Here is a 144179-nt window from a genome sequence, read left to right as displayed (position 1 = left end):
TCACAGCATAGCAAAGTCCCAGAGCAGAGCAGAACAGAACTCTGAAGAGTTTATGGTCTAAATAGCTGGTACTGGTACGAGGTGAGAGAAAAGCCTGAAGGAGCACAAAACCCAAGTGAATAGTGTGGAAACTTCAGCATAATTGAAAAGTATAAGCAACATTGAAGGCAGAACATGGCAGAATACGAGGAACTAAGCAGACAAGTGTAAATTGAATCTAGGTAAAGGTGAAAAGACAGCGTTAATAAAGGAGGATAGGCTTTTGTAATGAGCCAGTCCGTATGAGAAGAGGTAGAGAAGGTAGAGAGGTCAGAGGTAGAGAAGGTTCCCTAAATGCTCAGAAAGCTTTGGATTCTTGTTTCAGTTGCTCTCAGGTTGGCTTTTCCCTGCAGGCCTCTCAGTGAGATTGCATAGCAGGAGAGGAAAGGCATCTGCAATCACTGAGGAACAACAACAAGAAGGAAAAGTGAGAGGAGACTTCTGTTCCTTAGCTCCCGAGGATTTGCTGAACAAGAGAAGAGCTGTTAAACAAGTGTTTGCTGAGTTTAAATTGAAGTTTAAGTAAAAGAAATGCTACATCTGCACAGCTGTTTTTTTTTCAGGCTGAGTTTTGCCTCTGTGTATCTGTTAAAAACTATGATAAACTTTTGTCTTAAAGCAGAGCCCCCTCCCCACTACTGAGATATGTAACACCAATCATGTATCATAAAGAAACAGTGCCATATGGTGCCCAGCTTCAATCTCCAATATCTGCTTCCCAACATTAACCCAGTTCATCACGTATGAAGTGCAATTGGTGGGGTCAAGTCACTAACCCACTGCTACCAAAGTTACACCACAAAGAAAGTAGTAAGGGAGGGGGGGGTGGGAAAACTATCCAAAGGAAAACAAGGAGATTGCACCACTCGAATGAAATGCAGCAGAGGGCTTTGGGTGAAACAAATAAACCCTACCAGGCCAGCAGTGTCATGACCACCCTTAATCTGGCTGAATGGCCCCGGGGCCAGTGCCAATGTCTGAGATAAGAAGACTTCTCTCTGCAAACTGTGGGAAACCTTTCAGCATAAATTCAGAAGGCTCAGGAAATAGAACTGTAACCAATGAATCACCAGAAATTATTATTCCAGGAAAAGAATTTGCTTTATGTTTCTATGGAAATGGTTGTAGAAAAGCTGCTGTTGCATTGTAATGAAAACTTAAGCCTGAAAGGTGCTGTTGAAGGGCACAGAGCTGGTGCGATGGCTTTTTCTGAACCACACTGTTCCTGGGAGCATGACTGAATTCAGAGGGACAGTCAGCTGGGGATTTATATTGTAGTTTTAACAGTGAGATTTCTTTGAAAGGATGAAGAAAAGCCTTTCGTTTCCTTTCCTTCCTCCATCATTCAATAACGTTTTCTCAAAACCAAGTACTTGAACTAGTAATACTTGGTTGAACTAGTAGTTGAAGGAGTAGAAATGGTATAGATACAATACTGAAACTTTATGGATAAATCTCCAATCGGCATAAAATGGCAGAACTTGTTTCAACTTTTTAAGCTCCCAGAGAACACTTGTATCCTGATGTTTGAGAACGGACATGCAGACATGAAATCTGAATTAAATCCTGCAACAAAAACTGAGTTATCTCAACTTGTTCTACTCTATTTCAACTCTATTAAAACATTTTGGCTACAATAACTGGTTATTTTTAAAGGTATGCTCCTGGGCAAAGTCCCCGGTTGGTTCTTCTCTAAACAGATGTGAAGACCAAGAAAAAAAATCAGGCTACCAGCAATGGGCTGGTAGAAAGGTAGCAGTGAAAACTCAAATTGCTGGAGCTTAGAGGAAAGAGAAAGATCTCACTCCAGAGTATTCTCAGCTGTTCTACAGTTTGTAATCCTTTAACCTGGTCAGAAAGCTCCAGACCATGGCTGCACCGGGGAGTACAAAGGCTGATGGAAGAAGTGTGTGACCCAGTATATAGCAAAGGACTAGATCCTACCCATGAGGTCCTTTACAGAATCTAATATACACTGTTCTTTCAGGTTCTGTTTCTATCCGTTACACACACACGGATACATGTAAGCGTATACGTGTATGTATGCATGCATGTATGTATAGATACATGAGAATCGCTACAAAGGAAACACTGAAAGTATGTTCATCACGCACTCACTTGAGTGGGGCCCAGAAATCCCAGTCAAAGAGCTTGCAGCTTGGTAGCAGGGCTGCATGTGCTGGCATGTGGTTATGTGCTGCCTGCTGATGATCTTTGGGAGTTAGTCACTACACCCCAGGCAATATCACAGGGCTTCTCTCCCTCGTAATCCCCCTATGCTGAAGCTAAGAAGAGCTTGCGCAGCTGGTAGCAGAATCGACCCTCAGTGTCTGCCACAGGCAGGAACTCTAGGAACACAATATAGCTTCCCTGTCCCAATAGACCAGCCCTATTCAGATGTTAATTATTCAGGTTAACTGCAGAAGGAGTAGAAGTTTTGCCTATTCCTTTAGTCAAAGATAAAAACAGATGTCCCTGCATGAGGAACAGGTAAAAATTACTGGAGAACCTTAATATTTAGCTAGGCAAGCAAATAAAAAAATAAATCTGCAATTTGTTTGAAGTATTTTAATGAATAATCCACACTGTTTGCTTCAAGAAAAATGTTTGAAGTCTAGTAAGCACATGTAAAAATATTTCCTCATTTAATTTTTTTGAGGGGCATTAAATCAAAAATACCTCTTGGTCAGCCTTGTGTATGGAAACTTTTTGTTGATATAAGAAGAGCTATACTCCTGTTTAAATAAAAAGTACATCTTAAACTTTACAGCAAAAGCCGGTGTATTAGTTGAAGTTGGGTATAACATAGCCTGCCATTATTCTAGTTTCTCCACACATCCTCTGCCAGCGCACTTCCTACGCAACAGCTTTGCTATTCCAGGCTTGGCTTACCCTCAGTGATGACTGCCAATTGTGACAAACTATGCAGCTCACCTACAAGGCTTCAGCAAGAGGGATTTAACAGTATCCATCTCCTCTCCTGAGGCGAAGTGGGCACGACCTGGTTCCTTGGAGAAGGTGCACTTTACCGTCCATCATCCAGCAGCTTCTCCTTTTGCGATGGGACTGTTGTTTATCTGCCAGATTTAAAAGGGCAGTTGAGGTTTTATCTGGGGTTATTAATCATCTACAGTCTCTGCTAGAGTTTAATGAAATGCTCTTGTTGAATCACTGACATGTTGGAAAACTGATACCCTGAAGACGTGGCGTGCTGGAAAATCTGCACCAAGGAATCCCAAGTCAGATTTCTTCTGACAACGATAATGTAGGTTAAAATTTTCTGTAACAAGATACAGGGGATTATTTATTAAAAATAGAAAGGAACGCACAGTTATGGAAATTTAGAGGGAATTTTTCTCTTTTATGCCATTGTTGTTTTATTTACACAGAAAATATTTGACTTTAAAGGCTGCTGTCAGGTAGCTTAGGCCTTATATTTAATGACATCTTGTCACTGCTTCAGTAGGAAACTTTAATTTCCTATAATCATTATGAATCCAAGAAAAACAGTTTTTCTTTGAATCTGAGCGGTCCCTTTCAGCTTTTGCATTCCAAACATTTCAACTCAGGAATCAGTAAGTGAACTTTACTAGAAACGAAAGCTGAGATTGTTAAAACTGAGTGATTCACTGTAACTGGTAGAAGTTATGTGATCTGGCACCAACTGCCACTAAAAAGTCCCTGATTAGTCTATTGCCTAGTATTGAAATTGGGCAGAATGCAAAAGCAGGAAACAAAACCCGCAGATGTTGAAAAATTGGACTTTTTTCTTCCTATGGCAGTGATAGAAGGCCTGTATGATTTATTATTGCTAACAAAGCTAAAATATGCAGCAGCTTGCACAAATAGCAACTAAGTGGCTGCTGGAGAGGCCAGAACAGCTGCTTTATAGATAACTCTGAAAGATTAGACTGGCAGTTAGCATGTCAAAGGCAGGTGATACTGCAGGTATGTGTCTGCATTGACCCAAATTTAGTTGTTTCACCTCAGAGATCAGAGGGCTGTAGGATGTATATTGGCTAGTAGCTAGCAAGGTATCTTCATGTTTCATTTAATCAGTATTAGATGGGCCTTAGTTTAACTTCTGGGGACCACTGTGGTTCAACTCTGGGAAGGCAGAATAGTACTGAAAAAACTTTTGTGGGTTTTCTCTATAACCAGTCCCTGGTCATAAATTTTCAAATGAAAATGCTTGCAGACATTTATAAAGCACCACTAATTCTGCTGTCTTCATAGCTGGTTCCTGAGCTGAATGGCCAACAAATGGCTGACCTGTAAGGCTGCTCCCTTATGAGACTACAGTCCTTGAAATTGTATTTCAAAGGGACTTCAGCACAGATCACCCTGCAAACATGACATGAGTTTGTAAAGGGGACAGGAGAGTGGGGAAGAAAGAATTCATGACAAATGGGGACCAGGAGTATAAAGAAACCATATATTGAGACATGCTGAATGAGGACAGGGAGCCACATACTAAGCCATGTAAATTAAGGAGTGTGAAAGACAGCCACGTTTGCTAAGCGGCTAGAAGCAACTGGGGAAAGATGCGAGGCCAGGACTCACATTCTTATGTCTTTTGCTAGCTGCTTCCTTACCACTCCTTTCCAAAAATCAGACATCTATATCCAGTGTCAGCAAGAAGCCTTGAAACAGACAATCACTTCAACAGAGAGCACAGCAACTCAACGTATCTGAGCTACTCAAAGTAGCTGAGACATGCAGGGGTAGGGACTTCTGCTGCCCTTTTGCAACAGTGAGCCTGCCTGCATATCTCAAGCAGTGTGGTTGATGGCATCACCGCTTGTGCACCACACTCTGGAGTGTCCTAACCATCTATATGCTTGGTGTGATCCTGTGGAGAAGAGAAGGGAGGCAAAATAAACAGAATACTCTTCAACTCTTTCTTTGGAAGCTTTTCTGCTTTGCAAAAAATAAGGTGGCTTGGGTAAGTGAGGTGTCTGGTGATGGAAGAATCTACAGCTCTTTATGTACTTTAAATAAAACAGACATTGGATAAAATACTTAAGCAGTTCTTGGACCTGGGACTGCAATTTGAGATTCCCTCTTCCCAGGTGAGTACTGAAAACCACAAAACTGGGGTCTTCCCCACTCCAGACTGTGGATCCTGAGTTGTCTCTCCACCTCCGCCTTCAGTATTTCTTACTGGCTAGCAAGCAGTGGCTCAAAGTGCTGATTCCTCCTGGCAGGCTCCTAGTAATTTTTGGACCCCATTCTAAGCTGTCTAATTCAGCTGCTGCAGTATTGCAGACAGGCTTAAGGCAGGCTGCTGGGCTCCCAGTCAGGGGGCTCAGGTGCCTACCTCTAATCACTCGTCAAAATCCAGCCCTGTGACGGTAACTGGGCACTGCTGGAAACCCAGTGAACTGCCTGCACTTGGGAGCAGAACTTCCCCATGTTTTGCCCATACACTAAGGGAAATTCATATTCATTTGCTCATTAAACTCACAATTTGATGAATTCTCAAAACAAATATACGGTACATGGTGTCAGGCCAAAGGCCGTTCTGAACCCAAGGTATTATTAAAGTTTCAACATTTTGGCCCCTACTGATTTCTTTCATGTGATTCTTAGAACTATTACTCAGATGGTCCATGTTAACTGGCAGGTGCCCAATGGCAATATATAAAGTACATATTTTACCGCCGTTCCTTAACTGGATAATTGATGGATTAGAAAAGCTAGTATAAAATGAACACCAGCTGGTTCTTAACCCCTTCTTCTAGGCTTGAACCTCTAATATTGACGCAAAAGAACAACCCTATAGCCCTTTCAGCCTTCCTGATATCGCTGCTAAGTGTTGTCATTATTAATTTTTCTTTCTTTGGAAGTTGCTAAATCATAGGAAAATCATAAACATTTATGTAGTCTTAGTAAAGCTGGAGAGTGGATACTAGGGACCCAACTTCTGAACCAGTTGAATTCTGTGTGATCTTTCTATTGTGTAAAGAGGAAAACACCAACACCTGCGTTGTTCTGTCCAACTGCAACAAGGAAAGCTTTTCCAGTGGCATAAATGGAGAAATCACAGTGACCCTAAATTCTGCCTCTCCGAAAAACTGCAGATCTCTCACTTACTTCCCCTTATGTAGCATTTTTGATCAGGGCTTCTCTGAAAACTGCCTTCTGAAATATGTCTATGAAACACAGTTGTGCGTATTTTCAATTGCATTAAACATGGGAAGCTTTGACCATTCCTTTCCTTTGGAACATTTTCGTTAGGATATCACCTGCACAAGGTCCTATGCAAGTAATTCACAAGCCTTTTTGTTTGCCACCTGTACAGGGATGAATTTCAGTCCTGAGCTTTAAAAATCATTTTAATTCTTTCTTGAAGTGCAAACTAAGTCAAGTCTCAAAGGTGGGTTTCCAACTGAATGTCACTAGGGATGATAAAAAATGGGTAAAAGAGAAGAACAATGTCGTAAAACCTGTTTCCCCATTTTGGTGAAAGGGAAAGAAATAAAGCACAATTCTGTGATCCATAGTGGTGCTTTCCAGCAAAAAAGCAAAGGCTCTGAACTTTCCACCCTGTGCACTGTATTCGAATGTGTGTAATGCATTGTGTCAGAACAGGATGGTCAACTGTAAGGACTGAAAAATAGTGACTCAGCCTCTTTCCTCATAATCATGGGGTTTCAGTGAATAAAAAATGTTTGCCTTTCATTTGCCTTCTTTTTTTTTGTGTGTTGACCTTTTGAATGTCATTTTTTACTTAATGTCTTTAGCTGCAGGGAAAAGACGTATTTGTTTTTAAACAAAAGCTGACATTCTCACGTAATAGGATGAGTTCAAGCAATGAGGTGTAAGAAAAAACATGTATCACAAGAACTTTATCACAACAGCTGTCAGTGCTTCTAAACTGTCCACAGTTCTTGCTGACTTGATCCTCTTGAATACAGTCTCTTATATTATACATACAAAGAGCTGCTAATGATTTAGTTTTTCTAGCACAACCCAGTGTAAAGCTCCCAGTAAGCCTTATTTAATAAACCCTATCACTCCGTGTGTAAAGAAGTCCTGCAATCTGGCAGACAGAAAGCCAATATTCAGAGGTGTTCCTCCTTTTTGTCCCACAGAATGATGCCTGGATTTGGATGAGAGGTAAAAATACCCATTTTTCTTTGTAAAATCCTCACCTCCCTCTGAAAATCCCCATTTCCTTCCTGGTATTTGCATAATGAGCAAAAGTGTTGGTAGTTTGCCAAATGAACTACTGGCCACACAACAGTCGGGCTCAATGGGAACCCTTAGAGGAGGCTGTCTCCTCGTGGGGGTGGAAAAGCCTAAATTTCCCAACAACCTCTTCATTTAATGCAGTGTATAATCCAAATAATTACCCTTTTCTCTGGAAAAATCCCCCCGCCCCACCCTACTTCCTTCAAGCTGGAGAAGATCCAAGCAGACTCCATCCAACCCACTATGTGGCCCTGTGGGAAAAAAATAAAAGCCCCCTACTGCTAGATGATGTAGTTGGTTTGGTAATTTAAGCAGTTCTTCATGGCTGACTATTTAGGCTTCACTTCCTATTGCTGATAGGTAAATTCCCAGCCCTTGCCTGAAAACTTACTTGCAAAATTTAAAGCATTTGGATGCTGCAGGTGAACACGACAGGTTTTAGAAGCCAGGTTTACTTTACCTTACACCTCAATTCTACTTGAATTATGATACCCTCTTCAAATAAGCAAGGTTGTAAATTCTAACCAAAATGTCACGCAGCACTCAAATGGGAATGTGGGCTGGATTTTCTTTTTTAAAGCTGATAACTGAGAGCATGATGCTATGGTTGTTGCTACGTGCGTTAAATAAACCTTGATAATCTGTTAGGGATGTTCGTCCTATAGTATCCTGAACTTTGGTTTGCCAAGCAAGGCCTTGCAGGTGAGGGTAGGAATTTTAACATCCTTGTCTGTCTCTGAACCTCACCATCCAGTCGTTCCTAGAGGTATACACGACCTTCCTAATCTTCCATACAGCTGTCCCAGTACCTCAGAAACTATAGCATGTATCCATATTCAATCATCTCATATTCTTCCTCAGTAACTTCTTTAATATCCCAACAGCAAACGCATATAAATAAACTGTAAAAATAATGGAAGAGCTTTAGTAGCAGGGATATGGAGCTGTCAGGACACAGATATTCTCACGTACTATGAGTACATACTTCAATAAGATGTTTGCTACTTCCTCTTAAAATATTATACACAAGTCTTGGGAATGAGGATATTGTCACTGGTCAATGGGCACGGCAGAGAAAACAGGAAGGCTCTTGTGTTTGTACTATACTTAGAGCCAAGAGCTAGTTTCCGTACTAACAACAGGAAATGTTGAGCAATAAGAGTCTTGCTCCAAAAATGACACTGAAAATTAGATGTTGTAATGCTCCCTTTAAATTATAGGGTGAAGGATATCGACAAATAGCAAGTGAAATAGTGAATAGTGAGTTAGCCTTAACTAAGCAAATAATTTCATTTAGGAATATAGAAAATTAATTACATTTTTATGTTTCCAAGTGAGGCCCATCAAATATTCCTTCATTCTCTATTCCAAAGCAGTATTTCTTGCTGTTGATATCTGGTAAATCTCAGTAAATGATGGTGAGATTAAGCATGCTTATCTTTACCAAAGCACATTGATCATGATCCAATGCACTAGTTTTGGCCAACCAGTCAGCACAATTAAGTTTTTTATAAAGCTTAAATCACATTGGGTACATTGTACATAAAGTACTAGAGTAGGGATAAGGTAACATTTATGTCCCAACTATATTAGGGAATACTTCGTTATGAATTAAAGGCCATGCCCTGTTGTTTTCCCTTGGGAATGGAGGGAGGAAAAGACGCTACAGAATCGGAAGGGAAAGGATTCATGAAAATCTGTAAAGAAAGAAGGCCAATGAATTATATTTAACTATTTAAGCAGTTAAAGGTATAACAGATTTGACACTCTGAGTGAGTTTAGAAGGTGCTGCTATACTCCAGAAATGAAACTCAGTTTAGTATCTTTGAGGAGAATATTCTTTTGATTAAGAAAATGGATTGGCTCTAGACCACTACATACATCAATAGAAGGCAGAGAAAGGGGATTGAAAACAGTTGTAATTAGTGCTTAATAGCACTACAGTATTCTCTGATAACATCAAAAATGAGACAAAAAAAGAAGGAAAATAGAAAGGAAGGAAGGAAAAAGAAACAAAGTTCAGAACAACTAGGAACTTAAAAGGGAATTGCTTCTCTCAGTGACTGGGATTGTGACAGTAGATGGTATTCCTCTGGCCAAGTGTAGAAAGCTGCACTGGGTATGGTAAATTATGAATTAGTCCCTTCAGAGGCACTGGCAAGAAAGATGCACTTCCAGGAAGCAATATATGTCACCTAAAGCAGACAACTGAAATAGGTTCAATAACGCCTTTTCCAGAGTGTCTAACTTTGTATCTAACTTTTGGCAACTGAATTTACCATGCCCAGACATGTAAAACTATGTGAGAAGCCCACCCTTAAAGACCAAAGTAAACAGTAACATCTGATGGCTGCCTAAAGAAGGTTTTAGCTCTCTACTTTCATGCAAAATTCTCAGTAACAGTACTGGGGAAGGGCAGGGTGTGAAACTTCAAATTCATATTGAACCCTATAGACTATAAACACAAAATCTATCTTATTTTTAACTGTATCAGTTATCAGGGAGAAAACAAAGTATGGAAATTTACAGTTTAAAATAGTTTATTAAGATGATTATTCCTTGCTCTTGTATTATGCCCTGTCTTATTTTCATAAGAGAAGAAAAAAAAAGAGCCTAAGTGCATTACTTACAGCTCTCCAGTTCAGCTAAATCTGTCATTCCAAATACAATTCACTTACATTCACTTGAGCATGAGTAGTCAAGTCATCATCTTTTCTCTGCGTTCTTTTTGTTCTTCTATAAATAAAAGTTCCTCTCTTTAGGATAAAGTGAGCAACGCTGCACATGGTGTTTAATAAAGGGGTAGATCATTGTTGTTACACCAAGGTCTCTTTCCTGCATGGTAGTAAGCAATGTAGAGACCATTCTTGGGAATATATAATTAGGCTTATGATCCTATTTTACATTTATCACAATCAGGTTGTACCTGCCATTCCCTTGCCTGGCCATTCATTATTGTGAGATAGTCCTTGATCAGTTCATTTGGCAAGTTTGAATAATTTGCATGACTGGAAAACATTGTGACCTCACTATTTCAGATTTTGTATGTGTAATTCAAGTATCCAGGTCTCAGCAGTGATTCCTGGGGGATATCAGGGGTAACTTTTTCATTGTAAAACCAGACCCTTTTAAATATGCCCTTTATTTCCTATTTTCTGCTGTTGTTAATCCACAAGAAGATACCACCCTGTGCTGATTTGGTTCTTTTTAACTGCCTTGAGTGAAGGATCTTTTCAAAAGCTATTTGAGATCTAAATCCCCCAAACACACCTTTCCATATGCTGTTCACCCATTCTAAAATCTCTAGCAGAGTACTTGTGCTTGTTTGAAAATTACCTTGTGGAACTATGGGCCAGGCCCTTTTCTCATGACACAAAATTTAAAGGAAAGCTATTTTTATCCTGTTGTTTTGTGGAAACAAGTCATGTACAATCGCTTCGTCTGCCTTCCAGATAGAAAAAGGAATTTCCAACACGTTAGGCAGTTTTTGAACCAAATTAGAATGGTAACAGTGGAAACCCTGAAGAGAATGAAACTTGAAGTTACGGGTCCATAAATGAACTGGCAGGGAACAGCAAGACTGGTTATTCTGAACTGTGGGAAAAACTGCAATAAGGCACAAGGAGGGGAATCTCTTAACTACTGCAAACACAGGTCCATCCCCTTTACTATGCACTAGAGAATACACACTTGAGAGAAACCTTGAAATTGAGGGAAGCATTACTCAGGCTTTTGTTTAATAGGAAACCAAGTTTCCTTAGTGCTGTCTTCAAGGAACTACTTGTTCCTTAAGCCAGGAAATCTGTGTATTTTACAGACGATATATGGGTCTGCATGAGAGTTAAAAAAAAATCGCACCAGGAGCTCCTTTCTCCATTCTGAACGATCCAACTTCCTCTTGGGCAGATAGTTACAGGAGCTGATAACACTGTAGAATTCATTAGAAGGAAATAAACCAGTTCCCTGTAATGGGCACTACAGCCTTCATTTGGTCTTATTGCTGCAATAGATTGATTTATGGGATACCAAGTCTCGTACCAAAACCAGCTGGCTAGTGCTTGTTCAGGCATGATGGAAGCCATATTATCACTTTGGAGGCAGCAACAAGCAGGAATGTCTCAGATAAGCCACCTTATCTGGTAATATTTGCCTAACTACTTGTTACACAGATTTAGAAATCCTACAATCTTTCAAGATCCTCAGATTCTTCTGTAAAGCAAGATGTTTCTTGAGGTCTTTGTTTTGTTACCTCAGAATTTATACTTCTTCTATATGTTCTGCAGTTAACAATAAGATGGAATCATTTGGGTAGTTAAAACCCTGCAGCTGACTTTTAAGATAGAACTTTCAGATTTTTAACTCATAAAAGTCTAAGAAGTTTGTAACACAAGAAAATCTGACATTGCCTTTGCATTTAGGCAATACTGATATACCTGCGCCTGGCTGCCAATCCCCAGGTAAGAAGCCCGCAAACTGAGTGACAGAGGGCTAGTTGCAAAGATTGATCTTTGAAAGTCATCTTGATGTTAAAGATGTTGAAACTGGAGGCATGCAACAAGATTCCTCCCTTCCCAGCTGTTTGCTTAAGTGCATGACAGATTAAGAAATCCTATAGACAAATAAGACTGGTTTTCAGTTGGGGTGAGCTGCAATTGTGAGCCATCATTTTATGCTTAAAATATTGATAGCATTTTAAAGGTTTTAGATGCTGAGTATCAAGAGATGTAAAGAACTGCTGCTGTATCAAGTGAGACTAGATTGTCTGGGACTCCTGAGGCCTGACAAAGAAAGCTGTAACATAGATGGAGGAAGGGATTTAAGTGTCGAGTTTTCATAATTTCTCATAACACTTTCCCTTAGAAAAGTACCACTGAACTTATCACAGACAAGATTTAAAATAAAAAGGACCTTGTTCAGCCAGTCTAACTTTCATTCATTATTAAAGATTGGCTTGCTGCACAGGCATTTGAGGACATAGGGATATACTTTCTGACCAGATTCTTCACATTATTTACAGTGAGAAGAGTTTCTTCTCCCTGCCCAAACATGGTGGCAAGCACACAAAGGGGTCTCCATGGCTGTAATGAAATTAATGTAAATTTTTACTGTTGCGACCTTTAAGAGCTAGAAGTGGTTCCTAGAAGATGGTGGCTCTCTAAAAGCATACCCTTTTTACAAGTCAGTAAAACTACCAGAGATGGCCAAGGAAGTCAGCCACATGATGTTACGGTCCTGTCACTCCACCACAGCCCCTCAGCTGTAGCATCCTACTGCCATCACGTGTTCAGATCTCTCAGGATATACCAGGCACAATCATTTTGAAAACAGCTGGGGTGGTTTCAGGTGTTCCTGCTATTTCTTACTGCACTGTGGCTGGAGCTTTCAGTCTCTAACGTGAACTGCCAGAAGAGGAGAGACTGAACCTCTGACTGCAGCATAGTCTTGGTCACTTGAGTTCCTTAGAAAGCTCAGAGGATGTTATGCTGCTGTGTACTACAAGTGGTCTGTAATACAAGTGGTCTGACAAGTTATATCTTAAACAAGCAGAAGCTCCCTGGACACTTGGAAGTTGTGGGTATATGTGAAATAAACTCTAGCTTAGACAACAAGAAAAAAGTCCCATGTGGAACATGAGATTCCTACGTAGAACAGTTGACCATTCTTCCCTCTTTCTTCTAACACTCAGTACTTTACCTTCCTCTACCCTTTTCATAATATGCTGGCATCAGCTGCAGTTAAAGCAGCTCCTCAAAGCTACTACTGAAATGGGTGGCAGCTCCATGGATCCAAGGAGAGCTCTGGACACCATGTGGGGTATGTTCATGTGGAAAGACATGCACATTTCAAGCCTCACAAGACTGTGTCTTCCTGTTATCTCAGTATGCTGCAAGGTTTCAGCTTGACTTTGACAATACACTTTCTTCTGGAAACAACAAGCAAAGGTGTCCCCTCTTTTGCACCTTCAGCCCTTGCAATCAAAAAGCATCAATCATCCACCCTTGAGGCTGTCCAGATGAGATGCTTGGATAAAAGAGCGACTGCTAAGGCAAGGGCCAAACCACCCACCTAAGCCTACTGTAATTCACCTTTTTGATGCAAGACTGTCTCCATCTATCTCTCTCAGTGGACTAGAGAAAAATAAGTGCTTCCTCCTTTCAGACTAAAGCAGCTGCTATATTCTGGATTGTCACAGCTTTTCCCCAAGAGGGAGGATCCCCTCTGTTTCAGGAACATGCTGTTTCAAAATCATCTCCAGAGACCAAGTTCCACGTGTTATCCTTGCACTACAAGTTCTGCAGAAATGACAAAGACAAGATGAAGAGCAGTAAAATGACCAAAACAAATGTGATACAGTGCACAGTAGTGATATACCTTGACCACATCCCTGAAATGTCAGCAGGAATAGTATGGGAATCATAAATAACACACAAATAGTTAACAGAAGAGAGTTTCTTAATGTCTTCAGTCTTGGCCTAACTACAGTTAGTACACAGGTGAACTTGTATTCTAGCTGTTAAAAACAAGAGCATCTTTCCTTGAATTTATTTGTGTCTGACACAGAGCTTCAATCTTCTACATAGAGAAGAAGCAAATAAACATTTCAATAAACACGCAAAATCAAAGAAACATACAAATAATATTTTCTGAGGTTGTAAGCAATTAAGGAAAGCAAGCAGATGTCAACAGCATAACCTTTTCCTTAAACTTCTAAGTTTAGAAACATTTCTAATCTTTTCAGTTAAAAAAAAAAAAGGAAAAAAGAGAGAAAGCAAACAGAGATTTGGAGTGGAAATGCCATCCATGTGAAAGCGCCCACTAAGTACATTTTTTATTTTTCCTCTATTTCCTTTTGGACATAAAATACTTATGAAATAATTCTAATCCAAAGCCTGTACACTAGACATTTCACTTTTGTGTTCCTGCTGTCATTGCCAATAGTTTGTTCTTTGAAGGCCTAACCTCAGGTGCCAGTCATAGCCTGTTAAGGCTAGGCTACATCCTCTTGATCACCTTCCAACAATAAAATGCTGTAAAACAGTTTCTGTTTTTTAAGATTCAAGTTCCATTTGGAGCTTGGAGTGAAAAGAAATTTGGAAAGGATAAAATTCAAATATTTCTATGTTTATACACCTCAGGGACAATCCTTGCTATTTAGCAATTTACGGTTTAAAGCTTTGGATCCTGTTGATGGTATTTACAGAAATTAATTGCATTTGGTTTCATTTTAACCTTTCTATTTTTCAGAGATGAATGTTTATTCCTATAAAAAAAAAAGAAAAGTTAAACCAAAAAAGGCCTTTCCACATTTTCTACATGTTTGAATCGGTTACCCCAGATCAGGATTTAAATTCATTGCCCAACAATGAGTTTGACTCGCAGACAGTTTCATAATAAAGGTAGGGAAAGTTGTTTAAAAATACATAAGTTTAAAAATGTTGCACAAGTGTTACTCACTCTAAAGCATGCTTTTGATAAAGACCTAGACTTCTTTTGTACCCACACATGCAGAAATATGTATCCGAACAGGGATGGGCACACATACACAGTCACCCAAAGGATGGGCAAGTGGAACCAGGGAAAATACAGTTTTTCTTTTCTTTGCAATTGAGGTACTTCTCCTTCAAGTTTCCCTAACTTCCTAAGTTTTTCCTAAATTCCCTACAGCTACAGTTGGTTCGTACACTTGAAGGAGTTAAAATCGCAATAAATGAGAATTACCATCTTTTCAATGTCACGTCAAAGAGTTTTCTCCCTTGTTTTATATGTATTATCACCTGCAGGAACTGCCATTTCCAGAATTAAGTCTCCCTCAACTCAGATTATTAATGTGGGATGAACAATTTCCACAACTTGCAATAAAAAGAGGAGGGTGACAATAAGGGACAATGGAGATGGGAGAAGTGAGTATCTCCCCCCTTTGTTGAGAATTACCTCCTTTAACTCCCTCCGTACCTTGTGGAGTGCACTGAATGCTAAGCTGTATTAATCAGACAGTTCAATTTCTAATGTTCATGGGAGACAGTGTCTGAAAATGCATGGAGTGCACTGCATATCTGGATTATTTCCTACGAAATGTGCATGTTTGATAAAAATCCTCAGTACACAGTCGTGTGCAGAAAAGAATGAGATCTGAAGGTTCACCTCTTTCAGCTGTACTGAAGAATATGCTAAAGGAAGCTTTGAACAAAATAGTTTTCTAATTACAATACATTACAATACCAGTGGCCTTTAGCTACTTTACCAAGTGGCCTTTAGCCTTTAGCAAGAGCCATGCAGTTTAGCACAAAAATTCAACCTCATTCAACCATGCCCATGGCAGAGGGGTTGGAACTAGATGATCTTAAGGTTCTTTCCAACCTTAACTATTCTACGATTCTATGATTTCTTTGATTATGGTTGTAGGGGGAATCAATTTTAGCTCTTTCTCAGCATCGCTGAAAACAGGAAAAACTCTTGCTAATTTAGAAATCATGTTGCTCTTCTATTTAGCTTCCATAGCTGAGATATGGTTCAAAATAATGAGGGTGAATACATATTTAATGGCTTAAAGATAGACTAGTAAACTCAAGAAAAAAGACTGATGTCAAATATGATCTTTTATCTAACTGGCTATTTTACTGCATGTTAATGTTGTGCAGAAGAATATGACATTTAAATCTGTTTTCTTAAATCAAAAGAAGTAAAGAAAGAAAAAAACGGAATGGTGTACCTTATAATAAGGTATACTTCTAGTTTAAAGAAAAGTATTTTTAGCAAAAACAATAGTGGAAAGTTTCAGACAAGGTCTTTTGAATTTTCCAGCTCTTTGAACTATGGTTCACACTGGCATGAACATGTTTTTTCTGGCTCTCAATTGAACACATGTTGAGAGCTGATGCATCTTTTCTTACATTTGTACCAGTTAATTGTTTCAGGGAATGCTGCACATATATCTACAACTTAACAGGGAGTGTGATTCTCTGTATGAGTTGACTAAAATATTTCCATCTTCTGCATCAGCACACATTTTGTCAACAACACTCCATTACAGATTCTGGCCTCTACCTTGAAGAGCCAAAAAATGACTAAAAAAAAAGATAAATTGCCATATTTTTTTAATCATCAGTTTGTTCTGTTCTTGCAAAGAGCAACCATGAGCTCCAATTTCTTTCTTTTCAGTGTGATAATAGCTCACAGTATTTTCCCATATTACATTCTCTGCATTGCCTTCCAATGAAATTCTTTTAAATGCTCTGCCAGTCTGGTTACATATATCTTGGTGACCTATTGATTTCTTATGTGCTGGTCCTGGCCACGTGGTGCTCAGATTCAGATACACAGCAGCTGTTAGGAGCAGTTAGTTATAGGTACAATATGTTTCTAACAGCTCATTTCAGGAAAACAGTCATGGAGTATTTAGAGTGGAAAAAAGTCAGTTTTCAGATCAGGTCATAGGAAGAATACATGAAAGTTCCATAGGATTTTATAACTCCTCTGAACCTTCTGAAGTCAGTAATTCAGAAAGAAAGACGAGCAAGTATATAAGTAGGAATTATCACCTTCCTTTCCACTGCTATTGCACTGATTGATAGTGACATATTGTATCAGACATATTTGGTTCAGTATGCATATCCATGTTTTCTTGTTTCAATGGCATGTGAGTCCCTTTTTAAGAACTCCATCTAGCTGGGCTTCTACTGGGTTTTTACACAGTTCACACTGGTTACCTGAGTAGGTTTTACTGCTCCTTTGTCGCCCCAAATAAACTATTACAGGCAGCATATTCCCCAAAGAAAGAATAAGTTTTGGAATCTCAGTACAGTGTTACTGATGATTTGCACCCATCTTCCCAATGCTGCCATTGGTTTTAGAGTAGACAGGGATGTTTCTGAAATGGTATCAAGAGAGCCTCTTTACTCGGATTTCACCAGTTGGCCTTTGAATTCTAAGGAGCCTGGTTATACCATTATTACACAAAGAAGAAACAACAAACCAATAACTCACCAGAGAAACAAAACCAAAAACCCCTAGCAACAACGATGACTTCAGTGAGCAAAGCAGGACAATGCTATCTGGCTCCCCACCATTGGCAGATCTACGGTTTTTAAACATCACTTGAGGCATTCTCTTCAGGTTATTGATATATTAATTGCATTCACTTTGTGTTGGAATTTTGTTCCAGAAATAACAGTTCAGATCATATCCTTGTCTGCTCTATGTTCTGAAAGTTTATAACAGTTTTAGGGGCATTGTGTTAAAAACGAGCTTTGAGCATTTCTAATACAGAAAATCAAGGAGGGAAACATGCCTATTTGTGCATCAGCTGTCTATCATATGTATACTTTCTTCTCAGCTATTGTCCATAAATACCCATACATGATATTTATCACTTTAGCTCTTCAGGGCAGAATTCATTCTAAAACTGCATTTGCCTTGTAGTCATCATAGTAAGGCCCCAGTCTTGATCAGGCTACCTAAGCTTTCCTACAACATATCTTAAATGATAAGAACAATAAGCAAGCTGATAGATAAGGAAGAATTAATGCTAAACAAAGCAATACAAAGTGTGAATAACCTGAGTCATCCTTTCAAAGGTGTGTGTCATAAAACAAAGTAGATAAATCCTCTACTTGTAAGATACAGTGTTTACAGTACAACAGCACTTAGGAGATACTCATGCCCAATTAATTCCCTGGGACGCAAGGAACACTGATGCTGCCTCATATCCTACATAATTTCTGCAAAACCATAATGAGATGTTTCATTACTTAAACTGAAGAGCTGGGGGAAAGAGCTACGGATAGGCTGTATTGTACCAAACCCTCTAACATTCCTGCTTTGTAAAACTCGATGAACATCAGAACCCTTTTTTTTTTTTTCTGTGTTCCTCCTTATATCTTCTCATTTAGTATTCAAGAAGAAATTTTATGCAGTCTGAACAGTCCTGAAAAAACCCTAAGTATTTATAAATGTGCAGATAATGAAGTAAGGTCCAGATATTTTTGACTGGTTAAATGCTATTTCACTTTCTGAAAAATAACTTGTCCTTTCCCCAAACCTTAGCAGTCTGGAGAGGTTCATAATAAACAGAATAATGGTATTAAGAGAAAAAAAAATAACAACAAATCACAGCTTCCACATAACTGTCTGTACAGGCATCTCATGCACATTTATATTCCATCACTGTTCCTTACCTACAAGATAATTTGATATTTTTTCTTGCAGACAACTTGGAAAAAGCACAAAGCTAATTCCTCTTACCCACAGCAGCAGCTCCTTGTTTCATCAGTTCCATCGTCTGTTTTATAATGCTACAGCAGATCTTTTGCCCTAGAAACTAAGGAGAGATGTCCTTTTTTTTATCCACCCGTGTGTCTCCTGATGCTACCGCTGACTTCCCTAGGTTGGTACCTTGGGCAGACTACATCTAGGACTCCATCTTGTTATATAGTTTTAACCTACATCATAGCTTCTGAGCCATTCACTTTGCTTCACTGCCCCTTTCCTTTCTATTTCTACATTAAATTATTTTTGGTTAGGTGTTACTTGTTTAAATACAGCCAACATTTTCATTCTATTACAACAGCAAGTAAGAATAAAACTACCATGTTTCAAAATTTCACCATCCTTATTTCACCATTAGCTTTCCTTGCATGCCCATCCTTGTCTCTGTGTAGTATGGACAAGATTAAAAGGCCTGCTAGGCCTTTGCAACTAACTTACCCAATTTCCATCAGAACATGGGTGTTGAATGTATAAAAAACTTTCTTTTCAGTCTGAGAACTTAACACCAAATAGTTAGGCTGTGTTTCTAAAGAAAAAAAAATATGTGTGGGGTTTGTGCTTTTTTTCCCCCAATTTTATTTTAATTTTATTTTAATTTCATTTTATTTCTTCAGTTTAAAGGTTAAGCGTGGTTTGTTTAACATCTCCGCTTCAACAGATTGCAAGTAAATCACTTTATGCAGACACATTAATTGCTGACATTTAGTTGGAGTTCTGCCTTTTTGACTCAGGAATTTACTTGTTTTCGACCAGTTAAGGGTTTATTTTGAACATATCACTCCACTGTATGGATTCGCCCAAACACCTGATTCAAGTGAAAAGTGAGAATGTTGCTGCATTGTAAGAAGGCAAAAGCACCTCTTGGAGCAGGGATATACGGGACTTCCATTCATTACAGCACGAACAAAACCCCAACAAACACAATACAGGAATATAGCTGATCACTGAGCCTGTGAATATGGATGTCCACCTCCTTCGCCTCTTCAGTGAAGCAGAGAAAGGGCAACTGGAGTAGCTGCAATTTTGCATCACCAAAGGGTGTTGAAAGACTATACTGCCAGCTCCTGACCTGAGTGAAACTCTTTCCACAGACTGCCTGCTCTGGCTTTACTAGGCACTGGGCCATGGTCCATTGCCCATATTGATGTAATGGCTACATCAACAAGATGACACAAATCTCTCACAGAAGATGAGCTGCTTTGAATCATTTCACCAGTTTCTTAACTATGTATGTGATTTTCATCATCATTTATTCCCATCTTGTTCCTTTTTTTTTTTCTTAACATGAGCATGTTTAATTAAGACAGAATAAACTGAACTCCTGCTTTCAGGATGTAAGGGTCTGCACCATCACTAACGTGGCCAAAGTCCCCCCTTTTTGCTTGGGAAGCTGAAGCTGGGAAGGTGAGCATGGCTTACAAGGTCCACGTATCAGAAGCAGTGGGTTTAATGACAGCTTTCTAGTGACAGAGCTTTCAGATAGGTTTGTAACCAGGGCAAGGGAACTACCCCTTTCATCTGTTTCTTGGTGGATGGCTAGAGCAGAAAGTGTCAAGTCTGTCCTACAGTTTATGCCATTCCCTTACATGGTTAAAAATATCCCAGGCACCAGGCCACATTTGAAATCCATAGCCAAGTACAGTGTCAGTCAGAGCTTGACTAGATGCCAGTGAACAGCTGCATATTTTGGACTTTGGCGAAAGCTCTGAAGCCAATGCACCTATCCTGCCACACAAAAGCTCCAAAATGGGAAAAGATATATCCATATGTGAGCTAAAATATTGAAATGAAACATGTAATGAACCTGTGGAGGCCATTAAAACTGAGATTTCACCTGATTTGTTAGCCTGAGTCAATAATTTGCTCATTAACAAATGAATTCAGAATTTATAGTTTCAGTCCAGCCAGGCTGATGCAAAGGCTTCACAGCACTCAGCTTCAGTCAGACCTTAAGCAACAACTTAATCACTGGACATGGTTATCTACAATTGAACTAAGTGATAAGTCACTTTATTGTTTTCCTTGCTTTTTTTTTTCTTCTCATGTGCTTAACTACCTTAAAATGTACTTCCTGAAGTATATCTTATGGATATAAACGTTTAGTTGCTATTGTATATCATATGAAAGATTAAGCCATTTTTAAAAACACATTATTTTGTAAGGTTATAAGTTCTTAATGAGTCACTAGAATAAGTAACAGTTCTTTAATTTGGTTGATTTCAAACAGACAAAACTAATTCTATTCCTCAGCTCTATAAAAAGAATACTATAAACATGAAAACCATAGTGGAAGGTTAGATTCAGCTGGTCTGAGTTATCTTCTTACTTAAATATTAAGATTTAAGTGATGCCCATGTTTGATACCTAGGATAAGTTTAAATTCATCTCCACCTCTGTCTGCATGTGCTTAAGAAGAGCCTTGTGTGTTTCAGACTTAGATGTCTCAGCAACACCTTAAAAATGTCTGAAATTAGGAAAGAGTGTAGATAGTAGAAAAGCAAGCATTTACACTTGAATAATAGAATATTCCTGATAAAGGTATTTGATGGAGGAAAAGGTACAAAGAAATAATTCTTTATAGCTGATAGAATCCCTGTGAGAAACACTACATTTAAGAAATGAGGTATGTGATGAAGGGTAAATCTCTACATAAAGAGACCAGAATGGGCAGAGTGAAGGACATTCTAAGCCCATCCAAATAAACCTAGAAGACAACACAGGCAACAAAGAGGCTTTATGAAGATTTGAAAACAAAGATGAAAAAAGGGAGTGGGATGTCAGAAAAAAGTGAAACCTAGTAATGTTGTTTGAGTAGAAAACTGACCCACTCAGAAACAGTTTATATACAACTATTGCTTGTATACAATTTATATACAACTATATCCCTGCCCACGGCAAGGGGCTTGGAACTAGAGGATCTTAAGGTCCTTTCCAACCCTAACTATTCTAAGATTCTATGATTGCTGATTGAGTCTTTCCCAGGTTTCAGTCTTAAGAGTATCTTAAGACTAAAACCTTGTCTTAAGGTTTCAGTCTTAAGTCTTAATGTGACTACTATAGTCACATTTTCTTCAGTAACAAGTAATTCGACTGCTGATTTTGTCTTACTGAATCCAGAAAGGGGACACAAATGCATATCCTAAAACCAATGCAGTCTAAAGTCTTGAATTAACTCCTTGCAGCTTTCTGCCAACATAATCTGTGCCAGAACCATAAGTAAATGTATGAGAAAGGCTCACACCCTGGACTCTGAGGTCAACTGAACAGCATCACTATCTGGTGAGATGAAGTTCCTAGAAGGGCAAGTGGAGCGAGACAGCCATCATGTTTAGTGACTCTCCCCACACCATGGTGTTTTGGATATGGCACACAGGCTTGGAAAATCGCATTCTGCCGAGACCAAGACTCAATCTACTATGAACAAAAAGACCTCATGAATTGCTGTATTTTGGCCTTTTTGAGTAAGATCTTTTATGCAAGCTTAAGCCCTATTAAAATGCCTACAGAGAAATGGGAGATGTATCATATACATCGTAAGACTGAGGAAAATATGTTAAAAATGGTGGGGAGAACTTAGTGTTAAAAGCACACCAAATCGCTAAGGCATAAAAGACATTTAAATCCTTTTATGTGGAAATTCTAGTTTGATATAGAAGCCAAAATCAAGTCTAGTCAATCAGTCAGGCCCGTTTTACAGAGGTTTTCTTCATTTTCTTTAATCCACAAAGAATTTAAAGCTTCAAGTTTTACCAGAGTCCAAATGAGAGAGACAGATCTCGACAACGTGGACAAATATTAGAGATGGATGAAATAGTTAAGATAACATAGGGAGAAACCCAAACTTTCACTAAAAAAGGAGACGGAGATTTCATGATAATTGAATGCATACAGTTAATTTCAATCTTTTCTTCAGTTTCATGCATATCTCCACTAATTCCTCAGTCTGGGACCAGAAGACACAGTGCAAAAATACTGTGACTAAGACAACATTAATAATATTTCCAGTGGGAATGGAAGAAGACTGCATTAGTGTTTTTACAAGGAACGTTTTTCTCATGGGATTTCCAGTACAGATATTTTTAAGCAATGGGGAGTTTGGCTACCTTGGAAATAAAATCTGAACAAACATCCAGACTTTTGTAAGGCTGAATTTAACCTCCTCACCCTTCCTTTTTTTGCTTTTGATGTCTATCTAGCACACAAATAACCAACAGGGGAAAAAAAAAAGGGAGTGGGGAAGAAAGAAAGAAAGAAAGAATTTCACATTCCTATATTGTGGCCAGCACATTCCTTGGGAGCACAAGTGAGGTGGCTCAAAACTGAAAAAAAACCTTTGGAATTTATGTGATTTTGGCATGCGTAGCAATGTACTTTGGATGCATTAAAAAGAGCAGTTAAAGGGCGTGCACTTTGGGGGGGGGGGGGGTGTCAGTTTAATCTGTTTAACTCTTCAAACTCCAACATGTTTTTTCTTAGATCAATCTGAATTAAAAGGCACATAGAGGCATCTATAGACATTACATTGTGCTGCTGTTCATGCACCTGCCAGGGAGAAGCAGCAACGCGCATGATACAAGCCATATGATGCCTGGAAGAGAAAATGTTGTTGTGGCTGAGACAGGGTAAAGGGCCAGGAGCCTTGGGTACAGTTCCCAGCTCCGCCACAGACATCCCTGTGACCTTGACCATGACGCTTCACCTCTCTAAGCCTCATCTGTAAATAATGCTTTACTTTCTCACAGGGTTCTTGTGAGTTCAGATTAATTATTAGCTGTCGGGCATTTTGCCATCCCTGTACAGAAGACACTATAAAACACAGTTTATTCCATTTCTGCTGAGGTGAAAAGGGTGCAAAGAACGGGAAAATCTGTAAAAGGAATCAACACCACTGCCTACCACGGCCAGCAACAAAACCCAAACCAACCTATGGGCTAGTGACCCTCCTACTCCTCTTTTTCCCACTCTTCCTCCTGTTCCTACCTGTACAGATCACCGAATCATAGACTCATAGAATAGTTAGGGTTGGAAAGGACCTTAAGATCATCTAGTTCCAACCCCCCTACCCTGGGCAGGGACACCTCACGCTAAACCATATCACCCAAGGCCTCGTCCAACCTGGCCTTGAACACTGCCAGGGATGGAGCATTCACAACCTCCCTGGGCAACCCATTCCAGTGCCTCACCACCCAAACAGTAAAGAATTTCCTCCTTATATCCAATCTAAACTTCCCCTGTTTAAGTTTGAACCCGTTACCCCTTGTCCTGTCACTACAGTCCCTAATGAAGAGTCCCTTCCCAGCATCCCTATAGGCCTCCTTCAGATACTGGAAAGCTGCTATGAGGAGATGCTGAAGTTCCAAGTACCCCACATCTGTGATACTAAGTTAGTCCGGTTGTAGGTCTTTTATCTGGTCATGCTTTGATTCCAGTGAGATCTTTGGTAATGTTTGCACTTCAAAACACAAACTTGTGGCCAAATGATCTACGTTACTTCTCCTACTACCATGTATCAGCTCTTCTGGCCTTTATCTATCAGGATTGCCCAGCAAGTAGAAAACCCCTTCAATTTAGGGTTACTCATGATGTTTAAAACCGTATAAAATAACACAATCCTTATTGTAAGTCCACTTAGAGTACTTTGAAATATTTCACAATAGATCATATATTTTATTTTCTCTACACATGGCTGACTTTCCAGGTTAAAATTTAGCCAGATTAAGTTCTGTGTCTACTTCAACTTTGTGTGATGTTTTTGGCTGGTTACATACAATAAATTTAAAAAAGGAAGCATTGGGAGTCAGTCCCTGGCCTAAATTAATCGGATTTCTAATAATCTGCTTTTCCTTTTCCATTTCCTTTTCCTCTTTTTATTATTTTCTCTTTTTTTTTCTATTTATTTTCTCTCTTTTTTTTTTTAATATTCCTTTCTCATTCTCTTTTTTTACTTGTGTGTTTTGTTTTTTTTTTAAGAGAAGTATTATTTTCAGCATAGTTTCTCTTCACAGAAAGATAGCATTGAACACTTGCACTCTAGCCTGAATGTAAATCACTACACGTGCAGTCCAATCACACTGGGGAGGTTAGATTGCAGGGAAATGCTATGGATAGAGAATGGGAAGTCTGATCATTTTTTAGTCCAAAAGGCAATCAGAACTTCCTGTGTTGTGGTACACACAGATCAGTGTTTTCTTCATTGTTTCTTTGTTTGAATAGGAGGCAAGTAATATCTTTTCAGAAATGTATCAATTCTAGTAACGCTGGTCTCATAATTAAATGACACTATCTAAAATTGACACCTCATTTCTTGTCTGAATGCATCTCCAAACATTGGTCTTGTTATGTCTTTTTTATGGCAAAATAAAGTATTGTTTGCTATCAGAAATCCTTACACATGCAGACACTTCAAATTGGTAACAAAGAAACTTCTCTTTCTCAATTTCTCCTTGGCTAATTCAAGGAGACTGAGCTTTAGCTGATCACTACAAGGCATAATTTCCAGATTCCAGAGTCATTCTTCTTGTCTTTTCAGAAAGATCTCCAATCTGGTTTTACCTGTAAAGAAAGCTTTCCTTTCTGTGGTGTTGGGGCTGTACGCTGTTCCTTCAGCTATGAAGTGCAAAGCTCCTTTTCGAAGCACTTGCATTCCTGCAGGTGAGATCCTATAAAATGGTTACCTCAGAGTGTCATACATTACTTGTGTGCTGAATGGTAGCCTTTAGTCTCTCTAAATAACCATGGAGCACATTCACTGATCAAATTTTCATCAATGTGGGTTTATTACGCTGAAAATTACAGAGAATGTAATGATCAAAGTATAGCAATATACTACAGCAACATGCAGCACAACATACACGTCGTGTGGTAGCTGATTATAGCCAGTAAACTGATTCTCCCATTTATTTTAGCTTCTGAACTGGTTAACTGCATTCATTTTAGGTAGTTTATTTTGGCATCAAACTGATGCGAAGAGTCATTAATCATTTTCTCTAAAAGCAAGATGAGCGAGAAGTTGAGAGGGGAACAATTATCATTTTACTCTCATGGCCACCGATTCAAAAAGGCCATCTGCTAACGTTTTCCTTAATGTTATCAATGTGACATTTAGAGCTGGATTTTCTAAAGTTTGGCCTCCTGGTTATGGCCACAAAATTCACACACAAAAGCACTCCTGCATGCTAGAAGATAATTGTGCTCACAGCACACATACTTAGGCATGCAAAATGGCATAAAATAGAACTAATTCCAGTATAAAGAACTGAGCTAGAACTGAAAAAGAACTGAAAACTGAGAGGTTGGGTGGACAGTGTGTAATTCTTAATGACAATCTTAATTTAAGTAATAGTTTTCAGGCTATTGCCTTATTCTGAAAGGACTAACACTGATATTTTATATACATGCCATACATGCCTTGATTTTTATTTATTACTATTCTAAAGTCTATTTTCTTCTCCAGAATCCAAGAGGGACTTGACAGACTTCCGTATATTTCCTTTAAATCACTCTCTACCCAATAGGTCTCATAGAAGTAGCTTTACATTCCTGCATCTATCTAAACAGCATTATATTCAACACCTCAATGTAAGCTTTCTGTGGTAAGGAAGAGGCATTTCTTACCTACAGCTGCCTAGCACCAGCAGTTTGAGAGCTTTTCCTGACACAGAGCACATAACAGTGAAACCGATGAATTTTTTAAATGCATCGGAAAAGTGATGCAAGAAGAATGAGGAGTGTTCAAAGAAGGGAATTGAAATCAAAGAAGTCAATGTTTTTAACTAAGATTGATGCTGATACTGGCTTTTCACTCATTCAGTTACAGCTCAGGAAGGTAGAAGTGATTCTTCTTGAAAAACTTGTATGATATAAGAAGCCACTCAACCTGTGTGTAGCACTTCCAGCTCCAGGGTGCAAACCAACTGAACTACTGCTACCCTCATTTCTCTAGTACTGGATGACCAGAACATTCAGTGTCCAAGAAGGTGCCAAGAATTTTTTAAAGGCAGGCACTTGCAAAAGAGAAAAAAAAAAAAGCCAAACCAACCCAAACTTTTATACTCAGTGCTTCCTTTTGTTTATTTTTCAATTTTGCATGTGAAGATTTCGGAGAATCATAGAATGGTTTAAGTTGGAAGGAACCTTAAAGTTCATCCAGTTCCAACCCTCTGCCATGGGCAGGGACACCTTCCACTAGACCAGGCTGCTCAAAGCCCTGTCCAACCTGGCCCTGAACACTTCCATTTCTATCCTGCCTTTTGCTCTCTCATCCAATTTTTCCAAACAAGTGAGCTGTGACAGGCCCTGCTGAAAGATGCCTTTCAACACCATCTGAACACAGTGAAGATTATTTTTTACTGAAATATTCTTTGGTGAAACTGCTGCCTGCAGGGACCTTTCCAGAATACATACCTGCAGTATGTACTCTGCAATACATACTGGGAGTATGTATTAGAGGGAGACATTATCCATGTTGCCTTCACAGACAGGGAGAGAAAGCTGGCCTTCAGATTGTCCTCCCTTTGCATCCTTTCCATCCCACCCCCATACTCTTTTCAGAGCTTTCCCTAAGTGACAGGGCAAGATAACCCAGCAGTTGACCTACATTTTAGTGGTTCTTCCCTGGGTAACGTTCCTGTGCTTGGCAAAAATGGGAAGACACAGCTCATGGAACATATAAGCTCTGCCAGAAATGCACCGTCAGGAGAGTTTCGTCCAGCTAAAACATAAAAGAATTTAACATACAACAAACTGGACACATTCATTTTCAAATACTGTTTATCAGAGAGTTTAAAATCTACACCTAATCCGGTGCATGTCCTACATTGAACCATAGGTTAAGTCTACTAATCCCTTCACTCTGTATTTGTATGTCGAAGGCTCCAATCAGTCTTGCCTCTGTTTGTTAAAATAATAATGTGGGGATAGCTACATTTTACATAAGTAAGCATTTTTCCTTTTGTAATCCATTGAGTTCAGGGTGTCACCTAATCATATCGCAGGTCTCACATTGTTCATAGTCAGCATTTTTGGACTTGATGATCTTAAAGGTCTTTTTCAACCCAGTTGATTCTGTGATTCTATGACTGTATGATTCCATAATTTTCAAGCTTGCAACCTAGAAGTAGGTTCTTCAAATACAAGTTTAAGATTTCTAAACCTACTGTCTGCTTTTAGAGCCACTGAATTATTCAGTCCTAGTGCAATTTACAGGTCATAGGTAGCTTTGTTCAAAAATACACATCTGTGCACTTTGTTCAGTACATACTTAACAACTGACTATAGGCTGAAGGCTTAGAAGACTTCGTGGAGTGACTCCAGTCTCCATCAGATTCGTATCACAGAATCAATAGTATCCTTTCTGTATTTAACAGTAAACAATGAGAGCTTATTAGTATTCTATATACGATATAATGAAATGTACCAGATATTAATGGTGAGCCTGCTTTCAGATACCTACTTGTTCATATAAAAAGGGAATCATGCCAACTAGAATTTTTCCATCTAAGAGATTTCAATCCTGCCTTTCAATTTTTTCTGGTTTATTTTCTTCTGAAAACTTGTTAGAAAATCCTTGCTCTGAGGTTATTGAAAGAGCTGCTCTTTATGTGCTGGAGTTTTCATAGCAGTGATAAAAAGTTACATGTACACGCATAAAATAATTGAAGGAGAAAAGGAAGAGCTGCTTGAGGTTTCAAGCACAGCAACTTAATTTTTTTGTTTTAGTCTTATTCCATTCCTGGTCTTGTGTTCCCTATATAGTGTTAAAACACCAGAGCTAGAAGAAAACTTGCTACTCTTAAATGCAGGAAAAGAACATGTGTTTTACAGGTCCTTTATCTGAATTAAGTTCATATGTTTCTGTAAATGCTGAGGTAGTAATAACTTCAGCTTGGACTTGGCATGTCATCCATCTTTTTCCTCCTTGCTTTTTGGAACTTGACTTCACTAAGGATGACATTTCCATGCACTAATATATAACACAACATACAAAATCAGCAGGGTAGCTGAAAGGGAGAAAATAGAAGGAAATGCTGGTGTAAAACAGCCTTTTAAGCAAGTGTGCAAACTCAGACATTGGTAGGTTTTGGAGTGGGCTTAGCGTCCTCTGCACAACAAAGAGCTAGTTGCGAGTGGTAGAGAAAGGGAAGGGAAATGCTACCCTGCTTTAATCCTAGGAAAGAGAAAAATACAGAGTTTAAAAAAAAGCAGGAGAAAAAGTGAAAGGAAGAAAACCCCATAACTTCTTTATTTTACTTGAAAAACCAGAGGACGGTGACCTAGTCTGCAGTACTTTGTGAAAAAGGAAATCTACTGATGCTTTTCTTATCATAATCTTTTTTTATCAGGAGAGTTATAAAAGCAAGTTAGATAAGCAGATTCCAAAATGTCACTCTAAAACCAATGGAAGCCCTTCCAAAGAACACTACAGAATAGGCCTTTCTGTCAGCTGTAACCCACAAATGTCTGGCAGTTTGCTTAAGCTGACATTTGGGGAGTAAAAGCGGTAAATATATTAAATAATCATAACCAACAGCAAGGCAACTCCTATGTAATTAATAACCATTTTATCAAGCTCGGGAGAAAACCTAAAAGGAAAATAAGTAATAATGTGCTGAATAGCTAGAAATCTTATCTTGTTTACCCTGTGAGTTTTTCCAGGCAGCATGTGTCTTGTATGATGTCTCTTATACAGGGCCAAGCAAACTGTCCGCAATTTCACAAATAACAATAAGATTAAGCTGAACTGAAGATCTTCATAGATACGGTGTTTTGTTTATAGTAATGGCCTCTTTAGCAGACAAAGGCCAGGCTGGTAATCAGTAAGAACAGACGATTTCATCCTCACATACCCATTCAGTCTTCATTTATAAGCAGTTCGGCAGAAATAAGCAGAAATGGGGGGCAAATCAGTAGACTCAGTAGATCAGGATTAGCGGCTGTAATAGCACAATTTGCCTCAAGTTAGCAAGCAGAATAACTTTATTTTTTAGAAAAGGACAGTCCAGAGAAGAAATTTTTTTGTGCTTCATGGTTTCTTATGAGGGGGTCATGACGTTAATTTAACCACAAGCATCTCAGTTTAGGGTATTTCAATCAATAACTTTGGTAATTACTTTTTCTACCGTTAAATGCACAGTTACTGCATGGGAGACCTGCTTTTAAGATAATATTCTGCTCAGCAGCAGGGAATTTGAAGTGGCGTAGAACCCTCGTGGTACAAAGAGGATCAGTATGTGCATTTTCACTAGCAATGTGTGTTTCAACTTATCCGGATTGATTACTTGTGTATTTTCACAGGGAGGAAGGGGAAAAGTGCCATGAGATTATCTCAGATCCTATGGATCTACCTGTGGGCTACAATTCAAACTTTGATTTGTTGGTAAAAGACATTTGGGCAGGATTCTTTTGATTCATTGGGCTCTCTTCTAATGTTTTATCAATTATGTGACCCATGAAGCTTTGAGAAATATATATAAGGAGTGGCTCAATTGAAATGCAATAAATTTAAGGTTTGTTCAAACACTAATCTGCTACAGCAAGCATTTCAGTTGAAACTAGAAACATGACATATATGCTAAAGTTTAGATGATTACCATGGGTTTCAATACTGATATTAGTGGAATGTTTAAAGAGGGACAGGACTGATATATTGGAAAGGACATATTCATGCAATATATATATATATTCAAGAGCATGATCTTCAGATGTGTGTACTGCTACTCAAATGCTACCCTGCTCTGAATCTCAAAACTTAATTCCAATAGGTTTGTGTTCTGTCAGCTTCCTAATTTCTGCTATGAGGTGCACTAAAATCAAGAGTTAATTGCACCAACATATGGCTCTTCAGATGAACTATTCTCTCGTTCATCTCACCTCAGAACATATGTGCCTAGATCAGACTTCACAGAAGGGCAGCTAAAGAGTGGCTGATAGTTACTGCTTTACAAATACAAATTTACAGCCTTCACCCAGGATGCAGAAACTTCTTACCCTCTTCTACATCAGACAGAGCACTGCCCTCCAGTATCCTAGGAGAGGGGCTGTAGGCTCTTAGCTGACTCCAGAAGCTGTTCATGACTTGAGGACCCATAAGACAGTACTAGGTGCCTAACTATGTTTGCTGGATATAAATTGCCTGTCTGCTTTTTCTTCTCAGTCTCCACCTTTATGCCTCCTTTCTCAGTATGTTAGACTCTGCTACACCTATTTTTAGGCTACTTGATGTTCCTGGTGCAGCTGTGATATCTCATAACTGTCACATCCAGTATAGGAGAAATAATTCCCTTATGCTTCCTTGTACCTACATTGCCATTCAAGATTTAGCCCCAGATTGACAGAACTATTCAGAAACTGAATGTCAATAGCAATTCCACAATTGTTTAAAAAATAGGGAACATGGTGGCAAAACTATGTTCATACTGAATTTGAATGAATTTCGGTTTCACTGTTAATTGCAGGCTCGATCTATTACCAATGGGAGAATATATGAAAAAGTGCGTGTCGAAAGTGGCATTAGACTGTCTCTGAGATTGAATATAACTTTAATAACCTTAGCCTGCTTCTCTCTTCATAACTAATAAACTATCCTTTGATTTACACAGCTACTGATTAAAAGAGTACATTTGGAGCCGCTAGAATGTCACAGTCATGGTCCATAGAGAGTTAGATTGTCAAGCACAAATATGTGACTCACGAGCCATTGGTTGTATCCCTGATTCAATACTGGTTTACACTCTAAACCTGGTCAATTAACTTGTTCTGTTTTCTTTTGGAAAACCAAAGGAAACCTTTGAATGACTCATTCACCTTGTTTGAATGGAATGAAACACAAATAAGATATTACTTGTAAATACTACCTACTACAGAAATTTCCACTTCATTTCCTTGTTCTGTAATTTCTGACAATGGAAGAATGGAATGAAAGGCACTTCGAAGCTATTATGCATGCCATATCAAATAAGAAGGCAAATTTATCAAAGATGGTATTTTCCAATCAGTTTCAACAAACATCACGGCACAAGGACGCAAATATCCAAACCTTCCCTGTTGTATTTTCCAGAGAAAATTGCAGACAATTTTTAATGGGCACAAAAGGCTCAAGAGCCAAAGTTAACTGAAATATATATATAAAAAACTTTCTTTTCTCTTTTTCATTACATAATTTTCAACAGGATGGAGGTTACTTTAGATAGAGCAATGTCAGGAGCTGAATACCAGTAAGTATGTTCCAAACCAATAGAATACAGATTTACAGAGACAAACACGTGAAATCTGCATCATCCCTCATTTGTTTGGCACAGAAAATGGCTTCACTGATTTTGAAATCAGTGGTTTACTCGTGTAGCAATCTGTACAGAGCCAGAGAGCACTGAGACATCGTCTTACCCAATGCATTGACAAAGTTGTGCCTCAGGAACCGGCTCCACAGGACTGTTTCACTACCCAGAAGTCTTGTAATATACTGTTGAAGGGTATACTGTAAGCAGAAAATGCATGTCCTCATTCAAAATCATCCTAAGCAAGGTGTTTTAAAAGGAGTACTGGTATTTTAAAGTCAGTTAATCCTGTTGATGTAAATATTCAGAAAATCCAACTACTACACAAGGAACCTAAAATAATGCCTGAGGATTTTACATTTCATTTGTTTGAATAACAGAGATTTGGAAGAAAATGAGGTAGAATAATGACACCCTTGAGATTACAGATGGGGATTGTTCCCTTTCGAAAAATGCGTAACTGCATGCAAGTGGAATGAAAGGGTGTTAAATTGGAAAAGCCTCAAAGGGGTCTTGGTTTTAAGGAGCAAGATTATCTTTGCTGACAGATCAGGAGCACTGTTTTCCAGCAAGTAAGTGGCAGAGGCAGCCTGCATGAAGAAGTATGCACCTGGGCAAAATCAGTTAACCATCATTTTGAATTCAATGATATGCTGAGTTAACCCTTCCCCCCGCCCTGAATCCTCCAAAACCAAACCAGAAAGGTTTGGATTAAAGTAGGCAAGAATCGGATCTTTAACTGCTATAAATCTATGAATTCAGTGAAGATCTTCCAGCTTTCACCAACTAAGGATGTGACCCATAATGACCAGACTAGAACTGACGGGGCTTATGTACCAGTGATTGAAATTTCAGGTGGTAGAATGACAAGAGTGATAAAGTGATTAATTCTTTTTTCCCCTTTGTTTTTTCTTCACAGGAGGCTCTGACTGCCAAATGATTTGAAGTATTGTTAAAGATCTCTCATCACCTTGCATTTCTCTGCAAGAGAGATGAAAACAAAGGTGCGATATAAACCCTTCAGGTTCTGTGACATTGTGTATACAGTAAATTCACACTATGTGGTGGAATTCCCATACAGTAATTTTTGAAGTGACTACTCAGATTTTGGGGGTTTATAGCTCATGATACTGGTTGTTTTCCAATTTAATTGGGATTATACAGGAAAACAAGAATCTGGCCTAAAACAAAAGTCAATGACAACTTTCCATGGACTTAAAGAACAGGCAGATCAAACCTGAATCATGTTTCGCATGGAGCCAGATTAGATACTGTGAATAAGCACAGTTTTCACTGCTCAAAATATACACAGGACTGAACCAGTTTATCATGTTTGTACAGAACTTTTCAGCAAATCCCCTGTAAAAATATGAAGCTACCTACCCCATATTGTATTGAATTTTTCCCTCTCATCATGTTATATGTTGTGTGTGAGTTTGAAGTGCCTTTTATTTCTTCCCTATCTTCTATGCTTTGCTTCCTGCCTTTCCCTGCATTTCCAGAACTAGCTATTCTGGAGATCATGATCTGTGTTGGCATGACTGGAATTCAGTGACTTCTGTAAGCATAGAGTTAAATAAATATATTCCAGCTCCCTCTTTATTCTGTGGTCAGTGAAACATCACAGGGTATGTGATAAGTTATCCAGTTTATATGTGCGGAAAATACCCACCCACATACAGGAAGAAGAACAAGTGTTGGACTTAGAGACCTAAGCATTTCCATGAGGTATGCCCAGAGATGTTCTACCCCAAGGGGGATGAGACTCCAAAGGCCTTGGCAATGAGGCTGTCTTAGCCCATGAGACTCTGAGATATGCTTCAGCATGAACTGTGATAAACTTCGAAGCTGTTTCACATCTCTATGTACTTCTGCTGTTTTTCCTTGTCAAGGAAAAAAAGAAGATAAAAAAATAAAGCCTGCAGCTCAGCAGTCTTCAAAACCTTTTGCTCTCATTCTCATGACTGCTGCCCAGAAAAGCAGATTATGTGGAAATAAAGTCTATACAGCAGCAAAAGAGACAGAGGGACAGAGTACTTGCAGAAAGAATGCTGGTAATTTACCACTTTGCATGATGTTCTGGTTCTTAAATAACTGCTCTGCAGTTTCAGCTCCTGAGAGCTGAGGTGTTTGAACACCCTGCAAGGTTGCAACCCTAGGCCTTTATTTTAAGATTGCTTTTTCACCTACCGTGTTACCCCTGTCTATCTTACTGTCCTATTTATGGACTGAGGTAGAAACGTTGCCTCCATTGGTCAGGGGGTCTCTTAAGGAACTGTGCTTCTCTCCTGCTGCCATCGGTTTTGTCTAAACTAAAGCTGCAGTATCCTTTAACATATCCAGGCTACACTTTATGGAGGACTTTCACACAAAGAGGATACTTATTGGTGTACACTTTCTGCTTGCAAGTGATCCCCATTTACAGGGAATTTTGGGGAGCTGTTGTTACTACTGCATTAGAAGCCATCTAAATCTAAGACTTCAGAATGTAATTGAAGAAAGAAAAAAGGCTTTAAAAATACTTTTTCTCTCAGGAAATTTGTTCTACATGTTAAGCACTTCAGTTTATATCCTGAGCTTTTGACAAAAAATAGCTAATACTCCTGCTGTCACCAAGCACTGCAAATAAACTTGTGATAAGCTGTCTAAAGCTACATTGGTTCCTATTGTTTGTGTCCCATAATAGAAAGCTATAACCACTTCTCTCAGTTTTTGGCTTTCTGCATCATTTATAAACTTCAGTCTTAATCCTGATGCGACCATCAAAAGAGAATTTCATTCCTGAATGTTAAGTTTTCCTCGAAGAATGTGCTGAGAGTTAGAAAGCTGACAATATACAAGTACAAAGAACGTCTTCCTCCTCAACAATTCTTTTCCTGGTTACTTGAGGACAAATATGCATATTTTCTTTCCACAGATATGTTTATACATTTTAGAACAAAAAGTCAAGTGCTTAAATTCAGTGCTTTTTTATCCCTAATAAAAAAGAACGAAATCATTTGAAGGGCCAAATTCTGCCTTTACTTATGTTAGAAAACATTTTGCCAGTTGGCTGCTTCAGAGCAGAGGAATCTTTATTATAATAGCAATGATCTAACACTCAATAAAATACAGATATGTACCATAACTTCACAGTTTCCGGGATGGTGCCCACAGCTGAAAGGCGCTAGTAAAGGTCACTTCGAGTTGACGGAAGGATTTACCCCCGAGGTGAGTTGAAGTGGGGTGCTTTGAGCACGGTACAAATGTGCTGTGTTATTTCAGAGCCCCACAGGTTTGGGGAGGTATACAATCTTCTTTTCTTTTTGAACCAGTGTTTGAAAGTCTCAGCTGAGACATGGGTAAATAACCAAAGATGGAAAGAGATTTCATTTGAAACTGAAATGACACCACACACTTGGCTTTTGACATGGGTCATGGCTGTAAAAGGTTTTGTTAAACAAGTGCAAACATAACTTCACTGCCTCCCCTCCACAACAGGAGAAGGAGTTTTAGTAAGCTATTAAGTTACACTTGGAACTAACATGACCATTTTCAGTACTGGCTTTCTTGGAAGCCTGAAAAATACTTTATGTCAAGTTATGCTGTGGCAAATTGCCGCCCTTTTCAAGTGACAGGAGTACCTCCTATTCTGCTCTCAATCAGCTTTCCACATTGACAGCCTGCTGCTAAATTCCATATGGAATAGACATTGTACAGCTAAAATTATCTTGTGGGTTCTGGATTACAATAATGTGTTAGTGATTAAATACACTATTAGTGTGTTTAGCTGTGCAATTTTCTCTTAATTTAAGGAGCCCATAATTAATTTAAGACCCTAACATATGTGCAAGTCACTTAACCTCTTTGTGCCTTAGCTTTTGAGTTGTACCCTGGGGATTAAAGTGCTTTCCTACCAGCATACACATGGTAAATTGTCAGGTTCTCAAATACCAAAAGACTGGAAGTCGTATGAGTGCCTAAGAGACAGAGATCAAATTCTAATGCATGCAGAAATTGCTGAAGCTTTCAGCAATAAGCCCTACTCTTCCTTTTTCTAAGTACCATTCCATAGCACGTGTACCTGGGTACATATTCACAGGTCAAGTGACAGTTACAAATCAAAAGTTATTTTCTTAGAGATGAGGTGAAAAGAAATTTCAGGGGAATAGAAGATGGTGTTGGTACTTCTTTTAAATCCTGCAGAGTCCAAGACACACAGTCTGGAGTTGCCTGTATGCCAAGAAATGGAATCACAGAATCAGAATCATAGAATGGTTTGGCCCCAATACCAGCCCCTGAGGAACTCCACTTATCTTTGGTCTCCTCCTGGACATTGAGATATTGACCACAACTCTTTGAGCGTGACCATCCAGCCAGTTCCTTATCCACCAAGTGGTCCATCCATCAAGCCAATGCCTCTCCAGTTTAGAGACAAGGACGTCTTGTGGGACAGTGTCAAATGCTTTATAAACTCCAGGTAGATGGCATCAGTTGCTCTTCCCTTATCCACCGATGCTGCAGCCCCATCGTAGAAGGCCACCAGATTTGTCAGGCATGATTTTCCCTTAGTGAAACCACACTGGCTGGCACCAATCACCCCCTTATTGTACATGCTCCTTAGCAGAGTTTCCAGGAGGATCTGCTCCATGCTCTTGCTGGGCATTGAGGCGAGACTGACTGGCCTGTAGCTCCCTGGGTCTTTCTCTTTTTCCTTTTTAAAAATGGGAGCTGTATTTCCCCTTTTCCAGTCCCAGAATTCACCCAGAATCCCAGAGGAAATTCACCAGACTGACACTGGTGAAACTTCTCCAATATGATGGATAACGGCTAAGATATGATGGATAATGGATCAGCCATTTCACCTGCCAGTTCCTTCAGGATCCATGGATGCATCTTATCAGGTCCCACAGGCTTGTGCACCTTCAGGTTCCTTACATGATCTCAAATCTGACCTTCCCCTACAGCAGGTTCCTCATTCTCCCTCTTCCAAAGACAGTCCCTACCATTGCCTCCTGTGACTTGGGCAGCATGGCTGGAGCTCTTGCCTGTGAAGACCAAGGCAAAAAGTCATTGAGTGCCTTGGTCTTCTCCATGTCCTGGGTGACCAGGTCTAACATTCCCCTTTTTCTTCTGGCGAGGGTCCACATTTTCCTTTGTCTTCCTTTTATCCCCTATGCATCTATAGATGCTTTTCATGTTGCCCGTGACATCTCTGTCCAGATTTAATTTTGTCAGGACTTCTGCTTTTCTAACCTGATCCCTGGCATTAATTTGGGCCCCTGATGAAGCTGATTTACTGGCTGGAGTGGCTGGAATTCTTGTGCGCTGCTCTTTGGGTACTCCCTTGCTGGCCTGCAACTCATCTCCAGGCTCTGGGCACCTCCTGCTGGCACCACCAACAAACTGGTAGGAGTAGGATGGATTGAGGTTCTTCTTCCCCAGAAACTTTCATTTAAAGTCCTCTTCACCAGCTTGGCAAGCCTGTGCCTGAAGATGTTCTGCCCCTTCTCTGAGAGGTGGACCCCATCATACCCAGCGCAGACCAGGTTTCTCAGAGTGAGTCCCAGGGTCGAAGTAGGTGAACCCCTGGTGGTAGCACCTATCCTATCCATTGATTCACCAGATTTGATGGCCCTTTCCAACCCCTTTCCTTTGACTCAGAAGACTGATGAGAAAACTACCTGCACTCCAGAGTCCTTTACCGTTGCTCCCAGGGCTCTGTCAACCTTCTTCATACTTCTCAGACTGTTCCTGGCTGTATCTGTGGTGCCCACATGAAACAACAGCAGTGGATAAAAGTCTGTGGACTGTATGAGGCTTGGTGGTATCTCAGTGGCACCCCTGATACAAGCCCCTAGTAGGCAACACAGCTCTCTAGACAGAACATCGGGCCAGCAAATAAGTGCAATGGGTGAAGACATTCACTCTACTTTTCAAAACGTAGTGGTCCTAGTCTTTTTGGTAAAGAACATTGCGTTCTGAATAACAGTGAGCTATTCAAGTGCTTCAATAACAAAGCTGAAAAGCCTTTAGCTGTGAATGAAAAGAAATATCTGATCATGGTTTACTGCGGTTGCTAAAAATGCCTGTGAGACATCTAAATTGTTTGCATATTTATTTCAAGGTAAAGTTGGGACAGTACAATTTCTAAGAAATTGTGGTGACTGTGGACTTAAAATATGCCTTTTGTCATACAGCATTTAGTTAAAGTACAATCTGATTAGGGTGTAATCTGAGCCAGCAAAAATTTGCTTTGTTATTCCACAATGTAGAACGTTCAAAGGGTCATACTTTAGGTAGTCAGCAACTTGGATAAATTCAAGACGGATTTTACTTGTCTAGCTTTCCCCAGTGCTACTAAATTTATATTGCTAATGTATTTCTCTATTGTTAGCTGAAAATTGATGTAAACTGTATAAGTTATCTTCACCTCGTTCATAAAATTTGAGATAAGTGTATGTACAGGCTATTGGAATTGATTTTTGACAGTAGTGGTCACTGCTCTGAAGTCAGAGGAACAATGACTCAAAAATGTATTGTAATTTGGTGTAATATTGTAACACAGAACTGGGTAAACGGGATCAAATACATACATGAATCTAGGCCACGTTTAGCCATAGTTCAGTTGTGTACAGAAGGAAAGTATAGTATAGCACAGAACTTCAGAGAAGAAAGCACTGAATAAGTATTAAAATAAAGGAGTTTTCCAAAAGTGAAATGTTGACTGGCTTTTAATCCTACTTTTTGGAAACCAGAGTGAAAATGCAATCTAAATAAAATGTAAGAATTTTGTATTTTTCCATCTACCACAAGTCCTGGGAAAAAACCCCAAACTTTGGTTGAATGCCAGCTACCGGCCTTGCTCCTTTTCTGTTCCTTCCTTCATCCAACCTCCAGGTTGGCAATCCCACCGGATTTTCCTAATCTCTAATGGAGACCTTGAACAGTAAAGTACATGTGCCTTTCTCAGCAATTCTTTTGGGTTAGAATATTAATTTGGGGTACTTGTGTGTGCCAAATGAATACTGACAATCCTCAAGCATAGTGCAGCTAGGGTTGCAAACACTGAATAGGACTTACTCTATCTCTTCATGTGTCTCAACCTGATAAAAAGGAAGTGAAGGGAATGTTGCTGGGTTACCAGTGTTAGACCAATGGATTATTGTGAGCTTTGGCTCCTTTCCAGCTGCTCAGAACAGAGCATCTGGTGGAAGATAAATGTGTGTGAAGTACAACCTGGCTGATTTAACTTGTTTATTTACACTGCATTCAATAACCTTGAACAGAGCTGGTCACAAATTGCATAGACAAACCTTCTCCAGGAATCCCAGACCAAACAAACTCTTGCACCCCAGAGAGCAAATGAGTTATTGAGATGAAAGGAGAAAAAAATCTGCTGATGTTGGCTGTAACTGCCTATAACTATCCTATGTTGCATGCCCTGGAATGCTGCAGGACCATGTATGACAATACCCATCTGAGGGCTCCTTCCGTAATACCAACACGGCAGATGTTGAATCACTAAGCCAGTATATGAAAGAAAAAAGGAATCAGTAAGGTGTTTCCTTGAATTCTAATATATTATTTGTGGAAAATGGGAAGGAAGCTTGCAACAGCAAGAATTGTGAGAAGAGTGAAAATAGGAAGACTCTGTCTATAAGTATCTAAAAATAATGAATTGCTGTTAAAGTGTTGGCTATTTTGAGAGGGCTAGTTCTGTAAAAATAGCTTGGTGACCACAAAATTGATTTCCTCTCCTCAGTATGGATTTCCCTGACCTGAGATAGTGAATTATAAATGATTTTGTCTTAAATATAGCATTAGATATTGTGGAATGGAATTTGTCTCTCACCTGTTTCTGTAAGTCGAAAAAGTTGGTAGTAACATCCCTTGGTTATTGATTAACCCTTCAAAAACTTCTTTGTGATAAGGCTACTTGCTGTCTACAGATAAAAGATTTAAGGTACATGAAGAATAAAAAAGGAGTGCCATCAGTTCTGTTTAACCCAAGAAGGATCTTGGTGGTAAGTGTATCAGATTTTGCCTTTTTCTCTGAAGGTGTTTAGCATTCACCTAGACATCAGTTTCTAGTTTCATCATCACCCTCTCCGTAGCTAATACACAGGCATACTGCTTTCCCTCCAACTTTCCCTCGGTGCCCTGCAAACCTTCAAGGGTTCTTTGGGCTTTGCTAATTCTCTTGTATTTACAAGATCTAGATGGTTCCCTGAGCCTATCACCCTGTCTAAACCTCCGACTCTTCACTTATTTCCCTGATTCAGCCACATCTGCAAACTACCAATTTTGTAGCTGAAGTAGTCCTTTGCAAATAAAAGAAAACATGGAAGCAGAGAGTGGGGTGAATTTATTTCTTGGTTAGCCAGGCCACTGTGAGGGGTGTAAAACACTGACTCCCCCTGTCTTTTCTTTTTGTCCTGGCTTTTGGAGAGAGCTTCAACACCAGTATCACTGGTCAGTGTTGGGACTTGACATTAGAGACTGGGCAGCCTGTAAGAGATGATCATAGTATGGCCTCAGGATGTAAAAATTTGACCTCAGAGCAAGACAATCAACCTTTAAATGTCTTTTGGGCACCAACGGCTCCTTAAAACAAAGGACTGAAATCTGTAGTAATACTGAGCTGAATCCTTGAGAGAAGAATGTCATAAACCAATGAACGCAACCTTTTGGTTTGATTAATTTTCTTCCAAGTTTACTCATTTGGTCAGTGAATCAAAACAAACCAAAAAACCCAAACAAAACAAAAAAAAATCCTTATTCAATAGCAGCCTCTAATTCTCTTTTAGTTCAAATGGCAAAGGCCTTTCCCTTGGGAACTACTAGACCTGACTTCTATCCTCTGCAGTACATGAGTGGGTTGGCTGATGGCAGAGATGAGACACTCATGAGCCCAGCATGTTCTGTTCTGGAAGAGTGCAAGGCTCTTTCTGAATACACTCAGGCACTAACACTGCACACCTGCTATAGGGATAATGCCCCCATATGCACAGCTCTCAAACAAAAGCCTATAACGTTGTAAGCTCAGGCCCATGCTCAAATGTGAAAGCACATCTGACACCTGGATGCAGTAAAGGCCAGACACATTCCATGTTTAGGTGTCTGAAAGGAAATGAATTAATTCATCAAGGCTGAGATGCTGGGCTTTGTCTGGATACCCTAAAGCATGGGTGATTCCCAGAGGGCCAGGCCAGGCTGCTATCTGTCATTGTGGGGGCTCCTTCCTCCAACAAACACCACTTCCATGAGGCTACAGCTTTCTTAGTCCAATTTGCAAAATTCATGCCATGATCCACCAATCTATCATTCTCAGATGGAAACATTTCTAGGAACTTTCTGTGCCTGGGGTACTAGATATCTCGCTAGTGGCCTATCTGTATTTGCAGATGACAATAACTATTGTTTCCAAAGCAATTGCTACATTTTTCTTTACACAACATGCTTCCAGATGACTGGAAGCTAGTGTGAAGGCAAGGGAGTGTTATGCATTTTAAAAGCCTTTTGCATGTTTAAAAACAATGACAAAGGATTTCACAGTGTGACTCCACTGCCCAAATTGTACATGCTGAAAATGAAATGAATCTACTTTATATTGGCAGCACCCAAAGGAACCACCAAACGTCACTAACATGGAAAACATCCGAGTCATCGGAGATTAAACAAAAGAATGAAAAAAAGTTAAAACAACAACAACAACAAAATCACCACAGAATTTTGCAGATTGGAGAGATTTCTCCAGCAGATCTAGTGAAATTCCATTAATAATAGCAAGAGGCACAAACCTAATTGTTGTCTGGTGTCCAAAGACGTTTGGGTGTTTGCTTGAACACCTGGATGTGGTAAGAGAAAGGGATAGAGGTTGGGTCAGGAACTTGAGTTCCCCCACAAGCTTCTGCATTGCTGAAGTTGTACATTGTGGGCAATACACACAGCCTGTATGCTTGTACTATTCTGACTGTAATTTCCTTGCTCTGTCTAGCACAGTAATATTGAATTTCAGATCAGATTTCAACATATAAATAAATAATTCTGGACAGTGCATCTACCGGGTACGGACAACAGAGGTGGATCTGCTTATGTTTAGGTTGTCACAACATCCAACTCTTTGGTGAGAGCTACTAATCCCAGACAGATACATAAATCTCTCAAACTCTACCCAGGAACGGCTAATGAGTGCCAGTGTTGAGCAAAAACTGTAAGCTCCAATAGGTAAGTTAATTTAAAGCTTGTTGTCCAAGCAGATGGATGACTTTACGTTTTCTGAACTATATTTCAGTTAAAAATTGAGGTGGGAACCAAGTATGAAAAAAACCTTCAAATGTTCTTATTTTCACTGGTAGAATTTTGGTAGCAACATATCTTGATGTTGCAATGAGAGCTTGAGTTGTACCAACTGGTGATTAAACCAAGTGTCCTAACATGCACAATAGTACAACAGATTTGAAAGGTTTTGAAAGAATAAAATGATACATCCAGGCAAACTAAGAAGTTGGTAACAGAGTTTAAAATAGGATTGGGGTGGTGGATGCACCATCCCTGGACATATTAAAGGCCAAGGTGGATGTGGTTCTGGGCAACCTGATCTAGATGAAGATGTCCCTGCTCATTACAGGGGTGTTGGACTAGATGACCTTCGGGGGGTCCCTTCCAACCCAAACTATTCTATGATTCTGTAAACCTAATCCATACATATGTATTTCATTATTCTGTGCAACTATAGCAAGCATTGCTGCCTACCACCTTTATTTCCAGTATTTTCCAAACAATTTTTTGGAAGGTATCTGTGCCTTCCAAAACTGGAAACTGCAATTTGGCTATTCTGGGGAAAAAGACTGAATTTAGTTTTTCAAAACCCAAGAACTAGAAACTGAAAGTATTGACTGAATCAAGATTTTGTCAACAAATTATACCTGTACCCCCTGCTTCATTTTTCATTAAAATAAGGAGACTTATTATTATAAAGCTCTCATTTTCAGCCAGCTGAGTACTCTTATTTCACCAAATCCTCCATAGGGTACTTGAGGCTAGAGTGAAGTTTAGTTGTAGGTAAGTACAGATAGCTGGAGATCTGTGTTAGAAAATATCATTGACATGGAAGGGGCTGACTGGGGAAGCAGGATATGATGTACAAACTATCCCAGCCAGTGGACGGCATCAGATCTGGGCTTGATTTTCTATATTTGATAATAAGAGCATTATTGCGTAGGGCAACTTCCAGCCTCACAGGAGAGAGGAGTCTTGAATAAGATTCCCTGGCAGTCCTGCATCCTAATACCTTTCTATGAAACCTCTGCCAAGGCTGAGTTTGTTCTCATGCTGTTGTTTGTAGCTGTGTCTAAACCTACTCCAACATTATTTGTAGGGAATAACACCAAAGCAATCCTCTTTTATTCCACAGCAATTAGTGGTGTTTATGGGAATTCCCCAACAGCCATGGCCCAAAGGCTCTAGTGTACTGAGCATGCAGCCAGAAATTTTCACCAGAGATTTTCAGAGCTACACTTCTGTCATGCTGGAAATTCAAGTTTGCCCAGCAGAGGTACTTAAAAATTACATGCAATGAAGAATTTACTTTGCTGTTCCAAAGGAGCTTGTAACGTTTTGGATTTGATTTGTAAACCTGGCAATACAATTTCAGACTTTCATGATTTGTGGAAATAAAAGAAATGTATTGTCTGGAAAAAATCATGTTCATCAGATACACCTTAAAAGGTACATTTCGGTCACAGTGGAAAGACACTAGTACATTGTCTCCAGCTGGTTCACTCATGCAGTATACTGTCCAATATACAAAATATGGAAAAGTTTCAGTGGAAACAGATTTCTAGGAAGACTTCCCCCCCCCCCCCCCCAGTGGTAAATTGCTTTACCAGCTTTTGGTCAGAGCAAGTACAGGCAGGTGCACTTCTGCATAAAACCTTTCTTACTTAGTAGGTCTCTGACAGTTTTAGTCCTGAACAGTATTCACACTGCCTGGAGAGAGTAAGAAGCTGAGCAGCTGACCTCCTAATTAAAAGTTTCATGCCGCCATTTAAATGCACTGCTATAATCTGTAGCGAAGCAATTTTGTTCTAATACTCATGTGAAGCTAAATCATGGCCTGCATCATGCTGTTATACAGAAATGCTGACGGAGAAGAGAAATCTTTGTGAAACCTTCCTATTTCTCTGCAGAAACTATGAAGAACTAAGTAAGGTGATGCATTCAGACCGCTTCTTTCCTCACTGTTCCACAAGCATTAAGTGGGAGAGAGAAACAGGCAGTGACTAGACCCTCTGCTTCTCCACATACATTCTTCCCAATACTATGATCAGTTCCCATAATAATCAACAAGCACAACATGAGAGAAGCTCACAGTGCTATGCATAATATTCTGCAGCACAAGGATACGCCCAAACAATGTACCAGCATATGAGTTTACTGGTACTTGTCTGTAGTCCTAGTGTCCAGTCTCTCAGACACATTCCTTAGGGCACTACCTGTGTCACACAAAAGCTCCATCTTTCTCCAAACCTGACCAATGGGAGCCTGAAGTACAACCCTACATACAGAAATCAAGGGGACCATTTTGAGAAACAATTCCCACTCTGCTCTGTTAGCTAAAAAGAGAACTGTGAAGTGAGAAGCCTAGGAAACTTCCCTTGTCATATAAATCCTGTTGCCAGCAAGCCACCACCTTAAAGAAAAGATACAAGCAGAACACCGCAGTTCTGTCCTGTAAGTGATGTCCCTATAGTCCCTAATCTTCAATCAGTGGCAGGGACTGATGCACACTGAGCATCAGTTCAGTCAAGTATGCATATAATTTACTCCAAGGCAATAGAAAGTATGATTTAATACGTTGACTTTGTAAGTCAATTGACTGAAAACCAGAATTCTGCAGTGCATTTTAACTAACAGGCAAATAAAACCACAACACAGGATCTACATCTAGCATCAAAAAGGAGTTTCTAAAGATCTTTGGTGGTCTACTTGCACCTCTACTACTTTGTGGAATGATGGCAATCATCCTGTGGATCATCTGACTCCATTTAATACTGTTATATTCCTTACATGATTGCATCTCTGACCCCAGCTGTCATGACATCAGAGACCATCAGTCAGGCAGTCAGAAGACCCATATATTTGTCCATGAGGTAATTCAGCATAGATTTATGCTAGATATTAATGATTTTCAAAGAAAGAAAGATTTATTAGCATTTCACAATCCTCTTCAAAGGTTAGAAATTGTTGTGTAGAACACAGATTCTTTTAGTTCAGAATAATTATATGTGGCTTCTTATACTGTCGGTCAGCGTGAGGTTGTTATAAAAAGCAGCAGGAAGGCATATTTGAGCATAACATACAACGCATTGCACACACGCACGAAAAAAAGGTTGTTTAAGCGTGAAGAGCAAAGAAGGCTCAGACAATAGGAAATTCTGGAAATAAGATTATCTACATAACACTTGCATACAACTGGCAAGAAAAAATGCAAGACTAAAACACACATTTAAATTCTAAGTCAAACACAATCAATGTGTACCCAAGAGATCTAAAACTGTCTGTGAAGGCACATGTCTCCTTTATTCTCTTTCATTCGGAAAGAACATACTGCTCATCCCTCCAAATCATAAATAACCATTATTAGTATCCACAGATGAACTGTCTCTTTTGGAGCGCTTCATCTCACATGACAGAATTGTATTACACAAGATTGATTTGTACTGGAAATAGATGTCACTCACAGAAAACGCCACGTTGGTGACTTGGGAGTTAAAGCTGCATTGCAGAATTCTCTAAGATGGGACGTGGTTCTTTGGAAAGCATATTGGCACATTGCTGATGGCTAAAATGTGCTGTTTCAACCACTAGAAAACACAAAGTAAATTAAGTTGGGCATTAATTTGATCTTTCCATAGTCCATGCTCCAACCTTTGATACCTTGTACAATCCCATCTCACTACTTTCCAGAAAGAAATGACAACTGTGTTCAACCATGTTCACAAAGCATGACAGTAGCTACACAAAAAGTTTTCACCACTCTTGACTGTTAACTTCATTATTTGGTGATTAAGGAGCAGTCTGTAGCTACATTAGGCTGAATTTGATCCCCATCTGTCTGAAAACTGTGATGCAAAAGTAGTTGTTAGCATATGTCTCTGAGTGTTTTTATCCAGTAAGGAATGACCCTTGATTGTATAGTATTTAATCCAAACCCTACTATTTTAATGATTGAGAAACTGCCTAAATGCAGCACAGAATTTTTTCTGGCTTTCTTAAATAACAAGTAGTGGCCTGACTACAGAAAAAAACCAACTCTTCTTATCTACAACATCAAAACACTCATTTAGCTTTCCTGTTATCATTTCAGATATGGTGACAGCAAGTAATAGCAAATCGGGTGACTGCTCTGATGTTCTATCTATAGCACAGTTACAGCAGAGTTTAGATGGAGTATTTGATACTCAATATGATTTTTGTTTTCATTTTCAGAAGTGTTTGAATCTGCCCTTAAAGCTCTTTAATAGTGGTGGTTGGTGTCTAGAGATTTACCTCACGGTTCAAAGGAAGTGCTTTCTGTTTAGAGGACTGGCTTTAAAGAAAAAAGAAAATGGTTAAAAGTCACTTATTTGGGGGGGGATTTGTTGTAAAATTTTGGCATATATTATGAGTTTTTTAACTTCTGCAGTGACAGAGGTTTTAAGTAGCTAGTAACATGGTACATTATTAGATTATGCCAAATGATTTTGGGTAATATCAGACACTGTGTTTTCCAGACAATATCTTCACAATGCAATTGATTTTTCTGGGCAGTTTTAAGTAATTTTTAAGGTTGCATTTTTAAGGTGCAAATATCTTGGATCATTCCAATCCCACCAGATTTTGACTTGGCATGAGATGTTATAAGCACATGAATACTAGTAATAAAAAGTTCAAGTTGCGTTTGGTTGTTAAGCCGTGGTTACATCTTTGCATGCACCTTTACAGGCTGTTTTTAGACAGGTCTGTGAAGAATTTTCAATTTCATATCTCAGATAAAAATGATTTCACTTTTTTTTTTTCCAGCTAAATTTGTCTCAGTTGTTTGAAAGAGAAGAGACAAGAAAATGTTTGCTGGTAAACTCCCACAGAACACTTTCCTTTAAACACACAGCTCACTGGAATTGTCAGCATCCTGCAAGTATTTAAATATCTGCATCAAACTATTTAACATAAAAGATACAAACACTCAAGAGGAGCTATTCTACCCATGGACTAAACATGAAGTCAAAGGCTGCAAAGAAATTGAAAAGACAACCTGATAGTGTTGCAAACAGATCACCTGGAAAAATTATAAATCAGATCAACTATACCCTTCTCTTTAAGTTCCTTAAGCATAACTTAAAAGTTTGAGTGAAGAATGTGGTGTGGAATGTAAAGTGAAAACATTTCAAATAATCAAAACTAGTATTTTGCAATTTCTACTCTTTTGTTGTTGAGATGATCCTTCCCATGCAGGACTTTAACAAAGGGCTTATACCGACCAAATGTTCTGAGGAAAATGCCTGGATCATTTCTATCCAGCATACTCAAGAACTGTGGCTTGCTACCCAGTATTTAACAGTTGAAACTTAGAAGCTTCATTCTCAGAGATACAAATAGAATCATAGACTCATAAAATGCTTTGTGCTGGAAAGGACCTTAAGACCATGTAGTCCAAACCTCCCAAACTGAAGTTGTCCTCTCTTCCGTGGCATCTCAAAAAGGACTTAACAGTCTCTCCAACCACACCTTGGAGTGACCTAATGTGAATTTTAATCAAACAATCATTACAATTTGTAACACTTTCCCCTCCTGTGTTCCATGATACACTGTTCAGAAGGCACTGACTTGCCCTACGAGGTAGTCTTCTAGGAGTAAAGGTGAGAAAAGTTTGTGCGATACAGCACCCCTGAATTTTTAGCTATGGTATCTGCATACTATCATTTCTCAAATACACCAAGCCACGCCGTTTCAAAACTATGTATTAGAAATTAAAGCACATCAAAGAGTATTTGAAATTGGGTGAGTAAAAATGTTAATTCAATTACAACACATTTTGGCACTCTTCTTGCTACAGATGTCTGTTTTAAGTTACACATTGGGAATCTTCCAATACAAATTTGTAGCAGTTGCTTTGATGGAAAATTGAATGATGCAAGTGTTCCAATGATTACCAGATGTTTTATTGATAGCTAGGTAGGTAGGTACTGTAGGCAAATAGCAAAGAGACCACACAAATAAATAGAACAGAAAAAACCATACGAGGAAAGCTATTCCAGAAGTCCTTTGTTTGTAGCACGTTATCTGTAATGAATAAAATGCAAATAGATGGAAAAACAGTAATGGGCCTGAAATCACAGTATCTTTTGCCAGTTCTTATTCAAAGATGCATTAATAAAGCAGTTTTTCTAATTAAAAAATATCTTTATAATGTCAGTTAATCATTTACAGGGAGCTGTCAGAAGTGCCTTCCCCCTCCATACCAGCCTGCTCTGTTGATGGGTATGAAAACCACTAGCTTCAGCCCCCTCCCCAGCACATTTCCCTCTGTAGTTTGAAGGCTGTCTATCCACATGGATTATGTCCTGTGTCTGGGAAGGATCAGAAGATGAGGAGAAGCTCTTTTGCAGTTTCCTCCTCCCACACCAATGTAGTACCAACCTCAGTTTAACTTGTTAGTGTGGCAGATTCTCATGTCTACATGCTTCCATACCAACTTTTAAGTTTTGAAAAGTCTTGGAGTCTTCATCCAGCTAAATTCTGAAAGACCTCTTATGGATGACTATCATCTGTTTATGTCTTACAAATCCCCTTTTCTGTGCCTGTCCCAAGTTATTCATCTATTTCTTTTCCAATTTAAAATCTTTTCCCAAGGTCTCCGAATCCTTTCCTTCATTCTATGATCAATGTTAAGCCTTTATCTTAGATGCAGTAATCAGTACTGATTAGGACAAGAGCCTCTGCAAGCTAGGTAGCATATAAACATAGAATTTACTATTCTCCTACTCAAGTCATCTTTTATTGCATCTCTTTCTCCTGACTTTCTATCCCTGCAGGATGACAAAGTATCTAAAGGCAAAAGCGAAGTCTCATCATGGGTCAGCAGGGTTTAGATACTTTATCAATGCTGGAGATGATGAAGCGCATGGGAATATCACTCTTGTGATAGAGTACAGCTGCAAGTTCTGGCCTCCTTATCCCAGTAAATGGACATTAATATAACTGTTAACACTTAACTGTCTCATCTGTACTACTGAGCGCAAACACCAAGCAAGCTCCCAAGCCCAGATGTTTGTGTTGCAAAGAGTGCACACAGATATTTCCTTTTCTTATTTAATTATTTCAGGATAAGAAAGGCTGCTGAGTCTCTGTTGAGTCCTCATGGTGGGGTTGCAACAAGCAGTTAAAATCATTGCTTCCTAACAAATTTAAGGATTGATCGTTTGACCTCAGGTTTTCAGTGGATTCACAGCAACTCACAGCACCATGAAACACGCGTTGTACAATTTCTTATGGCATAACCTCTGTACTAGAACTGCCATGTACACATATTACAGAACAAAAGGGAAGTTTCGACTCTTAAACAAAATCAGAGTTTATGCTATCTTCTGCAGTAGCCTCTAGTGACTTATCAGAATGAATGGAAAAATCCTTCTTTCTCCAAAAGTAGGACACTTCTGGCCACTCCACTTTTACAAAAACCAAAATACAACAGGGAGGAGCATTTCTGTGGTATTTAAGTGGAAACATTGCCAGAGACTGCTTTATTGTGGTATTTTAGTTGAAGTCAAGTAGGTGGTTACTGTGGTATACGTGCATAGCATAACTCCGTTAGCCTTTTAAAAAAGAACTGCAAGATCTCGTTAGAAGTGTGTCAAATACAATTAACAAGGACAAAGCAGCCTCTTCACAGGACAGACATACATTTTCCACACGCACCCTTTTTAAAATACTTTTCTGATTCTCTGCTGTAACATTTTATCATTTCCAGTGGAAAAGCCAACTGGAAAACTCTATGAAGCAGACACTGTTTAGTCCCATTCTTTCAGAAGTTAATCCTTTAGAGAAGTTTATTTTTCTTGTGCATGTTATGGACATTCACCATTTTAACTTTTTTTTTCTTTTTTAAGGATTCCACCCATTTTCTTGATATTTTACAACAAAAATTTCCTATAATTTTCAGTAAGAGATGAATAAATGAAATTTTTATGTCAGCAACGCTCATAGCTCTCGTGACTACAGATGGGTAGTGACTCAGGTGCCCAAGGAGGCTTCCTTCTAGCATGTCAAATGCTATGTCTGTTCTTAATGTATCAATATCTCAATAACACTGAACTGCAGACAATACGTGGATGTTCACAATAAGCTTCCCTCCACCCTTCATTGATAACACTTTTAAAATTCTATCTATGGAGCTGTTACTTTTGCCTCTGAAATCTCTCTCCAGTCTGTTCTGAAGTCATTATACAACATGAGCGGAAGCTTTAGTTATCCAGATGGCCAAATTGTTATCTACAGAGGAACACATTGATCATCTTGAGCATTTAGAGGACAACCAGGTGATGAGGCCCAGTCACCATGGGTTTATGAAAGGCAGGTCCTGCTTGATTAACCTGATCTCCCTTTATGAGCAGATGACCTGCCTAGTGAACAAGGGAAAGGCTGTGGATGTTGTTTACCTGGACTTTAGTAAAGCCTTTGACACCATTTCCCACAGCATTCTTCTAGAGAGCTCAAAGGGCCTCACTTAGACTACTATTTATAAGGTCACAAGGTGATTGGCTTTAGTTATTAGTAAATTTCCATCCTGGATGCAACTGGAGTCAGTGATTACTGGAAATTATTCAGAACTCCAGTAACAAATGGTACCATTCCACTCAGGCTACGATCAAGGGAAGGAGTCTTCTGAGGCTGCCAGGGAATGACTGATTTTCCCTGCTCTCATTCCCACCATAGCTACGTCTCTGGTACAATCAGTGCTTCCCTACTTAGCCATGCAAGAGTTCCTGGTGCAGTCAAGGGATGCTTCACCACCCAACTCATTACACAAAGGCCCAGGCGTGATGGGAATTCCTGAGATTGTGGAGCAGCCCAGAGGATGGGAGGGGAGGATGCACCACCACATACGGTCACATCAGAAACTTTCCCATTTAAATTTCCTTAGCACTATCAGGATCTGCATTGTGTAATATTCTTTCTCCACACTGAACTTTTCACATTATTTTGTTTCCAAACCATAGCAGTTTAAGTCTTTAGAGTCAAAACTATGGTGAAAAAGTTACAAAAGAGGAAAAACATTGATCTAGGACAAAAAAATGCCATCAATAGCAAACTAACTTTTTAAGTATGGGGAAAATATTTAAGTATGAAACACTTAAGCATTTAAAAATCCTATTCCTGTAAATAGTTTCCACTCCCCTACGAGACAGCCATAACCAGTTCTAAGATGATATTTCATAAGGAAGGGCAGATTTCTGGTTAAGATATTGAAAAAGGACACAGACAATGTAGTCTTGTGGCTGAATTCAGCAAAGAATTTAGGTGCCTGTCTTCCAGAACAGTCAGAACTGCTCAGCTGCTACTCCATCCCAATGGTATGTACATTTCCTATGTACTACCTTGTTGGATTTAAAGTTTCTGAAGTTTTCTTCTTCTGGGCATATTAGGAACTGCTGCAGGCTGAGTAACTCAGCTTAAGTATCTCCTGTTTGCAACCAGCCCACTGAGGGACTTCTCTGTCCTGTTGGATCCTCCATGAGTGTAAGAACAGCTTTCTTTTAGAGGAATCCTCTTCTATTACAATAAAATATTCCTTGGAAGACTCATTCAGAAATAGTTAAGTTCCTTCCTCTGCTTGCAAAATGAACAAGAATATCAAAGCCATATCTCAAGTCAGCACTAGGGGAGAGATGACTCCTGCTGATGCTACACCATCATTTGGAAAAGAGGAACCTCTGATGCACAATGGCACTGGGACTGGCTTCCCACTTCCTGAGCATATTCTCTAATCAAGAGGTCTATAATGACAAGATGGGCAATCAATCCTGGATTAATCTGAAGATAAAACAGTCTGCTACTGAATCTGTTTAGTTCTGCATAGACAACTAAATACTGAATTTGACTGAAGTAACAGGGTGAGACAGATTGCAACTTGGTGGTAAGGAATTTAGTGATGAGTGATATATGAAATATATGGGGTCCAATAATGTACTGGCTCAGCGACTTGTCTGTAGATCTACCATATCATTTCACAGGGGCCTCTAGATTCTGTTGCAGTTCAGTTAAGCCTCCTGCTTACTTGCTCTATACTTTTTGCAGTACCGGAACTTTTTGCTACATTTTATTGGATCAGCTAGTTATTGGATCAGCTAGTGCTACTTTTTATTGGATCAGCTAGTTATTGGATCAGCTAGTGCAGTATGGCATATGACAGTCTGGGAGCAGCTGACAAATTGGTATGGCTCCTAAATAACTCTAGTTCTGTCCCTGGTGATAGCTGAGAAGGAATTAAGTTTGCACTTCACCATGTGAAAGAGAAAAGCTTCCAGCTACTTCTGCACTTCCGGAAGCAATAGAATTGCTAGTTTGCAGAATCTTGGATGGATCACCAAACCCAAAGAAGGGCCCATCTCAGCTCAGGCAACATAGAAACATTAGACTTCAAATCAGTCTTTCCTCTGTAGGTTGATAAAAGCTTGAAGCTCAAAGGAAGGGAATGTTGGTAGCAGGTAAGATCTTACTGTAACATTTGAACTTCATCAGAAACATGGGCTTCACAAGATTTTAAAACTCAGGTAGAAACTGTGAGGAATGGTCACACATGAATCAACACCAGAAAATAATATATATAAAATATGTATATTTCACATATATGTAATATATATATAAATATATGTGATATATATCAGAAAATAGCTATTGCAATTAAAAAAAAGAGAAAAAATGGAACCACTAAGTGTTTTAATCTGTTTGAGAAGATTTTGCAGAAATTGAGAAACACAGATATTGAGTTAATGACCAGCTTTTATAAGTTAATTAATACAGACGTTTTTAACAGTTTATCCTCTTTTTTCTCCTTTTTCTAAAGTAAAAATAAAGGTCCCCAGGCACACTCCTGAGAAAAAAAATACAAGGTCCTATCATGAATATTATGACATTACGTATTCAAGGATCTGGAAATTCTGAAGCAGTATGTCTCAGCCACTCATTGTCAGTACATGGTGTCAAAGAAGTAAGATAGATACGGGAAGTCACTGATCAATTTTTTCTTTATCAGGAAGAAGCAATTGCCAAGTGTGTAATAACTCTCTAAGTAAGGTCTAGGAATGCCTTCTGGAAAAAAAAATAGCGCCTTTAAAACTGAGCAACCCATTCTTCAGAGGATGTCTGAATCAGGAAGTTGTTTCTTTGTTTTGTATAGCAGGTTCACAGCCTATTCTTTTACCTTTCCATTTTGTTAAATATAAATTTTCACACATTGTTCCCCATAGAGAAGAACCAATATGTAAAATCACTGAGTCAGTACTAGTGAAGAATAATGATTTTTTAGAATTTACCTGTTTCTGGAGTGCTCAGTATCAGAAATTCACTACTGCAAAAATGCTATGTTTTATGTAGTTCTTCTAAATAACATGATGTATGTGACCTTATAAATAACATCATTCACAAACTGGACATGTATTGTCTACTACTCAATTTTCAGGATAAAATCTGAAGTTGCAGATAATTTAGGTAAGGCTGAGGGAAGCTACTCAGTCATGCGTATGTGATAACAGGTATTGTCAGAAGAAAGCACGCTACAACTAATCACAGTCCCCATTACAAGACCTAGTAAATTGTATCAAAATCAGAGGACTCCCTCAGCACTTTAAGTTTCTCAACCGGAACCTACTGCAAAAATAGCTAAACTAATTACATTAGGCAAAGGTTTGAGAAATTGTTTGGTTTTCTAACTATTCTAACCCTGGACAGTAGACATAAAATCACTGCAGTACTTAACTTCCTATTCTGCAGCATTCCGTATGTTAGCTTTGACAAGCATAATTACTGCATACATGATACTGCATTGAACTATTCTGGGTTTTTTCCCAAATCCCAACTTTTTCCTTTCTATTTTGCATGATTGTGCAAAATTAACCAGTAATAATGAATACAAAGTGAATCAAAACACAGAATTATTTTGCAGTGGAATACTTGTTCTGGAAGCCTATATTATGAAACCTTAGGGAAATTCAATAAAAGAAACAATGACCAATGTATTGAAAGATCCATTGGATCAAAAGGAAAAAAAAAAAAAAAAAGAATATTTTCCAGAATATTTCCATAGAGAAAAGAAAAACAAGAAATTTCGTAGAAAATTTAAATTTGGCAGCTGGATTTATTATGTGCACATGTTACACAGCAAGAGCACTTTTTCGAACTAAGTGTACTCGGAATGGGTATGCTGTAGAACAATTCATACTGTGAATAGTGTCAAGAAATACAGGGCAAGAAATAAATCTGGGTTATCAACAGAGGCTTGCACGTGTTGTTTTGGTACAGTTGCTTCATCTCTTAGCTCATCATGCATTTAAAACATAAGAGAGATTGCTATATGGGTCTCATTTTGTTCCCATTTAAATGAGAATAGGGAATACAGTCAGATACAAGTAGGAAAGAGGGCTCTGCTAAAAGACCTCTGTTCTTTTTTGTATGACAGGAAAACTGCTAGTTTACAAAACTAAACTTACAGCATGAAGTCCCTGCTGAAGGCTGCAGCAAAGTCTTACAGTTCTCTGCTTGCTCACAGTGGAGAAGAAACTCATATATTCTTGGTAAGGGAGAATGTGGTCAAGGAGGGATCTGACACCTATGTTCATGGTCTAGGACACGTGGAAGGCTTGGGACATGTGGAAGGCTTGGGACATGTGGAAGGCTTTTTCAAGCTAGGCAGGGTCCAGCTGAAGATAATTTTTCCAAGTGTTTTTTTTCCTTTTCTCCCCATTTATTTAGGTGCAGAAGTCCCCTTTGATTTTACTCCACAACATTTCCTGTGTTCTTAGCCCACACCATCATGATTCATGCAAACAGAGCCTATTTGTGAAGCAAAGAGAGCTTCAAACTCAAAGTAACTTTCTTTTTCATTTTCTAATAGAAGCCATACAAAATAAGATAAACACTGATAAGATAAAGCAGTGAGTTCACTGCTCTCTAGCTGGTTTAAGCAAAATTCTTTTTAGAGCAAGATTGTCTTACAGATAACCAAGATGCTTCTGAGCTATATTTGGGGGTTGATTACTGCCACATGTGAGAAGCCTAGAGAAACTAAAAGCCAATTCAGTATTAGTAAAACAGACCTTGAAAGAGCATTGTATTTCTTTGTTACCAGCCTATAAAACTCTTTCTCATCGTGGTCACTAGACACAAGCACAGAGACCCAAAGGGACATGTTATTCCATTGACAGAATAATGAAAATCCAATGCCCATTAATCATAACTACTTCACTGACTCTGTCAGCAAAATCATCCATTTTGGAGATGCCAGTGCTCATCTTTCAGGGCTTCCGAGTCCTCCATCATGCAGTGAACCCCCAGAAGTGGCAACTTCTAGGTTTTTACGACACAGCTATGTTCTGCTTTGCCAAAAGAAAGTGAATGAAAGGAATGACAGAATTAAAGGCAGAGGGTGGGTGGGAGGGGGAAGGGAAGAATCTCCTCTGGAAAATAATGAAAGTGGCCCCAGGGATAAAAAGGACGTCTTCAGGGCATAATTTCTGACAATTCTAGAAGAACACCTACCACATATCCACCAGTATCTATCCGGCTGTAGCTAACCTGTCAACTTCAGGTCTTTGCAACCATACTGAAGCACAGACTTTCTGCTTCCAGTTAAGGAGGTCCCCAACCAAAGGAGCTCTAAGATAGCTCTAAATGGCCAGTCAGTAATCTTTATAATGCTACACTCACTGCATGATCATTTTACTATTCTTTAATAGCTCTTTCTTGGAAGCCAGGTTACCTCTTACAGCTGAGAAAAAAAAAAATGATTGTTTCATGCTCAGGTATACAATTTTTATTTACTACTTATGCTGTGTTGAAAATAACCACTGTAAACTAGTCCATTTGTCAAAATCATGGACACAATACTCAGAAGTTCTGTCCTTGAAAGATACTTTGCCCAAGAGGTGGAGTTGCTTTGTGTATTTCTCAAAGCAGTGCGTTGCAATTCTTCAGTAACCAGAAGTTTCCAGCTTATGTATTTCTATCATGCAATACAGATAGATAGTTAGAAGTTGCAAAAGCAGACACGTTCCACTTTAGCAGTGTTACATTTATGACATTGGCTGGTCAGCACTGGGTATCCGTCCAGAAACTTATGATGAACAGCAAATCACGAACTTCTGGCACTGAACACTGGAATAGTCTCAATTGACTTTTTTCTTATCTTCAAGTTTCCTCAGTGAAAGGAAGGACAACAAGGTCACATAAAATAAGCAGCAGAACAATGCTTGATATACTGTTTAGCAGTTCTTATTGACCTAAGTTCACTAATACTTACTTTTTAAGCACTGAACAATTCCTAAATACATACTCTGCTGGGACTAAGAGCTACCAAATGTTATCCAAGTTCTCAGTACTTTACTGAATTACAGCTCCGTTTTCTTTCCAGGGGCTGATACAAACTGAAGATACTACTGTAGGGAGACATTCCTTTGTGAGGCTCAGCAGTGGTATCTCTGGTCAATATAAAGCAACAATTGCAACAAATTCTCATGTCAGTCTTCTCCTCTCAGATCAGGGAATGAAGCACAGAAGACACATCTTCTGGCTTCAGAAAGATGCATTTGAAATGGCTAGGAAGAAGATAACTTTGCTACAAACCCCAAAACTGAGTTAAAACATGTTTATCTCAAAATGTCACAAGCTGAATCGAAAACTTCAATTAAACAATTCTGTAATGTTCAAGTTTTCTGGTTAATAAAAAATGTTACTTCACTTTGAAGGTCATTTGCTAATCTACAGCTAAAAGCAACACAGATTTGTATTAACTTTACTGATCTTTATGAGGAATTTGATTAAATGGGGGGGTGGGGTGGGCTTGGATTTTGCATGTGTAAGTGTTCAAAATTGTGAAGGATAACATTGCTTACCAATCTGTGCATAAAACTGTTGTGCCTTGGTTGATAAAATGTATTGATCTCCCTTGAAGGGGTAGTTGTGCATGAGCAAGCATGGCATGAGAAGGCTAAAAACCTACTTTGAAACCTTATCCAGAGAAATCTGTTGTTTCCAGCTGGAAATTGAGAAGCTTCACTACCGCTCTTCAAGTAAAGATATGAAAAGGGAGGAGAAGGAACCACAACCCCAGCAGTGGCACTTGAGGCCAGCTGAGAAGGTGGCCCAAGACTTAGGAATTCCCCCATGCAGAGAGAGCATAAATTTTTAAAAAGCCAAAATTGAAAGCAAAACACTGAAAGCAAACCTAGGCAACAGTTAAATATATAGTGATAATCACACCAGTGTTTTGGACCTAATTCACATATTGTGGAATGTAGATAAAAGCCCTGAGTGCAACTAGATGAACTTGAGGAATTTCCTGCTCTGATGATGTCTCCTTTTTCTAGAACCTGTAAGACCTTGTTCAGCCTTTGAGATCTTTGGCTTATCATTGTGTGCAATAATTTCTTTGTGAATCACTTCATCTATCAAATCAAAACCATGTCCTCTACAGATGTTTTTCATTAGGACTAATTAATTTCTTCTAGGGGACTAATGCCAACAAAGATGTTATGCAGGAATGCATTGTTTCTTCATACCAAGAAAATCCTTGCTGAACCTAATAGCATGTTTAACATCCCAACTCCTCGCTCAGCAGACGCCTGTTCAGGGATAGCATGTCACTTAGACATATAATGTATAAAGGAAACATTTTGCTTGCATGTTCTATAATTTGCATTATGAATAGACAAGTAGCTAGATTGTCCTGAAGCTTCATTTTGATATAAAAACAATACTCCTCCCTCAGCTTTTGTACCTCTGCATTTAAATCAAAGCTTTAAATTCAGATATTAAATCAAAACTGGTCATATGGCTCTCTTCATACCTGTGCACATTTTTCTTTTCATGCCTCTAATAGTACTGCACTAAATAACAAGCACGGTGGTGTCCTGGGTTCAGCAGTAGCAGTCATGTTTCTCCTTCTTGGTAGCTGGTGCAGTGCAGTGTTTTGACTTTCGGCCTGGGAACAGAGCTGATAGCAACGTTTTGGTTTGGCCAAGGACTTTGTGAGCCTCATGCTCTGCCAGGGAGGAGGGGAAGCTGGGAGGAAGCAGAGACAGGACACCTGACCCAAACTGACCAAAGAGCTATTCCATACCACAGCACGTCATGCCCAGGATGTAACTGGGAGCTAGCCGGAAGGGCTGGGACTGCAGGGTTGGAGGAGGTATCGGTCCGTGCTTGGTCGGGGCTGGGGGGGGCGAGTTATCGGTCAGCTGGTGGTGAGGTGATGTATTCTCTTCCCTTGTTATTTCCTTTATCATTATTATCATTGGTGGTAGCAGTAGTGATTTGTGTTATACCTTAGTTACTAAACTGTTCTTATCTCAACCCATGGGAGTTGCATTCTTTTCGATTCTCCTCTCCGTCCCTCTGGGAGTAGGGGGAGGGAAAGAAAGGGGGGGAGTGAGTGAATGAGTTACCTGACTGGGTTTAAACCACGACAGGTGGTATCTTCATTTGTAAGGAAAAAGAAAAAAAGTAGCTTTGCAAGGAATTTTTAAAATATATTTTTATATTCTTCTACCAGAAAAAATCAGAATATGGCCTATTAAATGGCATACCCCATTATGACAGGTATCTACTGTCAGAAAGAGACTTCTCTAAGCTGCTATCCAGTCGTTTCTACATGCAAGAACCTTCAAGCATGTGGTCTTGATAGGACAAAATTCAAAATTGCTTAGTTGAGAAAAGTTTTTGATAACATGAAATACTCAGCTGTAGTAAGTTTACTCTACAAGGAAGTTCTCTCACCAGAATGGGTATCCCAGTGGGACATTACACCAGCTGTTCAACACCAAATGTGCATTAGAATTCATGAACAATTATTTTTCATTGTTGCCATATGAACCGTAGTTATTCAGATGAAGTAACCAGAGGTTCCTTCATCAATCAGTTAGTTGACATGGAAGTGAAGTAAACCAGGTTGGCTGCAGTGCAGATCATGCAACACCAAAGGAATCAGTCTGACTAAAGTTTAATAGTGGTTTTAGAAAGCATCCTTTAGCAGCGTACTGCTTTACAAGGCCAGATCACTTGGAAGTGGTGGCAGTGTTTACCATGCTTTTGCACCACTTCTGCTTTAGATATCACTGTCAATATGTTCCTTGTATCATCTGAGATAGTGAAATTAATTCCTATCTTGTTAAATTACATTAGAGAGCACATTAACCTTCTCTTTCATATTTCAGAGAGTATAGTGAAATGAGCAGCAGCTGGGTAGGCTGGCATACTTCTACAATACTATCATCATAACCTAAAAGAGGGAAAGGAACGAAGGAGATTGCAATGGTAAAATTCATGTAACTGTAACACGTAGGGATACTCTGACACCATGTTGAGAAGCACAGGACAGATGACAGGACACAGAGGTAACATACAGGCAACTGAAAATTGTCCACACTACACCATGTAGCCCTATCCTCTGGGAATTTCCCACTCAGTGATTCTCCTAGATGTTATGTAAACAAGTAAGTATTTATTAATTTTCTTTCCCTTCAGCAAAGCAGTAGTGATTCAGATATTTCAAAAACTAGGAATCACCCTGAGTAGCATTCTGTCAATAGCTCTGGACCTTAAAAGGCAAAATCTTCAGTAATGTAATGAGCAGGTGGTAGGCTTTAACTGTGAAAGGCAGAACTTTTCCTGCTTAACCTGATGTGATTTTCAACATATGCAATTATTCTGAAGAGCAAACACCTTGTCTAGTGTATATATATACAGTATATACAGAAACAACTGTATAGCTGTACAGGTGTGACGTTCACACATCATTCAAGTACTCATTAAACTAACTGCTGAATTTGCAGAAAAAAAAAACAAACCCAGTGGCAAAATTCTTGCATGCTCCTTTATCAGTCAATAACAATTGGGCACAAACTCTTGTGGTTTTGCTGCACAGGATCTTGTGTTGGAAATTCCAAATGGCAGTAAGTTAAAAAAAAAAATCTATTGTTTCCTAATTAAATGCCAAAAGTATCCCAATAAAGCTGCACAGAACAGTAACAGAGTATGGTTCTATGAGCCAGACTCCAATTGGGCTTGCATAAGCCAAAATACCCAATTCAAATGAGTGCAGTGACAGTCACTTCAGTGACTAATGACATTATACAAGATCTGGTGTGGAATACTGCAGTGCTAGGCACACCTCAGTTCTTTCCAGCTTCCATAGGTGGAACTCACATTTTCAGTTTCTAACAGGTCTGTCAACCCATCTGCCACACTGGCTTATGTCATGCTGCCATGTTGCCATGAGACGTTGGACTGAAAAAGGATTAGATATCAGCACATGTAGCTATTTTCCTCACTAAGGAAAGATCAAAGATTTGACAGGAAGCTGTTTCTGGCTTTTGCTACTGTAGAGCATGTTTAGCTGCAGGAAAAGAAACAGCAGCAGGATTATGGGTTTGCCTATGCTGAGGTAAAAAGAAGGAATTTCAGCTACTGAAAAATAGTCTAAGAGGTGAAAAAGACTTAGACCTAGTGAAAGTGGGGCTAATATCAGTCTCCTAACAAATCTCCACTTTATAGGGACGTAAAAGGGAGAAGAATGGTGAGCAAGAAGATGCCTACATTAGGCACAGAAAATGCTCAGGAGAGGACCTGAATCAAAAAGTATCCTGGACTGTCATCTGTAGTTCAATCTTTATGTGAAACCTTCCCCATAAGGTAGCCAAAGCAAGAATTGCTTCTTCTCCTTTGTATCTCAAATCCCAGACAGCACACTCTGCCAGTGGTTAGAAAACTAATTTCTGATTGCTGGCCTGCTTGCAAAGATTTGACAGTTTTTAGCACCTTGGTAAATACTTAGCTGTAGTCATAAAATATGTGGTAACCTTGGATTTTTCTGATCTTTACGATGATTATTATTACACCAGGAGGGCAGAATGTGAATAGAATCGTGACTCAGTGATAAAGCACATAAGACATTCACATCACTAAAGACAAACCTGGGCTTCAGACCCCCATATCAGTGAGGACTACATATAAACCAGTTAGCCAGAGACTCAAGCTCTCAGCATCAGTTGGGAAGCTATTCTAAAGAGAAAGCAAACCAATGCTGCCCCTCGCCAGTCTCTGGATGTGAAAAGGTTTGCTTTCAGAGAGCAGGGCTTTCCAAATAACTGTCTGTGAAATATTTCTTAGAGATGAGTCCCCTCTCAACCTTTCAAAGGGTTTTTCCTGTCTAAGTTTATATGGTGGTATCACATATTGTCATCAGCATAGTTGGTTTCAGACTTCAAAAACACAGACTAACATTTCCAACACAGTGGAGCTCAGTTTATTTGCCTAGTGATTTTGATTTCAAGGTCCAAAAATACCCATGTTTTCTTTAGTAGGAGCAGAAAGAAATGGAAACCCAGTCTCTCACCTTTTCTTTTTGCAAGGATATGCACATCTGGTAAGAGGAAAACATTGTGGAGGACTCCCCTCTTAAAACACTGGCAGCACAGCACATTGCAAAGAAGGCAAGGGGCTGGATAGATAGTCTTAATAAGGATTTATTTGTTCATTTGTCTATTCTGTATGAAAACAAAAAGGGCAAGAAAGCAGCTTAAAATCAACACAGAGGCCCCAAAAAGTCTGACTATCAACACTGCTCATCACTCTTACATTTTTGCTTGTGCTGAGCATCAGGAAAATGTAGATTTCTGACTTTTTTTTCTCTGGTTCTCATTTCTTACCCTTCTTGCAATCTTTTCCACAGTAATCTATGATTCCATCTAAGGAGATGCAGCCTGGATGAACCAATTAGAGGCTGGAAATTCGGACTTCTCAAGTTTTCATTCCATCTGGGACATTGACTGTCCACAGACTTCAGCAAAATGCTTCCCCTTTCTGTCTCAGATTGCTCATTATGCCCCTCTCCAAAGTGGCTGTGGGTGATCTGAAACTCTGCTTCTGCCTCCACACTATCCAAAACCCGCACTGTGGGGATTCCTGTTCCCTAACCAGGAAAGACCGAAGTGGCAAAGCAGGCCCTGTTATAGTGTGATGACAGACAGTCAAAAGAATATTTTGATGAAATAATGGGACTGAAGACACTAAAGTTCTAGTTGTGGATCTAAGGAATTTACACCACATAGTCATGATTTCCCCTTTCCTTCCCCCCAGGGAAATGAATTTAAAGACATATAGTGAGGAATAATTAGTGAATGGTATTGTTGTACACTTAAAACTGAAATAAAAATGTTGAATTCATGGCCTTGTTATAAACTGCCTTCGAGGGAGTAAGGCACTGAGATATAGAAATTGTATATACCTTACAAAAGACCGTAAATATGATTAGATTTACAAACCTCAGCTTTTATCTTTTATATTTCTCACTACTGTTTGTTGTCTGCTCTGTATTTTCCTTACTGAATATTGCTGTAAACAAGAGAGATTAAGACTGATCAACAATGCAAACAGAACATTAAAAGGTCAAAGTACTATAATTGGAAAAGATTGTTTCCAAGATATATAGGGTACAAATGCTCCAATTCTGCAGGGTTTTTTCATAGGGTTATTAGACAATGTTGTATGGCAATGTAACAGCCTGATTGTTACCTTTCTGTTCTCGTTGGTTTAATGTAATTTATGGAGTTCAACAACACTCTTGTCAAGATATACATATTTCAGTATGTGCATTACAAACATTCCCAAGGGAGGCCAATGGTTTGACTTTTGTCAAGTTCAAAAGACCAACAAAATCCGTCCTATCTCAAAGCAGCACAATGGAACATTAGAAGTAAGATATGAGTTTCCACCACATATCTAGAGACGAAAGTAGATACCAAAGATGCTTTGTCCTTTCTATCTGGAATTTCCTGTCTTTCAGGCACACCTGGAAACTCAATGGAGGACTGAATGAATGTGGAAAATAAACTTCATTTTGGTCATCAAAAGTAATTGCTGCAGGTACTGATAAGGCACAGTGGGGGATAACTGAATTATGATAGTCTCATCTGAGTCTATTCTGGTACATAAAAGGAAAATTTATTTAATGGCCTTTTCTCTGAACATCCCTGCCCTCCAATTCTCTCTTGTCTTGGTGGAACATTACTTTTTGTCAGCAATTCCCTAGAGTGGCAGTGGCCATCTTCCACACATACGATTTGTCGCTAAGCACTAAACACTCAGCATTCCTTTAACGTTCTTTTTCTGTGGCTTACTAAGAGCTTTCTTCCTTCTCTTCTCAGCTAACCATCTGAGACCTATGTGAGTGGTAAAACACGCTGAAAGGAAAAAAAGCAGTTGCATCCTACTGAAGCTGGAAAATAGCTTTTTGCTAGGATAATGTCCAGCCACAATGTGAAGTTGGGGATTCATGGAGTTCCAAGAGCTGGCTTAGGCTTTAGTGAACATTAAAACATGTGTTTGATTATCTGGTCATTGCCAGCTAATTCTAACCTAGACCACTCAGACACTTGTAGAAAACAAGCAGTCATGACTCAGCTTCTTCAAGAACTGATGCCCCAGCATCAGTTACTTAAGAGTACATGAAAGTTAAAAAACCAATATATCAGGACACTGCTTACACTAGTAAAACTAGGCATGTATATTTCTATGCATAGGTGTTCTTGTAAAAGCAGCAGATTCAGTATTTACTGTTTTCTTAACAGTATTTGAGACCTACATGCATGCATTTTATACAGACATGTAAGTATTTAGGCAACTATATCCATTGCCCTACTTACCATAAATGTCTCATGCCGGAATCTGTACTGTGCTTAAGGTGTCTAATCCATACAATGAGCTGATATAATGAAAAAGTCTGCTTCAAAGAACCTGAAACCTGGAAATATTATAGCTCCATACTAAAAGTTCCAATCACTGAAGTTATGCTCTATGCTGTGATTGTTCTTCAGGAATAATTTTACTGCCAGCTGTGCTGCACAGTTGTGGGAGCTACATGCCTTAGGTGCAAACTCTTTATAAAAGCTCAGCCTCGTTTCAGGAGTACATGTTTTTGAGGGTTGGGAATGTACTTTCTTTCTACATTCTGAACTACTGAAGATAGAACGCATCTATCAGTTGCGTTCTATCTTCTGCCAACTTCAGGAAAGTTGTGTGCATGCTTCAGGAAAGTTCTGCCAACTTCGGGGAAGGTGTGTGCATGCTCAGCCAAGTTTACAAGCAGACAGAAAGAAGACAGAAAACCAAGTTACAAACTGGTGGCCTTGTTCCGCTAAAATCATAGAATCATAGAATGGTTAGGGTTGGAAAGGATCTTAAGATCATCCAGTTCCAACCCCCCTGCCATGGGCAGGGACACCTCACACTAAACCATCTCACCCAAGGCTTCATCCAACCTGGCCTTGAACGCTGCCAGGGATGGAGCATTCACAACCTCCCTGGGCAACCCACTGCAGTGCCTCACCACCCTTACAGTAAAGAATTTCCTCCTTATATCCAATCTAAACTTCCCCTGTTTAAGTTTTAACCCGTTACCCCTTGTCCTGTCATTACAGTCCCTTCCCAGCATCCCTATAGGCCCCCTGCAGACACTGGAAGGCTACATACACTATACAAATGGAATGTAACAGCTTACGGTTTCTGGATGAAAGTGATCTAGCCCTGAGGGACTCCAGTGTGAAGTCTTTGAAACACCCTACTTGTCTCTGGAAGTGTTCACAAACTGTGTAGATGAGGTCCTTAGTGACATGGTTTAGTGGTGACCTTAGCAGCGCTGGGGTAATGGCTGGACTTGATGATCTCACAGGTCTCTTCCAACCCAGCTGATTCTATGATTCTATTCTGTAATTCTATACTTTTCAAGCACATTGTCACAGAAAGCACTGTAGTTTGTGTCTGTTCGTGTTTTCCATAGAAGTAATTTAATGCATTTTTATGCTATTTTATTTATGTTTGAGTTATAAAGACCAGAGATAAAAAAAAAAATAATTAAAACCATTAAAACTCTGCCTCTTGGTAAAAGTCTGCAAACAGGACAGAGGTCGCACTTACTTAACCATGGTATGAAACCAAATAAAAGAGACAGAGAACATTCATTTTTCACTTTCAGACTGCAGAAACCTGAAAAACAGCAGGGTTTTCCCTTCACCAAAGGTTATCAAGTTTAGTAAACCTTACTTCAGCACCTCTACTAGATGGGTGTTACAGTGTAAGAAATACTGGGGAAAGATCCCATGTGGAAGCTAAGGTCTCACTGTGTGATATATACTGCACTTCTAAAGCAAATGAATGGTATGAATAGATTGCATTAACTGTTTCTATAAGCAAATAGAATTGAAACTGCATTGATGTATATGTTAGGGAGAATTCCAGGTGTTGAAAGCATTGATGACATCCTAGGTTGTGTATTAGTTTAAATGTTTGCTTAAAACCCAATTAGATACTCAGTAGAGATTCATATATTTTTTGCTCATGAAAAAAAAAAAAATCTATATTCTGTGCTCAATATCCAATCTCTTCTATATTCTACATTAAAATTCACTTTGTAGATTAGGAATTAAGACAGAGGTACTTTTAAACTAGTTTATCCAATACCTCATTTTTCCTTACTTATTTTGTGACTCTTATCGCTCCTACTTGTTTCATCTTGCATAAGTTACATCTTGATCCTGAAAGCAACTGGGCACATAACTATTGTTTTGCATGACCAGGTCCTAATGTAAATCAAAACAGATTGATGAAGGACAGGAAAAGGTAGATAGAGGTACTGAATCCATTAATGGCAATACTGATTATACGAATTCCAGAAACATATCCAAAGCGCTGCACAGCGAACTTTGTGCAAAGTCTTCCATTGACCTTTTTGGGTAGACACACATGCTCAGTCCCTTCGGTTAGAGTCAGCGTGATTTATGAAGAAATTAAACAAACACATACTACACTCTGAAGGCCATTGAAGAGATGCAAAGCTCAGCTAAATGAAGATAATCAATCATAAAGAATCTTCTGCTGTTTTTGTCAGCGGCAGTATTGTACTTCACGACAGAACTATGAGTAAAAATGGGGAGAATTGCTAAAGGCTCACATGCTAGAAAATGTGCATGGAAACAGTTTCATGGGAAAAGCAACTGCTGCCCCACAAAGTCAGAGTGACCCTACACAGCAGTTTTTTGAGCAAGCTGAATGTTTAGTTACTCGTTCAGTGCAGTAGCTCCAACAGCAGAGTTTGAGAGCTACTACTCGGCTCTGCCGTAAATTGGTGATCAGAAAGCATTCCTGGCAGGCTCGATGAAAGCAGGAACCACATCTTGCCACCTGCCATCTGAGTTTTCTTGGAACTTCCTATGGTCATATAGGTAGCCCCCTATAGCTTCTCAGACCCCAAGGTGTGCCAGTCCCCAATCTAAACTACCATGTAAGTATCTGCTCTACAAAAATTAATCGAGTACAATTGAAGCATTTTTGTCTCATGTGCAAGCTTAAAACTTTCCCACATATTCTGTGGGTGAAAACAGATTCAGGGATTATTTTGAGCTGCATGCCTGTAGCCTGTCCTTGCTCACCTTGTGTCTTATACACCCTGAACAGCTGATTTCCTTAGGGAATGGAGTACCTGGAAATTGAACATTACAGTGTGCAGGTGTGCAAGCTCCTCAGAGCTTCCGCCCTAGAACCACAACTACATGGGCTTCATATGTTACTATTTTAGCTCAAAATCAATTTAGTTTCAATCTTTTCAGACAGTAAACCTGTTTGTGTGCACAAAATCTGAGATAAGACTAAAACTTGTTCTTTTTTTTTTCTTAGTATTCTGAAAATATGCTTTAAAATTAGAGATATGCTTTAAAATTAGAGTCTTTGTAGCACATAGATGAAGAATCTGGGTCTTCTGTTGTACTTTATATCAATAATTAAAATGTTTTAGTTTGTTTAATGCACTTAGCACATTTCCCTCCTCCTCTCCTCCTTCCTTACAGAAAATGCTCAAGGAATAGTATTTGTAGTTTGCTCTTGTTTGAAATTGCTCCATTTGGTTATCAAGGAGTAAAGTACAGCATGTTATCCAAATATTTAGACAGAAGAGACTCTTACATTCATGGAACCCTGATATGTGAATGGTTTATGGTATTTGCACTGCCAATTGACTGCTGCATCATGCTGATTAAGATTAATGATAGCACAACTAAACTTCTCAAATTCTCTACTTGGATGTATTGTGACCATACTGAGTTTTGTTACGTACCACCCAGAAGGTTTTCAAACAAATAAAATTTATGATAATTCTTTTGCTTTGGGAACTTGCGGATTTCAATCCCCCTTTTCCTCTGCTCTCTCTTATTTTATGCCACATCCAGCAAACTTGGAATAACAAAGTCAAAATCTGAACTAAAGTATTTTGTATTACTGAGCATTTGATTTGATTCTTGCTGTTCATAATGCCCTCATGAGAAAGCTTCATGTCTAGTTTAAAGCAAGTTTGAAATTAAGCTAAATAGCAACTACAAAAGGTATGTTCTACTGCTTCAGACCCTAATCTTGTGAGAATGTATGCAACGGGGCTACATAAACTAAAGCAAAGCATAACCATTGAGCATTGATCTAATGGGGCTATTTATATGAAGGAAGTTAAGGGTGAGTGCAACTGTAACGTGTGTTCGCAGGATGAAGGTCTAGCAAATTCATCATAAATCACAGACTTGTTTGGGTTGGAAGGGACCTTAAAGCTCATCCAGTTCCAACCCCCTGCCATGGGCAGGGACAGCTTCCACTAGAGCAGGTTGCTCCAAGCCCTGTCCAGCCTGGCCTGAAACACTGCCAGGGATAAGGCAGCCACAGCATCTCTGGGCAACCTGGGCCAGTGCTTCAAATATGAGGTTCAAATATTCCACCAGTTCAGTAGTTATGATGACTGCTATCATAGCATGACAGCAAAAAAGTTTAAAACACTTTGTGGTTTGTGAGTTACTTGATTTGCAAACACTGGAAAATAATGGGCAGAACTACAAAGGGTTAAAATTGAGATGACTATTCGATTTAGGGAGCAAACCCCACTGCAGTTTTCAAGATAAAAAACTGATTAGCTGAACGTACAAATGTTGAATAATGGCTAAGTCTTCCTTCATTATATTGGACTCTGCATAATTACATGACTGGTTTTCTCTTCTGATTTCTATAAAAAATACCCAATTGTGGTTATGAAGTATAGGATTTTTGTGCATGCTTCTTTATAGCACATTAAAAGGTCAGAATTTATAAAAACAAAAATTCTGGCCATCTTAATTCATTATAAATGAGGAAAAGCATGGGGGTGTGAAAATTTTCTCTTCTTCACTGACTGGAAACGTCATAGCAGCCTTCCAATATCTGAAGGGGGCCTACAAGGATGCTGGAGAGGGACTCTTCATCAGAGATTGTAGTGCCAGGACAAGGGGTGATGGGTTTAAACTCAAACAGGGGAAGTTCAGGCTAGATAGCCTTGGAAGCAATTTTTCCCTGTGAGGAAAGCTGCGGCACTGGCACAGGTTGCCCAGAGAAGTAGTACATGCCCCACCCCTGGCAATGTTCAAGGCCAGGTTGGACAGAGCCTTGGGAGACATGGTCTAGGGTTAGATGTCTCTGCCCATGGCAGGGGGTTGGAACTGGGTGATCTTAAGGTCCTTTCCAACGCAAACCAGTCTGGGATTCTATGTAGAAGTGAATGTTTTACACTGAAATTTGTATTTCTCATGAAACACCTTTTCCACTTCCAAGCTTCTCTCAATTATATTGGAAAAATATGACTATACACAGAACCTCATTTTTGGTAGCAATGAGTGCAGCTGAGTGGCATTTTGTAAATCATGCTGAGAAAGGTGGGATAGAGTTTACCACACGCAGTACCTTTATTAATGAGATGCAAGGCCAGATATAGCATAGGGATTTACAAGGAAAAAGGATCTAACTCAAAATTCCTTTATCTTTTCTAATAGGAGGATTGCCTAACCTCCTTTCCCAGTAAACACTGCCATGTAAATCCTTCTGCTGTATCTCAGGATGTCCCTGATCAACTCTCCAAAACATCTTTCCCAGTCTGAAATATTGTTACCTACAGCAAAACAAGTAAGTACTGAACAATTAATTGTTTGCCACAGCTCTGCACAGATATCTGCTTGCTCTCTAATTACATGTGTTTAAAGATGCAAACCAAATACCACCCCCATCTATACTGTAACAGTAATATTCAATACACTAGACCAGAGCCCAACTGAAGGAAATAAGTATACTTCCTTAAACTGTTAGTTTTAACATTTTCCATCAAAAGTACTGCAAAGCATTGGCAAATACTGAACAAATTGACGAGTTCTCAGTTTTTTGGCAGTTGCCTACACATGCTCCATAAAAACCAAAGGTCCTACTTGAGCTGGTTTCAGTGCAGGGAAGAACTGAGCAATTTCCAGAGGTTACATATGCATGTGGAAAAGCATCTACGCAAAAGATAAGTAATATATTATATGCTAGAATTGCCTGGTACTCCATTGTGTAAGGCTGAGTTTTCAGTTGTTAAGAACTTGGAAAAACCGAAATCTTTTGAACAGAATTTTTCCATGCTGAGCTTTAGCCTTGGGATGACCCTTTTTTGTTTTTTTTTTTTGGAAAATCTCAGCAAAACCAGCTCAGCTGTTTCCAAGAATGAGTCCAGTGACAAACATAAGGTTTTGCCCATGTGTGAAAAGTCTATATTTTTTTTACTAGAGTCCTTGGTCTTTGGAGCAGGGACTTGACATGCTACAGAATGATGGCTTCTGGGCCAAGAATATAACTTACTCCTTTTGAAAACTAGTAAACTTACTCACACCTCTGCAGGCTCTAAGCCTCTGAATAATTACCTTTTCTATTTCCTCAAACTTGTGACAGAACAAAAAGTGATTCCAGAAGGACAGATCTGCATGGGCAAGGCTCAACTGAGTCGTTCCTGTCACAGGTGGGCCTTGCATGCCTAAGCTTTACCTACCCACACTAGATCTGGGTCATGGGGCTGGATTCTATGCAGACAGAAAAGCAAAGGAACAAGACAACAGTTCTAATGTGCAGGGAGCAGAGAGTTAAACCCAGCAAAACAAGTAAATATTACATTTCTCAAATGAAATTAACCTACAGAACTTTGTGAACTGATGTTCTCACAGTCTGTTCTTGCATTTGTACCTCTGGAGTGTTATTACCTCTGGATGGGTGGAGCTGAGACTTGCTGAAAAGCAATCTTTCTTCTTTTCGGACTTCAAGTAACCAAGAGGCAGAAGCAGCCTCTGCAGACATGGTTTGGGCTAAAGATGCATTTTTCAGGAATAGAATAAACCACGGAGGCTTGGAGATGTAGGAAGCATTTGACAAAATCCAAGGAAATGGGGAACAGGACTCTGTGAACCAACAGAAATGAAAGGGAAAACCAAAGACTGAAAGAAAACTTCTTTGCTTGGGGTTGCATGTAAAGCACAAGAAAAGGTAATGGGGAGTCTGGAGAGAGGAGACTAGGACCTGACGAGCCATAAGCCATACACTACATTGGAAAAACAGTGGAGATTGTGTAGGTGGAAGAACGGTTGGACAGAGATCAGAAACAGAGGTGAGGCAGAGATAGACAGGGAAAAATCGTGAATAAACTGGCTGGGGTAGATGAAACCTCTCTTGAAAAAAGTGAAGGGAACAGGCTGAATCACTAAAGTGAACACTACCCTTAAGCTCTGCATTTAAACTCCAGGCCCGACACCTCCCAATTATGTTGTCACCCACTACGTGTAAAATCTGAGAGGAACGATTCACATTCTTTTCTAGCATTGCACATAGGAGATACGACCATTCCTTACTCAGGTGACCCTTATGCAGCCTGTTCAAGTGACAGAGTCCTGGGCAATGGATGGGGTCCTAATATCAGGGATGATCAGTATGGGTGCAAAGACAGTGCCATGCTAACAGCCTTGCTGAGTCCTCTGAGTTTACTAGGAAATGACCTATACAGTAACACTGTTAAGTGTTCAAAGCCATGCACACATCATTCAAGGGATGTCAGTGTTAAAGATGTCTTTACATTCCTAATTCATTCTTCCACTATTCATTTTAATTTTTCTGCAATATCCATTAATTCTGCCCATGGATTCTGTACATCTTTCAGATCACAGGATAACATTTGTTACAGGGATAAATATTGGTTGTGTAAAAAGGAACGGTAATCAGTTGCAGAAGTTCAAGACTGTTTCGTGAATAAAGAGTAAAGGAAGCTAAAGAAAGCACAGGTTCCTGGTTAAAACAATAATATCCTTGAGCCTTGCATTCCCTATTTAAATTTTATTTAAGTAACAAATGCTCCATCCCTGGCAGCATTCAAGGCCAGGCTGGGCAGAGCCTTGGGTAACATGGTTTAGCATGAGGTGTCCCTGCCCATAGCAGGGGGTTGGAACTGGATGATCTTAAGGTCCTTTCCAACCCAAACCGTTCTGTGATTCTATGACTTTCTTCAGAACCAAATGGAAACCAAACATTTTACATGTAGTCATTAACTGAGCACAATTATTTTCAGAAGTGATATGCTGTCATATTTGCAACTGAAGTTGTTCTTGAATACATAAGGAGCTATGTAGCAACCACTGTAAGAGCTAAGGTTCTTCACATTTCATTTAGACATTCTGAATTAATGAATAATTTGACCATAATCTCTTCCTGACTCAGCTTCCCATTTCTAACTGGGGGATATTACTACTGCCTTATTTGAAGAATCATTGTGAAAAGAAAGAAATAGTTATGAAGCACTAAAATACTGAGATAGGTGTGACAGAAAAACCTGTCTGGAAACTAGTAACTCCTTTGCTAAACTGGGGGATGACTGCAGAGCAGGGGTGAACGGGAAAACACAAATCTTTAACAGTTGGTGATTGAGAGGTCCTGCAGAAATCCCTAATCTATGAGAGCAGTTCAGGATTTTATCATTATACTGTCCACAAAATTACAGACAGACAAAGCTACCCTTTATATTTCCCTAGACATCTTTTAGTGCTGTTTTTAGCATCCTTCAGTCCTAACAACAGTTTCTGAATATGCATTTAATACACAGACTATTGATACGTACATGGGGGTTTTTTTACATATAAAGTATCAGAATTAGTTAATACACTTTAAAAAACCAACAGCTATTTGCCGGGCTGATTCCCCAATGCCAATAAAGACAGGCACTGCTCCACATATATACACGTACCCCCATAATGAAGCATGCATTTATTCACCTATCTATATCTAAGCACATTCCTTCAAATTATCTGCAAGATACTTTTTTCCTTTCCTTCAAATTGTATCTCAAGGCCAGAGCAATGGGAGAACTCTTGAGACTGTGACAGAGTTAAGGTAGAGAAATGTGCCTCTATTAATAAGCAATAATCAAAATACCTTATGAATAATGACATAAACATAGTGTCTAGGTCTTTATCTTCCTCTTTTTGCATACTGCATACTCTCTTCATATGATATTTAGCTTGCAGCACAATGTTATGGCACTTACAACAATTAATACATGAACACCTACCAGCTGTGGCTCCTATGTCATAATAGGAGCCAGTGCAGCTGGAGCTGTTTAGGTGACTAGTGTAACTTAATTAAATCTCTCAATTTTCCAGAAAATGCCCTGTACATTTTGAACATCTTGTTCTTCTTGGGCTTCAAATTGCCATGGAAACAGTCTATTTTTCAATATTTTCATGCTGCTTTTCCAGCCTGGTCAGAACCAGGAAGAGCAAAGGCAGTACAAAGCACAGCATGAACAGGCAGCTGGAATAGTTGGCCATAGAAGCCTGCATATAACTGAGTATAGATTTGTCGATCCTTCAAGACCTTCGTGAGATTTTACCCTATTCAGAAGGAATTCTGAAGAGGGTAATTCTGAAGATGTTTACAAATCTAGGCCAATCATCATTTGAGGATGGAAGTGCCTATATGGACAGAAGATTCCACCAGAATTTATCAACAACTTGTGAGACGTGGACAAAGTGCCGATGAGGAACATCTAAGTCTGAATTTAAAACAACTCCAAGCTATATTTATGTTGTGGGTACAGTCTTGAGCTTTGACAGTGAACTGAACTGCTAAACATAAATATTACAAACAGGTACCAGTAGTTAGTATTGATTAGAATAGAGAAGTACTTCAATATTCTAGTGAAAATAAAACCCATCTAAAATACGAACTGGGTAAGTTAATTGCTAAATTTTCTCTTTTGTGCTTTCATAGTAGTTCTCCTAGTAAATAATTTTACCAGTCACTTTCAGACTTAGCAGCCAGAAAATGACAAAATGACAAAAAGGACAGATTTGCAGCTAGTGTTCAGCTTGACAGATATCTATTATGTAAAAACAGTAAATTATGCAAAAAGTACATTGAAATGAAGACACTGCAACTTGGAATACTTGATATGGACCTGCAGAAAAAAAGCAGTCTGGGGTTTATTTGAGGAATTACTTTGCATGTAAAAGGTCAACTGGTTTAGAGTATGCGTTCTTCTCAGTAATAAGGAAAGAATATTTCATCTACTGAAGGAGCAAAGGTATACATCTCCTAATGAAATCAGGCATATTAGAATCAGAATCAATGAGGTTGGAAAAGACCTTTAAGGTTAAGTACAACCATCCCTCCAGGACTGCCAAGATCACCACTAAACCATGTCACTCTCCTAAGAAAAGATGATTCAGTTTTAAATGTTTCATGGGAAAGAATAACCTAGCAAAAGTAGAGCAAATGGAAATCCTCATGAATCTATGAGCTGAAACGCTGCAAACTAAATTATTCAAGATGCAAGAGTTAAACGGGGAACAGCTGGAAAGTTCTAGTGCAGCAGGTGTAAATCCAGAGGAGCTTTTCTTCCACCTCACTCAAATCAATTCTTGCTACATGTTTCTCCTTCTTCTATTTTTTCATTTGGGCAAAATCACAGCAAAGAACTTGGCACAGCCAAAAGCACATTCAAATGATTTTGCTCTAAGAGCATATGCACCAACACAGAATACTTATATAGTGTGCTGTATGCACTCGCAGTCCAGAAAGCCAGCTGTATACCGGGCTGCATCAAAACCAGTGTGACCAGCAGGTCACGGGAGGTGATCCTGACCCTATGTTCTGCTCTTGTGAGATCCCACTTGCAGCACTGTGTGCAGTTCTGGTGTCCTCAACATAAGGAGGACATGGAGCTGTTGGAGCAAGTCCAGAGGAGGCCACCAGGATGATCAGGGGCTGCAGCACCTCCCATACAAAGACAGGCTGAGAACATTGGGGCTGTTCATCCTGGAGAAAAGAAGCTGCATGAAGACTTCAGAGCAGCTTCCAGTGTCTGAAGGGGGCCTAAAAGGATGCCAGAGAGGGACTCTCCAGTGACAGGACAAGGGGTGATGGGCTCAAACTGAAACAGGGGAAGTTCAGGTTAGATATGAGGACGAAGTTCTTCCATGTGAAGGTGGTGGGGTGCTGGCACAGGTTTCCCAAAGAAGCGGTAAATGCTCCATCCCTGGCAGTGTTCAAGGCCAGGCTGGACAGAGCCTTGGGTAATATGGTCTAGTGTGTCTGTGCCCATGGCAAGGGGTTGGAACTAGATAATCTTTCAGGTCCTTTCCAACCCTAACCATTCTACGATTCTATATAGAACAAAGTAGCTTTAGAACCTGACTAAAATGACACTACTTTTTATATATTCTTTTAACATCTGCTAAATAAGGTTTTTGACTCTGTTTCCTCACCCTGAAAAACGTTTTGGTTAGTGTGTCACAACATAACACATTCTGAATTATGTTATGAATTGGTGCTGCAGAATCTAACATCTGATACGGCTGTGCAGATGTCCAGCATGATTCAGCAGGTTGAGACTTGAGCGGACTGCAGTGGTCATTACTGAATCAACTTCATAAGTGCCCTTTTCATTTCCATTTCACTTTGATGTTTCCGTTTTAATAATTTTCACATACTAAACACTGCCAAAAAAATACCAGATTCACTTGATTCTTCAGTCAAACCAGAAATGACCAAGTTATTGTCTGAAGAGGTTTACGGCTTTCTTAAACCTATCTTGAATTTTGGGCCTATATAACCTGTATTTAAACAGAGTTACTTTGTTTTCCCAAAGAAGTTTCTCATATCAAATCTGTAGCATCTGCATTTCAATGGATGTGCATGACAGTAAGGAATGGCACGGCTATGGAAAATCAGTGGTTTGCCTTTTGATTTCAAATGGAATTATGAATCTCCTGAAAAAGCAACTGCTTCAGAAGTGTGAATGTGTATAATCTGGGACAAGTTTAGGGTTTTTTGATGCATTTGAAAGACTGTATTTCAGATTTCAACTTCGAATGACTGGATAAAACTTTAAATTTCCATTTCCCCCCCACACATACACTTTCAAATGAATATTTCAGCACTGCAAAAGCAATCATCTGACTTTGCTAAAACCAGCATTTTCTGCCACAAAAAGAAAAAAAAGTTATTTCATTAGATCTAGTAATTTTGGCTATTGACTAAGCTTTACTTCCGGTAACTAGTGCTCATTGAAAGTAAGCAACTTACTAAAACCTAGAATTTTCATACAAATTTGTGTTAAGAATTTTAGCTTTAAGCCCTTCCACTATTAGTAATCTACAGGATGCCACTGCTCACACATGGAACGTCTTGGCTTGATACTACAGCCAACACTCTAGTTACTGAGGTGGAAGCTCCTATCTGGAAGTAAGTTGCTAAAATGCAGCTCATTCTTCAAAAGAAGTCCAGTAATCATCTCAGAACTCCATCTGAGGGATTGCCTCCTGTCAGCAGCAGCTACAGAAGCAGGAAAGAATGCAAGATCTCTTATTTTGCCAGGTGAGTTTTACTGTAAGCGTCTACTATGTGAGTGGCCTAACTATGAGTATTTTCATTCACCCTTTTTTATAAAACTAGGCACTAGAGCTGAGATTAAACTGAACCACAAGGAAGATGCCCTCTGCTTTCTGCCTGGGGTTATGTGAGCCAGACTATTTGTAATTAAGAGACACAATGGGAGCAACAAGCTCTTGGGCCTCAATTCTGATGTCCAGAACCCTATTTTCTAGTAATAACATCCAAAGGGTAAATCTGTTATTTTAATTGCAGGATTTTGTTCTCCACACAGCATTACCACACAGAACCTACCACGCTCACCAAGACACACAAAAAGGACGGGCTGGAGCTACTCGGCAACCGGTGAGCCTAAACATCTGAAATGTCACCGTGGAGAAGAGTTCAAATAGGTGAAACAGAGGATTACTCTAAAACAAACAGAAAGTTGGTTTGGTTTGGTCCGTACTACAAAAATACACACAGAGTGCTCAGTGGGATCAGGGAGGGGAATAACAGCAGGCCAGCTAGTCTGTCTGGAAAGCCAGTGCCGCCTTCTGCTCTGATGTTGGATGTCTTTTAACGTCAGCAAAGTTATTGGGTGGAATGACATAACCTTGAAGTCTGCGACCAAGACAGTTTAGTAGACCAATGTGGATATGTCAAGATGAAAGTGGGAAAGTTGTTTATTCAGGTGATTCCTGAAACATTTGAAAGGAGTGCTGCAAAGCAGAACTGACAGATGGGCTCAGTTGGGGAGAACAGAGGGAGTGTATCTGCTGTTTGGTGTCAGCTGCTTGCTGCTTAATGCCATCAGCTTGATTTCAACACCTATTCCCAACTGTATCCCCTGCAGCCGCGTGTGCTCATGCTGGACACAGCCTTTACAGGGAAAAAAAAAGAATCCATAGAAGGGTGCATAATTTCTATTAGACAACACAGTTTTTTCACTCCCAGTTGCTTAATTTGTGTCTCATAACAAAGCACAGAATTCTCCCAAGCAAAATTTCCTTCTCTCTCTCAAAGCAACCCCAATAAACAAGGCATCCAACACATTTAGATATTTTATTCTCAGAAGAGAAACAGCTCTACAAGAAAACTTGATAATTCTATTTCATCTTTATGCTTCTTAAACCAGTTCTAACAACCCCAAGCCTTTAGACAACGTGCGAATTACTGACATATTTGAAAAGGTGTCATACTTCATTTTCATGCCTGAATCCATGAATGCTTTGAAAAAATTTCCCTGCACCTGTTTCTTGTGGAAAAGATAGGGTGAAGAGAAGAGAGCTTTGATCTTTTTTATAGACTATATGGGGTGCTTACTTTTAAGAGTCTCGATCTTGCATAGGCCTGTTAGGAGAATTTCTGGAATTTAAAAATGGCAGAAGGATGCCCTAAGATATAATCACCAGCTCAGCACTGACACGGTTTTGCAACAACAGGATTGTTAATGGCTGTTGCTGCTGCAGCAGAATTACAGTGCTTCTATAGAACATAGATCTTGCAAACTATACAGCAGTTTCACAGGAAAAATCATGCAAAGTATCACCTCAGAATTGGATGGGATACAGCAAAGATTTAATAGTTCTCCAACAGGCCATAAGTAAGGCAGAAACCAGAAAATTTCTCCTCCATATTAACTTCTAAAGGGAACTGAAAGAAATAAAAAGATTAGGCTAGAACTCAGATCTGGTTTCATGTACATGCTGAGGTATCATGTATATCTGGCATTGATCTTATCATCTTTATTCCTAGGATTCAGTCTAAAAAATATCCACTAGCATCTTAGAGTACTCTAGACAAACATTCTAGTCACAAACTAATTTATTAGCATCTGAATTATGACAAAAAAAATCTAGGAAATTTATTTTTTTAATTAAATAAAGCAGATTTTAATAGGGACTCTATGTTTTAGCTGCTGGTGTTTCCAATCCCGACGGTTAAACTACTTCACAGAAGCTGGGACTGAGTGTGGGAGTTAAGGAAAACTGTAAGCTCCAGCCTACAAGGTTTAAGATAACACATTCTTACCTCCCTACTGAGCACAGTTTAAAAATGACCATGGGTGAACTAAAGTGTGGTCACTCATTCAGTCCCATCAGGTCAAAAACTCAAAAGAAGTCATGAACACAATTTGGCCCACTAAGACAGAATAAAAATGAATATAAAACCACCCATAAACAACTGATTAAGTTATAATAGATCATTTCTAAAAACACAGAGAGTTCAAGGGCTAAACTTTTGACATATGAACAAAGGATAAAATGAAAATGGACAGCTGGAAAATACATTTAAAATGAGCATATTTTTGTGGATTCCTCTCTTAGGCATTAGACCAAATCCAATTAAATTCAATGGTAACATTAACAATTACTTAAGTGGGCTTTGGACTGAAGCCTTATTGACTACAGTTTGTTAGTGATATAAATACAGCAACTTGACTGAAGCTAATGGAATCACTTAAGGATTTTTTGAAAGGCAAAGAGCTAAGCACCCTCAGCTTTCCTGAGAGTAGGTGCTTAAGATTCCACACAGTACTGCCTCCCATCTATGTGAACAAGACTAGGTTTGTTGTGTTAGAAGTGCCAGTTTCTGATGAACTGAATTCCATGTCTTGCAAGCCTTTTTTGTGCATGAGTCTGGCCTGTGAAAGGGAACTGCTTAGCTATCTATTTTGGGAAACAAGTTAAAAGAAAGAAAAAAGAAACCCAAAGAAGGGGTGGTGGGACTGCATTGATTTATTGGCTTGTGAGAGACAGCAGGTGGTAGCGAGTAAAAGAGCCTCCCTGGTGTAAAAGAGCCACCTTGAAGTGGAATGAATGGGCAAAATAACCTGAGTCTGAACCATTAGCAAGTGTGTCTTATTTGGGCCAGTCAGCAAATGTTGCCAGGACATCAGTCCAGAGCAAATGTTTATGTTTGGATTGAATAAACTACAGGATATTAGGTGGCAAAATAGTACCGTATCTATCTTTGCTTTTCCTTGGATACTGCAACAAAACAGTCTAAAAAAGCAGTTGGAATGACACTTGGACTGAATATGTTTTACCCTTAGAAGTCCTGCTTTGGAAGGAATGCATGACAATTCTCTCCAAGTATATTTTTATATTTGAGAAGGGACTGTGATTTATTTCAAGGGGGATCCCACTTGGCTGCTTCCATTGTTACTGAACATTTAAGACATGCTAGAGTCATTCAACATGGTTTCTTTTACACAGATAGTATGAAAACCAAACATATACTTCATACAGATTTTCAGTTGCTGATTTTCAGCAGTGGTAGCAGATTTATAAAGAGTTCTTCCAGTTCTTCCAGCATTCCAGGAAGTCTGTGCCATTCTAGGAAAACAGAACACATTTTGTTCTGTTGAAAGTTACTTGGTAAGTTCATCCTATACAAATTGTGAAACACATTTGAAGTTAAATGGGTAATTTCCCCCTTGAGCCAGTGCAAGGCCAGTGTAAAGTTTACAATCCTTCCATTTACAATCCTAACAGCAACCAGCCTCAGCTACAAGTCCTTCATATTTATTCTCCAACAGTTGTTGGAAGAAAGAAAGTTGCTCTTTTCAACTCTCTGTGAAGCAACTCACTTGGCAATGAGAAAGGAGTTGTTAAAGTAGCCCTTATCACTAAGTACAATCAGTGGTATTCTGCTAGCTGATGCATAACAAAGGTGTGCCATATAGACCAAGCATCAACAGAAGACTATTTTCCCCAAAAGCAAACCAGCTCCCTACACAAGGACGTATAGAAACTATACAACCCAGACTGCATTTTACAAAACTCAGTAGTCTGACTGTCCATTAGCATCAACAAGTAACAACAAGTAATGCTACCATTAGAAAAGTCAGTAAACTTAAAATCAGTTTACAGTGAGTGAGGCCTTTGAGTGTTGTTCTTCTTGGGTCTGAGCCTTTTGAGTTTTTCTCAACCATTTGGCTCTTCCGTATATCTTCTTCTGAAGGGTTCAGTACTTCCATGAGCTTAGAGTCATCTGTTCACAAAAGATCTGGTATGAAAAGTTGGTAAAACATACTATTTCCCATGCATTTTTCAATGACTTTGTTATTTAGGCAGGATTCATGTTAGATATAAGGCAGAAGTTCTTCCCTGTGAGGGTGCTGAGGTGCTGGAACAGGTTGTCCAAAGTGATGAATGCTCCATCCCTGGCAGTGTGCTCAAGGCCAAGCTGGACAGAGCCTTGGACAACATGGTCTAGTATGATGTATCCATGCCCATGGTAGGGGGTTAAAACTGGATGATTTTATGGTCCTTTCCAACCCAAACCATTCTGTGATTCTATGATTCATTAATTATGGTGAGAACAGGTAGTTAATATAGACACTGGTAGTAAATGGATATTGGTGAAAAAGGGTTACTTTGACTTATGGAAAATTTACAACAGCGATGGCAAGTGACTCGAGTTCCATCTCTGCTGCATGTAGTCCTGCTGGAACCATCAAAGACATACTAGCACTGCAATAGGAACAACATTCTGCTTCATTTGTTGGAGACAGGGGAAACAGAATAGACAAAGAATAACTGCATATATCCAGTGGAGAAGCAGCATTAAACACAACTGCAGTGTGGATGACTCAAGGACTAGGATGTGGAACATATCATAGAATCATAGAATCACAGACTGGTTTGGGTCGGAGAGGACCTTAAAGCTTCCAATCCCTTGCCACGGGCAGGGACACCTCACACTACACCAGGCTGCTCCAAGCCCTGTCCAACCTGGCCTTAAACACTGCCAGGGATGGGGCAGCCACAGCTTCTATGGGCAACCTGTGCCAGTGCCTCAGCACTCTCACAGGGAAGAACTTCTGCCTAATGTCTAATGTAGATCTCCCCTCTGGCAGGTTAAAGCCATTCCCCTTGTCCTGTCCCTACAGGCTCTTGTCCAAAGCCCGTCTCCAGGTTTCTTGTAGCCCCTTCAGGTACAGGAGCTGCTCTAAGGTCTTCCCTTATGGAGCCTTCTCTTCTCCAGGCTGAACCAGCCCAGTTCTCTCAGCCTGGCTCCAGAGCAGAGCTGCTCCAGCCCTCACAGCATCTCCAGGCTTCCTCTGGACTCACTCCAACAGCTCCATGTCCCTCTTGTGTTGAGGGCCGCAGAGCGGAACATAGGGCTGCAAGGGGGGCTCGTGATCCAGCTGTCCCACAGGCGCAAATGCACCAGCTTTGGTGATTCACTCATTAAGTATGAGAAAAGAGACTACTCTCGCCCATGAACAATTACAGTTCTTCAGCCTGAACAGTTCTGCCTTGGACCCTAAGACTTGAGCATCTGCATCTGACAAGATGTATCCCCCCACATTAAACTTTCAATAGAAGATAAAGGGTCCTTTAGTGTTCTGAAATGGTATTGTAAATAGGTAACATAACCCATATCCCTCTTTAGACTACCAAACCACCACAAGGAGACTATACAGGTTCACAGAGAGTAATTTTATACAGAGGACAGCTAACAGATTTACACATAATCAAGACTTGATCAACAAATTCAGACTCCTCTGGTTCAGATGACTGTCATCTGCACAAAGAATTAGTTTCATCTTGTGATGTACTAACTTCTCTTAATCCATTAAAATTATATCCCGATTTCAAACACTGTTTATTTGACAGATGTCTATTAATAAAACTGGTTGAATAGAACAGACATTGTATTTTCCTTTCAGAACTGCCAGTGTAGCCTTAGGCATTTTATTCCCTGTAGCAGGAGCAAGCCATGAAAGTCAGCATCCAAAAAACATCAAGCCCACTGTGAACACTCTTGTAGGGAAAGAAAAAATGCAAGCACTTCAATGTGCACTTTTCACAGTTCTCTTGCTTGCACTGATAATATATTTTTGAACAGGGGAAAGATAATCATCAACTTTATATGTAAAAGTTTCAATCATGTTATTAATATACCAATATTTTATTACATAAATCCCCTTGCTTTAGCTCTCCCTGGACTGTATCTGGCCTGAATGAAAGAATATTTGATTTTTGGGTATCTCCTCTTTCTTTTCCAGACTGAAGAGAACTATTTGGCTTCTACACTACAGAACAGACTTTGCAAATTTTAGCTGTCATTGCATTGTCCTTGTTTGTTCTTCTCATTACAGAGAGGACAAGAGCGTTAAAAGCCCCAAATTAATTATTTATACAAAGGATCTCTGAAGAGCCAGGAGGGATTATTAAGACTCTTGTGTGCTGTGAAATTATTTACATGCTGGCAAGAGCAAACAGGCAACATTAGAAATACCTTTCCTAGCCTTTCAGAAAACACTGAAGCACTTTTCTCATGAAGTGCTGATCTTACTAGGAGGATGAAAGTTGCACAACTGACAAACAGACAAAGGGCCATCCCCATTTGAGATTAAGAGAGTATGCAGAAGCCTCTCAGTACGGGTCACGATAATGTAGCACTGACTAATTAAGTAAATAAATCAGTGCCAGTTTTTGATCTATTTGTTTCACTGATGCTTAGATACAGTGAAGATAACGTGCCAGTGTTGTCATAATATACTGCTGAGAGTTTAAATGTCCCAAGCTCTTGTTTTCAAGAAAAATAATAGCTTACAGCTATTTAGGCCATTTAGAGATTACCTGGTAGACCTCACCATGGGACTGGAGTTTCATAGGAGCATGATAATTAGAGATGGAAAAGACCTATTAGATCACTGGGTTCATTCCTTGAAATTGCCTCACAGAGGGGGCATTGACTTTCAATGTACTTTGGATTACATCCATAGTTCCCAAGAGACAAAGAGAAAGGCATAGTAGATCATTTCCTGTAAACTGGTAAAAGCTCAGTACATCTGCTAGAAAATGAGTCTGCATCTGAGCTGCTGTACTGACCTTTCACAGAAGCCTTACGTGAAGCCTTTCACCTAACAAAAGCAGTGCACATGAGAGAAAGGATGAAAGACAAGTGATGAAAGAGTTGTATGGGAGTTTTGTATGAAAGCATTATCATGACTTATATTTTCCAAAGAAGGAAAAATGAAGATTTCTGATGGCACCGGAGCAGTGAACTGCATGCCTTACCAAATAACAGCGCAAATAAAAGCCAAAGCTGAGAAACGGCTACAGGCTGCAAACCTGTTTAATACTAAGCAAGAGTTTAAACTTAGAACAGACATGAATGGTGGCTACAGCACACTTATTAGAATGAAATCTGCAATCTGAAACTGTGTCTGAAATAAAAAAAAAGTTCAGTTTAAAAAGAATTAAAAATCAATGTTTTAATCGCTGATTTCAAAACAACTGAAAGAGCATATAGTATCTCCATAATAAGGATAGGAACAATCCAAGAGGAAGCAAGCTACACTTGAAATATAATTTTTAAAACGTAATATATTTTTTAAATGGCTAAAATTATCTTAAGAAGCTGTCTCAGAGAAATCCATAAAAGTAAGGTTCTGAAAAGCATGGTAAAAATGTGCTTTATACAAAAATGCAGAAGCCAATGATATATGTGTGAATATGTGTTAAACTGACAAAGTGATTGTGGAGCACAGTGCAACTTAATCCTACTCTACAAAAGCTTCAGGAATCAGCATAAATATAGGTAATCACTGATTTTATAGGAAAGCAATTCTAGAACAGTGATGCTTAAGGACGGCTTTAAAATCAGAACCACATTGGTTTTTTTCACTACGCAAACACAGTAAGAGATAGGCTTTAAAGGTTTTGTGATATAAAATAGAATGTGAATAGGAAGGAAAATAGAGGCCTGGAGAAAATCTTGCTCTGTGTCCAGGAGCAAGAAGTAGGTTAATGGAAGCACTCAGAAGAATGCTTAAACTGCCTGCCAGCATGTCCAGTGCTGTACTTGCTCCATTTTTAATCTTCATAATCACATTCAGAATAGAGAAGAAAACTATGTTCTGTGATGATGAGTGGCAGTGAATTAGTGAGGAAAAAGAAGGAAAAAGAAATCTGGTATTACATGTGCTTGTTTCTAGAGTTTCAGTTTTGGATATTGTCAAGAACAGATCCTTACATGCAAAAGTATGTATGTTAGCTATATCTGATTTACTGATGGAGATGTATTATAAAACATACATTTTTCTGCCCAATGATGCAAGAAGTCTGTTTCTCAACAGTTTCCTGGATACCAAAAGCATACACAAGAATTCATTCACACATGAGATTAGTTTGATGGGATTTTTTCCTTTCACTACTGAGGAACAAAGGCAAATGAAAGCTAGAACCTTACACACATACACTTGTGTACATTCCAGTTTTAGGACAATTTTAATTTCAACAATAAATATTTCAGCATTAAAACTAAATAAAACAGACATTAAAGAGATAGCCATAGAAGGGATAAATACATCAGCCTTGAATACCACTACCAATAGAGATGGCTCAGCTATAAAATAATGGTCCTGTTAAGTCATTAGGAGCTTTGTTACTAAGAGAACAGGACTTCACCCTTTGATCCTTTCTGTTTTAATTCCAGGTACAGAAAAAAACACAATAATGCATCCATAAAAAAAACAGATTTAGGCATTTTCATTGTGTGCCTGACTGCTTCTGAAGAGGGATGGTTTCTTTAACTGGAATCAAGGTGTGCAAAACCATGCTCCGGAGAGCAACGGAATTTGAGTGACCCCTTTGTATAACCTTCATAGTAATAATCCAGGTGAAAGAGATAATGAATAATAAGAGAATCAGCCAAAATGAATGCAAAGAAAATGGAAAAAGAAAATTTTGGATATGTAGGATCCAGGCACTTACAAAAATGGACTCTTGCTCATGAAACTTAGAAATCAGTGTGATGCATATAGAACAGGGATGCACACATTCCATCAAAGGTTCCGGAAGCCTGTGGCCTATGACAACAGGTATAAAAAGTATAATGGATGAATTTCATTACTTGTGTATGTCATGGCAATAGAAGAACTGGTCTCTTAATGTGAGACCATTTAGACCTAAAGTCTACACAAGGACTAGTTCCATGAAAAACACACGGGGAAAGAGGATTTTAGGGAAGGTCATATAAAATTACAAAAATCAGAACTTTCCATATACAAAAAATAAAAGAAGAAAATAAAATCTAAGACTAGTATTTGTTAAGCATTCATTTCATGGAGCAATTTCAATCCATTTTAAGTAAAGAGAAAACATTTGCCAGTAAGAGCTCTCCAGAGAGTACTTTGTGTTTGAATAACAACTGTGTTTCTTTTTTTTGGATTGGTGAATGTTTCTGTTTATTTATTGTTACCTATATCCAGATAAGGTAGCAGATTCTTAAGCTGCTACTTTATTCTTGAATAAAGAAGAAAAAGGGCAGTCATTATGTTACAGGGAAACAAACAAACAAACAACTGAGTGCACTATTACTGCCTTTTGAGCTTTTTCTAAGAGTTGTAACATTAAGTTAGTGCTTTGCAAAGTTCTCAGATGGTAAATTGTAAACCATGCCATAGAACATAAAACTATATTCTATGGTAAAGGAGGAGGTAAATGGAGACTGAAGTCCTGCCAGAGCCAAAACTGAATGTCTGTAACTGGAGTTAATTGTTAACAGTTCACAGTTGAAAATGGGTTCAGAATATGAAGCACAAAGATAGTGAATTCTTTTGCTGCAATAAAAATATACCAAGACTCTGATTTATTTGTATCAATGGCTGTTATTTGAGTTGTTCTGCACTGAATTTCCTAAATCCTAAGAGCCTGCTCCAAAAACCTCACGAGTACAACAGCCATCAGCTCTGAGTTCAGTGGGGATACTAGGCTTTGTTTAATGAACCTTTTTGACAGATGTGGAAAGCCCTGCTTCAGAGGAATCCTGTACCCAAGATTAAGAATAGCTATCACACATGCTTAAATATGACTATGTTCTCAACTAAGTTCTCAAATTGTGCCTGATTTTTCAAACCAAGGCTTAGATTTTAAAACATCTATGCTTCCAGGGAAATAGACAAAAAGCTCATCTAGTTCCAACCCTCTGCCATGGGCAGAGATGCCTCACGGTAGACCACATCACCCAAGGCTCTGTCCAGCCTGGCCTTGAACACTGCCAGGGATGGGGCATTTCCACTTCTCTGGGCAACCTGTGCCAGTGTCCCACCACCCTTACAGTAAAGAACTTCCTCCTTATATCCAATCTAAACTTCCCCTGTTTAAGTTTGAACCAATCACCCTTGTCCTATCACTACAGTCCCTGATGAAGAGTCCCTCTCCAGCATCCTTGTAGCCCCCTTCAGACACAGGAAGCTGCTCTGAGGTCTCCACGCAGCTTCTCTTCTCCAGGCTGAACAGCCCCGATTTTCTCAGCCTGTCTTTATACAGGAAGACCTAGTATAATTAGACTTGGGCAGCAAGCTTCATGAGATATAAACTATTTCTATCTAGATATTTCTACAAGCATTTCTGATTTTCCCCTAAAGCAATTATGCTCTGTGCAGTAGAGAGATGAGAGCTTCTTCTCCAGCACTCCAGGAATATCACATAAAGCCAGGAAGAGCTAAATTCAAACAGATGAAAGTGTTTTTGACACAGCATACAGATCTGTATTCTCTTCTCCAGGCTGAACAGCCCCAACTTGCTCAGCCTGTCTTCATATGGGAGGTGCTCCAGTCCCCTGATCATCCTCATGGCCCTCTTCTGGACTTGTTCCAACAGTTCCATGTCCTTTTTATGCTGAGGACACCAGAACTGCACACAATACTCTAGGTGAGGTCTCACCAGAGTAGAGGGGCAGGATCACCTCCTTCGACCTGCTGGTCACGCTCCTTTTGATGCAGCCCAGGATACGGTTGGCTTTCTGAGCTGCAAGCGCACACTGCCGGCTCATGTTCATTTCCTCACCAACCAACACCCCCAAGTCCTTCTCCACAGGGCTGCTCTGAATCTCTTCTCTGCCCAACCTGTAGCCGTGCCTGGGATTAAATGCTGGGTTAATAATCCAAAGTACTGTTGTATGCATGTGCACTGGTTTTGCTCTTTAACAGGCTGATAGCTGGCATTGGAGACAGAATGCTGGGCTGGACAGACCTCTCCTCTAGCAAATATTACCCTGATCTGTACATAACTATATGCTGCCATGCAATGATGAAAAATAATTTGCCAGACTTTTGGCTGAATTAAGGGTAGCCAACACCCAGCCAGCGTGCCCCTTGCATAGAACCTTGTCTCAAGACATGTCTGCCTTAAGAGTCTTGTGCTGCGCAGTTTGTGTGACTGCTGGAACATATGGGGAATGCAGCCACCAGAACAGAAAATACGAAAAACATCACCAGTAACCAGATCTCCTTGTTCTAATAGTTTACTACTAACTACGTCTCACAAAGGAGAGGTGATAAAGTCATTAGGTTGAGCAAGAAAATAGCTACATCTAGTAGTGCTGTTTCTGTGCCAACAGTCAGGTAACAACCAAGAGACACTCTAAGCAACGTCTGAATGAATGAAAACCCCCTATCATCCTTTATATGAGGCTCACCTCTTCTAAGAAGTCCTGACCAGTGGGCAATGACAGTCATGCATATTTCAGACACCCTACCAGCCAGTTAATTGCATTGACAAGAATAATTATTTGAAATATCAACCATAGGTAGCGACAGGACAAGGGGTGATGTATTTAAACTTTAACAGGCGAAGTTCAGGTTAGATATAAGGAAGAAATTCTTTACTGTGAGGGTGGTGAGGCAATGGAAAAGGTTGCCTAAAGAAGTGGTAAATGCTCCCTCCCTGGGAGTGTTCAAGGCCAGACTGGACAGAACCTTGGGCAACACGGTCTAGTGTGAAGTGTCACTGCCAGTGGCAGGGGGTTGAAACAGAACAACCAGGTCCTTTCCAACCAAAACCAAGCTGTAATTATATGATTCAACACCATACATCAAAACAATGAATTTTAAATGAAACATTCCATCATTCTGCTTCCAATACAATCAGCCATACACTTAACAACATGCAGAAAATAAGTACTTGCTTTAACCCGATGTATTACTAAACTAGGGTATACTAGGTGGGTTAGGGAAAAGGGAATATGCCTTTCACGGTGCTTTTCTAACCTTTTTAATCACACAGTTCATGTCTAAGCATTGATTCATCTAAAGATGCAAGCAATGCTCAACTCTAAACACACATAAAAACTTCCTGACTTAAAAATCAGTTTGTACTTTGCTGAATAAACATGATAAGCCCAAATGAAGCTTGCCCTAAATATCCTTATGAAAAAAGGACTGTGAGTCATTAAATAGGATTCTTTGGTTTAGGTATTTTATAACTCTCCCCAGACCATCTATTAAGTTTATAAAGAAATAACAAAAATATTGATAAAAAGAGCAAAAAATATATCCCCACTGAAGCAAATGCAACATAAAGCATCTTAAGTTTAAATTAAGAATTTGTACAAATACAGGGATTGTACATTACACAATATCTTCTGTAGATCAGAGTTCCCTCTTCCACTGCGGTTATGGAGTTATCACTCTACAGCTATGGGACGATTTAACAGTAAGCCCTATGTTTTCCTTCTAACTTTCCTTCATAATATTGAGCTACTTCTTAGTTAAATTACTCAGTGAAACCATGCCTTAATCTCCCAATGACTTGATTTAGGTGAATTCTGCAATGCATTCTTTGAAGTATTGTCTATGAAAGCTGGTCAGAAAAATAACGTCTTATTGTCCACAGTGTCCATGCATATGACTCCCGCTGAGCTGGAGAGACCACAGGAAGTTCAGTGTCATCTGCCAGAAATACGATGACATTTGGAAGACAGGGTGAGAGGAAAGGATGTTACTCAGGAAATTTATTGTTTTATGGCTTAGCAAGATGACCCTGATCCCAAGATCAGCATTCATTTATCCAATCAGCTGCAACAGAATGTCACAAGCCCTTCCCCCCCCCCCCCCCCGAAACTATTGCTGCAGACAACGGGACTAACAATATTTATTTTGGTTTATTTTAGCACTATTTATTTTTCATTAGAAGCTTATTGATGCCATTAGAAGCATGGCTATTACTCAGATTTATTCGTCTCTGGTTTCTTGTCTCCTTGCTAATCCCTTACTTAAACAATGAATTTATACTTATTTTCCTCTAGTCCTCTAATGCCTCTGCTTATTTCTTGAGAAGCTATTAAAAACATCTCTGTTAGTGAGCTGACAACCTCTTCTGTCACCACCTTCAGATTTTAGGGACCATAACCCATATGGCTTTAGAGTTCAGCCTGTCCTTGGAAATATTAACTTATGCCAGACTAGGCCTAGTGTGCTTCCTAATGTTCTCAACTGATTTTTAGGGAAAATGTGCATTGCTGCATCCAGTCATGTGTTGATGGGGAGAGACTAAGAAGCCAGCTCCTCCCGCCCCCGTGCAACATGGAGTGCATGCTGAACTGCAGACTGATCTGGGGGATGACAAGGGTATAATCCCTCTAGTCTCTGGAAAATCCATTTTAGTATCTGAGTGAAAATGTTACTGAAAAAATAAATATTTGTCTTCCTCTATTTCTAAAGCAACCAAGGGAAATGTGCTTCTCACCTAAGGAAAAAATTCTCTGTTACATGAAGATTTGGTTAGGTCCCCAACAGTTTTGAGTAAGGAATTTTAGGAGGTAGTTACTTACCACAAGGAACGGGAAGAATGAGATACTTCAAGATGATGGTCCTTCCCAGTAAAGACTAAATATGCCAACCAACAGGAGAAGAAAGAAGGGTTCCTTATGAGTTCACTTAAGAGGGATTCTCCTGTAAATTCAATGGGTGGCTTTTACATTATATCTGAGAAAAAATATTTTTAATTTATAAAATTTGATAAAAAGGAATATTTTGTTTCAGGATTTGGAACTGAGCTCTGGTTTTCTTCTCTCAGCAGAGTGTCCTAACAACTATGCAATGGATTCCAGTGCTTCTCTTGTGGCTTTCATTAAATTTGTGCCAGAAAAGAAGAAAGTCTTGCCAATAGCTTGGCAATTAGGTTTCTCTTCTGAGAACTCCAGTTCTTTCTTAGAGTTTCCATTTCCTGGTTAAGTATGAAACATTAGATTAAGCAAAAGGCAAGGGCAACAGTCACTACCTTCTGGAGTACCGTAACAGAGCTTCCCAAATGCAATAGGCTGTATTTGGCACCTAGATAGATCACCATCATCACGTTTTTTGGGTTTCTCATTTTATTTTTTTCCTACAATATTCAGTCTTTGGAATCAGGTGATGAACCAGGAGAATGTCACAACAGGAACAGATCTCCATCCTTTATGCAAAACTGAGGATGTAAAAACTACAAGTGCTGAGAAGGGGCTGGAGTAGAGGGAAAGAAGTGAACAGCAGCTGTAGATGACGCTACATACAAGGCAAAGCTTCTTATTCTGACAAAGCTACACACAAGAACTGAGTTGTATCTTTGCCTTAAACCAGTATGGGGTTTCTAGACTTCCTCCTCAAATCTATATGAGAGGTAATGAGGACTCTCTTGGGAGAGACTGGCATACCTGAACCATCTAGGACTTGGAGAACGGCGTGTTAAAGCAGACGGTCAGACCATCAGTGATGGAAAAGCTTTACCTTTGTTTTTCCAGTGCTTTCATTGCCCTTCTGTTAGCATCTACAGCTGTAAATTCATAAAGCAAGGAAACTTCCCCTTCCTCAAATTATATCTTGGAACATTCACTTGTTTGTTTTCATAGTTGTTGGTTTGGATTTGTTTAGAAGAATAGACACTGCTTCAAATGTCTGTCTTTTCAAATAGTACCTATCTCAGACTGGTAGGTAACAGGCCTGGGAACCAAAGATCTTTTTGCAATGCACCTCATGCTTCCAAGAGCTCTCAAAATTCAATAATTAAATATTTCACTTATGTGTCACAGCATTTTCATTTAGGCTGTGCCAAGCTTAAGGAGAGTACTCATTAATCTTGAATGGCTCATTTATTATTTGCCAAAAAGAAAGAATTATGGGTTACATCTTATTTAGGATACTTGGAATTCTTTACTGTTTTTTGTTTTTTCTTTTTTTTTAAATGAATAGGGAAGGGGGAAAGTGTACTGTTTCCAAATACATCTTTTTCAATAAATACTATGATAGCCTATACTAAAAGGCTGGAAGAAGTAATTACTCAAGCAAAGACATAACCTCCCCCCAAGATTTTACAACAGAAGAAAAGCAAAGTAAAAGTACCTTCACAAAAAATTATTGTTTCTGCAAACCCAAGATTAGGAAAAGCTATGACAGGATACTGTTAATATAAAGAAAACAAATACATCACAAAACAGGAAAGCCTTCTTTTTGGAAGCTCCCAAATATTGACTGACTGAACAACCCAAAAATTCCAAAGTAGCTACATAGCGAATGAGGTATTGCATTTAGCAGATGGAAAAAGAGACATGTCAAGTGATTAATTTCCCTTTTAAAAAGTACGTCACCAATTCTAAACCTGCATCTGTGCATAGAGAAGGAAAGTATTTCACGATAATGTAAGGCTTTGAACACTGCCAGGGATGGGGCAGCCACAGCTTCTCTGGCCAACATGTTCCAATGTCTCACCACCATCAGAGTGAAGAATACAGCACAGAATGATAGTCATGCTGACTATCTTGAGCTTGCCTTTTTTGTAAACAGAATTACAAAGAGGAAATGAAGAATTTCAGCAAAATTCTGTAAAGGAGATTACTTCCTTAAGAGTTACTATATTCGGGATTACCTCTTAGCAAAGCTACCTTCATTAATTTGTGCTGTTATATGCATTTAGACCATTCCTTTCTATAGGAAATAAAATTCATCACAACAGATTCGCTATCCTGAAGTTAACAGAAGAGCTTAAGAGATGCTTTTCAGTAGCTGTAAGTAACTTCTTCCTTCTCCATGCTGCTTTTCCCAGTAATTCCTTCAATTTCAAAGTATCTAGCTGGTTCTCACTGCACAGTGATAATGAGATCACAATCTACTTGACAACACATGCACTCTTCTCACCACATTGGGCAGTATACATACTTGTACCTCAAAAAAGATTTCTGAAGGCTGATTTTTTCTTCTCAATCTGAAAGAAATTCTGTCTTTTATTTGTCTTATGCCACTGGCTTTCAGGCCTTTCTACATTGTGTAAAATATGGGTGGTTCGCGATTCAGGTGTTAAAGCTTTCCAACCTATTTTTAGCCTCACTTATTAATGAAATGTAGATTAATGTCAGCACTGATATTTCCCTTCTATGTCAGTCAGGCTCTTCTTAACATGTTGAACTGCTGAACCAATGTCAGACAGGTTTTACTGAGGATATGGAACCCCCTGGAATACCATGTTCCATCAGATTACGTGAAAACTAGAGTTTCTCTCCCAGTGCCCACATGGAGGGAATGGCAACATTAAAACCTTGTACCACAGGTATCAGAGACTTCAAGCTGGAGCTCAACTTTCAGACACAAATCCACATCTCTCAAAACTGGCTCTCATTGATTCTCTGAAACTCTCCTCCTCCTCTTAACACTGAATTTGCCACCTCTGACTTCGCTGTATTACCATATAAATGTGGGATGTTTTGTGTCAGAACAATTTGGTCTTGAGAGCCTTTGTGATTCTTTTCTTCCTCTCAAAGGAGGCCTTTCTCTCAAAAACACCATAGCAATTTCCATTACCTCATGCTCAGTAAACATATTTCATTCATCTGCTGCAATTACCCTGTACAAAATCAGGTTTTAATTTGGTCCCATCATTAAATAAAACCTAAAGTACAATTAGTGGGAAAAAAAAAAAAATCACAATCATATATCCTTTGTGTAGGACATTCCAAAGTTTAAAGAATCTCACCACAACATTAAATGTACAGCTAGAACGCTGAGGATCTGCTGAGAATGTATTCTTGCAGTGGTAATTTTCAGATGGTTCACCTATGCCAGTCTTGCACTCAAGGTGAAAAAGGCACTGTATTTTTCTAACATTACTCTTGCCAAAGGCAAAATGCTGGGTGAATGCTCCTGGGTTTTCACTCTTCACCTGGCACCAGGAAATTCCCTTCTTCATGTTAGAGCACTGGAAAATTTTTTTTTCCACTCTACCTAGCTTTGCAAGGGAGATAGCTCTACAGGTTAATCCTCATGACTTCTGTTGCATCAGTTCGTATGTAGTCTGTCACAAGGTTCTGCAACCTGAACAGGCATAATCAATGAAAGAGTAGGAATATGGTATAAGAACACTCCTAGAACTTGCGGGTTATGAGTTAAATTCAGGTGAAATACAGACATTTTTGTATAAAAAATACTGATGTCTGCACCTTTCTGCTCCTAGAAGGATTCCTAAATCATAGAATAGCTTGTGTTGAAAGGGACCTTCAAAGGTCATCTAGTCCAACACCCAAAGGAATTCGTAGTAAGAAGCATAACTCACAATGTCTGCATAACTGCATCCTACTCTTACTCAGTTTTTATTACTAGTCTCTGTATGTGACTGTAAGTGTGCAGGATTAATATAGTAAAGAAAAACTTGTATCTTGATTTCTGCTGAGAAAGAAGATGTCTATAGAATCATAGAATAGTTGGGTTGGAAGGGACCTCCAAAGCTCATCCAGTCCCACACTGTGCAATGAGCAGGGACATCTTCAACCAGATCAGGTTGCTCAAAACCACATTCAGCTTGGCCTGGAATGTCTCCAGGGATGGTTCATCCCCCACCTCTGTGGGCAACCTGTGCCAGTGTTTCAACACCCTCATTGTAAAGAATTTCTTCCTCGCACCCAGCCTGAATCTCCCACTTTTAGTTTAAAAACATCACCCCTCGTCCTGTTGCAACAGGGCTAAAATGTCTCCCATCTTTCTTGTAGGCCCCTTTTAAGAACTGACAGGCTGCAATAAGGTCTTCCCGGAGGCTTCTCCAACCTGAACAACCCCAGCTCTTTCAGTCTTTCCTCACAGGAGAGGTGCTCTTCACTAAGCCATGATACACACAATAACTGGGAACATCCGAGACATTATGAACATTTTGTTTGGAATAAAAACCCCTAAAGTGCATAGAAAATTTGGGAACTTTGCCTGTTTTGTGTATTTATTTGATCGTTAAACTGAAACAATATAAATTTGAAGTGTTCCAGGTTAATGTTCACATCACACAGTGATGTCAATGCTCATATTCATAGAGAAAAGAAACCTGGAAAACCTTAGAACAGTCACAAAGAAAAAAAAAAAAAAGAAAAACTAAATGCATGAAAAAAATTGTATTACTGCTTTTCAATTAAACTTTTTCCCCTGAAATAAACACTTACGTAGGGAAGCTCTCTAGCATTGTTCCCAAATTGCAAGTAATTCTTTAGAATAAACTAGAATTACAATTGAAAGGATGAAGCAATTTTTCATTGACCTTCTAATTACACGTCTGCTCAAGTTTCCATGACATCAGTAGAATAGCCTATTGCTCGCAGATACTTAAAAGCTTTCCAAAATTGTAATTTAAAGTTTTTCAAATCTGAAAGATATGAAAATCTCTTTCTGAAGCTCTAAGAGTTCAATAGTTACTTAACAGAAAGGCTGTGTGTACCCAGCCATTCTGGCTATCCATTCCTCCACTCAGGAAGCCACTTCATACTCCAACTCTCAAATCAACCCAGTACTCACTTGAGTTCAACTTCAACATCACATGTTTATGCACTTTTCTGCCTTCCATCCATAAGCAGTTACTTCTGCTCCCTTAGGAGCTGTACTAGCTTTTCCCTTATCTCCCCTCCACCTTAGGAAAGGATCAGCTGAATCTGATTTTCTCCTGTCTAGTTCCAAAGCCATAGAGAAGCAGAAGAAAGGGCTGAAATCAGCCACCTTAGATTTTATACAATGGAAAGGAGAATGGATGAAAAAGGCCTTCATTTGAGGACTTTGTGGAAGCTGCTGAGAGGCAGATGAAGACCTTAGCGTTCTTTTCACAGCAAGCTCTAACTGACAGCTGTTTCCCAGAAAGTAGAAAAGCAACCCCAAGAGCTGGCATTTAGGAGAGCCTGAAATGCCTCTGAGTAGTGGGAGAATGTCTCCTAGCCAGGAAGCTATCCAGGAACAGGTATTCTGGAGAATTATCTTAATCACATTTAGAAGCACTTCTTTCTTCAAATTATGGAGGGAAAGACTGAGCTTTATTTATTTTCTTTTCTATCCTTATCAAAATGGAAAACATGCTTTTAAACAAATCCTTGGATCTGATTTAGGTTATTTTCTTAATGCTGCTCTGTTCCACAGGAGTTTTTTGTATTGGTTGTAGATAATGAGAGAGTCTGTTCATTATAGCAAGAAATCTATGAAATGCAATTGTAGTCAATTACTGCGACAAAGTTGAACTGCAATAATATACCTTTTTCAATTTTAAGGAAAAAATACCTACTTTTAGACAATTTAAAGTGTTCCTGCCAGCTTGGTGCGACAGCTGCAGAAAAGGATGAAACAACAGAATATTGCATTATGGCAGTACCAGCACAAATACAGAACAGAAAACAAGAGAGTAGGTAGCATTCCTGCAGGAAAGGATGATGTGTTATTCTGTATGATCAGAAGCTAAACAGGAGTAAAACAAACTACTGACAAAACCCATACATAGTTACATACCTATTAGAAGATAGATGCAAAATTTGTGCAGAAGTGATGTGGCATCAGTAAGAAATCCAGCATTCAAGTTTTGACACTGTATTTTTAAGGGAGAGAGCTCAGAGGAAAGCCACAAAAATTGTTCATTTAAGAAAATTAGTTACAAGGAAAGATGTATAAAATTGTGGCTAGTTAACTGAAGGAATTGGAAATTTACAGTGGAAGTGGTAACATGATGCCACAAAAATGAAGCAATAATCTGGTTTTTGTAGCTGGTGTATAAGCAAAGATATAATGGCCTAACTTATTCCCAAGTACATTAAGGAGATATATAAGAGTGAAGTGCCTGGTAGAAAATACATTGTTTGGATTGGAAAGGACCCTAAGATCATACAGTTCCAACCCCCCTGCCATGGGCACGGACACCTTGCACAAGACCATGTCGACCAAGGCTCTGTCCAGCCTGGCCTTGAACACTGCCACGGGTGGAGCATTTACCAATTCTCTGGGCAACCTGTGCCAGCGCCTCACCACCCTCACAGGGAAGAACTTCTTCCTTCTATCTAACCTGAACTTCCCCTGTTTCAGTTTGAACCCATCACCCCTTGTCCTACCGCTACAGTCCCTGATGAAGAGTCCCTCTCCAGCACCCTTGCAGCCCCCTTCAGACACTGGAAGCTGCTCTGAGGTCTCCACACAGCTTCTCTTCTCCAGGCTGAACAGCCCCGATTTTCTCAGCTTGTCTTTATACAAGAGGTGCTCCAGCCCCGATCATCCTCATAGCCTCCTCTGGAAGCACTGGAAGGATTTCCTTGAGCAGCTGTGGAGTCTCCACAGGTAATATCTATTAACGTGTTGGACAATTCTTTTTTCAAAATAATTTAAAGCCAGCAGCCAAAAAAAGAGATACAATACAAACAAAACCTTATTGAAACCGTATAGCTAGAAACCATTTCATTGAGTTAGCTAAATTCCTGTGTCACCTACAGTCATGGAAACCAGAAGTAAATGCAGTACTTTGTGGAATTAGAGTGGTAATGTAATGTAAGTCAGATGTAAATCAGCATGAGTCTTCTTTTCCCAGTACAAATTGCAGTGCTATCTTCAAATTCTGTAACACTATCACAATTCCAACATGAAAAGTCATCAAATTTCAGCTATTAATTTCCCCTCAGGTCTTATGTGCACCTCCAAACACATTTTCATGAGTCTGCACCAGCTCTCCTGGAACAATGCTTTAGTTTTCCAGCACTAGGCCCAGAGACTTAGTTTCAGTCCTTAGTTTAACCAGTCCCATGATTTCAAATTCCCCATGAGTACAGACGCCCAAAATGTAAATTTAAGTCTACTAGTGATTTCTTTTCTCAATTCTCATTGAAGCCTGGTAGAAATAATCTGGAGATTACCTAAAATATGTGGACCTTATTTTGAAACCACTGCTTTGAATCAAAGGGAAATAAATGACCACTTCTACTCACAACTGAATCTAGCAAATAAGCAAAGATTATTACTTAAAGTATATTCTTTTACTCCTGCTTTTTATTGGGAGGCTTTGTTTTTTTCTCCTTACCTTTAATTTTATAACTATGAAGAACATGTTTGATGTGAACCTCATTTTACAGTTTATTTGATATTTCATTTTGATAAACAGCAGAAAAAAAATGGTAACAAATTTTACCAGTTGAATGCTTTTATAATTTGAATTAACTGAATTATAATAAGCTTGTGCCCTAGGATAAACTAAGTAATTTGAAGTGTCCAATTTACTATGCTTATTTTTTTAAGGTAATTATAGCATCTTACAGAACGCAATATTTTGGATTTCTTTACACTTTCTCACCTTCATTTTGTTTCAATTTTTAAACTAGCAACCCTATTTCAGTTTATGAAGGCAAAAAAAGTATCTTAACAAATCTTTGCATCTTAAAGTTCATAACTGAACTCAGCCAAGGGTCCTCCTAGGTGGGCTACACTCTGCCTGACTGTACCACTTGAAAGTACCAGCTCCACAGGCTGCCTGCCTGAACCTCTGCTATGGGTCACATCTAAGGTAAAAGAGCAGCAGAAGGGAATCTGAGACACACTTTAGCTGCACCCTTTCATATTGTGCTGCATTCACACAAACTGCCATGGAAATTGGGTGCTGAAGAGTAGTGTCTGACCTGGGAAAGAGTGCAGAGGAAGCAAACATCAGTTCCTGCTAGCTTTGCGAGGACAGCAGTAGAGTCTGGCAGGAGGGCCAGACAGCTGAGGTCATTCACATCTTCAGCAAGCAGCTGTTTGCTTCAGGGAGCAGCGGTCACAACCCTCAGATCCTACAGACACTCTGCCGGCAAGCGGTACTCTATCAGGCTGCTGTTAACAGTTGCCTTCTATCATGTGTCCGAATATTAAGCCTGGTTTAGATAGGAATTATCTAGACCGACGCCAACTAAACTGTAGGAAAACTTTAAACACAGTGAAGTCCTTAAACAATCTGCCTTAGAATATTAATTCTAATATACTTAAAGCAGACTGCATGAGGAAAACAAACCTGTTTGATGGGGGAGAAGCACTGAGCACAAAGCAGAAAAGCTGAAAGAAATAATCTATTTATAGAAGTTGCCAACTAGTTCTTTTTTGCCTTGAAATCACTTTCTTGGAATTTTTTTGTATATTATTTTCATTTTACTGATCAGTGGGAGGAATCAGAACAAAGGAAAAAAAAGCAGAAGGCCTGTTTTTTAAATGACTGTTTATATTTGTCCTTCTTGGATTCTTTTCCCAAAACACACCACAAAGAACATTCCTTCTACTCTTGCAGTCATGCCTCTTTCTTTTCCTCTCAGTTTTTCTAGTGCCTTCCATAAGGCTAGGATAGTGTTTTGTGGAAATGAGAATCATAAAAATGAAGAAGAAACTCACTGGGATACAGCTAGAAAAGGACACCATAAACCCGGCTTTAACTTCTACCTTTGCTACAAATATGCTCTGTCATCTTCATTGAGGCACTGAATTTGTCTTCCATGGCTTTCCACCTGTGACATGTAGATACTCATTCTACTTTCCTGGAAATGTCCTGCTGAACAAAGCTACTTTCTGCTATGTACAGTTAACAACAACCACAGTGACATCCAATCTAGAAGAAATTCCTTCCCTTTTCCCTTCTATTTCCCCAGTTCCTTCCCCTCTCCTCCATTTCTGGAGAGGTTTGCTTGCAATGACTTTCACAAAAGAAATATTACAAGAATATAATAATTCCTCTTCCAGGCAACTGGCATGCAATTGTCCCTCTTATCCAACTTGAAAACACACTAGGTTCCCCTGGCTTTAAATGGGCACTCCCGCATATTTACAGATTTGTTAGGCCAAAATTCTGTCACTGAATAGAGTGTATTTAGTGATTCTTTCAACAAAATAGTGATGACGTACATCCCACAGATGCAGCCAAATGCTCGATGGTCAAGAATTACATGTTGCCTTCCTAGCAGTATATAAGAACGAATGTTCCAGCATTCTTTACCAAACATAGCATGGGGTAAGAAAGATTGAAGTCCATGAATGACTCCAGATATAAAGAAACCTCACAGCCAGAAAAACCATAGGTCATTTGCTCATTTAGAAAGTAGCCTGGGAGCCTGGCAAGGCCAGAGTAAAGTTAAAATTAAACAGTAACTTAACACAAAACTCATAAATCAAACCCAAGCTTGGGCACGCATTAAGAAATATGACAGACTGGGTTATGTAGCACCTGAAGATATCAAAACCAAGTTCAATCCAAACAGAGAATTCCTGACTGAATTCACCAGACCAGATAAACAGGCTGTGAAAGGAGGATGTGGCAAGGCAGGATGAAAAGAAACTGATACTTTTTCCCACTTATGCCTGGACTTATTTAGATATCACATCATTGTTGCTTCTCAAACTCTTCTGCAATTAGTTATCGGATTCCTATAGCAAATATGTTTTCAGACTACAGATTTAGTCATTTACTTATTCACTTATTTACCGAACTAGCCAAATTACACTTTCAATTTTCTTCTTGTGCTATAGAGATATATATGTATACACACACACATACATATATACAAATCATGAAAAATATATAGAGCCCTGGGAGTGATTACTGAAAGAACTAATTCTTCCCAGTATCCAGATCTATAATTACATCAAAATGGGTTTATGTGACCTTTAAGAAATTTGCCAAAGGCACACATTCTGTGTTGTCTCAAATGAAGCTTGCTTTTTCCCACATAATGTTACCCCAAACAGACTGATGTAACGTCATGTCTGACTGAAGTACAGCAGCATTCAGCTAGCCTGATGTAACCCTGGAGGAAAGCACATTTGTCACATTTCCATTGTCTGGGTGGTGGGTCCTAACTTAATATGAGCATTAAAAATACACTGTGAATGTGACAAAAAACTTCCGGAAAATTAGACGGCTTATACTGAAACAGTGATTCCTTTTCCTCTTTTACTTCCTTGTCTGCCTTCGATGTGATATTCTGTACATCTGTTCAATTAACTCGGTCTTGTTAAAGCAAAACATCAGCATGAATTTCTCACGTAGGAAATGAGATTTCTCAAGTGTTGCATTTGACATTTTTCTAAATGCAGTTCTGCTATCGAGAAATTACATTGTCTACTTCTACTAGGGGAAGAAAGAGTTGCTGATGTCCAGCCTCCTTCCTTCCATTTTGGTTTTATAAAATGACAACTGTTTTTCAGCCACTGTTGAAGTGGCTTTGAAGCATTTACTAGTGGAAGATATGACTTCAATGCAAGGCCATAAACTTTACGAAACAATTCTCATTTTACAGAGCAGTGGACAAAACAAATATATTAGGTCTGTTTAGGTATATTTTTACATTCTTAAAAGTCTGGCTTGTAACTTCTGAATTAGATTCCTTCATTAGAGCCCAGCTAGGCAGTGTGCCATTCTTGAGGATCAGTAGTCTTGCAATGCAATTTAATGGTACATTTAACACAACTTTTCTTTCTGATTTTCTTCCCGTCATTTTCCTTGCAAGCAAAACCAAACCAAAGCAAAACCCTGTGAAACTACCAAAGCCAGAGAGTTCCACCCAGCAATGCCAAAATATACAAGTCTCAACAAAATGGTCTTCAGTTTGCATCTGCCTAACGGAGGGCTTTTCAGTGCATATGCCCTTGGCATTTGGAAGACCTGATGTTTAGTGCTAGGTTACCAGGCCTCTAATCCCTTCATATCTTAAACTCTGTGATGGGTATGAATCACTGCTGTTAGGTCATCCTTTAAATCAAAGAGAGAAGACAGTTCTAGTGATAGTATTTAACAGTAGTGCTTCTACTTTTTAACTGGCCCAAATGAAGGGTAGGAGTATCTGTGCAGATGTTCAAACACTTGGCCTACAGAGTTAAGAAATCACTATTTCTTATCTGAGAAAGAGACGATGGCTTTATCGTCTTCTAGTCTGTTGCAATCTGAAGAAAAATAATGCTGATTAATCCCAAAGTTAAAGAGATCACTGACTGTAAACTTGGGACACATAATGAAACTGAGCAGAGTGAAAACATTGACAAGAATAAATGTAACAGGAGAAACAAAAGGATGTGTGAGATAATGATCCCAGATCTTCAGTGCTGTTTGATCAGATATGAATTCATTGAAGATCTTAAAATGGATATGGTCAAAATTGAATTTTACTGGCTAATCTATACTCTTTCCAAACTCTGATAGGCTTTACCCTTCTTCTTATTTATAGGTTGCAAACAAAGCAACTTACACTATATGGGGCAAGATTATCTGAGTCTACAACCTTCCATCAAATAAATAGATGTACTTCTGTTATACTTCTGCTGTGAGTTATACTCAAAAATGGACAAATGTCTTTTCTGGGTAGTCTCTAAATGTCACCAAAGACTGGCTTATACAAGTGACTGTGAAAGAAGTGTTGGTAATACTATTAAATGCAGGGTTTTTGTGTGAATACATAATTGTCACGTTTACATGCAGGAACGGCTCACTGGTAATAACGGACATCATATTGGATATTTCTTTCCCATCAAATGTAATTCCAGAAAAAGGGATTAAAATGTTAATGTATTTATCTTGGAGAAACACATGGTACCCAGTTTATACAGTCAGAATTCTGTTCCACACATGCAAATCAATGAACTTGAAAACATCAGGAACCACTTTTTGCTATCAAGTTTGTATCAAGAGATTTTGGGGAATCCTTTTCTCTGAAATAACACTGACTGTTATTGCATCTAATAACAGTCTTTTGCTAATATGCATTCCATAATGAAATGTTCTCGTTAGCTCACAGGTTTTTAATTCATATAAGCACAGCTTTCTGCCCAGCCAGTCTTTCCTCCTTGTGATTTTTACATTTGAATTCTCCTAGATACATATAGTATTCTTTCTAATTTTATTTACTTAACTAATTCTGAATTCTTTCCAATTAGTCAGCAATGCATTTAGCATCTGTCATGTCTGTCACTGTTCTTGACATCTCCTCTCCTTGCATAATGATACCTATAAAAGACTGAAAAACAGCCTTCAATCCATCATTGCAACTGTTAACTAAAACAGAGTTGAGTTCAGGACAGAACCTTGCCCGTTAGTATGACCTGCCCGCTTGATAAAAAGTGTTGACAAGTACTCTTTAGGAGAAAGAGAGATAAAGTGTGCAGTTATTTTGTTGCAATTATACATAGATTATACTTCCCTAGTTTGCCTATGGCATGCACCATCAAACCAGAGGAGCAGGAAGGTCACTGAAGAATCCAGCTTTCAATACTAAGATCAGATTCCTACTTGATGCTGCAGTAAACTACATAACATAGCATTGTCTACCCATACACCATCATGCCCTGCCAGCATCTCTTCTGTCATACTACCCTAGTCAACATTATCTGCTGTCTCCTGGATCCCTCCTGTAACATTCAGGCCACTCTCCATAGCAGTAATAATTCCTGTAGGTGGACGTATAAGCCTTCATAGCTGCTGTCACTGACAATTTAATCACGAAGTATGCCTTATAGCTGGGCAGCACACGTGTCCCACATGCAGCCAACTGCTTATCACATGATTACCTTCTGCATGAGGAATGTGAACTTTGCAGTTAGCTCACTGAGTACCCCTGCTACTAAGTTAGACATGCTCTGCACCGCAGGAGCTGCCGAGATCACACAGTATGCAACACCTCTTAGCCACTGCTGGGCAGAATAGTAAAGTCTTTGGCCCAGTTTTGAGTAGGTCTGCTGTATTAGAATGGATAAGTAAAAGCTCAGTGTATTATTTAAGTTGCAGTATATCAAATCTATGTATCTTTCATTCACAAAGCAAGTTAATCTGTATAACACTGGAATATAGATTGATTTGACATGAATTACTCTTTACAGTCCTAAGTAAATTTTAGCATTTCTTTTGGATAATTTCAAGTTGCTCATTTAACTGTTTGCTCTAGTATATTTTATCAAAGTGAGTCTGGCCCAGTTATTACTCCCTGGTTGCTTTTATTTCTTTCTCTCTTTTAAAAATGAATACTGTATTTGCTTTTACCAGTTATCTGTGACCACATTAATCCTCTGTTAGCCACAAAGGTATTTACGAAGGTTTCCAAATTACATTGACTTGTTTAAGCATGCTCCAGAGATTTACTCTGGGAAGCGTTAGAAGTCTATATACCTCTCTTTTCAATGTGCAAAGGCAAAAGCAAAAAAAAAACCTAAAACCCAAAACCCAAAAGAATGGACCACATCTACCTTGTGAATATATCCAGCATTTCATATTCTTTCCTAGTGAGTAATGGATCTCAGGGAAGAAGTGGAGGGGTTGTCACTCTGTGCCAGTGACCAGCTGGCGTATGCAGAGCTCTCCCTGGGAATGGATGAGGAGCTGACTGATAGCTTGTGGGTCAGAATTAAAGGGAGGGCAGGGGCAGAGGACGCTGCAGTGGGGGTCACTCGATCAGGAAGACCAAGTGTATGAGGCCCTCCATTGATGGACTGTTGCGGCCTCATGTGCAAAACTCTGGTCCTTTCAGGATCCTTTCCTTTCCTTGGACTACCTGAAACCAATTGCCCAGGACTGTATCCAGATTAAAAATCTTCAAGGATGTTTAACCTCCCTGGGCTACCTGTGCCAGTGTTTGGTCACCCTCACAGATAAAAGCCCTCTTTCCTTATGCTCAGAGGGAATCTCTTGTATTACAGTTTGTGTCCACTGCATCTGGTGCTGTCACTGGGCTCCACCAGAACAACAGCACAGCCAGCAGGATCAGTGAGGCAAACGGGAGCTGGAGCTAGTGGCCAGGTCCAACCAAGAGGATAGGCTGCAAGACAAAATCATGGCGACGAGGCACGTCCTAGGCCAAGGCAGGAAGTTAATCCATAGATCAGGCTTAAGATCAGGTCCAGTGATCACCGGTCAGGTTCACAGTGACCACACAGGTCTGAGGTCAAGCCAGGAGCCCTACCCACTGGTTGAGATCTGCACTGAGAAGCATCATATCTAAACAGGGGTATGTTTGGGCTGGAGACCTGCAGTCCTGGCCTCAGTTCTGATCTCAGCCTTGAAATATAGCCCATAGATTGAGGCCTCGGGGTTTATTTAAATAAAGCTCCTGGGCTGATAGGTGTGAATGGAAGCCAAAGGTGAGGCTGAGCAGGGACATTAAGGCTTATTAGTGTGCTCAGAGTAGTATGATGCCATTCATCATACCCCTAACCCTTCTATGATCTTTTTCAGTTGTTTGCTGTATAGCTCTTGCCTTCCTGAGGTTGCTCTTGTTGCTTCCTGAACTAGGGTAGCAAAACTGCTTGTCACTAACCAAATTACTTTCCATTATAAACTTTTTCTAACCTTTGACCATCAGAAACACCTAGAACAACAAAACCCCTGCCAAAATTCAGGAATATGCAGTTTCCTGAATAATTTTGTCTGCTTACCAACACATGAACTCAGAAGGCCCTCAGCATCCAATGACTGCAGGTTACTATGCACAGATGTGCAGCTGTTTGTCACATGAAGATCACATTCATATGTTTTAAAATTAATCATGTGCACCATAACAAGACTATTACAGGGTAAAGAAACTTAGAGGTGCCTGCTGCCCCCACTTCTTACATGCATCCAGCCTCTTTTATACTCCTTCATGTCTATCACAGAATGGTTGGGGCTGGGAGGGACCTCTGGAGGTCACGTGGTCCAGCTTCCCCTTATTCAAACAGGGACATGCAAAGCCTGTTTGCCCAGGACCATGTCCAGACAGCTTCTGAGTATCTTCAGAGACCACAACTTCCTTGGGCGACCGGTTCCAGTGCCCAAGCAACCTCACAGTAAAAAAGCATTTCCTTACTGCCCCCTTTGCTCCTCACCAATCCCCTTCCTTTAAACACTGCCTCATAAGTTTTCCAAAGTCCCATAGATTTCCCTTCTAATGTCCCAAATCTTCATGTTTCTTTTGTTTCTCCCTTTGTATCAGTTAGAAGGTCCAGGTGATCTCCTCCAAAGCTGTACCTGGAATTTCTTAATGGCCCATCAGTCAATGACTCTGGCATTGTATACAAGACCTGTGATTCTGTGTATTCTTGTTTATCACACACTCCTTTACTTATAATCCCCTCTGCATTTAAAAATCCTTGACTGGATAATCTTAACATAGCAGATTCTCTCCCCTTCCACATACCCATACATTACTAACCACAGCAACCCTTACTGGTGTAAAACACATTGCATCACCTGCAGTTCTTTGCAAAGGCAGAACTCTGAAAACATTTCAAGTTTCAGATCTGTGCAAATTTTGATATGCCCTTGCCTGTGTCAATGTGCAGCCAGTGTTCGCAAACAGGCCCCAAGCTGTTTAAGTGATGATGATGATCACGATGCACACCACTGAAGAATGTGTTCTATCCTGACTGAAGGATGGACTAAGTATAGTTTAACTTCAAGAATGTTTTTTTTCAGTACTGTCCAGATTTCAGTCTTTTCCTAATGTTATTACAGATATTTGTGATGGATCTGAATAGAACTTTTTTGTAAGGTTCTGAATTTTAGTTCAAGGCAGGCTGTTCCCAAGAGGACAGCTCTTCCAAGAGAATAGTTTCACTTATTTCCTTATCTAGGAAAGGCTTCTATGAGCAGCACCATCTTTTTTTTTCTTTTCCTAGAGTAATCCTGCCTACCTTCATGATTAATGCAGGCCATACCTTCTGCAAGTAACAGAGAGAATTTGTATTCAGGCTTTAGGGTCAAACACCTACTTGGATAGAGATCAGTCCTTCTGGTGTGTATAAGAAAAGGGAGAGCTAAGAGCCATCCTGGCATTTTCCACATCATTTAGGTACTTCCCTTCCACTCATCTTCCTCCAAATAAACCCAGCAGTAATCAAGTAGCCCCTGTGGCAGTGAACTCATATCACTACTCACCTTTTTAATTAGTTTCTCCAGCCACATGTTACATGGTGTGATGGACAAGCCAGAATTCCTGCACACGTCAGTTTGCTTTTTTTCTCTAAGGTTTGCAATTGCCGTCACAGAAAGCAAAAAGATTCAGAGCACGCACCCGTTAAATACTGTATTGTAGTAAACTTGTATAAACATTAACAAGACTACTAAAATTTTTGCATGCATATTTACTTATTACAGCAATATTTTACAAAGCTGTTCTAAAAGCTGTTTCCAAATAATTACTAGTGCAAGTAGTTTGTACGTTTTCACATACATGTGAAATAATTTTGAGATCTTCCACGATGAACAGAACTATGCAAGTTGCTTTTATTAATTTCTCTACTACTTATCATTTACTACTCCTATCTTTATGCAGTCCACCAGTCAGCAGTGGGTCAGACTTACTGCCTGCATAGAACAGTCAGAAAATGACACCGTGTCCTTACCTCTACCTTCCAAATGCACATTAGGAAAAACTACAGGGAAGGAGCTGTGGCTGCATGACTGTGAGCTGTAATTCTTCCCACTATTGTGCAGTTTTATGTACCCCGTATTATATAAAGGAACCTAAATACATATTATCCACTCTTATATCAAGATTATAAGAAAACCTTCCCCCGCCCCAAAATTAAGAAAATCATTTTGATTTTATCCCCAAAATCTAAAAAAGATATTTAGGCTAAGCAATATGTCTTGAACAACATATCTGAAGAAGGATAATCATTTGGAACAGCTTTTCTTAATTCAAAAAAGCTTATGTCAGTCTTAAATGATGGCTAATCTCTGCATTCTTGGCATTGTGCAGCATGTTCAGATTGCTGATTACTGGGAAAGCTTTGGAAACATGAATACTTCATATTTCTTACACTTAATCTTCTCACCCTAACCCAAGACTGAAAAATCAAAAACCTCAAATTGAATGCAAAAAAAACATGCACTGCAAGAATATGTGAATAGAAAATGCTAAGTGTAGGTCCTGAAACCCCTCATGCCATAACCTTTTCAAGCTTCACAGAGCTCTAATGATCAGTAACTAGCAAAGCAGAAATCATATGCGCCTCCAGAAAACAAGAGATTTAAAGTAGGTTCATAATAGGAACTGACAGAAGCCTGTCTCCGACTTTACTTGTCTAAATAAGATTATCCATAAACCTACCTAGTTTGAATTCTCTGGCTTAATCCACTTCTGGGTGGAGTCAAGTATATAGCTATGATAGATTTGTTAGGCTTTCAACACTCACAAGCTGTCTTTTCACAGATGCAATAGCCTGAAGCCATGTCTGGAGAGAAGGTTTAATCCTTTGATTTAATGTGGTATCAAGTCAGGAGGAGTCAAAAGTCCTCCAATCAATTTGATTCAAGTTTATATGTGCAACTTGTATAAATATATTTCACTGAACAACTTACATTGTATTTTAGGGTATAATGTCAGATAATTTTAAATAAAAGAGCAAGTATGTGGGTGGTTCCAATTGTTCCAAAGGTGGTGAAAGCTGGAAAAGAAACACATTAATATGAAGTGTGTGACACACACTATTCAGTACTTTCGTATGCCTTGTCCACTACAAAAACACTTTAAAAATCCATTAACAGATCTGCTGTAGTTTATTCTCTCTACAGCTCTATTTGCAGTAGTATAGGTCTGCTGACACAAGCCCAACTAGACCAATATTAATAATGTATTGGTTTGTGTGGGGCAATCTTTTTTATTTGCCAGGGAAGCTGCTTGAAAAGGAATGCACATTAGTAAATGAGAATGAATAGCAAGCTTATGAATGGAAAAAAAAAAGCACATAATTTCAAACCTTATTCTAATAATATATTTCCAAAGACACACACTAAACATGCTCCTTGGTTTCCTCCTGCTTGAAAACATCTATGGACTGTGGAGCACATTCAGCTTCAAAAATCCCAGTGCAACCAATTAATAACCACTGTAACTCAGTGTGATATTGTAAGTGTAGAAAGCATAAAACAAGTCCAGAGGAGGGCCACAAGGACAATCAGGGGAGTGGAGCACCTCCCATATGAAGACACACTGAGAAAGTTGGGGCTGTTCAGCCTAGAGAAGAGAAGGCTGCGTGGAGACCTACATAGCAGCCTTCCAGTATCTGCAGGGGGCTTATAAGGATGCTGGGGAGGGACTCTTCATTAGGGACTGCAGTGACAGGACAAAGGGTAACAGGTTAAAACTTAAACAGGGGAAGTTTAGATTGGATATAAGGAGGAAGTTCTTTACTGTAAGGGTGGTGAGGCACCGGAATGGGTTGCCCAGGGAAGCTGGGAATGCTCCACCCCTGGCGGTGTTCAAGGCCAGGCTGCACAGAACCTTGGGTGACATGGTTTAGTGGCAGGTGTCCATGCCCATAGCAGGGGGGTTGGAACTGGATGATCTTAAGGTCCTTTCCAACCCTAACTATTCTATGATTCTAAAATTGATCTGCACACAATGCAGATTAGAAGTGAAATAAGCTGGTCAGTGTGAAGGCAGGGCGGTGTTCCATGGGTAAGAAAAATGTAGCTTTATGAATTATAAGAACAACAAGGCTAAGCTAAGCCTTAATACCATCTCGGCCATTGGATTTTAATGAAGTACACACCTCCAAAATGCCTTCAAACTCAAATCTCAAAATAAGATGGATCATACCTGAAGGGGGCAATAAGGATGCTGGAGAGGGACTTTTCACTAGGGACTGTAGCGATAGGACAAGGGGTGATGGGTTCAAGCTGAAACAGGGGAAGTTCAGGTTAGGTATAAGGAAGAAGTTCTTCCCTGTGAGGATGCCGAGGCGCTGGCACAGATTACCCAGACAAGTTGTAAATGCTTCATCTCTGGCAGTGTTCAAGGCCAGGCTGGATGGGCCTTATGCAACATGGTCTAGCGTGAGGCATCCTTGCCTATGACAGGGGGTTGGAACTAGATGATCTTTCAGGTCCTTTCCAACCCAAACCATTCTATGATTCTATAATGAATCACCCACGGGCTGGATCATCAGCTCCTGTAAACTGGCACAGCTTTGTTGGAGACAATGTTTTTAAGGACAAGTCACATTACAAGCTTGATAAGAGTCACAATTAAAAGTTTGAGGGGGGATGAGGGAAGGAAGAGTGGAAGGAATTTGCACATAAAATTATACACGTTTAATGTTCCAAAGCTTATTGTATGTCCCTTCCCCATTTGCTCTATGGCATTTCAATTGATAGTTGGTAGCTATGGAAAGCATTGAGAAATACACAGTATGAGCATAAATTTTTTTTCAAATGCATTGAAATCCTTAAAATGCATTTGAAGTCAAATAGTTAATTTACCATGCTACTAAGAGCAGTGACTGTGTGAAGTACAGGTTACTTTATAAATACAGCATTCTGTGATTTGCAGGAAAAATGTATAAGCCAAAGAGCAAAATCTGGTTTGCAGCACAGTCAAAAAATAGTTGTTAGGTGTGTCTAAAAAATATCTGTTATAGGAGATACACATCTAAAACGGGTAAATGTTGCATAGTAGCCAAGATTTCTATTATGTTAGGGCAGTGATTCAGCATTCAACCAGGGGAACACAAATAGGTTTCAACAGGTCTGTACAAGGTTCATAAATCAGCCTGTTTCTACATTGGAAGATGAAAGTGTGTAGGCTACCATAGAAATAGTCTCTCTTGTATAATTGGTTCTCAAGAGTAATTCTCACAGATCATAATTCCTACAAGCCCTCACTGTGAGGTAATATCAATGTGGTTTTGTGTGACTAAGGGCTCCAGGGCTAACCCTTTCTTCTACATGCACTGTAGTAGTAATTGCAATATTAGTTTTTGTCCTACCCTTTATCTGTACAATTTCTTAGTGTCAATTTTAGTGCTAGCTTTTAATGGCTGGTGTCCAAATGTGCTGCAGGCCTCTCCACAACTGATCCTAGTTGACTCTATTTCTGAAACTTGGAGAAAGTAGTTGGATTAACCATGCTAACAAATTAGCAACTACCCAACAAGATAAAGATGTCATATAAAAGGCGTCTGAACAAATACAAGATAGTGACGTACTTAGTTTACCTTAGAAAACAACTTAATTCTGTGTTCAATTTGTAACTGGTATTAACTGAAATGTCAAAGGAGATCTGGATGACTAGACACAGTGGTTACCTCCTATATGAGGACTATGTCTGGTTACTCATGCTTATGGCAAACACAAACTCCCAACTCAATAAACGACCTCTCTGAATTTGATGGAACCCCACAACGCCTAAGTAAGCATGAGCAAGGGCTCTCATCAAGCCGTAGCACAAAAAAAAAAAAAGAGAGGACAATTGTTTCCTCTCAATTAGTCAAGTCCAGCTGCACTCAGAAATAAGAATTTCCACTGACACAAACGGAATTTTCCTTGAGTAAAGAGACAGGATCTGGTTAGATCAAAAATCAGTTTAGCCCCCAGAGGAAACAAGCTGGAATCCTTCATCTCAATGTCAGAAATTGTTCATCTTCAACATTTAAGGATTTTCCAGTGTTTGTAAATGCTTCATGAATCATGTGGGCCACCCAAATGCTTAAGACCAATGAATAGCAAAAGCAACTTGTAACAGTATCCAAAATAGAATACTAACTTGGAAATATATCAGTAAATGTTTTTTTTTTTCAAGATTAGTTCATCATCTCTACTGGAAAAGTCAAGGGATGCCCTTAAGAAGGTGCCAATTCCACAAACATTTCACAAACCCAGCTTCACATGTGCACGTTATCTTCTTCTTTCAAGTCCATAAGACAAATCCTACCCCCAGTACTCCACTGTCATTGGGTAAAGCCATAATTCTAAGAGTAATTTTACAGTTAGGCTTAGGTTGGTTGTTTTTTTTTTTACTTTTTCATGTACTGGCCAACAACAGAAATATTAATACTGAGAAATTAAGACTACAAAACGTTTGATTTTGCATAAAATGATGGACAGTTTCTCTCATCCCAACTTATAAAGGTCTCATATGAAACATATGTAGTTCAAGATACGGTTGAAACCATGCACAAGAGTAGACCACCATGTAGGACAGTTGGAAGGAATTTATGGCTAAGTATGTTTTCTAGAATATTGGTACAAATATAGATAGTAGCAAAACACATAAATGTTATATGGAAGCAAATAGTAAGAAGGGATGTTCATAAATTGGCACTATGGTCAGTGAAAATGAGCTGCTTCTCCACCCCAGATTTAAAATATCTGAAACATAAGAACATAAATATTTGTATTGTTTTTTGAGAGAGTCGACACAATCATTTTCCATGTTAAGTTCCTGGTATTTCTTAGTAATTTACAGTGCTGAAAGCAAAGACTAAAATTATTGCAGTGAATTGTCTCCTTCTCCCCTCTTGCCAAGCTGAAGGTCTGTTCGTAGGACACCTTCATCTAGCTCATGCCTGTACTAAGAAATTTGCCTGCCTATCAAGACCTGACCTACATGACTAAAAACATTTACCCTCCTAGGTAAATAAAGTACTGCAACATTACGATGAGCATTCGAAACACCAGGGGCTGAACTTGATAGCTGATCTTCTATATTCTTGTTAACTATCATGTTGACTGTAGGGGGTGGAGGGGAAGACACAGACTGAAAAATATGTTAGCTTTCAGCATTTCCAAATGCAGTAAACAGTACTTCATGACACTGAGCAGGCCTTGCTAAAGCCTCCTTCAGCTGTGAGAAGAGTCTCAGAAAAGCTTTCCCCCAAGGAAATGCTCACAGGGAAGGTCCTGTCACAAACATCCCAGTTTGTGCATCAGAAGAATGGCAGTACATAAACTAAAAGAAGGAATTAGCTTCACCAGGAGAACGTGACAGCCATTATGTTACGAGTTAGCACAAGAGTGGATAGAGTCGCTGAGGGCAATCTTTAGAGGTAGACAAAAGTTGCAGACAAAAACAAGGATTGCAGAAAAATGCAGTGAAATAAAAGGTTTCTGCAGGCTCAATAAAGTACAAAGAATTAGGATTATATTGTAAGAGATTACTTAGTCACTTCCTTATGAAGACACAGATCACCTACATGTATGTTACCCTTAACAGAAGCTTGTTTATCCTACTGTTAAAGATGTCTAATGATGGAGGCACCACAGCCATTTCAAGCAATGTATTCCTATCCTTCATCTTCACAAAACCACTCCTTAACTGTCAAACTTCTCTTCTCTTGGCTACTCCGCATGTTTTTAAGTTTCTGCAACTTAACCTTTTACACTTCCTTTATTCAATGTTTCCTTGTAGGCTGTATTTCATACTTTGTCTTCTGGGGTTTTTCTGGTAGCACTTTTCTGATTTCTCTCCATTGGGTGCACATCTTCCTGGAGGTTTGCTGCCAAAGCTGGACTTGGAAACGTAATGAACATCAGCTGCCCTAAGTGTGTTGCAGTTTTCCCTGTTGAATTGCATTGTATTTTCTCATCTCCTCCAGTATGTGGGAGTTTGATTATAAGGCTTTCTTGTCCTTGACTCTCTCTGCAGTTCCTTCCGTAAACAACTATCAGAAACAATTTCCATGAACCTACTCTCTAGCTCACTCTCCAGCTACTAATTATTGAAGAGTGTGGACAAAGGACAGACCCAAGTGGAAAGCAAACTATTGCTAACTACTTACATATAAAGATTACTGTTAAACAATTATTATTTAGTTTTCTTATAATAACATCATTTTTTAAAAAAGGAAAAAAATAACCTGTAATAAAGACAAGACACATAATATCTCCTACTTTTCCTTCACCTACAAGCCTACCATTCTGTTTAAGGTGAAAAGGAGACTCGACATCATTTTGGCTGCGTATCTTCTTTGTTTGCTGGCAGGTAGTAACAAAAGAAGTCCATCTGACTGCTCTTCCAATACTTTTTTCATGAAAAAAAAAAATTAAACTTATCAGAATACATAATGCTATGGGCCCTCTCTGGCCTTCAAATGAATTTCAAAGGAACTGGTTTTACTGGGGGAAAGAGATCCAACAGAGTTCAAATTTTAGTTTGAGTTTTAAGGAAAACAGTCCGATTTCTTGATTCAAAATAACTTGCAGTGTAAAAGTTGTTCTTTTTTGTTTTGGTTTCCCACATCATGAAAGCGGTAATCAATAAAAAGTATTTAAGAAATCACTTCTGCATTGGAAATACTTTTTCCTTAGGGCTGGATTACGCTTTTTGTTTGACAAAAAATAGTATTTATAATTATTTTTTTTAGCTTATTGAAAATAAGCATCAAGTTATTTTTTTTCAGGCTGACCAAAAGTAATTAATTCTTTTAATTCTTAGGCAAACGATGATAAATTTAAATTCCACTACAATTTCTGTCATCCTTAAACGCAAGGTCTTCAGTGCCTGATTTCTACAGTGGTTCCTTAGGATGGAATACCTGCAGTTCACAAGTCACATTCTATGAAACATATATGCTTTGCAGAAATGAACCCCAGTACATTAGCATAAGCTTCAGAAGAATTTGGGTTCCTTGTCTTAAAATGAAAAATTCCAACAACGACTTTTTACTATAGTAAAAAAAAATATATATATACACACACATATATAAAGGTATTACTTTAACTTGAAGAGAGTGTTTAGGTTTCTTTTTTGGTAAATCTAATATTCATTTTGGTACTCCTTTTCAATGAAAGGAAACTCATCCTATCTTTACTTCTGATATTCAACAGAAAATGCAATTACTCTTCACTTTAGAGGCCTTATTTATAGCAAATGTTTGATCCTAATGGTAGATGAACACTATCATGGCATTATAGTTTTACATTTTTATCTATTTTTTTTTTTCAAAGCATTTATGAATTTTCTTGGCATTTGACCATATAAACATATTAAGTAGGACAGAGATATCTCAATATGAATAATATATTCACTGATGTATGGGTCTTATTTGTCAATATCCAGGCTGTCAACTACTCTAAGTCAGAACTTCATTTGAACCTAACCTATATTCATTAGCTGGTTTTGACATCTGATCCATCTGTCACTGAAGAGGCAGAAAGTACTATCCATGTGAATCTCAGCTCACTGATGCATTTTGTTTTGAAAAAGCCTGCTTCATTTTTTAGTATTTTAGATGTATTTATATTATTATGGACTTAGAATTAGCATTACTCTGTAGAGAGTATTCAGAAATGGAAATAGAGGTGAACGTTCTTTCAGTTACTATGATTAAGAGGACACCAACATAGCATTATCCATGGTTAGTACTCAGAAGAATTGTGTGACTTCAGTTCACGTATTCTGGTTCCAACACAAGATCAAACAAACACAGTAGCATATAAATCAATGTCAGCCTAATTGAGGTCTTCAGTTTGCTTGCCTTTGCTAAAACCCCAGTCTTACTTAAGGTTTCTGAAGTTCACTAAACATCACTGTGAAACTAGACAGAAGTTCTCCACTTGTACTTCAGATCGGCAGCAAATCCCAAAAGAGGGCAGTATAATGCTATTACAGCAATATAATCTCCAAGTAGGCGAGTCACAACTAAGTCTTTCAAAGGTCTGTCTCACAGCCATCACTCAGATCATGGCCATTAACAGAACAGCCCTAAGCAGGTACAGTAAGTTTAAGTTAAGGAAGCAAGATAGTGAACATGTTTAAAAGCTGTGTCTGTCTTTTTTACAATCTCAGCATTACACTAAAAGAAAACATAAAAGCACCAGTGCTGTCTACAGGCATACTAAAAAGCAAGATCTAGTAGTTTCAGCCCATGGGCTGTAGATCTGGACACAAATTCAAGGTGGCTTAGTCTTTCAGTTCTGCCTAATTGTAACTTCCATGCTATGAAAACGTATCTACATGCTTAAAGGTTAGGGAAGAGCCCCACTGCTATTAGAATGGGTACTATATAAAGAAAAGAAAAAGCTTTCATTTGATTAAATAATTTGCAAAATTCATTATACTTTCACTAAAATGTTTGATATATTTGTTTTCCCATTTTTCTTACTCATCAAATTTATAGAAATCTGGACAAAACACATACCCATATTTTTTAATAAACAGTTGCAAAGAAGTCTCCTGACAGCTGTGTTTCCATTGAAGATAGTCTTCTTAAGATATGCAATAAGAATCTTGAAGAACTTAAAGGTCATGAACAAAAGATGATCAGAAATGAAAGATGAAGAGAAGTAAAACGAAAGTGTTGAAAAGCAAAACCTCTTCTTGCTCACAGCCATACTGCTCAGTGATAGCTCCAGGCAAAGAACCCAAGCCTCCCAGTCTGAGTCCAAGCATCTTCCCATCTAAAAATACACCACTATAAAGTTCTTGATCAGTTGCAGTCCGTATGATGATATAAAAAGATAGCTCTGGAAACAGTTTCTGGGGGAAAGAAACAAGGTTATTTTAAGGTGTAAAAATCTAAATATTGCAGAGGTAAATGGGGTACATATTTTAGTCATGTTTATGGTGAAGAGAAGAAACTGAATTTTCAATGATCAAGAAATATGAGCAAGGTATTCTTTTTTACCTCTAGGTAACCAGAGAATAGTCCAGTATATACAAAATACTCTCACTGACAGCTATTCTTGCATATCCATTTGTAGTTGTCTCCCTTCTCTTTTAGGCATTAGTTAATATTGTCTTGGAACCATCTAAGTCATGTTTTGAGAAACTGGACTGTGTATGAGAATTCTGGAAGATCATAACGCTGAGGTAAATTCTATGCTACACTGTGCATATTTAATAGTCTTTTCATTTGATGTTGTAAGTAAAATTTTTAAATAAATATTTTAAGGCATAAGTATTTGTTATGTACTAGTGAGAATTTAAAAGAATCCAATAAGAAACCATTATTTTACTCATAAACCCATTCTCAATGTTAAAATTCGCTTCATTTAAAATATTAACTTTTTCAGATACTGAGATTTTGTAGACAGACTCTTATTGGAATGACAGCTCATAATGGTGAGTCATACATGTCTTTTACCAATCTTTATTTCCTTTTAAAATTGTGAAGCTTACTACATTTTGCCACACCTAGTCTCATTCCTGCATTATAAATAGTTCTATGAAAAAAAGAACAATGATAAGGAAAGCTTTCCAAAAGGAACAGTCAAAGCCTTACTCAGCTTATACTTCATTGTGACTCAGGGAACTTCTAGACTCCTGAATTGTTGATTAAAGACCTTCTAAACACAGCATTTTTCCATGGTGAAACATGCTGCTTTGGATACTGGTTACCAAAACAACTCAATTATTTTAGACAAATACTTACAGGAGTAAGTGCATTATTTAAAAATAAAGAAATCAATTTAAAACTACATGAATCTTGTCTTGGAGTAGGTGCAGACTTCCACAGCTGAACAGTTCCAAGAACAGTAATCAATGATCTAAATCCAAGCTACAATTCATAGTATTTTAAATCTTACAACAGACCATACATTTACCTCTTGGCTTAACTATCATATTAAATCAGATCCTTTACTATTATCTTATATACTTGTACATATGTAGACTTATTCACTACAGTATAAATCATGTATGAAGATGTAGAGGAAAAGTACTAGGTGCAAATATAAAGACATTACTGGACTGTAAATACTGCCCTGGATATGACTGAGGCTACTAAATTCAATAGAGTTAATCTAGGTAAATTCTAGAATATGTTAAAAGAGAATATGAAAGAGCATAAGAAGTAGACATTTGGTCATTTCTGGTGTAGCAACAGGCAGCCGTTGCAATTGGCACATCACAAATCACAGAATCACAGAACAGCCCAGGCTGGAAGTGATCTAGTAAAGATCTGGTTCAACCTTTCATAGAGCAAGAAGCCTGGATGAGATTATCTAGAACCCCGTCCTTTGGCATTCTGAAAACCTCCAGTGATTGGAACTCCATCACATCCCTGGGGAGGTTGTTCTAGTGACTGATTGTTCTCAGTGTAAAATATTTTTTCATAGCAAGATGAAACTTCTCCTGCGGGAACTTGTAACCCCTGCCCCTTTTCCTCTCTATGTGGTTCCTTGTGAAGAAAGAGCCTCTGTCCTCTTTGTAGATGCCCTTGATGTACTGGAAAACTATGGTGAGGTTCACCCTAAGCCTTTTAAGCATAGAAAAGGCCTAACTCCTTCAGTGTTTCCTTATAGGACAAATTCTCCAGCCCTCTGATTATCTTCATTGCCCTTCTTTGGACTCATTCAGGTCTGGCTGTGTCTTTTTTTTTTTGTAACTGTGGAGACCAGTTATGGCCTGACAAGCACTGTATGAGTGAAATGATCCCATTTCTACCTGTTCTAGCTCTGTCTTGTCAATGCAGCCCAGCCTGTGCAATTTTCCTCACTGAATAACTGTTTTCCAAAAATGCTTTTTCAAACAGTAAAATGTCTAAATAAACCTGCAGGAGCTTGGAAGGAAGATTCAGTTTATGACCTGAATTCAAGAAATAACAGAGTAAATTTCAGATCACCCATTTTAAATTAATTTGAGATTCTTATATCTATTATATTTACTATAGGATGAAAGCTCATCAGACAAAAAGGCAAAAAGAACAACTATGAACTCAAGACTGCATTTTCATCATGAGTTATTTAGCACAACCCACCTTCTTAACTGTAATAGGAACATTACAGCAGTCTAACAGCATAAGAGAAAGACCAGCTTTCTGAATTACTTCTTTGCTGAATTCAGTACACTCTGCTTCCAATCTCAAGGCTAAGATTCTTTTGCCCATATAACTTGTATGCCCATAGGAGACAATGATTTATGAAAAGTAAGGATGAAAGCAGCTCAATGTCTTTCAAAGAAGACATAATTTATCTAGAACACTTTTTTGTTCTTTCTCCCTATGAAGATCTTCACTGTGGCACTGTCTGATAAAATCCCTACAATTATTTCCACAGACTTTCAATCTTAGGGCTTCATCCTTCCTACTCTGTATCCACTTCAGTGAAGCTGATCCCGATTTATATTCGGGAAAAGAAGAGGAAAATCAAGTCTTTGGATTACTTCCCAGAGATTACTTTCCTTACGCTGTGTTCTCAACAATTGTCTGTTTTGATAAGGCATCTTGGGTGTGAGAAGATCTCATAGTTTTGTGTTAGGAGAGAGAATGAAAAGATGAAAATAAAGAGTAGCAGATGGCATCACCTAATCTCCTTGAAATGAGATAGAAAAACATTACATCACTGGGAACTCAGGTCAGAGGAAAATTTTTTGCTGGGCCTCTGCTTGAGTCCATACAGACCTGAGTTATAAGGGGCATAAAAGCATTACATTAATTTTTGAACTAAAATAATACCAAAACCCTAGAATTCATTACAGTAGCTGCAGTGTCACATAGGAGAGATGGTTTTTCTACAAAAAACATTCGGAAATGAAAGAAGTTTAAATTACCCTAATGGAATCAAATCTCTTCAAATATAAATAGATAGCATATATTTTATATATATATTTATATACATATAGCATTATACTGCATGTTTGCACAAAAAGATGATTTTTAAATAAAAAGCATTTTCCAGCTAAAAATATAAAATTCTGGTGATAATATGATCTATTTTAGGGAAAACAAAATGTAATCTTTATTTCTTTATTCCTGAATATATCCGAAGTCTGCATTAATAAAAACTATGCATGAACTATTGAAATTACATTTAAACTAAATAAATCTAAACCACATGCAGAAAATTAAAAATTTTCTTAAAAAGAAGTTCTTGCATTCTGTTTTTCAAGAAAGGGGACATATAAGCACATCCAGCACAAAGACACATTTTAATCCACACAACCACTGGGGGAAGTCACAACACCTCTGAGATTTCAGGATTTTTCCTTCCAATTTCTAAGGCCCAGGATTTAGTCCATTAATATAAATACCCTTCACTTACACAGAATCATAGAATAGTTAAGGCTTGGAATGGACCTTGAGATCATTCAGTTTCAACCCCCTGCCATGGGCAGGGACATCTCACACTAGACCATGTTGCCCAAGGCTCTGTCCAGACTGGCCTTGAACACGGACAGGGATGGAGCATTCACCACTTCTCTGGGCAACTTGTGCCACTGCCTCACCACTCTCCCAGGGAAGAACTTCTTCCTTATATCTAACCTGAACTTCCCCTGTTTCAGTTTGAACCCGTTACCCCTTGTCCTATCACTACAGTCCCTAATGAAGAGTCTCTCAAGCATTCTTGTAGACCCCCTTCAGATACTGGAGGGCTGCTCTAAATATACATATTCTCTACATATAAATACTATAAAATGGATAGAGATAGAATTAAAGCTATCAGTGCGTGAATGGCTATTAACCTTATTTTCATGCTGTGAAAGTGATTTCCAACCACTCAAATAACCAATCCAGCAAATACATTGAGCTGATCCATCCAGAAAGCCAAATTTAATCAAGCAAGTAACTGCACAGACTCCTTGTTTGGAAAGAGAGAATTTAAAGACAGGCTTGGTAATGTAATTTGCAGCAGATCTTGAGAAAACTTATTCAAATATACAGTACAATCAGCTTCCTGTCCACAGGTTGGGCAATATGAAGCATGCAAATATTAACATAGAAACTATGATGCAATTTAAGCATCAGGCACCTGAACCTATAATATATACTGTATTTGTGGGAGTACTTGCGTGCAGCAATTTGTGAGTTGAATCTGAATTACTTATAGACAGTTTTTCTATACTGCATGATAAGATCACATTTAAGTATTTACTTAAAATCCAATTGTCTGTGATGAAAAGATGCAAATAAGAAAACCCAACAAATTAGCTCATTGTGCAATGTTAAAGTATTTACTGAGTGGGTGTTTCATACATACACATTAACCAAAGTTTCCCTCCAGGGCCTGTAAATATAAATTAGGGAAAAAAAAAAAATAAAATTACTGGCTACTTGCCAAAGGCAAAATTCCTTTTTTCTTGCTACCTGCTCCTCTCATACAATAATGGAGAAAGCTTCTGCGCAATAGCACTACATCAAGTCAGTAAATCAGTTTCAGCATTCATGACTTGGATGAAATGAGGATTGTGGAAGCAGTGAGGAACTTCAAGAAATAGACAGTAAGTATGCTTTTAACACAGTTTTGGGGATTTATGAGCGTTCAGAGATTAAGCTCCATGATACCTACGTATGCTCGATAAATCTTTTCCTTCACAGCTATAGAAACTTAAATAGAGTAAAACCTAGACCATGTAATGCTCTTAAACACAAAGGTTCCCATCAAATAGGAAGATCAAGTCAAAATGACAAAACTGTCCCATGAGAACTTATAATCTGTGCAAAACCTCGCACAAACAGCCTTTTTATTTTTAATCTCCCTTTCTCACACTCCTGTTTTACAGGTTTTCAACAAAATCTTTTCCTTTCCCTGGCAGTGTTCAAGACCAGGTTGGACAAGACCTTGGGTGATATGGTTTAGCGTAAGGTGCCCTTTCCCATGGCAGGGGGGTTGGAACTAGATGATCTTAAGGTCCTTTCCAACCCTAACTATTCTACAATTCTATGATTCTATAATGTTAATCTCTTGTCAATCTGTCACACTCATCACTAACTTTGCTGTTTGATGGTTATGTTTGGGGGGAGACAGGGGTGCAAAAAGAGACACATTATATGAGTTTTAGAGATTCTTGGAAAAGCCACCCTTGATTTTCTCAGCTGCTGGAGTATGTTTAAATTTAAATGCCATTTAGGCTCATTTTTGCATCATTAGGATACTGTGTGTCAGAACAATTTGATTCAGTAATCCTTATGGGTCCCCTCTAAATTCTCCAATTCTGTGAATGTGAAGTCTGTACTTAGTTGGTTTAGGTACTGGCAAGACAAAACATTATTTAGAAGCTCAGTACATTTCTAAAGCTTATAAGTATTGCCCTAGGTTTCATGAGGGGCATTACTGGACTGAGGTATAACAGAAGAAAACAAAAACCAAAACACACAAAGAAAGTACTATCCACACTACAAATCCAGAAAAGCCCATCGATACTGCTGACTGGGGCTTGCAGACATGAAGACACTGAACAAATTAAATACTAAAGGATGAAACTAGATGTTGATGGGCTTAGGTGCTTTTGGGGGGGGCGTGGGGTTGTGTTTAGTGTGGCTGTTATATTTGTATGAATATTAATATGTGGGTTTGGTTTTATTCTCTGTTATAACCCTTGCTGTTTGTGCTTTGGAATCTGTACACCCATAGTATCTTTAATGTTAACCAACTGTAAGATTATTCCTTCCTGAAATGAGGGCTACATGGCCACAACCACTGCACAGACAATTATGGTATCACTAAAGCTCTCTTCGCTAAAAAATGTAAATTCTTTTGTCCCTAGGACATGCTCACTGCATGTTGGTTGGCTCACATGCAATAAATCCGCAACTGCCAAAAACCGATACAGAAGTAGAGACTGACTGTCAAGTGATTGTCTGAAAAGTCCATGCACAACAGGCGATGCCTGTGAAATGGGAACACAGGCTCTGTAGGCTGCAGCCTTACCGTATACCCAGCCAAAAAAGTCAGCAATGTTAGACTATGTCTGTGGTGACAAATCACTGCCTTCCTACACAGATGAGAATCTGGGAGCATACTTCCACATAGTCCAAGTGCAATGGATAGGAGATGTACAGAATTCAAATCCTTGAGTACCAATGGGATAGTTTAGAAAGCTAGAAGATTAACAGCTAACATATGACATTATATTTTTCTTCACAAAACGTATGTTTAGAGATATAGGAATTCTGAACAAACTTTCTGGAACAAATACACCTATTGGAGAATAGTGATGTAAACAGTAAAACGTACATGCAGATTACTCTGATTTTAAACAAATTATGCTGGAGTTACTATTGAAATTACCTTTTAAACTATTTTAATCCAAACAAAGACACACAGAGAATTACAAATTTTCTTAAAGACAAGTTCTTGCATTTTGTTTTTCAAGAAAGGGGACATAGCTCAAGAACAGCCAACATAAAGCCATGCTTTAATCCATCCACACAGACAACCACCGGGGGAAGTCACAACACCTCTGAGATTTCAGGATTTGTCCTTCCAATTTCTAAGGCCCAGGATTTAGTCCATTAATATAAATACCCTTCACTTACACAGAATCATAAAATAGTTAAGCTTGGAATGGACCTTGAGATCATCCTGTTCCAACACCCTACCATGGGCAGGGACACTTCACACTAGACCATGTTGCCCAAGGCTCTGTCCAGCCTGGCCTTGAACACTGCCAGGGATGGTGCAGCCACAGCTTCTCTGGGCAACCTGTGCCAGCGCCTCAGCACCCTCACAGGGAAGAGCTTTTTCCTCATATCTAACCTGAACTTCCCCTGTTTCAGTTTGAACCCATTACCCCTTGTCCTACCACTCTAGTCTCTGTTAAATCAAGTCCTCATAGTTTAAATATGTGAGCCAACCTAGGTAAAAGTCAAGAAACTGCAACAAGCCAACCCTTGTGATGTAATTCCTTATTTAAAATTAAATCTGAAGCCAAGCAAGTACCAAGTGTTTTCATTTCTGAAGAACTTTTCTCTCAATCCTGGCTTTAGTCCCTCAATGGCTGCATTGCTTTTGGTTGTTTTTTCTGCAATGAATTAAATTTGATGGTTTGGATTTTTCCCTGTATCAAGAAATGGAAGAATACTTATCACAGCAAAGCATCGTAAACCAAGTTGACTGCTTTTTATATCCACTAACCTGACAAAGTCCTTGTTGTATCACTACCATAGGAAAGATTTGAAAAGCAGCAGTAAAGAGTACAGTCTTGCATTGTTCCATTCTAGGCTAAAATCAGTTAAAGAAAAATAAACCTTAATTCATCAAAGATAAGTATTTTAATTGGAAATTGCAGGGAGCTGTAGATTATATTCAGGAAAGAAATCTTATGAATGCTTGTGATGTTGGAGAATCCCAGCTATGCCAAGAACCCTTTCTTTCTTCTACAATGATAAAAAACAAGAGCAAAAAAATGCAATATGAACAACATATTCATATACTATCTTACCAGTCAATGGGTAGCATGTTACTTGCTGGAATTTCAGTACATTTCAGTTTACTAAATACTTCAATTTTCCTCTACTGAAGCAAACATCTACTATGATACTTTAAGGAGCTTGCCACACAGTTTGGGACAAGATACAACAGGAAGTCTGAAACACTCATGGCTCTCAGCATCTCCCTTGCCCCTTTGAGAGAGGTGGTTGCCCCTGAGGCATGGATATCTGAGCCTTCTGTCAGTCAGCTGCTGCACACTTCATCCTGGTTTATTACAGGTTCATGATGGGATCAGACATAACTGGTGCAGGAATGGCAATGCCCAGAAGTGGGTAAGGCAGACAGTTTGAGGCAGTGATAGCTTCAGCTGTTTATATCACACAGGATTGTCAAAGACCTAATAATATACACACATCCTGTACACTCATCATACTACCAAAAAAGCAACCCAAGCCAGTAACACCAACTCTAAAGTAGCCTGGGCATGGTCCTGTGTCCCATCAGTGTGTACTGGGGCAGTACTTTGGAAGGAGGGAGCAATGCATTGCTTGAGGTAGGGAGCGCCTGCATGGTGACCTGACAGCAGTACTTTGCCGGTTCAGGTTCAGCAACCAGTTCACTGCAAACACCAGCAGTTTTCTAGTAACATGCATGTAGCTGATGGGTTTTTGGTTTCCCTTCCCAAAGTTAACATGGAGTTAAGAAAAAACTAATAAACAAAAACAAAAGGACAGGAGACTCCTGTGACTTTCTATAGTTGAAACTCACAACATTAGAAGGTTAAGTACAACAGTGTTCAAAGGTGGATGTTTATCTGAACAGAATGAACTTTTCCTTTGAGATTTTGAAAAAAGTCACGGGATTTATTCACTTATGTCTTGTACAAATGAATGAGTCAAGCCAATTTATGGGACTCTACTTCCCATTAAGCCAAAAATATCTCAGGACATTTTTGCAGAGTTGGGTATTTTAGGGTATTTTGAGAATTTTTCCTGAAGGTCTTTATTCTCATCCCCAAGCTGTGAGCAATCAGTGGGAATGAGAACATGTCCTGAGACATTACAAAGCATCCTTTTCCATCTTGTGGCAGAGTAAAACTGACAATATTACTCACAGGTGGACCTACCTTGTGTTTAAACAGTTTTAAAGCATTTCAGCCATATTTGTTTCAAGATTGGAGAAAAGACATGGCACAGCAGAAGTTTCAGGTGGATTGCTCTTCAATTTTCAGCACAAAAGTTTATTACAATTCACTGATAAACTTTAAAGCGAAGCCTCAATTCATTTACACAACAGGAATTTTAAACGCATGGAAGATGGAAAGAATTACGATAAATCATCACTGAGATATACAAGAAGCCCAAAAAGTTTCGATTTGTACTTCCTGCAACAATTAATAACAACAATAGGTCAATTAATAATAAAAATAATTTCCATTTTGAACAAGTAATTAAACCTGATTAACTCTGTCTTTTTAAACCAAGGTGGCAGTAATGTAACTACAGGCTACATGGCTGCGAGACCAGTGGTGAATGGCAGTCATTTCTGAACCCAAGTAATCCAGTTTTTGGTATCCTCCACTTCATAATACCTTCTCAACAACAATTGGGAAAAAAACCTCAAAAATCAAGGTGAAAGATGACATGGCTGATTATACCTGCAGACAGGTTACTGTAAGTTACATTTACTTGAATGGTGAAACATATTGTATTTTTTCATTTATTTGAAGGAAAATAGCAACACTTATAAGGCTCTTCCTGATTCAAGCCATAAATTGCACGCTGCAAAAAAAACAACCCTTTTCATCCCTGGATCAGACATGCTGTTCCATACTGCAGTGAGGAAAAGGTTTTAATTATCTAAGTAGCAGATGCAAAACAGTGGTTAGAAGCAATTTTTAGAGATTCCTTAACTATTCAATTTATTTTTTTATTCCTAATACTAAATACCATAGAATGACAGAATGGTTTAGGTTGGAAAGGACCTCGAAATCATCCAGTTGCAAACCCTGCCATGGGCAGGGACACCCCACACCAGACCATGTCACCCCATGCTCTGCCCAACCTGGCCTTGAACACTGCCAGGGATGGAGCATTCACCACTTCTCTGGGCAACCTGTGCCAGTGCCTCACCACCCTCACAGTAAAGAGCTTCTTCCTTATATCTAACCTGAACTTCCCCTGTTTCAGTTTGAAATCACTGCCTCTTGTTCTATTGCTACAATCCCTGATGAAGAGCCCCTCTTCAGCATCCTTGTAGGCCCCCTTCAGATAATGCATATCATTTCACCTTGAATAAATATCTTCACTTCTGTGCCTGTCCCATATGTAACATCCCAGTAAGCCACAGTCAGCTATCCCAGATGATTTTTTTTTTTGATTGATTCTTCTGTGCTTTTATGATAGGCAGATTTCTAAGTAACTATGGTCCAGAGAGGAAAGTATTACTAACTGTAACCTGCTAAACATCAAATTTCCTTAATTCAGTTTACAAAGGTAACCACTAGTCCACCTGTGAAAGAACACTGTCAAAATCTTTCAAGCCTTATAAGCTGGTTGACCATCACAGGTGACAGAGTATTTCGGTTAAAAATCCTCACTTTGCTCCTTTATATGACTCACTGTGTCCTTCAGCAAGGGAGTGTGCTGCCACACCATATGAGAATAGCTAACACATTGGAGCAGATATGAACAGTGCGTACTTAGTACCAGCTTTCCCTTTGTCCTCAACATGCTCTAGGCATGATGGAGATCTGAAAATGAACCCCACTCAGTGGGATGATAAGCAAGCCTGCAGCACAAGCCCTATTTGTGGTTGAAACATTCTCTCAGAACAGCGAATGTGTAAAACTACATAGCCATTAACCACTGTATTCATTTGCTCCCATTTTTGAGCTGCCATGCTCTCCATCCAAACTTCACTTGAGCATGAAGGCGCAGACAACATACTGAACTACTCCCTGCTGTCCTGTGCATCATGGCATGTGACCTAATCTGCCACCCGGGAGAGGCATACTGACTTTTTGAGAGACTCTCGGAATATACTACTTTAAGGACAGGGTACACAGGGATTATTTAGTTTTGCTCATGGACAGCCAGCTTTTTTCACAAAAATACTTCAGGTCATTCATGTTAGCTGACTGTGAAAAGCCACAATAAAGTTGCACATGACAACTGAAGTCCTGCTCACAGGGTGTGTACAGCCTAAAGGGAATTCAGACTTTAGCAAAGACAGTTGACACAGCCACACAAGTTTTGGCCTGCATATTAACGGAGTTTTTCAATTGTGTTATGATAACTCAACTGAGCTCATGCAATGAAACCAAAAAAATCCACAAACCAAGAAACCAAAACCCACTCACAGCATATGCCAGTCAAGTTACAGAAAAAACTCTTCAGCTTTCATTGTGACCTTTAATTCTCTGCCTACTTTGCAGGGAGTGTTTTGCTTAAGAGATTTGTAATGAGTCACAACACACCATTTCTCTCATCTATTTAACTTCTTTATGCCAGAAAAAAGGAAGTAATTATCACCTTCTTGCCCTTTCTGGATTGAGTTTACTGTCTCAGTTCAAACAAAATCCACCAGAGAAAGACACCATAGCTCTAAATTACTCCTGCTCCTTGTTCTATTGAGAAATGAATATACTGGATGCTCTACTAGCTATGACAACTGAAGGTAAAACCACACTGGAGTGAAGCTTGGTTTTCCTTCATGAAGCATAACAGAAGTGAACCAAAAGCCATTGGAAATTGAAGTTCATAATTTTTGCATCAGGAAACAAAAAAAATACAGGCCTTAAACACAGTGCTGAAATGGCTTAGTCTTAAATCAGTCTGAAGACTAGTTCAGTTTACTTCAAAGAGGCTGAGATAAGTTTGCTGGAACATTTGTCAATTATGCTAAGTAAAGCTTTTCCCTTTGGATTTCTGAACAAATGTTTCTTCAAGAATTTTCCTCAAAGTTTGCATGCAGAGATAATAGCTGTGGTCTCCCTCTCTTCTAGAATACCTTCCGTAATAACGCAGAGGGAAAAGCCATTATGTAATAATAACACTGGTTGTTTCATTTTGAACTAAATCATGGAGGTCATTAATATGACAGGGTTTTGGCAGAAAGTTGAGAGAAAGAGAGCAGAATAATCAGCTCTAATTAAAAGTAGATCTGGAGGAGCTTTCAAAAGCTCATCTTAAAAACAAACAAACAAAACCTATCAGAAATGGAGTCTTGAAAGCGCTTCACTGAAATGCATATACGATTATCTGGAAAGATAATACTTACAAACTCCTTTTCTTCTCTTTTCTAATGCATAGAATTTGACAACTACCTCCTCTATTTTTCGTAGCAAGAAAATATACTCTCCCTAGAAAATGCCCTAAGAAAAGGGAAGCTGTGTCCTGCCTTTTGCATATATATATATACATACACACACACACATACATATACCAACTGCTCTTTTCAAGCTTAATGGAAATGCAGTATTGCTCATTATACACATCTAAAGATTATTTTCAGAAGACAGTGGGCACTTTTGCTTGTAGCAGACTACAAGAAGAACCATGAATCTGCAAAAAGATACAGAAAACTGCAAAATGCCAAAAGATGGGAGCAGTTATGCACAAAAATTATTTATATTTTTTTCAGCTCAGTAGTCCTACTTCAGCCAGATGCAACATTTGTAATCTAAAGAGAGCTTTTCCAATTCAACAGTTTCTGCTAACCAGAAGTCACAGTACTCCTAAGGAACACTGAGCAATATAAGCACTGATTACAAAGAAGGAACACTAGTGTGAGGCATCCCTGCCCATGGCAGGGGGGTTGCAGCTAGATGATCTTAAGGTCCTTTCCCACCCTAACCATTCTATGATTCTGTGATTCAGGTAACGATTCCAAATCCAAGTCTAGGAACTAGTAGCTGATTGTTACTAATTTGTGTGGTCTCTGGTCCAGTTCCCACTGGACACATATTCAAGCCAGAAAAAAAACCAACATAACCAACATTCTTGTTCACAGTTTCAGGAAAGTGTACAAGATGTAACAGGTCCGGGAAATTCTTTGAATTCAAACCCCACTCTGACAAGCAGTTTCTGTACTGGGACAACGCTGAGCATATTGCATTGGTGCTGATGAGATATACCTGTTCTGCATCTTCATCAAAGTCACACTCACATTTTAAATGAGTTGTGTATAACCCTGAAGAATCAGAATTCTTGAATACGACACTAATGTTTTCAGAGAGTGTATCACCAATAGCAAAAGACTTTCTGATAAAGTTTTTAGGTACAGCATGTATGGCATCAGTAACCTCATACTTACCTATTTCATCACCATGTTTTAAGATAGAGACTTAAGCCTCTTTTTACTGGTCTCACAAATAGCAAGAGAAGAATCACATACTAGCAAGAAAGCCCTTTAACAGATGTGAAGAGTCACACAAGTGCCCTCTTTGTAACACTAGCAGTCTGGTAACAGTATTGTGATACATTTGTGAGTCCTATCCTTTGCTCGTGAACAGCAACTCTTGTCTTTAAGAGCTTTGAAGTCACCTTTAAAAATACACTTACTTCTTATGCTGCAAAGTAGCTGTTTATATTACCAAATTAGGAAGAGCACAGATAGTACGCATTTGGGTCCTTCATACATTTTAGCTGCATAAGGATTAACAAATAGAGGCCATAACCTCTTTATTAAGAGGTCTTTAAACTCTTATGTTTGCAGTAATTTCTGTGAGCCTCAGCTAGCCTTCTTCAAGCAGGCCTGATTTACAGGCTGATCTTAAACTTCAATTTAGGTTAGGAGAGACAGAAAAAAACAAACCCTGAGGAGAGAGACCATCCACTTTAAAGTATATTGGCAGCTGTATGTAAAATAAAACAAATCTCTCTTCCTGTACAGGATGTTTCCTTAGGAATGCATTGGGAACAGCTCCGCTTCCCAGTCAACAATAAACCAGTCCGAAAAAAGCATACTTGAAAAGAAAGGAAATATGCAACATGGTACATGACGCAAGCCTGGGTGTAAATGAGAAACTCTGAATCACCAATACATTCTGCCATTAGTGTTGCTGTTGTGACAGACCAATGCGTAAGCGCAGTGAAATCCTCCAAGTCACTCTAAACTTGCAGTGCCTTAGGTATCATCAGGAATTCAAACTGCAGAGGAAAGTCATGGCTTCATCTCAGGTCTTCCATTGTATATTTTCAATGCTGAAGAAAAAATGTTTGCAAATCTACCTCTTTGCTGAAGCTAAAGACTTTTATCTGTATCTGTTTGCTACTCAGGACTGGCCTTGCTGTAACAGGACAAAAAAGCTTCAGTGATATACAGTCTTCAAGCACTCATTTGAATTTCAATCTAGGAAATTTCTCACCCTTCTAGCACTTTCATCTCTATTGCCTTCTCACCCTTCCAGCACTTTCCTCTCTATTGCCCTCTCTAAAATTAAACTAAACACATATTTCAATAGTAAATGAGACATTTACTCTTAACTTTTACAGGAGAGAATTTCTATCACATGGCAGAAGATTGATGTCGGGAGGCAACCCTATGATTCCAGATGAACAAGTGTCATTCTTTTCTGGAGACAGCTTCACAATAGTGAAACTCAAGAGAACAGAGTTGTGCATTGTTGTTTCTGCAATGATCCAGTTCCTGGAGGGCAAGTAACTTGGGACACCACAATTGTGGATAAATACAGTGTAACTAGTAATAATAAATCATACTTTGTTTTTAAAAAAGGGTGTGAAACTCAAAATATTCACAATCTAAAAACATTTCGTAGAATCATAGAATGGTTTGGGTTGGAAAGGACCTTAAGATCATCCAGTTCCAATGCCCTGCCACAGCAAAGACGCTTCACACTAGACCACGTTGCCCAAAGCCCTGTCATAGACCAACATTTTAAGATATAATTTCTAGGTGCAAAGACAATCAGGTGATTTTTTTGATTATATTTCACTAAATGGGTGGTATTTTGAACTATAACCAGACACATCAGATATTAGCTTACTTCCCTCAAAGCAGACAATAACATTATGCATTTCAATAGACTGAAATGAACTCTTCTCTACCCTTGACTAAGCTGAATACTCTACCCTTTGAAAATTGTTTACTGCGTTTCTCAAGCACTATTCCAATGATTTATGTGCTTTCTGGTAAGACAGGTGAATCATGTTGAACTGTACGTACTAAAATTTTTGAATGTTTCTTATGGTCTGAAGCTCTAAGAAATTGAATGCTGGAAAACTTCCTTTAACTTGGTCATCATTATTCCAGATGACTACTTTGTTAAAACCTGCTCACATACAGCTCCATAGATTTCAAATGCAATCCCAGGATTACGTGACTAATTATATATCATCAAGAAAATGCGTCTTAAAAATTCTACTCAGCTCCCATTCCTGATGATTTGGTGTTATGTTCTGCTAACTCATTACTGAATCCTTTATGCAAATTTTTTTATTATGAGAATCTTAGTTAACAACCTGTCTTCCCACCACATCTTTAGCAACTAACGAGTGTAAAGAGTGAGGTGCCCCTATGGCACTATCTAGCTAATAAGCAAACTATCAAGTGGCTCAAATTTCTTGCCAGATCTTTAATCACAAAAGAATCATAATATTGTTGATACTTGACTGTGCCACACCATATGCCCAAAAGGCTGGAAAACACAGCACTTAATGTGTAATGAATCATCATAAATTATGATATGCCAATAAAATGCTGGGAAGGACTTTTGGCTTTGGTAGTTTTGCTCACTCAAGGAAGACAACTGCGTCAGCAGGGGATTTAAAATGTGTAAATCTACACAAATGGATAGAACCGCCATTTGTTAGCATCTAGAAGCATGCCACAGAGTCAAGGGAAAGCATAAACATGGCATAATGCTGGTTATTTGGTTACAACCCAAACTCTAAATTTTCTAAAGCATAATAATAATCACATAAGTGAGGCTTATTCCACTGCTTGGAATAACATGTAGAAGGTTTTTTGAAACAAGCCTGGAAGACTATTGTGCACCATTCATACCTACCTCCACAGAAGAGCTGAATGGGGTTTTGGAGTGTTTAGGCATTTGAAGAATTTGAGAGCAGCAGAGCTACCATATCTTCTGCTTTAAAATATTCCAAAGTGTAGCTGAGAGAACCATTGAATACATATACTTCTGTATGAAGTTGTATATCATTTTGATTCCTGTTTTCCCTGCTTCACCTGAAAGGTTAAATCACTTATAAACAAGCAGACATCATTTCTAAACTATTGTCTCCAGTTCCTATGCAATAAGCCTCATGAGGAGCCTCACTGTGCAGTCTTTAATCACAATGAAAGCAATAAGATTACATATATGAGCAAGCAAAATTAGCCTGCTTCATTATATCTCACTTCTCATTTAAATCACAACATACATATTTACTTACAGGTCTGGTGATGGTAAACCAGGAGGAAAATATAAACCCAGCACAGTGCTACAATAAAGCCTGTCACTGTGAACAAAGTCTTAGTGTCATGATTGCAGTTGAGTCTTGAAAAGTCCAGGATATGAAGATGAGAAGAAATAAATTTCCTTAAGGGGTTGAGCTCTTAATTTCCTAATGATGAGCAGTATACAGCAACATCTCTAAATAACAGAGGGTCTGCACAGAAAGGGATAGAGGCCAAGTGAGCCTTTCCTAAAACTGGTGAATTCCAGCCTTGAGTGTGCCTCCACCAAGAACCAGACATGGTTGTTTTGTCCTTTTTAGGCTATGACTGCTTTATAGAATATCATTCTGTCTAATATTTAAAACTAAAGTGCCTGATAATGAGCAATAAAACAGAATTCCTCTTAGGTACTTTGCACCAAGTCTTTTAGAGAAGAAACAACTGAAAGCAACAGGCATGAGCTTACATCATTGCTCTCAATCACACTGAGATTATACGCCGTTCTTAGATGTTTCTGTTCTTTGATTTTCATAAAGACTTTAAAATTTCCTTTGTAGACCAGTGCTGGCATGCAGAGAGAACTGTAAAGAGTGAGCTGAAAACTGGCTGTCTCTGGGCAGAGCACCTTCACAGCTGTGTGAAACATCCTGCCAAGGTATCAGCAAATCTTTTCACACTATGGCATATACTTGAATAGGGATGGGCTCCTGGATCAAAATGCTGCATCACAAAACTCACTCAAAGTAAATAAAATAGAAACAAACAATAAACAGGATACAACCTGTGTCAATATTTATTACATAACAGAACTCTTTATCACAGGCAGCAAGTTTCAACACAGTTTTGTCTGCCTGTTGGTTACATTTACCCAAATCTTGTAAACAAACAACCAAAACGTAACCGTTTCTCTCAGAGAACAGAGAGCAGTTAATTTGCTAACAGATACATTACAGTACCTTTCATCTGAAAAATCTCAATGTAATCTGGAGTAATTAAACAAGCCTCCTATTAGAGCCTTGTGTTTATTATTTCCTCCCAACTCAATATGAGTTATGCACCTCACGTCCTTGCATCTTTGGAAATCATTCTCAAAAGAGTTAAATGAGGACTGCACCTCTTCTGAAGGTTAATGCTGAAGCTACATTGCACAATTTGCCATTAGAAACTGAAATTTGACAAACTCTGTCAGAAAGACCTTGTTTTCCTGTGATAAGATGATGACTTAAAAAGAAAATACCCTTAACAAGCAAATTTTCATGAGTCCAAGTCCCTTTAGGAATACAAATCAAAGTCTTTAGATGGGTTCAGCACCCTGAAGCTCTGTGGATTCTTCTCTAACCAAGAGCTGTGAAAATTCAGCCATGTCATTTAGATGCCTAAAAGGAAGAAGTAGCAAATTCTTTAAACACTTCTTCTGGCCTTTAAATCTGAAAGCCTGTGAAGTAACTATGGTATATATTGAGAAAATCGGTACTGAGAAAAAAAAACAACATAACATGCCCTCTATACTCTAAATCACTTCATGTAGGCAATTAAATGTTAGTGTGCAATTAGTTCTTTTTCAGCATTGCATTCATAAAGCACTGACCCTCCCCAACTCCACCTGACCTAATTTGACAAGCAAAGCAAGTAGAGAACTTTTCCATGTCAGCAAGAACTGAAATGTTTTCTATTACCAATACAGTTTTTTCCAGATAGAAGGGCTATTGGCCATGTCTAGGAGTTATGGATATAACTTATAAACTCTTCCAAACTTTATTTGCCAGTCACATGGTGAAGAAAGGACAGCCAGTTCCTGCTGTTTGCTCTTTGTTATACATGAAATATTTTTTGTTCCATTTCTGGATGAATCACTTTTAGGAAAGTCAGCAGGGAACCAATTTCAACATAGTGTATGATGTCTTTGAAGTCTGCCTTCTGCTCTGTATCACAGCAGTGAACCAAACATTTACATGCCTCCTTGGCTTGCACTTCATGATGCTGAGTGCATGCATCCATGCCTGTCTATGAATCCATACTGGCAACTGAATTTGGAATTTCTCTTTGTTATTGTATTGCAAAACTGTAGTTCATTATAACTAATTTTGTAGTAAACTATGTTAGTGTGAAGACAGATTTTACTTGTGGCACTTCTCACTTTCCTATATCCACTAAATACTATTTCTTGATATAAACAACAGACTTTCCTACAGTTTGGATTATGCCAGAAAATTCTTTACAAACTACAGTGATGTTTGTAGAGATTGGATACTGCAATTCATATACAAAAGCATCTTGGAATGAAACAGAATGGAGAAAGAAAAGAAGCAGCAAAGCCCAGCTGATGTTCTAGCCAAGGCATCCTGTCCTAATGTGACAGTCTGAAAAGGAAGAAACAAAAGAAAGAACACAGACACTTGGGGTCTATGTTACACACAACATATGTACCAGATTTATATCTGATGCAAGCATACAAATAGATAATATAAGCTGGAGCCTCCCCATTTCCCTACCAGCTTAATATCATCAGCTCAGTAATGCAAGTTATGGGTCTCAAGGGGGAAACTCAAAAGGAACACAAACCGCATTCTGTGAACGCTGCTTGTGGTACCACAGAAGGTGCTGCAAGAAATAAATGGAGAAAATACCTCTTTTTTTTTTTTGCACAGATTCCTTCCTGTACAACTGAAGAAGCTGTCTAGCAATTTAGTTTAAAAAAAAAAAACAAACCAAAACAATAAAACCAAGGAGGCTCAAAAGTAGTTGTGCTTGTTTCCGCAGGTGCAATCACAAGATCTAACACAAATACTATGTCTCCCTCGAAAATTTGTCCTTTAAAACCTGAGACTATGAGAGCTGCTTACACCAACATTATTCTAAAACTAAGTACAGCAGAGGCAGAGTTTGAGAACTGTGGAAGCCACAAATCAGGTGAAAAGGCACAGTCCAGGTAGCTGCTGGCTGGAAGGCAGTTTGTGACATGGATAGAAATGAGAGTGTTATCTTATAAAAGCAGATTTTGATACTGCAGTTCTCACTATGATAATTGATATTTTAGATATATATATCACTATATATCAATATGCAAACACTAGTTGATATAAACTAGAACTGTCAGTAAAACTTCAAATTTCTATTACAAGTTTTTTCTTACAGTTATCATTTTACAGCAATTATTGCAGCCTTTGTGATGAAAAAGGCCTTGCATTTTATGAAATACTTAATACAATTCTGATGTTAGTTAACTGGATCAGGTAAATTTTGCTGAGTGTCCAAACAGTAAATTCTGATCATACAAACATTGACTTATGTCCACAGCCTTAAGTGCCTGTAGTCTGTTTACACTGGGGTAAAGTCAACCAAAGCTTTTTCCAGCAGCAAACAGCGACTTAGACATGGAACTGGTTTATGCCCTTCCATTTTGACCAGCCTGAGATTCTACATTTCTCCAACGTACCCCTCAGTTCCTAATTGCCCAGGCCAAACCAGTACTCGCTTCTCTAGAAGGAAAAGGTTCTTGCATTAAATTAGAATTGCCACAGCTATTTATAAACGCATGCAGTTAATGTGTAAAGAAAAAGGATGCACTTACACAACAATGGGAAGAAAAGAGTCTCAAAAAGAACTGATCTGTTCTGAAAGTTCATTGGGGAGATCTCAGTTCAGGTAGGGTTTCCGATTTCTCTATGGCAATTTATTAGGATCTATAAAATCACCAGGGTGATTAACAAATTTATTTAAATTTTGTTTCTAAAACCACTAGTAAAACCTAAACTTCAGCAGTTTTTAAGTAAACTATGTTCACCTTACAAACTCGGGACTCACAAATATATGCTTCACTGCTCCTATGAGCTTTTCACATGATTTTTATTTTTACTGAAAACAGCGATCAAATATTTGAGGCAAATCTTATAGGCTCAGATGTAACTTGATAATCTTCCTCATCCTTCTGTACACCAGTAAAACAAATTTCTGTATTGACCCATCAGCCTGAAAATAATGACATAATCTAAGATGGTGGAGTTGTTGTGCAAACTCTCCATACCCCAGATAGATGAAACTCTAGCCATAAGCTACGGAATAAAACCCAACAGACTTCTGCACTGTAATTGTCTTGATGTGAAAACGTAGGGTCTCAATGACTTCCGAGACAGAGTTGGCAGAAGCCACCCAGTAACTCAGACCAAGTTAAGACTATTGCTTTTCATAGAATAAGAGGTTTTTGAATTATCTTTGGGCTTAATATTACCTGTATTAAAAAAAAAAATCCCTCACACAGCACATTTGATTTTTTTCATCATAAAGAAAGATATGTTAGTTACAGTTGGGTCTTGCATGCTATTATGTGAAGCTAAATGTTGAAATTCCTCTTTACATGCCTCCCTGGCGCCTGAATCATTTCCAAATTTTTAGTTGATTAGAGCCCACTAAGTGTTCCTGCCAGCTTTACTGCATGTTCATCCCTCACACTCATTAGATTCAATGCAGTAGCAGAGATTTGTTTTCTACTTGATTTTGTTAAAGTGATGGCCTCCTCTGAAATTTTATCAGTTACAGTTTACTGCCTGTGAGAATGTCATTTTTATGGTCTTTAACTGGGCTCTGTTATATAAGCCAGTGTTGAGAGAGTTCTCTTTTCTAGTGACATGTTGAGAGTTGTGCAGCATAATAAATGAGAGATGCAGGATGATTCTAGTCTGTAATCCCTTCCCTTACATATGCCTTTTAGATGTCTAAATTCCAATTCTTAGCCTGTACACAGATTCACCTTTTTCTAGTAAGTTATTCAATAGAGCCACAGCACCGATACCTATATCCCTGCCTTGTATTAAGGATGATAATCCACAAGAAATGTAACACCCACAGAACACTGCACTCCCTTATGGATGGATTGTAGCCACACACAGTTCATTATATCTATAACTATTACAACTATATATATATATATATATATATATATATATATATATATATATATATATATGAAAGGTCTTTGCTTTTTTTAGTAAGACTCCTTTAGGGGATCAAATACCCCTTCTGCAGGGCTTTGAAGTGGGTGAGGTGAGTGTTGGCCCATATCCTCCATGCCTGCTTCACTGTGCAGGTGCCACAGCCTGGATGAGGAACTAGGCTGCACCTTTCCTCCAAGGTCACTGAGGTTGCTGTTCTGGAGGGCACAGCCTTAGCGGATACCATCTGATTCATCCTAAACTGCTCCGCAGGGGCTTTGAGCATTAGCATCTTTTCCACACCCCTTGCAAAGTTTCTGTTGGCTTTACTAAGGGGGCATTTCCCACACTAGTCAGTATGTGCATGCTTATGGCATTCTCAATTGGAAGTGAGAGTTGGTCACTTGGTTAAAGGAGAAGAGCTGACAATTAAACAACAGTGTTCCTATTCTAATAACCATTTTAATGCAGAAGGGAGAGCAGTTCAAAGAGATAACAAACATGCATATACAGCTAGCACCGTATCAGATAAAATTCATGTGTTGCTCTTTAATAAGCAAATTTACCATAGAGTAACAGTCATGAAAAATGTAAATACAGTAAGAAAAATTGCAGAACCATAGACTGGTTTGGGTTGGAAATAGCCTTCAAGGTCATCTAGCTATAACCCCCTGCCACAGGCAGGGACACCTTGCATTAGACCAGGTTGCTCAAAGCCCTTTCAACCTGGCCTCGAACACTTGAGCACAAAGAAGAGGAAAGGGAGACAAAGCCAGAGTAAATGAAATAACATGTTTAGAGCTTACAGGAAAAACCAACAGCTAACATTTGCCAAGACAAAAATCAAGCACATAAGATAAATTGATCTATAAATAGCATACCCTTAATACTAAAGTACATGCTTAACTACACTTACATACACTGGTAAATTGGCTGAAAATGTTTTGCATTTTATAGGCTTACACCTTTAATACAGAGTGATGAACACAAATAAATATACTCCTATTTCAGGGTCTTGTCAGCCTGAGTGGCAGTTATACCAGTGTTTTAATCTCCTGTTTCTCCCACAGCCTCTTCATGTCTATTGGCATCCAGGAGCATCAGCTCACTTCAACTTCTGGCTTGCAAAATCTCTACTTTTCATTCAAGCATCTCCGAGCACTCCCTTCTTAAACTAATGTGCAACAATAAACACTTCACCAATCTGAAACCGAGTCACCGTGTCTCTCAATGCCAAAACCAAATCATTGCCTGAACATATTGCTGCAAGCCTTGTTCTCTTCAACTTCCCCATCTCTGCACAGTTTATTATCCTTTCATTGTGTCATATATAAAATTAGAAGCTCTTTAAGGTATGGGTAATTTATTTCCTCCATTCCATAACGGGCCTAAAACAGTTCTGAGAAGTATAAAAAATTGAATTAACACAACAAATGCTATAAAGTAGTGAACAATATACAAACCTGGTAACTCTTTTCCTAATTCACTTCTGTGATAATCCTTTCCACTAAATCCCGTGAAGCTTTTAAAGTAAAAAAATCCCACTGTCTGTGTATAAATTAAACTTTTTGAGTTTAGTTTGTTCATGTTATTGCTACCACCCCACGCTCCCCAGAGCTAGTTTCTTCCACTTGTTTGTCTTACACACATAGAAGATACTGCTTTATTTTTTATTATCAGGATAAGAAACTGTTGGTACTAAAATACGCTTAATATATGTGATTCCTACTTCAGCACTCCACCAAGCAGAACAGAGGTTCAATGATCATAGAATCACACACTTGTGAAGAGTACACTATGCACACAAATCAAATAAATACCAACTTTCAGACCATTTTTTGAGCCTGAGTAAGATTTCAAATACTCCAGCCTTCCTTACCACTGCTTTAAAATTAATACATAAAGTCATAATAATTGAAAATGTAATTTATGGGAGCAACTTTCGAATGGAATAATTTAGCTAAAAATCAAGGCAACCACTTCATCCTGAAACATTCTGCTGTGTTAGGGACATATTTTCAAACTACATCACCCATAGTATATTAATTACTGTAATCTAGTTAAGAGTAGGAGTTACTGGAATGCTATTAGTACATCAAAGGTAACGCAATAAAGTCAGGTGAGCTGGGACTAATCAGCCTAACTCACATTCTAGGATACCACAAGAACACATTTATTTTGAATACTTCGATATCTTCACACAGATTTTCTCATGCAACACTGTTTTTGCATCTGAGCCCAAACATTTCACACCAATCAGTTAAGGAATCTTTTCAGTTTCTGAAAGATTATTGTTTTGTTGAATGTATATTTCTTTTCGTTGCTGCAACTGGAATTTACCTACAGCCTATAAAAAAAAAAGTCCTTAGGATGTGACCACATAGTTTCTGAATAAGCGAGTAGAAACCCCAGAAAATAATGGTTTATATTGGAAACACTGACTCAACCTTTAACTATAGAGGCGTGAACTGTTACCTCTGTAATTACCGGTCAACCTCAATCTTTCCTAATTAAAGTTTTCCTCTGGTGGCATGTACTTATGGCTAACCCTTACTGTTTATTCTACAATATATGATTACAATGAACCCAGTGTGAGTTAAATGATGTAGTTGTGTCTAGCTACATACAGCAAATTGACAGAACTTGGTAAATAATCAAACCAACCTCTCCCCAAAACCTATGATGCATAGCAGCTTCATACTTCCTCATTGCCAACACCACAGCATAACATAAGAATGCACTGAACATTCATCAAAGTATGAATTCATCAAAGTAACAAAGGAAAACTGTAGCTTACCTGAACAAAGGTCTCCTGTATTCCAGGCCAATTCCAAAATACTTTTCTTTCTCCTACAAGAAATTTCAGAATTATATGTCAAAATCAGTTAAAAAGATAGTATAAACAAAAAAAAATATATATTTCCCATTTAATGATGAAATTCTTTACTTCTGAGAATTGTTTAAATAAAACTCCTCAAATTAACATTGCAATAAAGCCTGATATTTTCAGGTAGTTAGAAGTAGCAACATCTATTACAATTACTCCCAAGTTTCCATCATTAATTACTGGTTTTTTTTTCAGTTATTTATAACTATGCCAAATATCTATCACCTTGGCTGAAATTCCCCTGCCTCAGGATGAACTTTTCAACTAGACTGGTTCAGTTATTTCTGAGAACAAAGGCTTACACAGTGTAATTTGCCCTTGGATGTGCACATGCAGGAAGAGACAATCATTACTTGTATGATAACATACAATTTACCATTAAGGATCCTTGACTCATTCAGGGTATAAGGCTAGCCAGTATTTCTTGGGTGAGAAGCTATTTCTTTCTGTCCTCTTTCTTATCCAGGACATCTCCAGACATTATTTACTGAACACTGGAACTGGAAGAGAATATTTGAATCTAACAGAACTCCTCTTAGAAATTTTATACAGTGCCTTGTTGTAACAGCTGAGTACTTTTCCAGCATTAATCTTCTGAACTTCTGCAGTGAAAGAGAGCACTATTATTCTCATTTTACACATGTACAAGGATTGAGATATACATGTATATAATCCAGTAATTGTATTCCCAAATGAAGATGTCTGCAGTACACTGCTTCAAAGCAATATATACTACTGCATGTTTGGAATTCAGCTCCCACTGGCTTTTCTTGCTGCTTGCTTTTCATTACCATTTGCATCCACTTATCTTGCTGGCACTTGGATGCAGAATGAAATACATGCAGAAGCCACATTTGTAATGCATAAATGAAAATTAGGACAAACCAGCTAACTCTCTGAACCCAGACTTACATCATGAAGCTCATGGAATAACTTTCTACAGAACAATTACCACCATGAAATACATGCAAGGTATGTATATTTCCATTGCATTGGAGCTATGAATATAAGTATCAGTCATAGAAATATTCATTACACATAAATGTGTTCATTGTTGTATCTTTAGGTAAAGGTTTATTGATTCCAATTTAAGGAAGTTTTACTGCCCATCCAGCTGCTTAACAAGGTCAGCAATTATTTTAACTGCTATGATCAGGGTGCATCAAGCACAACATAACTAGCTGGTTGAGGGCCCACTCTACACTGCACCGGTGCAACCCCACCTCAACCATGTTCAGCCTTGGGCACCTCAGTATAAGAAAGATATCGAACTATTAGAGCAGGTCCACAGGAGGGTGGCCAAGATGGTGAAGGGTCTCAAGGGCAAGAAGCAGGTGAGTTAACTGGGTTTGTTCAGTTTAGAGAAGGCTGAGGGGTGACTCTGATGGAGTCTGTAACTTGCTTATGGGGGTTGCAGAGAGGGAGGTGTATGGTCTCTGTCTAGTGACCAGGGACAGGACATGAGCAAATGGAATGAAGCTGCATCAGGAGAAGTTCTAACTGGACATTAGGAAAAGGTTTTTCACCGAGAGGGTGGTTGGTCCCTGGAATGGGCTCCCCAGAGAAGGGTAATGGAAACAAGACTATCAGAGTTCAAGAAGCTCTTAGTCATATTGGTTTAGTTTTAGGTAGTCCTGTGAGGAGCAGGGAATTGGACTTGATCCTTACGAGTTCCTTTCAACTCGAGATATTTGATGTTTCTTAGACAAAATTCTACATAGGGAGAGGAAGTGGTACAATTTGCACATTTTATGTTCTTTTTTTTTCTTGCAGTGTGGCATAGAATAGTTTGTATTGCTTTGCTTGAGGGAATGACACAGATCTAATATCAATTACTCACCCATCTTCCTCTCTCCCCTCAGGAAGAATATTATTTACCGAACATTCATATATAAAATTGCATGTCACTAGAAAACCAGAGATCATGCCTAATAGAAAACTAAAAGGCAAGCTGCTGAGAGAAATTCTTTCTAAGAGGAGAGGAAAACTGTTGGCAGTTTGCTTTGAGGGGTTAAAATGAGGTAATACACTTTTAAAACTGATATATCTAAGCTTTGTTGCAACAAGTTACTTGAGCCGCAAGATGGGACTAGGGGAAAAAATGAACAAAGCCAGACAGAGCGTAAGTGTGAAAACTGAATTTTTAATTTTGTTAAACTTCCCCCTCTGAGAGTTTATACTCCTTTTCTGCCTGATAAAATATACCATGCTCTGTATTGGAGTGGAACAATACTGTCACCTGGTGGTTAATTTTACTAGTAGTATTCAATCAAATTTAGGCAGAAAAATACCTCTGTTAAGCACTTTGCAGAATCTATGATCCAAACAGCTGAATAAGTTGTTGAGATTCATGAAAAAATTTAACACCACTGTGATTAATTCTAGTGACAGGCACTAGTGTCACGGCAGTGGGTCAGGAAACCAGTAACTAAATACTTTGTTACAGAAAGAGCAAGAAGCTGGTCCTACATGGCAGATTCAGTCTGCTTCCTCAGACTTCTACCAACTCTCAAAGACACATTCGCATGTTGCGGAGAGGTAGCCTTGAGCTCTTTGAGTTCAAAGATCTTTGAGGCAATGTTTTACCATTTTAGTGCTGTCCTGCTGTCCCATAACACAGCTTCGGAACAGACTAGGAGCTTGTTACAATTAATCTTGGATCTGCAGCCAGAAAAGAATTTACATATTTAGAGTGAATCCAATGAACTGTGCAGAAACGCCTACAGGTTAGCCATAAACTGTAGCCAAGAGGAATTTTAAGTTATATGTTACTCATTCATGTATGTTCTCACAACACATGCAATCGACTGAGGACAAGTTCTCTTAATGGAAATATGTTCTCTTCAGGCTGTGATTTTTTTCCCAAGTTCAAGGCCAACCAAACAGCTTTATTCTATTAATGCTCCTCAGAGCATCACAACACAGGTGGTAAAGCTTTTATTAATGAAAAATAAAAACCAAACCCAAACCCAACTGTCATTTCCTACATCCCCATCACTTTGATTCCTTTTCCTTAACACCTGTGGGACTACAATGTGGGTTCTGCCTCTGGCTCCCCATTAGTCCCTCTGTTCTTTTTGTGCCTTGTTTTCTCTTTGATCTTAGCCATGCAGGAGAAGAGAAAACAGCAGAAAAGAACATTCAGCATCTCAGCTGCTTTCAGACACTGAAATGAGACAAGGTTTGGAGACACAAGGGTCAGGAAACAACATGGATGCTTTTTTAGAACAGAAGTTTAAACACCATTTTGAAGGTAGACTATGAAAAGTACTTACACCACTTGTAAAAACAGACAAGCAAAAAACAGATCAAGGAAATACCTTTTAAAGAACAGTGTGAAAGTTAAAGGAAGCATAAGGCCTGTTTTACCTTATTTGGTTGTTCAGCTACCCTGACAGGGAATACTCTCAGCTTAGAGGGATTTGCCTGTGGAACAGAACAAGAGACCACAAAAGAAAATCCCTCTACTTGTTTTGGCTTAGCTGAAGTCAGGACTTCGGGATCCACAACCCAGAACAGATCATTGAGCTCTCTTCTTCCTATTGTGTGGAAGCATCAGGGCTTCATCTAGTGTTCACAAAGAAAATTACAGTTAAGAAGAATAAAACCTAAGCCAAGCCATGATATAGAGCAATATTAGCCCAGACAATTTCCTTCAAACTGTTATCAGGAACAATGTTCCATATTTTGTGTGAAGTTCAGACTGGCGGTTACATACATGATTCACAGTAATATCCATCCTCCAAAATATACTAACAGTGCCTTAGTCTACAGATTATACTCATTTGGTCCAAACTGTCCTAAGTGTTGTTAAAGTTTCCTTGATTTTTTTATTATTTTAAATTCAGTGTTTATAATGTATAAGTCTATTAAAAACCTTAGGACAGTTTAATTTGGTTATAATTCTCTAGTTCAACACAGCTATGGCTACCAATTCAAGTGACTTGAGTTGTCACTTGGCCAATGATCTCCAGATAAATTATATCCCCTACATAAAGACAAGCAGAAAAATTGTGTGTAGTCTGATTGTTTTAAAAGAGCTGAGATAGTTTAAGAATAGGGTCCTAATCTGTTCCTGATTTTTATAAAAACATCAAACTCAAGGTCAATGAAGAAACCAAGGAGAACTTTTTTATGAATGGGGTTATGCTACTCCTAACAAACCTAAAAAAATTTATTCAGTGCTATTTAGAAGGGCAAAATCTAAACTGTGGCAAAGAAACTTGTTTAGGAATGGCTAACAATGTACAGCAAACAGTGTAAGATTCTTGTATCTTCCTACAAGATGCTGATTGTAAAAAGCTCTGAAGATGCATAGGTGGCTAAACTCGCATTGATGTCATGATATGGATCAGATGCCTCAATGTCTAAAATGAGTACAGATTGAAAGTGTGAAGCCATGTTTAAGGATAGGGATGTTAAAAGAATTACATTTTCAACATGCTCTATCCTATTAGTACTCAGAATATTTTGATTTTCTACCCTTGTTTTACTACCAGCGATTTTTTTCTTCAGAATTTGTCAGACAAACCTTAAAACCTTAAAAACATTAGCCTAGTAGTAGTTCAACTTAGTAATCAGAATTTGTTTCAACCCACTGTCTACAAACCTACAGCAAAGCAATATAAAAATAAACTCTTGGATGACGTAGAATTAACAGATTTTTTCCTCTCTTGCCACATGCTCCCTACCATATGCCAAACAAGGTGCAATGGCACTGAAAAAATAACAAATGTGAAAGATTCTGGGACTCAATAAAGAACTTTGTTTAGTTTTCATGGAAATTTTGGCCTGCGTCTCCTGTTATTTGAAACAGGACATTCATCTTTGGTCATACTTCTACAACATTCTGTGCATGTCATAATAGCAGTTGGATATCTCTGTCATCTAGATAGGTATTTCAAATAGAACTACATACTACTTTTTTCTAAGGTCAATAGGATATTTCTGATATAAATATTTATTTGCTCTGATAATTCCATTGATACAAAAAGTACAGCCATAGCTTGAGGGTAAATTTGTTAAATTATCTATTTATTCTCTAACTTCAAAAGAGTTTATTTAATGTAAACAATTGTCTTTAACTATGCAAATATTAAGTTATCAGCTTTTCTTTGAAGTCTTAACATCACCATAGCCAAAGACTGCAGACTAGTTACAGATGGATGTAATAGCATTAATCTCGCAAGCTGAACCCTCTCACCAGCTTGCTATCCATCAGCACAATGGCCGCTGCCTCTTACACTATAAAGAGGTCTGAAACCAAGTGAAAAGGCATTGAGTTGCTGCTGCTTGATAACCTTAACATAGAAAGCAAGATTAGAAATTGTTT

General features: G+C 38.8%; 2 long non-coding RNA genes across 3 annotated transcripts; both read right to left on the bottom strand.

The window, feature by feature from the left end:
* Positions 1-55812: 55812 nt before the first annotated feature.
* LOC130611134 (uncharacterized) lies at positions 55813-59291 on the bottom strand. Its single transcript, XR_008975168.1, has 2 exons — positions 59206-59291; positions 55813-56608 (listed from the first exon to the last, which is right to left on the bottom strand). It is a non-coding gene; the product is annotated as an uncharacterized LOC130611134 (long non-coding RNA).
* Positions 59292-78880: 19589 nt separating this feature from the next.
* Positions 78881-138811, bottom strand: LOC130611147 (uncharacterized). Of its 2 annotated transcripts, none has more exons than XR_008975179.1 (2): positions 138758-138811; positions 78881-79120 (listed from the first exon to the last, which is right to left on the bottom strand). It is a non-coding gene; the product is annotated as an uncharacterized LOC130611147 (long non-coding RNA). The 2 variants fall into 2 exon arrangements; XR_008975178.1 differs by lacking the exon at positions 138758-138811 and adding an exon at positions 104372-104551.
* Between the last annotated feature and the right edge of the window lie 5368 nt (positions 138812-144179).

Source organism: Pezoporus wallicus, unplaced genomic scaffold, assembly GCF_028554395.1.
Source record: "Pezoporus wallicus isolate ANWC-B61680 ecotype Strahan unplaced genomic scaffold, APGP_CSIRO_Pwel_v1 scaffold_11491, whole genome shotgun sequence".
Lineage (NCBI taxonomy): Eukaryota > Metazoa > Chordata > Aves > Psittaciformes > Psittacidae > Pezoporus > Pezoporus wallicus.
Note: the sequence above shows the minus strand (reverse complement) of the source record. Positions and strands in the feature narration are given on the sequence as shown.